At 37.4% G+C, this 130,057-nt stretch overlaps 3 protein-coding genes across 3 annotated transcripts; 1 reads left to right on the top strand and 2 right to left on the bottom strand.

Annotated features, from left to right (window-relative positions):
* Window positions 1-8,539: 8,539 nt before the first annotated feature.
* Window positions 8,540-66,033, bottom strand: LOC149827838 (Pentatricopeptide repeat (PPR) superfamily protein). The gene is made up of 2 exons (XM_090019679.1): window positions 65,686-66,033; window positions 8,540-9,787 (listed from the first exon to the last, which is right to left on the bottom strand). Exons 1-2 carry the CDS (start codon window positions 66,019-66,021, stop codon window positions 8,657-8,659), a joined length of 1,467 nt encoding a protein of 488 aa, XP_089875805.1. The 5' UTR covers window positions 66,022-66,033; the 3' UTR covers window positions 8,540-8,656.
* A 7,241-nt stretch (window positions 66,034-73,274) lies between these two features.
* On the top strand, window positions 73,275-98,492 carry LOC149827837 (uncharacterized). The gene is made up of 15 exons (XM_090018267.1): window positions 73,275-76,388; window positions 76,491-76,619; window positions 76,723-76,914; window positions 77,022-77,071; window positions 77,692-78,335; window positions 78,415-78,630; window positions 78,731-78,817; window positions 84,218-84,331; window positions 86,180-86,376; window positions 86,566-86,781; window positions 86,981-87,247; window positions 87,400-87,547; window positions 87,645-87,778; window positions 97,422-97,508; window positions 97,590-98,492. The coding sequence occupies exons 1-15, from the start codon at window positions 73,596-73,598 to the stop codon at window positions 97,674-97,676; spliced, it is 5,361 nt and encodes a 1,786-aa protein (XP_089874393.1). The 5' UTR covers window positions 73,275-73,595; the 3' UTR covers window positions 97,677-98,492.
* A 17,979-nt stretch (window positions 98,493-116,471) lies between these two features.
* Window positions 116,472-118,103, bottom strand: LOC149827836 (AAA-ATPase ASD, mitochondrial-like). Its single transcript, XM_090018581.1, has one exon. The coding sequence runs from the start codon at window positions 118,101-118,103 to the stop codon at window positions 116,676-116,678; it is 1,428 nt and encodes a 475-aa protein (XP_089874707.1). The 3' UTR covers window positions 116,472-116,675.
* Window positions 118,104-130,057: the final 11,954 nt, after the last annotated feature.

The raw sequence follows: 130,057 nt of genomic DNA, 5'->3' as shown, positions 1-130,057 counted from the left end.
AACACTTTCAGACTTTAAAAAAAAAATCCTGCGAACTTATCACAACCAATGTCAGGTTTTTGTATTTTTTTTGAACATCTTGGCAGGTCTTGAAGTTATCTCCCAGCATGTTGCAGTTATTGGACATGCTCTCTTTTTCACAGAAATCATAGACAAGTAGAGATTAGAAATGCTACCTGGAGGGTATTAATATACTGGTTATGCGGGAAAGATCATACAAATTATACAGGTGAGTTGCGGATACAAACAATATAGCTGCTCATGAACTCGCAAAATGAGAAATACACACAGATATTACGAGTTAATCTTTGCTTATGCAATAAAACAAAAGGAAAACACCACACTTGATTATAAGCACATACGTTGAGACAAATACATGTACAGGGATGCACTGATTATTTCAGATATGAGGCACGTTCCAAACGCAGCTTCAAAATGAAGCGATTGCAAGATGAAATTGCAAAAGAAAGCTTAAAAACTCGAATGTGATGCCTGTGTCTTTCTGGCAATAGGGCATGTTATGGGAACATAGTATGATTTAGGTATGCAACACAATGCAGGGGATATCGGTATAGCACATAATGATCATATTGAATGAAGATTGCACTATACCGAATGAACTGATGTCCAGGTGAAAGAGGATAACACACAGATGTTGTGTGTGATGCCTCACGTTATCAAAATCAAACAGGAAACTCAAATCAACGGACGATCAAAGCAAAACAGGAATTCTAAAATCAATAGGTGATCAACACAAACCGATTACTAAAAATCAGATGTGAATGAGAAATGGAAATACTAAGGGGAATACCGACTGAACATGTATTCAATACTATGAAACAAAAGGAAATTGCCAAGAAAATAGAGAAAAAACACAAACAAAAATGTCAGAGTGGGGCCATTCCCTTGGTATCGCACATTTGTAGACCGATTTTGCTATAAGCAAATCGATGTTACAAGGGTTCTTCGATGAAGAAGATGGGAAAAACCAGTAAAACAAAGAAGTAAAGGGCACTTACCGTAGTGGGGCTTTAATCGAGAGGGAGAGGAACTTATCAGATTCTGTAGGGGATTCTGAAATAGCCTCTTCAGAAGAGGGAAGAAACTCCGCTGCAAAACTTCCTCCAGAGAACCCAAAGAAAATGCTAAGAGAAGGAAGAGGGAGGTGAGTCAAGAAAAATCGGATGAGGGAGAGCCCGAAGGTCGATGGATGATCCTCTCTGGCTCTTTAATGTTTGATTATATAAGGAGGAACAGAAGGATCGAAAAGAGGAAGGATCGGAGGGTGGTTGGAGATGGATGGGTGATCCGTGAAGGAAGTAGCAGATGGAGGGGCGATCGATGGATGCATTGAGAGGGAAGAGGCACATAGAGGGATCCTCAACTCCCTTCCCTGCGGCCTCTCTTTTACAACGAGAGGCCGTTAGGATTTTTTCAACTCGGGTCTGGAAAATTTTGAAAAAAAATTTAGAAGAAGGGCTCCTTTCAAAAAGTTTTCTAAAAGGTGGTTTTAACAAAGCAACACTTTCAAAAGGGGGGTTCTAAACTATTATTTTTGTATTTTTTTTTCTATTTTGATTTTTTTGTTCTTTTTCTTTGCATTTTCTATTTTTTCTATGTTTTTGAAATAAATCTCTAAAAAATAAAGGATTTTAAACTAATTTTGTAAATTTTTAAAATATTTATAAAAGTAGGGTTTTCTGAGAATTCAGGTTTTAAATTTTGGAAATTTCATCAAAAACGGGTTTTGAGGCAATATTCAAGTTTTGGACCTTGAATCGAAAAATATGGAGCATCGGATCCAAATGGACACCGGATGGACTTGTCTGAGCCATTGAAAAAATATTTTTGTATTTTTGTAATTTTAATTTAAAAATTAGATAACGAGACTCAAATTTGGATTTTGATACTGGATCCAGATCCAAAATTGAGTCAGATATAGAAAATGGTTTCTGATTCCATTGAATCCAAGAGATAACTGAAATTTTAGCTCAAAATCGACTCAATTACTCAGATAATGGGGGGCAGAGGCAAAAGGGGAATTTTTGAATTTTTTTTAAAAAATTTAGGGTGTTCACAGTGCTCTACTTCTCTTCTGACCTCCCTGTAACACAAAATAGTATATTATTCGTATCAAATCAAAATTAGTCTCATTTACACTTCTACACGTCGTTGTACATAGTAATCACTATATATAATAATCATTGCACACTCGCTATCATTGTAATCGTATACACAATAATTGATATCAAAGTAATTACTATACATACTAATAGCTATACATAGGTCAAAGTAATCGCTATATATAGTAATCATTATCACAGTAATCGCTATACATAGTAATCACTATAACAGTAATCGTTATACATAATAATGCCTATCACAGTAAATCATTACATAATCGCTATACGTACTAATCTCTATTATGGTGATCGCTATACATAGGTCACAATAATCGCTATACATAGTAATCAATATCAAAATAATCTCTATACATAGTAATCACTATTACAGTAATCACTATACATAGTAATCACTATCACAGTAATCACTATACATAATAATACCTATCACAGTAAATCATGATAGACAAGATCGATTTATGTATCTTGGTCACACTTTTCCCCTCTTTATCCCTTCCCTCCCTTCTCTGTCTTTTCTATTGCTCCATCATTCGCTCTTCCTCCTCTGCCTATTTTGTTCTCCATTCATCATTCTATTCTCATTTCCTTCTCTATCTTTCTTGTTGCTCCTTCGCTCCACTGCCTCCCTCCTCTGCTTTTCTACTGCTTCCTTTCCATTTCCTTTTCTTCCTTCTGCTTTTTCCTTTCCCTTTCCTTCTTTTTCTCCTCCTGCTTCTTCTTTTCCCTTTCCTTATTTTCCTCATCCTCTTTCTCCTTCCTTTGCCTTTCCTTCTCTTTCTCGTCCTCTTTCTTCTTCCTTTGCCTTTCTTTCTCTTCCTCGTCCTCCTTCGCCTTCTCCTTCCTTTGTCTTTCTTTCTCTTCCTCATCTTGATGCCTCTTCCTTTGCCTTTTCTCTTCCATCTTCATCATTTGTCTTTCCTTCTTTTCCTCCTCCTTCTTTTTCTTCTTCAATTGTCTTTCATTCTCTTCCTCCATCTTCTTATTTTTCCTTTGCCTTTCCCTCTCCTCCTCCTCCTTCTTCAATTGCCTTTCCTTCTCTTCCTCCTCCTTATTCTTTTTTTGTCTTTCCCTCTCCTCATCCTCCTTCTTCATTTGCCTTTTCTTCCTTTTATTTTCATTCTCCTGATCTTTCTTCCTTTGCCTTTTCCTCTCCTCCTCCTCCTTCATTTGCCTTTTCTTCCTTTGCTTTTCATTATCCTCCTCCTTCTTCATTTGCTTTTCCTTCTCTTCTTCATATTTAGTTTTTTCTCATCCTTCTTTCTTTGCTCTTCATCTTCAATATCTGATGAATAATACTTTGCATTATACAATCCTAACGCTTTGTCTCTGTCTTTATCATTCTTAATCTTCATTATATTTTGGTACATTTGATAACGCTCATATATATCAGACTGGCAGATAATTTCTCCATTAGTCATCCCATCGAACGGCGAGGGATTTCTTATCTTATGAATTTTAGTCATTGTTAACCTGCACAACACATAAATTTAATTTCATCATTATATGTTACAATCGCTTCTCCAAGTATATATTATTACAAATTATCACATTTGTTACACAATCACCAACATTACAAATTATCACAATATTTGGCTTCGTAAGTAAACATCATTATAAGATTTAGCAAACTTAAGTACAAATCGAGGTAACTTCATAAATACACATTGCTACTGCATCAAACGTATAAATCATTGTTGCTTCAAACATACAAATCGCTACTGATTTAAATGTATAAATTGTTTATGCTTCAAACTTATAAATCGTTGTAGAAATCGCACCCTTCATAAGTACATATCAGTGTAACCTTTGGGCTTCATAAGTAAACATTGTTGTACGATTTAGCAAACTTAAGTACAAATCGTGATAATTTCATAAATCATAAATACACATCGCTACTGCTTCAAACCTATAAATCGTTTCTGCATCGAACGTACAAATCGCTACTGCATTAAATGTATAAATCATTGCTGCATTCTAATGCACAAATCATTGTAGAAATTTAGCCTTCATAAGTATATATTGTTGTAATGTTTGGCCTTCATAAGAACAAATTATGCTAACTATTTTTCGACGCCCAGAAGGTGGATAGGTACAAATCAATTTGTTTCAATATGAAAATATGTGTTATTTAGCATAAATAGTACAACCAATTGTAAGATTTAACATTCAGATTTACAAATCGATTTGTTTACATAACGAAACCTTACACGAAACTCACCGAAATGACATGAGTTTTGGTAATCTGACAGTGGAGGAGAACCACCCATAAGGTAGATGCAGTCGATGGTGCCAACGATGCTCCCACTGCGTAAACGATGGCAAAGGGCACTTCGACGACAAAGGGTGTGTCGTCAAAAGGAGCTCCTGTTACAGCAGATGGTGCAAACGTTTACTGCTTAGGGCAAAAACGGAACGTTTGGACTTTGAAGATTTAACATCATCCTCCCTTTTCTGGATGAAAGACATTTTTGTCCTTTTCTCGAACCATCATTTCCCTTTTCTAGATGGAGGGAATTTTTATCCTTTTCTCGAACCATCGTTTCATGGCAGGAATGACGGAAATGGGTACTTAAGTCTTTGCAACCGCATCGGACTCCGACACTAAGTGATGCCAACACACACGGGGATATGAGCCCCACATGCTTATATACGTGACACTCATTCAGACCCCCGAACACGCACCTGCGTCTTCGGGGAGGAACATATAACCTGCTTCGCCCACTTCAGGGTTCAACTCTGTGGATGTGATTCAGTTTGAATAATATCCAATTAAGGGTAAGTAGTACATTGGATCGTAATGTGGTAAACCCTATTGCAATCAAGAATGTGAAGCTATAACCAAAATTGCAAGATAAATGTAGACTAAAAAAAGTCAATTCCTATTAACTGCACTATTTGGATTGTGTTGGGGAGGTGATGTTTGGTTAGAATTGATGGAAATGCCTTAGAAGAAGAAGAAACAAAAAGAAAATAAATCATTTTGGGGAATAAGGATTATCTTTCCTTGTTTAGGAGCGCCTAGTGATTTTTCTTAGGGTTCAGTATGAAACTCTCTCTCTCTCTCTCTGCCAATTTAACAAAAAGTGGAACACCTCCTAATATGATGCACATATCTTCTCCTTAGCTCATTGCTTTTTGCTCCTTTCTTATATTAAAATGCTAGAACATGAAAAACTATAAGCGCTTGATTAAGGCACATTTGATTTCCATGAGAATCAGTCTCTCATACAAATGAGAATGATTATCATTGGCTCTATTCTCTCATGTCAAGGCAAATGTCAGAGAATGAGGCATAAAAGAATGAATCATTTGCAGCAGCAATTGAGAGTCATTTGCCATCAGAATCCCAAGTGAATCCTTGCAATTCTGATTCATGTGATTCCAAAACACATTTGATTTAGAATTGCATGACTGGTAAAAGCAACGGTACTCTTAGGGCATGTTTGGAAGAAAGAAAACTCTCATAGGAAAATAAAGTTTTGCTTATGAGAGTTTTTCATATGTCAAAAGAAAGTTTTTTGCTTGCTTGTATAGCATGAGAAAAACAGAGTGGAAAAATGTGAAAAAATGAGAAAGAGGAGGATGCGGGTGGTGGGATGGATGGTGATGGTGATGGTGGGGAGGGTAAAAATAAATTTTTTTTTTAGGAAATATTCTTTCCCCCGTGGAGGAATGTTTCCTATCAAAAAGTGTACTTTTTAGAAAAGCTCTCTCAGCCAAAAAGTCTCTCGTTTGGAAGGGTCAAAAAATCCATACAAAATTTTCATTTTGCATCACTTTTCCTACATCTTTCTCATTTTCACATGCCCTTAATGTCAATCATTTTTTACCCATTTTTAACTCATTGCCTGCGAGTTGCACCAATAGTAAACAAGGGGAAAAAGGGATCAAGGAAAACCTCGCATTTGATCTCTCTAAGTTCATAACTATTAAATTAAGTCTCTTGTTAAGTTTCAGTTAGTCTTATTTCTATCCAAGCGTACCTATAATTGAGTTAGCAAAGCCTATTATTTTATTTTTTGTTAAACCTAACCTTATTGATGTGATCTACATGTTCTTTTTAGTAGGAAATGGCCTTTAGATAGCCAAAATCTAATCTATGTACAACTTTTTATTTTTTGGATAGGCAAGCTGGGGTTAGGCACACCCTACCAGTTATACAACCATGCCATTGGGATTCGAACTTACAATGTTCCAACATAATGTGACGTTCACTCACTGCTCCTACCAGACAAGCGGAGCCCCCATTGGTAAGTACAGGTTTTTCTTTGTGATGCAAAAACCAACTGTTGTAAATGCATTAATATTTTTTTGTATTACTCAAAAACATGGTTCAAGGGTCGATTCCTGCTAAATCGAGCATGCTCAATACATCTACAAGAAAGAGTTAAAATGACTTGCATCATGAAATCTCAACTAGATTGTAAATACAATGGACTGTAGCAAATATATATCCCATATATAAATATCTAGTTATCAAGGACTTAGGCTTCCTTCACATGCCTAATGTGTAACTTTGTCATAAAATTATAATGCAGTTTAGAGATGAATCGCTTCAGCTTTAACATGTATTGATTAAGCCATCTATTGTTAATATTTGCAAGTGACAAAGTTTCCAAACTTTGCTGTATATAAATCTTCGATGACTTTAAATATAAAAACGCTACATGGAAAGCTATGTGTTATAAGTAAATAGTAGTTATGCTTTACAAGAAAGTATCCAGCAAGTGCCCTATGGTTGGTTGATAGGAGAGACTAGAGAGGAGTGAGTTTCTCGACTGGGTTACAACAAATAGGGTGCAAATAGAATGGATACGGGCTTGATCATGCCAGATCTAAACCCAGACGTAAAATACCGACAACTGACTGAATTTGAATCTGGATCCAAATCATATCCACTCAGGCAGGGTTGAATCCAGATCTTAAATACATATAGCAGTACTGGACCCAATAAAAAAGATAGAAAACAAGTTTTTTTACATGTAAAAAGAATGCAAGTGTATCAAATTTTGATATGATCCAAATTATATCCAACATAAAATACCAATTCAAATCCTAAAATGATCCAAGTTAGCATTTCCGAATTTGATCTGAATTTCAATCTTATTTTAAGGATCAAAATATGGAAATAACATTAACATGTCAGATTCGGATCAGATATCTAAATGTATTCGATCCATTTGCATCCTTAACACCATATCACAATACACAAAAGGAGAAAGCCCTTATCATATATCTTGTTTGCTTCCAGAGTAACTTCTTCAGGAACAACGGTATTTGAATGTGAAACTTGGAGAAAATTCAGTAGCGATGGTAATGATTCTAACCTTTTAAAAAGTTTTATTGAATGGATTGGTTGCCTAGTTAATCAAGGGTGTGTTTGAATGCCACAGATCTCAATGAGAGATCAACGACCACTTGGATCAAGGTGTGGGGCCGATGCCAAATCTAACCCTCCCTCAAATGGAAGATTTGAGATCCCAAAAGCAACAAAAGTCTGTGGATTTCCCTTCCAAAAGGAAGGGGGGAAGGGGTCGGACCAAAAAATCCAAGGATCTGAGGTCTAAGGATCTCAAATATGAGTGCATTCAAACACACCCAAGGGAAAACTTAGTAGTGAAGGTGAAGATTCTTAAAGAAGTTTCATTCGATAGATTGATTGTTCCATTTGGCAAAGAGGTTCATTTTGCAAATTTATCTAAGGTGGAACCTTTTGGTTTAAATCGTAGTCACAAAATATCGGCTATTTTTTTAAAATCTCGTGATTTTATCATGAAATTTTTTAAAACCAGTATAATCCCACAAAAAACACGATGATTTCAAAACATCAGCCATTTTGAAAATATAACGTTTTTATCACGATATTATCACATTATTAATGTGACATTTATGTTTTATATATTTTTTATATTTTATGTTTTTCTTACCTTTTTATATATTTTCAATATATTTGAATCCAAGAATTTTTTTTATTTATCACAAGATTTTCCTTTGTAAGAAAATCCCACTAACGAGATTTCTGACCATGGTTTAAATGGAGCCATGAGTCCATTTTGATTGTTCATTGAACTCTAGTTACCAATTTGCTGAATCAAAGGGCTCAACATCTGTACAGCATTTAGGGTGAGGATTATGCAAATCACTTGGACAATGACAATCAACCTTGAGTCATCGACAATGTGTGACGTGTTATGCTCCGCAGTTAGTCCTCCATGCCATTAGTGTGCAAAAAGCAAATGACATAATTGGACATATAAATACACTACTGTTTCTATCGGCAAAAATTGTTTTATACCTCCATCATAGTGAAAAACAAGTGTACATAGAAATACGTTATATTGATTCTATCAGCAAAAGTGCCAGGTATACTTCCAAACCTACTCCATATAATTTCATCTATCTGATTTGCTTATCAATGCATTATAACAACACTTTATCTCAACTTATTGAAAATTACAATGACAAAAGAATGATTACATGAACAATTAACATGATACAAATGAGTTACACAGCTATAATTTATCAACTGACATTTCAGCAACACTAAAATCATTCATGTGCAACTCTTTCCTTCTCCTTCGCAACTCGTTAACTTGATTGCTCATTCCTCTACCAGAGTAGGCATTTATCATGGTACTGTAAGTAACTTTATCAGGCTTGCATCCTTTCTTCTCCATGTCTGTTAGTACGTGTCGCATCTCGGCGAGGCATCCTATCCTCCCATATGCATCAATCAAGCAATTGAAGAATGTTATATCTAATGTTATATCTGAATTGTCGATGAACCGCATTACCGCCATAATTTTCTCAAGATTTTGTGCTCTCCCATATGCTCTTACAAGAGAGCTCAAAGTCACACAGTTGGGCTTGATCCTCTCTGACTTCATCAGCCTAAAAAGATACTCCATCTGCTCTAAATCTCCTGCTCTGCCAAATGCATCTATAAGAACATTGTAAGTCACTAGTGTCCAAGAAAAATAATATTTCTGCATATACTCCATCACTGCGCTCATTTTATCATACATTCGCAACTTCCCATATGAATATAGCAATATATTAAATGTCTTTATGTTTGGTTGAATTCCACTGCTTTGGAATTTCTCATAGCATTTCTCCATCATTTCGATCTGCTTAGTGTTGCCAAAGGCCCTGAGGGTGGCATTCATTGTCCAAACATCTGGTTTGCAGTCACGATCCCCAAGCATCTCCATGAGGGTCCTTTCCATTTCCTCAAACTTCCCAGCTTTTCCATAAGCATCAATTAGCGTGTTATATATAACAGTGTTCGGCTGGATCCCTCGGCTCGCCATGTCTTCTAGCAATGTTTGAACTTTGTCAAAGGCAAAGAACTGTAGACATGATTTTATGAGGATAGAGTAAGTATACACATCAGGCTGGCAGTCAGGCATCTTCTTCATCTGATCAAGGATGGAGAAGGCTTGGTCAAACAAGCCACTCCGACTGTAGGCTGAAACAAGAGCTGTGTATGCTTCATGAGTTATGTTGCATCCTTCATCAACCATTGCATCAAATAGGATGTGGGCCTTTTCGGGTTGCTTACACTTTCCAAGCATCACAATGAGCTTGATGTATATGCCAGCACTGGGCTTGTACCAGAGTTGTTCCCGAAGTAGTTCAAAGACCTGCAAGCATCACCTTTGCTTAGAATTTGAATGCAAAAGTTGTGCACCACTTGCATCAACATCATAGATAAGATGCCGACTAATAATACTTACATTGGACGCAAGCACAAAACCAGGACACAGATATACCTGTACTAAAGTAGATATAAAACAACAAACTCTACAAGAAATATATATTGGCATACATGCATAACTCCATGGATACACAACTCTTGACAAAAATTAAGCGTGAAAGAAGTTTCAATAAATTTGATCCAAATTTAAAGTTTAAAGTCGCAGGCTACATATTGGAGAATTTAAGCATCATATATTTGCTGAGAAGCATACATAGACGGATATGTTTGTACCAATGCCCTAACAAGGTTTGATGATTGACATTACACAAGTTTTTAACACATCTTGCAAAGACTACTTGACTCCAATGATATTGAAATTGCAAACAGGTTCTTCCACTTCACAAAAGGTTTCCAGGAAAAGGATGTGCTTTGTTAGAAATCCTGTTTCAAGTTTCCAAAAGTAATTATCCTGACCAAAAAGCCACATGGATGAAGCTGTGACAAATACACTTGATGGTGAAGCTGAGTTCTACCAGTAGACTACTAATCATTTCTAGTGTCATACACCTTTTACCCTTCCACACGCACCATCTCACATGTAATGAAATATGCGAAAATACAAAACAAAGGCATCTAAGGGCTTACATGATCATAAACACAAAGTGCACATGCACATACACAAGTCCAACTAAGGGACAATACAAGAGCACTAAGACACTACACAAGCACTAAGTGCACACAAGACATAAAAGAATTAAAAAGAACACAAAAATATAAAAAATATACATCTTATTGAGCATGAATGCTTAAGAGAAGCATTATATACAAGAGAGAGAATTACCCCCTTTATATAGACAAAAGGAGAGCACTTAGAGCCCTTGGGACCACCACCCCTAAGGACAATAATGCCCTTAGCTTAAAACAAAAAGACAAAAAAAGGAAATAAAGAAAGAAAGACTAAAGTGCCCTTAATGAGCACTTTTTATTACAATGTTTGTAAAATGATGAAAATACCCTTAGATGGTATTACCCAAGGTTGTAAGTAGTGTACCCGTATCGGTTGGCCCAATAGTAACACTGTATCGTAGCATATCGTATCATAAACGTATCATACATTTTTAATAAAAGAAATTTAAAAAATCTAAAAAAATAAGAAAATCAAGAAAAATCAGAAAAAATAGTAAAAATTCTAAAAAAATCATATCATATGAAATAATGATGAATTGCACTAAATACAACCATAAAATCACATATGAAGCATTTATGTCTCTATGAGACGCATAAGATATCATCAAACATAAACTAATATTAAATGTCTTGCAATTAAGAACATACCACACGACTCATACTTCCATATTACATAAACAAAAACATCTCATGAGAACAAGTTTTTTAATAAAACATGATACATCAATAATCATAATCATATTCATCATCAATATCTTCTTTTTCTTCTCCTCCTTCGACATCCACATTGTCTCAAAGATACGTGAGGTTTTCATCATCTACCTATTGTGCTCCACACATGTTAATTCACTGAATGTCCTCTTTGTTCAAAAGAGTTTTTGCTTCTTCAACTCATGCATCCAATTCATCAAAATGTTCCAAACTGATGGGATCAAATTGCTCTTTGTGTTTCCTTGTTGATGACATGAAAATTTTAAAATTAGTTGGGTTTTGAATGAAAATGACAAATAACATTTATAATTTTATATACCTCTGCCTCAATCGTAAGTAGACGAGGTCATTAAGCCTTTTGTACTCCAATCTATTTCTTATTTTGGTATGGATTTGCTAAAAAACGCCTCAGTTTCTCTAGCATCCACTTGCACTACATGTTTGGCTAAGAATGTGAATGACAAAGCTCTCAAATTTGGAACATCACTTCCAAACCTAGTGCACCACAAGTTTAAAAAAACAAGAAAATGAGAAATCAATAAGACAATAACATATACAATCATACAAAACATTATAACTAAATAACAATTTGAAATTAAAATTGAAATAGGCAAAATAAATTACATGGACGCATTGTGGCATGGTTTCGCACTGCTGCAGGTCTCCCCATATCATACAATGCATTATCATAAGTTTTCATTTCCTTGAATTTGATCTTGAATGTTATAATCAGGGTTCAACCTTTCGATGCAATCCAAAAGTCTTTTATTAACTTCTCTATTCATTTTAAACATAAAGGAGTATCTAAATGCAAGATTTAAATCATATGTTGCGGCATAAAGAGGTTGATGAAATTGCTCAATCCACCACTTATGATCAATGATGTTCCATATAGGTATCCAAAATTTTTTCTTCCCCTTCAAATTATCTTTAATAACCTTTTTTGCCTTATCCATGGCCACATAGAGATAACCCATAGCTGATATGTCTTCAGTGTTAGTCAATCGAAGTACCTTCACCAAAGGTATAGTTATTCTCAACAACTTCAGGCATGAATCGCAAAATTTACTTCTGAATACAATATCGGCAATTTGTCTGGGTTTTCTTTTTGTGCATGGGGATATACATTCCACTTATCTAATGAAAAACATTTTTTTAGTGCGGCTCTATATTCTTTACTAGACTTTGCATTGTCAAAAAAAATTGTAGCAAATCTAGTAACTGCACAACGAATTAACTCAGCACCACCATTGTACTTTCCCATTAGGCTCAAAACTCATGCATGATTGTAAATAAATTTAATAATTTCTTAGCAACATTCAACTTATTGATGTACATCATCCATGCTGCCGATGTCCTGTAATGGGTAGCACACGGGGTCTAAAAGAATGACCCAAAATTTTCTGCCAACTCTTTACCTACTTCCCTATAATTTGTTGTATTACCAATAATGAATTGTATAATGTTTTAAGGTTGAACCTCTTCCACAACCTGGTCAAAAATCCTTAGCAATACATCTGTTGTCTTGGGTGTATCAGACAAATTAATTGATTTAAAAAACATGGTTCCTTTGGGGACAATAGATAAGAAAATTTATCAAGGTCCTTGACTTTCTATCTGTCCACCCATCTACCATGATGCTACACTTAGTTTCTCTCCATGACTGTCTTATTTCATCACAATATGCCTTCACTTCTTTCACAATAACATCTAAAACTTTTTCTCTCAAAGCATGATACACAAATATATATATATATATATATATACACACGAAAATACACACACACACACACACACACACACACATATATATATATATATATATACAACTTAACACTCACAATTAGGGGTGTCAACGGGTCAATTTGGTTTAGACCCAAGTAAAATCAGACTTGGGCACACTTTTTGGGTATGGTATCGGGTTCAGACCCGGGTCTAATCGGATCCATTATAAGAGAAACCATACCCGGACCCAATAAGAACTATATGAACCAGACCCAGACCATACCCAGTAAAATAATGTTTTATCATTTTTATATTGAAACATTGCGGGTCTTAATCGAAACTCAAGTCGAGCCTGAGTCTGGAATAAAATTTCACAAACTATACCTGGATCCATGTATGAATCGAACCTTCAGGTCCGAACTTGGGTATTAATTGGGTCTTATTATTTATCACCATACCCGAACCCTATAGGGTTTGGTCTAGGTCGGGTCCGGGTAAACCAGACCCGTTGACACCCCTACTCACAATGGCAAAAGTGTACACCTTTGCCTCCAAGAACAATTGGCAAAAGTGTACACCTTTACCTCTAAGAACAATTGGCAAAAGTATGCTCCCAAAGTAAAATCAAAACTAAACGCAATTGAACTAGTGAAAATAGAGGGTTTCTCATAGAAGTCTTAATAAAAAATTATTAGAACTTATTAGCAAATCAAACTAGAATGTGTTTGTATTTCTCAGTGAACTAAGAATGTCCACACCGAAATTGATGCAAAACATGCATGGGTAGCATAAAAGAGCTCACAAACTATTGTAATGAAGTATGCGGAAGCACAAAAGCACTAGCCACTTAAGGGCTTACAAGATCACAATCATACAAGTGCACATGAATAAGCCCTCCATGGGACAATACAAAAATCAATAAGGCAAAGGAAAGATACATAAAAATATAAAAATTATAAACCTTTATTGATCAAGTGCTTAATACAAGCCTTAAGAAATAGAAGGGAACACACCCAATATATATACAAAAAAAAGAGAAGAGGGGGTCATTGGGAGCTCTCAATAGAGTCGCTGGGAGCCCCAACGACTCTATGGTCATTTTGACCATAGAGCCCCTAATGGCTCTATAATAATTCAAATTTAAGAAAGAAAAAAATAATAATTGTTTAATAAACAGTTTTATTACACGAGTGAAATGACAAAAATACCCCTATAGAGCATTTATCTATATAACTAAATATATGTATATATGTATGTATATACTATCTTAAGATTCTTAACACCCCCCCTCAAACTTACGGTGTAAACACTAAAAGTTTGTTGAGAAGGAATATAAAACGTAGAGCAGCAAGAGCTTTAGTAAAGAAGTCCGCAAGTTGGAATTCTGAAGAGACAAAAGGCAACTCATTAGTTCCTCTTAGGAATTCATCACGAACATAATGGCAGTCCATCTCGATGTACTTGGTGCGCTCATGGAAGGTGTGGTTGTTGGCAATGTAAATTGCACTCTTATTATCGCAACACATCTTCGAAGGTTTGGAGACATCAACAACCATATCTCTGAGAAGATTTCTTAACCATACAAGTTTCATAGTTATAGTCATCATAGCCCTGTATTCTGCTTCAGTGGAAGATATTGAGACTTTTGGTTGCTTCTTGCATCTCCAGGCAATAAGAGAATCTCCTAAAAAGATACAAAAACCAGTAGTTGAGATTTTATCATTGGGATTTCCTCCCCAATCAACATCAATATAAACAAGTAAATCTAAAGATAAATATGATGGTAGAAAGAGCCATTTAGTTATGGCATTCTTGATATATTTGATGATCTTTAATACAACACTCATGTGTACAGTTGTGGGAGCATGTTTAAACTAACTAGCAGAATAAATTGCATGAGTTATATATGGTATGCTGATAGACAGATAAGTGAGAAACCCAATTAGTTGTCTGTAAGGTGTAGGGTCTTCAAGAAGAGTCTCATCTTCAAGTCTTAAATTAGCATTCACCACTTTAGGAGTTTTCACTTTCTTATCATCTGAACTACCAGATTTAGCACATATATCTGCAATAAGTTTTATTTGAGAAAGTATGTACACTCTGGGAGAGTATGCAACTTCAATTCCTAAAAAATATCTTAAGAATCTTAAGTCTGACATATCAAAATTATGTTTTAAAACATTTTTAACATATTACTAACTCGCTTTTTGTCGTTCCCTATTATAATTATATCATCTACGCAAAGTAAAAGGATAACAATACTAGTACTTATATTTTTCATAAATATAACAATATTAGTATAGCATGAACGAAAACCCAAATTAATCATAACATTACTGAATCTATCATACTAGGCCTTGGAGACCTACTTAAAACCATACTAAGCTTTTAAAAGTCTAAGAGATTTTTCTTTTTCAATATCAAATCACAGCGGAGGATCCATATAAACTTCTTCATTTAGTTCTCCATTAAGAAAGACATTTTTAATATCTAATTGGTATATAGGTCATTTTTTAGTTGATGTGACGGCTATTAGAGTCTCAACACTAGTCATTCTAGCTACGGGTGCAAAAGTCTCCTTATAGTCAATTTCATATTCTTGGGAGTATCCTTTAGCTACTAACCTCGCTCTATCTCTCTAGAGTTTCATCACTCTCGGTTTTAACTTTAAATACTCATCTGCATCCAATGGGTTTCTTGTTTGAATGTAACTCAACTACTTCCCAAGTTTTTGCTTTACTAAGAGCATCTAGTTCTATGTTTATGGCGTTAATCCAATGAAGAACATTTTTAGCTTCATTATAATGTGAAAGCTCATGGTGTGAATGTAAAGCTATTAGGCAAGTCCTATAATTAGGAGATAATGTTTCATAAGAAACAAACCTATTTGGTTGAATAGGTTTTCTACTAGATCATCTAAAAAGAGTTTCTTCTATAGGTTCACCGTATTAAGAAAATTTTTCTAAGGCACTAGTAGGATTACTTTGCTCATGCCGGGTATAAACTTGAATATTTTTTGGAGAACTATTAATGATGTCAGCACTACTCGGTGATGTCCAATATCAGAATATTCATGATTGATATCATCTATAATTTCATGATGATTTAAATTTTAAAGAGTAATCATTAGCATGTATATCTTCTCTTTGAGAAAGATCATACAAAAACATAGTTTATTTCCTCTCTCTTATCATATTCTTCAAAACCATTTTCATCATCTAAGAATGTCACATCTTTGGAAACATAAAGTTTGTTATATTTAGAATCAAAGCATCTATATCCTTTTTTATTTTCACCATATCTAATGAAAACACATTCAATTGCTTTTGGTGACAACTTGTAAAAGTACAAAACATTTACAACAAAAAATTCATAAACGATTGAAATTGAGTGTTATTTTAAAAAGTTTTTTATAAGGGAAACTATTTTTTAAAGTGGATGATGGCATTCGATTTATCAAATAAGCAAAAGTTAAAATGGCTTTGGCCCAAAAACTTTTGAGAATACTTTTAGAAATAAGTAAGGTTCTAGTGGTTTCTATTATATGCCTATGTTATCTTTCCGCTAGCCCATTTTGTTGTGGTGTCCTAGGGCACGATCTTTGATGGCAAACCTCATTTAGTTTTAGATAGTTTTGAAAATAATTAGATAGATATTTTCCACCAGAATCCAATCTAAGAATAGATATATTGCTTTGAAATTGATTCTAAACTTTCATGTGAAATTTTTTAAAGAAGGAAAAAACTTCTGACTTAAGATTAAGAAAGTAAATCCATACATATCTAGTAAATCATCAATAAAAGTCACATAATACGAGTAACCACCTTTAGATATGACCGGAGAAAGACCCCATACATCCGAGTGCACCAATTCAAAAGGTCTTGTTGAGACAAAGGTTCTATTTGAAAATGGGATAGATTTCATTTTTCCAAGAATACAATCTTTGCAAGTCATATCTTTTTCATTACAAAATTTGCTCCCAAAAGAAAAAAGATATATTTTAGAATAGCTTGAATGTCCAAGTATTTTATGCCAAGTTTCAATACCCTTATCTAGAACATAAGTACAAAAAGAGTTTAAAGGAAGAGCCAAAAAGTCCATAAAGTAAAGATCTTTTTTCCTATGGCCTTGCCCAATCCGCTTTCCAGACCGAAGATCATTCACAAAGCGTCCCTTAGATGAGAAAGATATTTCACATTCATGGTTGGTAATTTAAAAAACCAAAAAGAGATTTAAATTTAATTTAGAAACAACTCTAACTTTTGAAACAAAAAAATTGAATCTAATGTTCTTATACTTTAAAATTTTAAAATAGTTCCATCAGTCGTAGAAACACAAGATATATGCATATATTGGATAAGGCATTCTCATGATGAGTCATATGGAAAGATGCTCCCAAATCTAGAATTCAAGAGTACGTACCGGGTGAAGATGCGGAGGCAATGGCGGCACCCGATGTAGAAGAAGTCGTTTTAAGAATTTATTGAAGCGCGATGGATATTTGTCTAAGTGTATTTTTAAGATCCTCTCCACTTTTGCTTTCTTCTTCGTTCTTGAAAATAGATTCTTCAACGAAAGCAACCTTATACTTGAAGGTTCTATTCAACTCAGGGCAAGCGGGTTTAAAGTGACATGGCTCGTTACAATGACAAAGTGCGGAGGCTTATAGGTTTTGACATGGTTGCTGGGTTTAGATACTAAAAACTTTATCACTACTTTTACTCATACCAAGACGAGTTTCTTCTTGGATGATTTCGGCAATAGTATCTTCTAAAGGAAAAGTAGATCTATGTAAGAGAGAAGATCTAACTTGCTCAAATTTGGGATGAAGCCCAAATAGGAATTGAAAAAATCTCACTTGTTCCATTTGTTTTTGCCTAAGTTCAACATCTTCAATAGCAACCCACTTAAGCTCTAAGAGTAATGTTCATCCCATAGGGGATTTAAAGCACTATAATAGTCTTTGATACTCATTTCACCTTGTTTGGTGGTCCAAACCTTTTCTTGCAAGAAATATGCTCTTGCAATATCCTTTTGGGTATACATACCCTTCATAAAAAACCAATATTCATTGGCTTTGCAGAATTTTGCAATGTTAGCACATATCTTAAGATCGACGTTGTTCATGAACCATGCAAGAATTTTTGCATGGTTGATCCCTCAATCTTCTACTTGTTTATGATGATCATCAATAGCTTTAGTACGAGCATCTCCCTCTAAGGCTTTCTCTTGACCTCTTAGTTTTGTGAACTTGAATTGGGGTTCAGGGATAGTGCCCATCACATAACCCCAAAGTTTTTTTCCTTTGAGATTGTTTTTCATGGCAGAAGCCCACATCATGTAATTTTTTCCATTAAGGAGAGATCAATCTTGGTTTCCATGGCGTGAGCAAGAGAGAGAGAAAATAAAAAAGAGAAGATGTCACGCACAGAATCACTTGATAGCAACCTTTCACATCCAAGAACACTATGGCTTTGATACCATGTAATGAAGTATGCGGAAGCACAAAAGCACTAACCACTTAAGGGCTTACAAGATCACAATCATACAAGTGCACATGCACAAGTCCTCTAATGGGACAATACAAAAATCAATAAAGCAAAGGAAAGATACATAAAAATGTAAAAATTATAAGCCTTTATTGATCAAGTGCTTAATACAAGCCTTAAGAAATAGAGGGGAACACACTCCATATATATATATATATATATATATATATATATATATATATATATATAAAAGGAGAAGAGGGGACCATTGGGAGCTCCCAATAGAGTCGTTGGGAGCCCCAACCACTCTATGGTCATTTTGACCATAGAGCCCCCCCCCCCCGATGGCTCTACAATAATTCAAATTTAAGAATATATATATATATATATATATATTTTTTAATAAAGAGTTTTATTACATGAGTGAAATGACAAAAAATCCCCTATAGAGCATTTATTTACATAACTAAATATATGTATATATATACTATCTTAACAACTATAACATGATTGGATTTTTAACTATAGCAATACTATTCTGTTGTGCACAATGAAAAATAAAAGCACCAATGAAAAACACAATGGTCTAAAGCGGGGTCACTGATCTTGTTTTGTTCAACTTCACAAACAAAATTTCACCATCAATTTTATATCTGCAAATTTTGCATAGTTAGGAAATCAATAAATGGGAATTTTAAGAATGAAGTGGCAATTATTATTTTATATTAATCTGGCATTTAAGTATGGATTATAAGTTAAATTGACATTTTATGAATGAATTGGCATTTATTTGGTAAGTATATTTAACTGGCACTTATTTGTTAATTTTATTTAATTGGCATTTATTTGTTAGTTATATTTAATTAACATATATTTGCTAATTAGATTTCATTTGCATTTAATCGTTGATTAACTTTAAATTGAGATTTATTTATTTATTAGATTTAATTGTCATTTATTTACCAATTAAATATTTAATTGTTAATTAGATTTAACGGATATTTAGTTGTTAACTATATCTCAATGACATTTAAATTACTAAGCCAAGCTAATTAATGATGGAATTATTTTAAAATTAAAGTTGAAATATTATTTAATATTTTTATATTAGAGTTAAATTGCCCAATTGGGCAATATGGACCCAATTGGACTTGGATCCATTGTTGGATCCAAGTTGGGGGTCGATTTTCTTAGGAGAACCCTCTCTAGAAGACTCTAGAGAGGGGATCAAATGAAGTGGGGAACATGATAGTGGCCAAGTGAGCCAAGTAGTGAGGGAATGTGCCACTACCTCCCTTCCCCCCTTGGTCGATCACCCCTCTCTTCCTCTATTGAGGGGAATCTTCTAGAATGTTCTAAAAGATTCCCTCCGCCACTCACTTAGGCTATAAATAGCTCCTCACCCCCACCCCCCATTATTATCACTCTTAGCACTCTCTCTCCCTCTCCACGAGTTTTAGAGAGAAAGGCTCTCTTCTTTTCAATTTTTCTCTCTTCCCTTCATTCTCTCCCTAGTTTGGCTTGGTGAAGGAACGCTATCACACGCTATCACTCTCATCTCTCCCTTACCCTATTTTGAAGAACTCCATTGGAGCTTGGCTCTCAAGCTCACACTCTATCTCAATCCCTCTTGCATTCAGGATTTTGGGAAGCCATTGGAGCTTGGAGGAAGACTCTCTCTCTCTCTCTCTCATCAAAATCTCTCTTCCTTAGAGGAGACCCTCATCAAAATCTCTCTTCCTTAGAGGAGACCCTCCATTGTCAGTTTGGAGGAAGCCCTCACAGCTTGGAAGAAGCCTTGAAAGAGACCCCAACCTCATTTTGATTTTTGGGAGAGGCTCACCCAACACGGTTTTGAGGATTCTCAAGGGGGTTTCTCATCCTTACGAATTCATATTCCTATTTCTACATTTGACAAGGTAAGGGACACTTTTAACTCCATAATTATTGTAAAGACCTAGAACATGCTTATTAGATGTTTATTGTAAAGTAGAATTCCTACACGTTAGAATTAGGGAATTGCCTAAAAATGTATATGGATACATGTTATGTATTTGTTTACATGTAATCTATATGCATTTTTGTTGATTTTAGAAATGGACATGTATTTATGTGGATTTTAGAAATGTGCAGGCATTCTTGTTGATTTTATAAATCTGGAAATGCATGTGTAATTTTAGAAATATGAGCATGTACATGCATTCTTGTTGATTTTATAAATCTGTAAATATATGTGAATGCATGTGTAGAAATATGATCATGTACATATATTCTTGTTGATTTTATAAATCCGGAAATGCATGTGTAATTTTAAAAATATGATCGTGTACATGCATTCTTGTTGATCTTATAAATACGAAAAGACATGTGAATGCATGTGTAATTTTTCAAATATGATCATGTACATGCATGTGTTCATTTGGAATTTCGGAAATCCATATATGTATATGCATTTTTGAGGAATTGAGAAATCTGAAAATGCATATGTTCATTTGGAATTTAGAAATACATATACGTATCTGCATTTTTAAAGAATTGAGAAATCTGAAAATGCATATATGTTCATTTAGAATTTAGAAATACATATATGTATATGCATTCATGTTGATGTTAGAAATCTGAAAATATGCATGAGTAATTGATGTTCCTACACAAATCTGGAATTTCGATAAAAGAATAAAATGTGTATTTTAAAAAACAGATTTGGTGTAAGAGCCTTGTGTCATGTACATGGACACATTAATTTCATATTTATAAATGTGTTTGTATCATGTGCATTGAGACATTCATTTTAGATTTATGAATATACTTGTGTCATGTATATGGACACTTGAAATTTGGATTTTTGAGAATGTATTGGTATCATGTACATATACACTTTAAATTCAGATAACATGATTGTGTCATGTACATGGACGCATTAATTTCAGGTTTATGAATGTGTTTGTGTCACTTTCACGAACACATTAATTTCAGACTTATGAATATAGTTGTGTCATGTACATGGACACTTAAAATTCAGTTTTTTGAGAATATATTGTTGTCATATGTACATGTACACTTTAAATTTAGATTTGATGAACATGATTGTGTCATGTACATGAACACTTTAAATTCAAATTTACGAATGTGTTTGTGCCATGTACATGAACATTTTAAATTCAGATTTATGAATATAGTTGTTTCACGTACATAAACACTTTAAATTCAGATTTTTAAGAATGTATTGGTGTTATGTACATGTACACTTTAAATTCAGATTTGATGAACATGATTATGTCATGTACATAAACACTTTAAATTCAAATTTATGAATATGTTTGTGTCAAATACATGGACACTTTAAATTCAGATTTGTGAATGTGTGTCATGTACATGGGGCACTTCAAATTCAAAATTGGTAAGTGATTATGCCATGCATATGGGCACATAAATTTCAAATTTAAGGTGAATGACTATGCTATGTGTAAGAGCACATAAAAATCAGAATTTTGGTAAGTGTTGGTGCTAAGTATTGAGCACACAAAAATCATATTTGTGGTAAATAATGGGTGTTGGGTATATGAGTACTTAGAATCATAATTTTTATGAATATAGTGCCTTAGATATATGCATTGAATTTAATACGTGAAGGCATTTTTTTATGTATGGCAGATCTAATTTAAATATCATGCTTGGAATGAATACATATGAAGCATGATCATATGCGGTTATATTATTGAATCATGACTATGAGGACAAACATGCTCTTATATGCTATCATGATATGCTAAATTACCGCATGCAGATATTACTTGTTGATTCATAGTGCTATAACACATGAAATGTACGCATGCACTATTTGATTGCTCATATTAGAGCTTGTGCAGTGCCTTAATATTTATATGAATATGTGGCATGTGATTTAATTGTACATGTTCTTGAGTGAGCTAAGATTTCTAAGAACCCAAGGAGTGTGAAGAATGCACCATGTTATGAATGATACATGCACACATAAATTATTTGATTCACCTTCATGGGTGAAATGCTCGAATGGTTAAAGGCACAAGAGCACACTGAATGAGTTAGAAACATGTCAAAATAATGAATAGATACCTGGAATGGGTAGTGCAGGTATGGCCTATTGGGATTAGGCACACTTGGTGGAATATAAACCCTATAATAAAGAAGTCTTAATAACCCATTCAGATCTACGATCTACCTTGGAGAGAAGATCTATGGTCTACCTTGGAGAGAGTAGGTGGTACAACCGTGAACGACCATGTTGTTAATATGTTAAGTGAGAGTATTGCTGAATCACGACTCACTCGGTCTCTTGACCTCGGGAGGTAGAAGACTTGGGATTACGGAATATTGTCTTAGGTAGTAGATCCCCACACTACTGCAGTTAGTAAAGGATGCATCTTTATTGTATGATGCCTCTACGAGGATTCTTCTGAGTTTTTTACCGTCCGCATTGGTTTTTGTTTCAGTTATGTAACGCCCCAAAATTTCAAACTTGCAAACCTTTCAGAAAACGGGCTAGAGACTAGAAAAAATCTCTTTCCTTTAGATTTTCTTTATGAAATCAGCGGAAGATTATTCTTTTGTTAAATTCAGAAAGGCAAGCTGACAACCTTGGGCACGTTAGCTAAAAGAACCAAAACTCACAATCCATGCTACTTGCAAAACACTTGGAAAAGTCACTTCTATTAAAAGAAGTTCTCAAATAGTACAAAATTCGGATATCCCAAGGAAAATCTGTTACAAAACCCCAAAAACGTCCAGGACACGAACTAAGAACAGGAAAAAGGAAATCTTGAACCCATATTGCATCGCGTCATCGCCCGTGGTGTACCTAATCATCACCTGTACCCATAGAATGGGTTAGTTTTGCGAAAAACCAGTAGGTGCACAAGAGAGACTACAGGAAACTGAATTAAATACATTTAATTTAGTATGTTGAGGAGTTTAAAGCAGATATGCAGTTAAACAGGTAAGTCGTTCAAAACAGGTAGGCAGTTCAAAGCAGGTAAGCAGTTCAAAGCAATTAAGCAGTGCAACTGTCAAGCGCAGCATGACGATTCATTTGATCGTAAGTTGTGAACTACTATGCAATAAGCAAGGCTCATGACCCATCAACCAGTGTGAACAGACTTTATGTTTCAATATTACTGGCCTACGGGTAAGTGCAGACAAAACGTAGAAACAACTGAGACTAGTTCGGGCGTCTGTTATTCTATATATTTTCAATAACCCGAATAGCTAGTTGAGTTCGCTCCTAAGGGGACGACTTTAGTCGAGAGAGGATTCCCTAAAAGCAGGTACTTGGCAACAGATGCCTCTAACTTCTGCAGAAGTCCATGGGATCTACCACCTAGGATAATGTCTGGTAGTCCCTTCCCCTAACTCCAATAACTGTGGAGGCCGGATCTTTGCCCGTGGGGTGGTTGTTAACAACCTGTCCATTGGAGTTTTGTATTGATTCATCATCTCCCTTAACAGAAACACAAGGGCGAATGAGTGTGTCAGGGGTAAATTAACTGACGACTTATTCTATATGCTCTGGCCTTTTGACCTAATGAGCATCTTACCTGTGAAGGCGATCTCATTTTTATATATTTACAACATTGTGCATTTAGCACTGTTCGAGGTTGCACGACCGTCTCATCCGATCATCGTAGTACTAGCGTGTAGTGCACGACTACAAGTACTCTAGGATGAAAGGGGTATAGCTCTTCAATAAGAGCCTCAACAAAAGTGTTTCACAAAGATATAATGTTTCTCATTTCTCAAACTTTATTTTTGACATTCTTTATCTTTTAAAACAACCAACTGCTTGTGCCAACATTTGGCATGTGATCTTCTAGAATCTCATCTGCTATCGGGGTATCTACATGCCTCGCATGACTCGATACCGGCCTCGATAGACGGGATACGGGTTTCTCAATAGAACCCCCGCTAAGAAGTTCGCTCGAGCCCCAATTCGGGGTTACCCGAGATATATCGGATAAACGAACAAAACCAACCAATGACATCCTTCCAAATACTTCGATTTGGGCAATCTTTGATGCTTTTGCGCAGCTCCCTAAAATCTCAAGTCTACTATGCAGGACTGCTCACTCGAAAAGCCAGGATCCCTGCTAGGGATCCCTCTCCTTAGACGAGGATGTATCGCTAGCTCCCGACTCAACTCTTGTCGCAAGAGGGAGAGTGGTAAATGCCCCTTGCATCCTCCACGAGGATGCCCTTATGGCACATGCAATGAGCGAAAACCTGAGCGTCATCTGCAATGGCAAGGTAGTAACAAAACATTTGCAAAAGCAAGAGCCTGGGCGCAAAGCGCGATGGCAAAGTAAAGACATGACAAAAAGTAAAGGACAAGGATCGCGAAACCGCGTCCTTGAGTTAAATGTGTACTCATATAATTATATATATATATATATGCATATATATTTATTTAATTGTCCTTTTTAGTTAATTGAACTCAATTCAATTGTCCAAGTCCTCCGTGCAATCTTCCCCTACCTTGGGGAGTTGCAAGCTTGCTGGCGCCTACGGGTGTAAACGATTGACGACTCGGGTCGCGGAGCGCCAGCGGAATCCGTCGTACGAGCTGCAAAAACGACAGACTTAGCAAGCTAACACCAAAAAATAGAAGATCATGGGCACTGTCGCTGACCTAACGTGAAGGAAGCAGAGGCAAGGGCATCGTGCCCTTGCGCACCTGCTATCAGCGCAAGAAGCAGGGGCAGGGGCTGCGAGCCCTTGCTGACTTGCTATCAGCAAATTACGAGGCAAGGGGTTGCACCCCTGCCCTCAGAAAGCGAGGGCAGGCAGGGCTCCGCCCCTGCCTGACAAAGTAGAAGAGAGGCAGGGGCAAAGCCCCTGCCTGATGCCGGGGGAGAGGAAGGAGGCTCTGCCCCTTCCAGCCGAAAGGCAAAGAGGCAGGGGCTAAGCCCCCACCCGTTAGCCACCAAGGGGGGAGGCAAGGGGCTTCGCCCCTGCCTGCCGAATATGCAAACAAGCATGGGGTGAAGCCCCTGCCTGACGCCAGAGAAGAGGGAGCAGGGAGGGGCTCAACCCCCTCCCCTGCCGTAACAGGGAGGGGCTTGGCCCCTCCTGCGTACTACGAAGGCAGGGAGGGTCGAGCCCTCCCCTGCAAAGATCGAAGGCAGGGAGGGCTCGGGCCCCTCCCTGCGATAAACAGAGGCAGGGAGGGTCGGACCCTCCCCTGCGCACCTAAATAGGGGAACAGGGAGGAGCTCGACCCTCCCTGTGAAAAAGGAGACAGGGAGGGGTCTTGACCCTCCCTGGTGAAGACAAAAGGGCAGACAGGGGCCCCAAAACCCCCTGCCGAAACCCTTCTCATAGGCGGCAGTGGTTTTACCCCTGCCGACCTGTCGGCATACTGGTAGGGGCTAAAGCCCCTGTCGGGCGGCCCTTCCTTGCCGTAAAAGACCAACAGGAAGGGGCTTTTGCCCCTGCCTATCGACGAAAGGGAGAAGAAAAGAAAAGAGGAAGAGGAGGCGGCAAAAGGAAAAGAAAAGGGGAAGAAGAAGCGGCGCGTACCTGTCGGCGACGACGATGTCGATCGAAACAAAAGGGAAGGGATGGCACTGGGGTCGCAGCCGCCCGCAGGGAGCCATCAGTGTTCGGGGAAGGCTGAACGCGAGGGCGTCTCGGGCTTGCTCTGGCGAATCGAGGGAGAGCAAGAGGGGAAGACGGTGAGGTTGGCGGTGAGGGCTGAAAGGGGAGAGGAAGTCGGGGTACCAAGAGAGAGACAAGAGGGCGAGAGTGCAGCGAGAACGAGAGAGCAGGACAGGCGAGAGAGACGAGGGGAAGGAGGTTTCGAGAAACCTCCCCCCTTGCCTCACTGTCCTTAAAGGGCACGAGAGGCGGTGCCTCCATTGGGTCCGGGTCGGGTCCGGATCCGACCCGAATCCAAGTTAAATTTTTTTCGTGTTTTACAAGTTATACCCTCGAGAAAGATAAAATACATAGCATAATACACACCCGATGTTTGTCTCTTTTGTCTCGAGTAGTTCCACGAGTACCCGATGAAACAAGTAATAAAAAGAAACAAAGTGTAATATCGCATATTTTCACACTTAGTTAAATTTGAGATTTTCGAAATTGGTAAAATCTCAATTTTAGGCCGATACTTTTGAGTCTAGGCTTGGCCCAGGTCTCATTGTCAAGGCCTAAACGAGCCACTTAAAACGTGAGGAAAAGTTTTATTTTCAACCTTTAAATTCAAGCAAAATTTGGGTTATTTTCAGACGAATTTCATAGGCGAAATTAGAGTTATATATCGTTGGATGCGTCTCAAATTTCTGAGCGTAACGGTATTTTACTTTTCCGGATTCGGGCTATGGTTATCCCAAAATCGCAGTTTTTAAAAAAAGAGCAGTTTGTCGGTTCGAATCCGAATTTGGATCAGACTAGATCCAATGAATTCGATCCAAATTAATATGGATCTGGACTCTATCCAAGACCCATATTAATCTGGATTTGGTCCAGCATAAAACCCATTTGGATTATTTTGGAGATGGATTTGGATCTTGGATCAGGATCTAGATCCAATTCCATGCCCAACGAATTTCCACATTTAAATTCATTAGATAGCTTTAAATTGAAGTTATTTAGTGTTAAGAAGTCTTCTATGTTATTAAAATAACCTTTGAAAATTTCTAGATACTTATTAATCAATTAACACTAATTAATTAATTAATTTCAATTTCAAAATTTGATTCAAGCCTTGGTTTAGGACTCTAAGTAAGGTCCTTAAACCCATATAGAATCACTTAAGAAGTATCCTAGTTCAATAAAATAACTTTTGGAAGCTTTTAAGTATTTATTAATTAATTAATAATTAATTAATTATATTTAATTCTAAAATTTTAAGTTGGTTTTGGTTTAGGACTCTTAAAAGAACCCTTAAACACTTATGGAAGCAACTAAGAAGGTTTTGAAAAGTCTATTAAAATGGAACTTTGAAAAGTCAACAAAATAAAAGAGTTTCAAAATTTTGGAAAGTGAGAGAGTTCCAATTAGAGATTAGCTCCGGCCCTTTGTAGAAGGGCTGGATGGATAAGAGGGGGTGTGACCCCATTTTTTCTTTATAAATAGCCTCAAAGAGAGAGAGAGAGAGAGAGAGAGAGAGAGAGGAAGAAGAAGAACAAGCTTGGAGATCCATTCATCTCCAGCCATCCAGTATTTTCTAATTTCTACCCATCCATCTTTAGCTTTTTTTCGATATAAGGTCAAGGTACGAGTTTTTCTCTTGTTTTGAACAAGAAAAAGAACATGGATTGGATTTTCATGCAAGGTTTTAGTGAAAATCAATGGGAAAAGAGTAAATCTGGGTATTTACTCTAATACGCATGGATTGGGATTAACGAGTTTCCTTTCCAGAATTTATTTTAGAAAATCCATGTATATATATATATATATATATATGTGTGTGTGTGTGTGTGTGTGTGTGTTTATATAGTGTCGTAGATCTATAGATCTGGACTGATCAGCCTATCTAATAAATATGGGCAGATCTGGTCCAGATTTAGTGCACTAAACTCTTGGTGAAAAAAAATATATGATATGCAATGTTTTATAAATTTTCTTACCTGTTTTCGGTATATGCTTGTGGTCATGTTAAAATAGGAATTTTGTTTTGCATGAGTTCATGTTAGAACAGCATGTTTAGTTGCAGGTTCCATGGTAAATTAATTTTTGTACTGGGTTCATGTGAAACTGAAGGTAAGACTCAGCATGTGCATGTAGCATTGCAAGTGAATCTGTTCACACATGCAAATCTGAATGTAAAACTCAGGACATGCATGTAGATTTGCAAGGGAATGTGTTTACATATGCATATCTGTATATACAGGTATATTTGAATGGAAATGTGCATATACATACATAGTAATAAACCTGCATACTCATGCATACTCGAAAGTATATTTTTCTACTAGCTAGGTGGCTGACTCTTACATCAAGGATCTGCATTAAGCCCTTTCCTATTTGCTATAGTGATGGATAAGCTTACGAGATCAATTCAAGAAAATGTGTCGTGGTGTATGTTGTTTGCTGATGATATTGTTTTGATTGATGAGTCTAGAGCTGGGGTTAATGCTAAGTTAGAATTATGGAGACAGACATTGGAAGCAAGAGGTTTTAAGTTGAGTAAGAGTAAGACAGAATACATGGAATGTCGATTTAGTAAGCAACGAAATAGAGATGGGAGTGTAGTGAAGCTTGGTGAGAAAGAAATACTGGTGGATGATTCTTTCAAATATTTGGGATCTATCATTCAAAAGTATGGAGAAATTGATGGAGATGTAAATCATAGGATAAAGGTTGGGTGGATGAAATGAAAGAGTGCAACTGGAGTGTTGTGCGATCGTAGAATGCCATTGCGGTTGAAGGGAAAGTTTTATAGGACGACTATTAAGCCCGCTTTACTATATGGTACGGAATGTTGGGCTGCCAAGAGACATCATATTCAAAAAATGAGTGTAGCTGAGATGCGTATGCTGAGATGGATGTGTGGAAATACAATAAAAGATAAGATTCGGAACGAGGAGATACGTAAGAAGGTAGGCGTTGCACCCATTGAAAATAAGATGAGAGAGAATCGTTTACGGTGGTTTGGACATATTCGACGAAGGCCTAATGATGCTCCAGTTAGAAGGATGGAGAAATGGGAAAATATATTAGTTAAAAGAGGTCGGGGTAGGCCTAGGAAGACATGGATGGAGGTGATAGGAAAGGATATGAATGCTTTGAACCTCACCGAGGACATGGCATTGGATAGAAATGAATGGAGGAGAAGGATTCATGTGGAAGACCCAGAATGATTTTCTTTGTTGGTTCATATCGCCGACCCCAATTGTTTTGGGATAAAGGCGTAGTTGTTGTTGTTGTTGTTTGTTGTTTTGTGTGACTTGATATAGAAGATATGCTTCTGGAAAAAGTCTCGTCATACACATATTTCTATGTCTTGATATCTCTGAATCTAAATTTGGAGGGACACGACCAATACCACCAGCCCGCCACTTATTTGCATAATATTTTGGATTAAGAGAATGTGTCATGCAATGCAAAGGAGTGTTGTTCTTATCCCATCTTCTGACTAAAATTGAATAAATATGATTAAAAAAATCTGAATCATCCAATGCAGGATTTTTTTTCTTCATGCTTGAAAATTATAGCTTGTATTTTTCCAATCATATTATCCCGCATTTCATAAACTCTGTGAAGCATGGGCTCATCCTTATCAACTTCTCTTAACATTTCCCAAATAGGTTGCGTAAATTGAAGGAAGTATACCACTCTGTTCCAAAACTCATCATCAAGAATGAATTTCTTAATTTCTTGAGCCTTCATATCATCATCAACACGATAGAATGTCCAATTTTCATCAGTCACCATGTTAATCAAAGCATTTTTCACTCTTTTAATCATCTTCATCATCACAATGATGGACGCAAAACGTGTTTCAGCGACCTTCAACAATTTCAAATCAGAATGCCTATTAAATATAGCATTAGCACGATGGTGGTTAACAACAAAATTCCTAATGCTTTTGACATTTCTTTCTAAATCTTCAATCCATGAACATAAAGCATATGCTTGTGAATTTTCTTCTTCTTTGGGGTTGCAGATGCTTTTTAGGGCTAGATTTAAGTTGTGTGCTACACAGGGAGTCCAAAAAATACGAGAGTACTCACTCTCCAAACTCAACGCTGCACTTTTACAAACTGAAGCGTTGTCTGTAATGATTTGTACCACTTTCTGATCACACACTTCTTTTATCACTTCTATAAACAATCCCTTCAAATACTCTGCATTTTTATATTCCCCAGATGCATCAACTGCTTTCAAAAATATTGGATCACTAAGCGAACAAGCAATGAAATTGATTAATGGACGCCTTTGAATATTTGTCCATCCATCAGACACAATAGAAACTCTATTTTGCTCCCATGAATATTTTTTAATCTCTAGCAACCTCTCCACATTTGCCCTCTCTTCTGCAAGAAGTGTGGTTCGTATTTTTTCTGAACTTGAGGCACATAACCACTCAAATTACAATTTGTCAAGGATGTTACTAAATCCTTCCAATAAGGATTTCTAGCCGCATTAAATGGGAGTGAACCAGAATAAAAATACCTCCCAAATTTTCTATCAAATTCTTCTCTTCCATATGTATTGAATGTTGCTTGTATCGTTCATCTACCTCCTACATTGACTTTTCTTTTTTTTTCAGCATCTTCTTGGTGGCTTGCAAATGGCACACTGAGTGCAGAAGAATCGGTCATTGCCTTTCTCTTCTCATATTCTTCTTGTATTTTCTTGTATTGTCTTCGCATTGCCTCATCAACTTTTCTGCAAGCTGAAATGTCATATCCTGGTATCTTCAATAAATGAGCCTTCACTCTTGTGTAAGACTCAACAAAATCTCTTTCGCAAAGCTTGGATCGAAATCGCTTGTTTCCACCACCTCCTTCTCCAGTTTTTGCAAGTTTATCTACATGTACCCATAGTGGCCCCACATCATCAATCCCACTGCAACTATCAGCAAAACTAGCAGCAGAACTCACATGTTGGGATGAAGACGACGCAAGTCCTTTCCCTGTATTCGTCATTTTTATCCTGAAAACACAAAAAAAAATACATTAAATTTTCAAATCAATTATACTCGATCCCCTCCCCCTGTCGAAAACACATGGAGAAAGGGGGGTTCAGCCCCTCCCCTGCCTACCCAACAAATGAGCAAGAGCGAGGGGGGGCTCGGCCCCTCCCCTGCCGAAAACAGAGGGAGCAAGGGGGGTCAGCCCCTCCCCTGCCGACCCAACAAGAGAGCGAGAGGGGGGACTCGGCCCCTCCCCTGCCAAAAACAGGGAGGGGCTCAACCCCTTCCCTACGGAAAACAAAGGGAGCAGGGGGTGCTCAGCCCCTCCCCTACCGACCCAACAAGAGAGCGAGAGGGGGGGGGGGGCTCGGCCCCTCCCCTGAAATCAAAGGAAGTAGGGTGGGGGGCTCGGCCCCTCCCCTACCAAAAACAGAGAGGGGCTTAGCCCCTTCCCTACCCAAAACACAGGGAGCAGGGGGTGCTCAGCCCCTCCCCTGTCGACCCAACAAGAGAGCGAGAGGGAGGGCTCGACCCCTCCCCTGCCGAAAACAGAAGGAGCAGGGGGAGGCTCAACCCCTCCCCTGTCGACCCAACAAGAGAGCGAGAGGGGGGAGGGGCTCGGCCCCTCCCCTGCCGACCCAAAAAGAGATCCAGAGGGGGGACTCGGTCCCTCCTATGCCGAAAACAGAGGGAGCAGGGGGGGCTCAGCCCCTCCCCTGCCGACCCAACAAGAGCGAGAGAGGGGGGGCTTGGCCCCTTCCCTGTCGACCCAACAAGAGAGCGAGAAGGGAAGGGGGTGCTCGGCCCCTCCCCTGCCGACCCAACAAGAGAGTGAGAGGGGGGAGGCTCGGCCCCTCCCCTGCCGACACAAGAAGAGAGCGAGAGAAGGTACATACCTGCGAAAGGAGAGGAGGAGCCTGGGAGGTGGAGCTGGGGCATCGATAGGAGAGAGCTCGAGCTCAGGGGAAGAGGAGAGGAGAGATTAGGGCAAAAAAAAAATGCCCTAATCCTCCATTTTATCGGGGAAAAAAATGTTTAACGCCAAAAAAAGTGGACAAAAATGACCCGGGGTGCGTTGACCGCACCCAGGGTCGTGTTGACTGCACCCGCATGCGCACCCGCGTCGCGTCGCGTCGACGCGGGTGTGGCACCTGTTTTGCTGAGTCCCTGTGACTTAGTTATTGTTTAATGAACATCTCTAAATTGGCATATATGTGATTGTGCATTGAAAGGCATGTGGAATGAATGCATAATGGTAAGTGATTCATGATTTTTGCATAAGAACGCATTGATGATCAAAATGGATCATCATGGGTTTGCTCTTTGTTTGAGATGTTATGCATTGCAAAAATCAAATGTGATATTATTGTTCTAATTGCATTGTTCTACGTTGCCTCAGGCTGTGGTGGTCCCACGAAGAGCTTTGATGTTGATTTGCGTGCTTGTGTTATTAATTTTGTATATTGAATTGCAAATTAAAGAAGATGAATTAATAACAATATAAAAGAAATCAAAAGAATTGTGTAATCTACGTTTTCTTGATGTCCCTTCTATAGTATGAGAATCTTGGACATTACGGTTTTGGAAAATCGTGAGGATACTAAAACTCTGTGTACGTTGTTGCCCCTAAACCCGATATTAAGGTTCTTCTCCTGGCCACGGTTTTAGGAAAAATCCGCCACTTTACCTGAGAGTGGCGTGTAGATACAGCTATTGTTTTGATATACCAAGAAAGTGACACTTGTAGATATGGAGGTTTTTGGTGTCCCGACATTAGATGTGAATGTTTAATGTTTTGAAGGTTGTTTTCATCGAGGGCTAAGTTTGGAATCCAGTAATAAAATACTTGTGTGCTAAGTTACCCTGTGAACCCTACTTGACCTCGAGAATTCTTACCCATTTAAAGTATTTACGGGCAACGATAATTAAAAAGAGAAACTTAAATTGTGTACATTTAATAGGGACATACATATGAAAAGAAAAATTCTGATAAAAGATAATAATTGATTCATGCATATGCACTGAAAGCATGTATATTCCTGTTATGCATTAGATCATGCATATTTACTTGTTCTCTTAATTGTGATATATTGGTGAGTACATGATGTTTGTTCTCTAATGCATGTTAAATGTTTTTATTACTTAATATGTGGTCCTTGTTGTTTATTAAATTGTCCCTCATGCTTTATAAATGTGCCCTATTGCATAAATAGTTAATTGAGTTATGAATTTGTTATAATTGCATCCCTATAAAATATTGCATGAATTTTATTTATGTTTTTTTTACTTATTTGTTTAATTAGAGGGATTCGTACACAGAATTCTTTGGATTCTGATACCCCTACTTTTGTGTTTTTCGCAGCCTTGATGCCAATGAGGCGACTTGCTTTGAGAGGAGCTACGAAGGGACTACACGAATGCTTGGCAGATTCTTTTGGACAACGTGGCTTTTCTTTCTGCTTTATTTATATTGTTTGCGTATGTCTCAAATTATATGCACTTTAATAAATAAAGTTTGGGTTTGGTTTGAAAGATGAGTATAAGATCCCTTGTGGTGGTGACTGTGTTTGAACTGTAAAGGCCTCAGGTTTCTGAGAATGTTTTCGCATTTGAAAAAAAAATTGCCACTTTTTCATAGGTACGAGTTTGGGTCGTTACACAAAGACCTTACACAAAGATCAATTTCCTTTCTGCTAAACTGAAAACATGCCCTAATAATACAAACACTTCAGATTTGTTATTTGCACACCTTGAGAGTTTTGCATGTTATTAAATATCCTTCCGAGATGATTAGTGAATCATAGTTTGACATTGGTTGGAGATATCATAGCATGTTCGTTATTATTGAACTGGAATTGTACATCTTGTCTATAATTGTGACTGATAAATGGATGCTACGTTTACATAAACATGTACAAGCCATAATAAAATGAAATGTTTTAGTTATTTGCAAGTATTGTGGGGTTATTGTTAACCTACCAGACTTAATGAGCCGAACCCCTTATATTTTACCATTTTAGGTGATGAATAGATATTGCAGGCGATAGTTGGATGGGGTGGTAGAGTCGAAGAACCACATCTCTATCATTTCATTTTCCTGGGCTTGATGAATGTTGAAACTCTTTTAATATATTGTGAATGACAACTTTATACATTTGAGAATTTAAATGCAATTATGGTTTTAGAATTAAGGGTATTTGGATATCGACTTCATAATTGGAGTTAAAGTGTGTGGACATGGACCCAAGTCCAATTGGAATTGGATTCAGTCCTTATGGTTATGTATTTACCTATAACCTGCCCAAGATTTGTTAACCCAAAACTAAAAAGAATGTTTTCACTGTTTACTCTATTAAAAAAAATTAGGTATTTTCGAGTTAAAGGATTTTGGAAAGTAACAATCAACATGAAAAAAACAGGAAATCTTGAGAAATTATCATGAAGATGTTGACGATACTAAGAAACAAAAAAAAAAACGTTTAAAAAGTATAAAGCACCACGGTCAAGAACCATATTAAAATCATGATAAAATAGTGATATATGGAAAACAGGTGATAGCTTGAATAGTCTCTCAAGATAAAGTTGTGAGAATTCAATTTCTTGCTAGTATTTGTGAATAGAATTGAAGAGGAAATATTATTAGTTCCCAATAGATGCACCTATTCCTTCTTAGATTTCATGGAGAGGGTTTTAAGTTGTTTTATATTGTTGAAGTCGGCTAGGGTTTCAAGTAAAACAGGAGAGAGAGAGAGGAGAAAGAATCGTGTATCCTCGTTAGGTCTAATCTCACTTAAATAGAGAGATTAGACAGGAATAAAGTATGTACAATAATACCCTTTGCTACAATAAGAAAATACGATAGACCAAACTACCTTTAATGCATAGATACGGTGACTCCTTCTCAACACTCCCCCTCAAGCTGGAGCATATATATCAATAATGTTCAGCTTGTCACAACATTTGAACATTTTGAACATTTTGAACTAGCTAGGGGTTTAGTGAAGACATCAGTAATTTGGTTCTCTGAAGGTATGTGCTTGCTACAAATATACCCAGTCTATACCAGGTCACGTACATAGTGACAATCCACCTCAATATACTTTGTTCTTTCATGAAACACTGGGTTATTAGCAATATAAGTAGCAGCTCTATTATCACATATCATCTTCATAGGTAATGAGACTTTCACTTAGAGATAGTCAACACAAATTTAACCCACATCATCTCTGCAGCAGTCTGAGCCATAGCCCGATAATCTGACTCAGCGCTCGACCTGGCAACAACAGTTTGTTTCTTACTTCTCTAAGTAACCAGATTTCCTCCAACAAACACACAGAATCCAGTTGTCGACTTTCTATCAACAACCGACCCTGCATAATCTGCATCTGAGTAGGCAGTAACATCTAGAGAAGGATTTTGTCTAAACCATAGTCCTTTACCAGGAGATAACTTTCAATATTTGAGAATCATCATTGCAGCCTCCCAGTGAGCCTTTGTAGGTTTGTCCACAAACTGACTTATCTTACTCACGGCTAAAGATATGTCAGGGCTAGTTACAGTCACATATAATAGCTTGCCAACTAAAGAGCGATAATGGCTATTGTCCACATACTCTGATTTTTCATCAAACAGATGAGCCTTAGGATCCATAGGAATCCTTGCAGGTTTGGCACCTAACATCCCTATTTCCTTCAACAGGTCCAAGACATATTTCCGTTGTAACAAAACCAATCCTTCTTTACTCCTTGCAACCTCTATGCCTAAGAAATATCTGAGTGGTCCCAGATCCTTACTCACAAAATGTTTTTGAAGGTAGGACTTTGTCTCAGAAATGTCTTTTTCACTGCTTCTTGTGACTATAATGTCTTTGTCTCAGAAATGTCTTTTTCACTGCTTCTTGTGACTATAATGTCATCAACTCCTTGTGTAAGTCTTTTTAATAAAAAGAGAGTGGTCAGAGGCAGATCAGGCAAACCCAAATGCTGACATGACCTTAGCCAACTTGAAGAACCATGCACGGGGACTCTGTTTGAGACCATAGATTGCCTTGTTCAACTTGCATACCTTCTGACACTCCCCCGGAACTTCAAACCCCAGAGGTTGTTGCATGTAAACTGTCTCCTCCAAGTCTCCATACAGAAAGGTATTTTTCACATCAAACTGACATAGAGACCAACCATGGTGCACTGCAATTGACAGAACAAGACGAATAGTCCCAAGACGAGCAATAGAAGAGAATGTTTCGAAGAAGTCCACTCCATAGGTTTGAGTATAGCCTTTAACAACTAGGCGGGCCTTAAACCTTTCAATTGAGCCATCCGAGATATACTTAATAGTATAGACCCATTTACAACCAAAATATCAGCCTCATGTGGAGGATCGACTAAGTCCCAAGTTTTTCGAGAAAGCAGTGCATCCATTTCATCTTGCATGGCCTTCGCCCATTTGGGGTCCAGAAGAGCTTGATAATGATTGAGAGGAACTGATGCAACACATAATGATAATACAAAATTCTTCATATTAACACCAAGTCTTGTCTCGGAAACAAACTGAGAAATAGGGTGAAGTGTACACTGCCTTTTTCCTTTTCGAAGAGCAATAGGTAAATCACTATCAACAATAGGGTCGTCAGTAGGGTCAGGAACACTCACCTCTGGAGAAGCTAATGGCAAAGGCATAGAGTTGGGTGGAGCTCGATGGGTGTACACCACAGGAGGATTTTTGTAACGAGACAAAGTCGGACTTGAAACAAGAGGCTCAAGGCAGACAAACTCTAATGGAAAAGGAAGAACAGGAAGAGGAAGGAAATCACCTTGACTAGCAATGTAATCTTGGAGAAGTACTAGAAAAATATGGAATAGACTCAAAAAAGAAAACATTTGCACTGACATACTCTCTTTGGGATATAGGATCATAACAACGATATCCTTTTTGGTGCTTGGGATATCCAACAAAAACACATTTTATAGATTGGGGCGACAATTTATCTCGGTTGAGACCATGTTTATAAACAAAGCACACACAGCCAAATACCTTTAGAGAGATAGGGAAAAGAGGAGCTTCAGGCCTAAGAATTTGAACGGGAATACGATCCCCCACAGAAGTTTAAGGCATACGGTTTATTAGGTATCCCGCAATTAGAACCGCATCTCCCTAGTAATACACGGGCATATTAGACTAGATCATGAGGCAACGGGCAACATTTAGAATTTGTCTATGCCTGCGCTCAGCTACTCCATTCTGTTGCGAGGTATGAGGACAAGAAGTCTGAGGTTGGATTCCAAGATTTTTGTAAAATTGTAACAATTCAGAGGATTTGAATTCAAGAGCATTGTCAGTGCGAACAACTTTGACACAAGAATTAAACTGATTTTTTATTTCAATAATCAAGGATTTGAGAATAATGAGGGCTTCAGCCCTATCTTTTAACAAGAATACCCAAGATAATCTGGAAAAATCATCTACAATGACTAAATAATAACGACACTTAGAACGACTAGGAATTCTACTTGGACCCCAAACATCAACATGAAGAAGATCAAATAGATTTTGACTTGAAGGACTCTGACTAGACGGAAATGAACTCCTATGATGCTTCCCAAGCTGACATGCTTTACACAGCAGAGTAGTGGACGGCGAGATATGAGGAATAACTCTATGCAATTTAAGCAATGGGAGATGACCAAGACAATGATTCAATTGCCGAATGAACAGATCCAACTGGTTGATGTAAATAGACTCCACCTTCCTCATAGCCTCCACCAATCGTCTTCCCTGTCAGCAAGTCCTGAAAAGTGCAATAGGCAGGATCAAATATTACTCTACAATTCAATTCTTTTGCAACACGACTAACAGATAACAAATTTTGAGGGAATGAAGGGGCGTGGAGAACATTTGATAACTGAAGAGTAGGGCAAATGGAGATATTTCCCTGACCAAGAATGGGAGAGGAACTCCCATCGGCAAGAACAACCTTTTTATGGTTAGCAACACTATCCAAATTTGAAAAATCACAGGCATTTCCACACAAATGTCTAGATGCCCCTGAATCAATAATCCACCTACTACCTTGGCAAGATAATTCATCACCTACAGAACATGCAACATCAGCCACGGGGGAACTAGACGGACGATGTGCCAATAAATCATCATACTCAGCACGAGTGAGTGTAATCGAATCATTAGGAGGAACAGCAGGAGACTCGGGTTTGGCAACTTGAGTTGTAGAAACAACTTTAGCTGAATGTGCGGGAGGTCGTCCATTCTTGTCAAAGCATCTATCTTCTAAATGCTCAAATCTCACACAGTAGGTACACTGGAGCTTGCCACGTCCTCTTGTGCCTCGACCACGTCCACGACCCCGTGTATTAGGAATAGAACCTCGACTTCGGCCATAGGAAACAGACAGAGCAGAGGTTTGTGATTCTGATTGAGATAAAGGAAGAGACATGGCAAGCCTGCTCAGTCGATTATATGCCTCAGCAAGAGTGGGAACATCTGAGCCCGTCAACATCTGGACTTTGGCAACTAAGAATTCAGCTGACAAGCCAGTAAGGAACCGCGCGACCATAGTGTGTTCCTGGTGTAGCTTTTGTTTATCACAGCACAATGGTTTATGTGCATTTAGTCTCTCAAAAGTTGCTTTCACAGAGGCATAGTACTGGGCTAGAGTTTGCTCTCCTTGCTGCAATTAATAGATCTCATGTTTCACTTGAAGAATACAACTTACATTAGTTTCTTGTGAGTAAGTATCTCGCAAATTATCCCACATTTGTTTTGCAGTTGTGTAATAAATTAGCCCATCAGCTACAGAAGGTTGCACACTGTTCATAATCCATGACATGACAATATCATTGTCCTCTTCTCATGTCGCATACTTTCCCGTTTTGTCTTTAGGCTCACTTTCTAACAAAATATGTTTTCTATGATGCCCTGAGACAGACATCATGAACGTACGAGACCATCTAGCATAGTTGGTCTCATCTAGTTTTACGGATGATCCATAGGAGAATGGATTTGCAAAAGCTTTATAATCAGCCACTGAGTCATTCCTCAAATCTGTTTTCTACGTTTCAGCCATGAGATTGGATTGTAGATGTAATAGCCGCAAATTTTTAGGCATTTATTTAGATATATTATAATACAAATTTCGTAATATTGTGATTTGGGCCTGGGATCCAAGTTTCGGATCCAGGACCCATAAAGGAATCTTTACGTATGTATTTATCTCGTATAAACTTATATGTATATATAAGTGCAATAATTTTAATTAATTAAATTATTCAAGTGATAAATATTTAAGATAGTGCGTAGATGGGTCTCGGATCCCCTTTCTGGATCCATATATCCATATATATTTTAATATATATATATATATAATCATAATAAAATAAATAAAGCTGTAAATAGTTTTAGACGGATCCACATTCATAACCGGACCCGGATCCACTCTTATAACCAGCCCAGATCCAAATTGGGACTTGGATCCCGAGTCGCAGGTCGCAGAGTTCGGACCCGAACCCGGCCCCATGTTAATAAAATCTCGATTTCAAGAATCGTGTCTGCCAAACTCAAGAAGAGGGGAAGGTTACGGAGGGCCGTGACCGACTCCCTCCACCTTTCGCGGAGGGAGGGAAGGCCTTCGTTCAATAAAAGGGGGTTGGAGAGGGTCTCGTCCTCTTCACTCTGTCGCTCGCCTCCCTCTCTGTCATTCTTGTGCACGCCGGCAAGAGCTCCGTCGCCAGCAAGCCTCCCGACCACCTGCTGCCGCCGCCATCGCCTGCAACCAGAAGTCGCCGACGACCTCCCACCTGAGGTAGGCATCTACTCCACTCTTGTCGAGTGAAGCTCCCTCTTACCCCTCCTCGCTCTCCCTCCCAATCACCCCTTCACGGCAGCGCTGACGAGGCTTGGCAGCGGAGAAAGCGACATCAGCCGACCCTTCTCTCGCGACGGTTGTCTCTGATCGCCGGAAAACCAACGAAAGAGGTACGGTGCTTCTCTTGAATCTGGGTGAGGAATCGGATATGGATTTGATTCCGTGTGTTGATTTGAGATGAGAATCCATGGAACACCTGTAGAGGGTTGTTTTCCTTCAAAAAACCATGGGGGCGAACCATGGATCGTTCCCTCATGGCCTGGTTTATTTTCTTTCTTGCTTGTTCGCCTATTTTTCCTTTCGTTTGTTTGAAAAGAAAGTTTTTGTGTATGATAACGATTCTAAAAGAACGGACTTCATTTTGTTGAGATCTTAGTTTGTGTTTAGACAAATTTCATAGATTCAATTTGGGCATCATGTCGGGGTCGGATTCACGTTCTTGGTCAGATCTGTACTCTTGGACTGGATTTATGTCAGGGCATAAAATCCATAGTCGTGGGGGTTCAACCTAATTGTGGTTTCACCAAGTAATGGGTGTACGTGAACCTATGTTGGATTGCCATTACACAGTTCAACGTGCGTTTTGTTTAAGACTTAAACTGTGTATAGTGGCCTGCGTATTTTGCCTTGTTTTCTTGTACTGAAATCACACTGGACTGATAGCATAGTCTGTGTCCTTTCAGAATGAAGTTTTCACTTGAGTTGAGCTTGAAATCATGTTATCCTTTCACACTCTTGCTTCTTTTTTTCTTTTTACCTGGGCTTGAATATTACTGAACTAATATCGTCATGGCATAGTTAAATCAGAAAGAAATTTGTAATCTGTTTCATGTGAAGAATGACTTGCTTTTGTTGGCCTGTAGTACAAATGAACAAAGAAAAAGGGAATCGACCTTTCTGTCCAGAATTAAGAAAAGGGAAATCTGAATAGTTTCCAACTGAAATTTTGACTGGGAAAAATACTTGTTAGGTAACCGCCTTCTGTGGGTTGTTTCAGTGCTGACCAGAAAATAAAACTCCTGTTATAAAACTGCATGTATGTGGGGGATGTTCTAACATTGAAATCGTGAGATAAACAGCTTGAATGCGTGTTGATACACGTGCATTAAGCTAACCATGTTTGTCATGGTTAGTGTTGTCCATAATACTAATTCCATTCATGTGAAATAAATAGAAATATTGCTTATGACTGATTTTTTTTTAGTACTGTTCCTACAACATATGTGTATAGTTGGGTTGGTTGACAGGCTCAGTCGGCTGGACTGAGTTGGATATTTCAGCTAAGAGGATGTTAAGTCCGAGATTGATAAGCCCGACCAACTTCTCTAGCATATGCAGAAACTTACACTTTTGACAGGTGGAGATGCAAAATGTTATCTTGGTATTGCATCATCCTGATTATGCAATCATTAATGTGATCATGTGTTGGTTGTTGAGACTAAGATGTTTTTAGTAAATAAGTTTTTCTAAACTAGAGGTTATTTGAATCTTATTCTTTAATGAGGAACCTGGGTGTAATTTTGTTCCTTGGACTATCTCTATTTAATATAAAGATTAGCCCTAATTGAAAGTAAGTAGCTCTATTATTCTCCAGTCGTCTCTCTCTCTCTCTCTCTCTCTCTCTCTCTCTCTCTCTCTCTCTCTACCTCGGTTGTTGCGCATCTCACCTTACCTTCAACATGGTATCAGAGTTGCGTCCCCTCCTGGGATACAGTTTCTGATCGTGGGTCGTGTAATGCTGCTGTGGCTGATCGTGGAAAACTGCAGCAAGTTGCATCAAGTGTCGTGAAACGTGGAAAGTGGCTGATCGTGGAAGCACTCAGATCGTGGCTGATCGTGGAAGCACTCAGATCGTGGGTCGTGTGATGTTGCTGATCTGATTTGATTCTCTGTGTTGTCGACACAGATTTTTACAAGAAAAAAAATTTGATCGTTGCAAATTGATTGGATGTTGCGGGCTTCAAAACAAATGATCTTTGACGTGTGGATGGTGAAGTTCAGATCGAGTGAAGATCTGATGCAGAGAAGTCGCGAAATCAAATCAAGTGGGGGTCGGTTCTGTTGAAGGCTGTGAAGAATCAGATACAGCAGAGATCTGATCCATTGTCCTTGGGAGCGTGATCTCGTGCCCTGCGCCAAGTTCGAGTGATTACAGAAAAGGTGTGATCGATCTTTGTTTCGAAATAAGTAATACAGATCTGAGATCTGACAAATGTCATGACTCAGATCTGTAATCAGATCTAATGGTTATGGTGAATATCTATATACATGTTGATAAGTACGAGTGCTGAGCAAAAGTCGTGAAACTGATTTTATTTTGGTTGACGTGATTTATATTGCTGGGAGCAGCTGTCGTGAATACCTTTATCCATGTTGATAAGTACAAATGTTGTGCAAAAGTCGTGAAATTGATTTTTTTTTGTCATGATGTATATGGCTGGGAGCAGATGTCGTGAGTTAAAAAAAAAATTTGTTTATGCTCATGTTATCGCTGGTTGTGCTCAGATTCTATTTAGCAAGCAGTTGGGTGCTGTGTCGTGATCCTTTTGATTCAACAGGCTTGAAAGAAGTCTCTGTGTGCTCATAGTATTGTTGGTCGTGCATCTAGTTGCTGTGTCGTGACGTTTGAAAACAGCATGTTAAAAAAAATATTTTGGAATCAGCAAGCGTGATTCCCTGCTGTGTTGAAAAATATTCTGTTTGTGGGAACCTTGTCTTTTGAAGTGGGATTCTGTGTTGGGTGTTGCTACTGGTTGTCGTAGTGGCGGATGTGTGATGGTAACACATTCTAAGTCGTGTTGGATGTGTGATCTTGATTTACAACCTATAGTCATCCTTGGTTGAGGTAGAAGGTTTTGGTCAAGTTTCTTTAAAATTATATTTGAAGTTTGGATCTGAACAGTCGAAGGTCGTGTTTCTCAGATTTCATTGGTGAAGTCAAAATTTGATATAGTCGGGCTTGTTGTTGATTGTGGGTATGCGCGTGTGGTTGCTCCTGCATTTTGTGAATCAAGCCCATTAATTTATATTATGGCTCAAGTGGTTAAATCATATGCAGATTCCTCCAATGATTGTGTAACTCTTAGCAGGGCTGAATATGACGAGCTCCTTGCTTTACGATCATCCAATTCGAAGTCTTCTGTTGCGGAGGTTGTGTGCTCGGCAGGTGATGGCGTATCTGCTCGAGGTGGTAGGTGGGTCATTGATTCTGGAGCCTCTGGTCACTTGTGCGGAAACTCGAGCAACTTTTTGAGTTTAAAACCTGTGACATGTCAAAAAGGGGTACGTCTTGTTGATGGTAGCTCTTCCCCAATTGTAGGGTAGGGAAACATGTCTATTACCCCTACTCTTCAATTGTCGCATGTTCTTCATGCTCCTTCGTTTCCACAGAATTTATTATCCGTCAGTCGAATGACAAAAGAGTTGAATTGTAGAGTGATTTTTGATCCTATGGGATTCACCTTTCAGGACTTGCTGACGAGGAGAAGGATTGGTGGTGGCTATGAGGAAGGTGGTCTGTATTACGTACACCAACCAGAAGTTTCGGCCTATTCTGTTGTTACATCATCCTCAAGTCCTCTATTGTGGCATCATCGTTTGGGTCACCTTCCAGTGACAAAACTTCGTCGTGTCATTCCTCATATACCTCCCTCAGTTTCTTTTCAGTGTGAAACATGTCAATTAGGAAAACATTGTCGAAGCTCTTTTCCCTCCAGTCAGAGTCCATCAAGTCAAGGATTGTTTGATCTTCTTCATGTAGATGTGTGGGGTCCGAGTAGGATTCCGAATAGGTCTCAATGTCGTTATTATCTAGTTATTGTTGATGACTTCTCGAGACTATCGTGGGTGTTCCTGTTAAAAGATCGGTCTCAAGGTCCTGTCATTCTTAAATCTTTAATTGCAGAGATAAAAACTCAATTTGACATATGTGTTAAAATTGTTCGCACTGATAATGCTCTTGAGTTCAAATCCAAAGACTTACTTCAATTCTATTCTGTTAATGGGATTCAACCTCAATTTACATGTCCCCATACCTCCCAGCAAAATGGGGTGGCTGAGAGGAAACATAGACAAATCCTTAATGTTGCTCGGTGTCTTATGATTCAATCCAATATGCCTGCTACATACTGGGGCGATGCGGTTTTGACAGTCGGGTTTCTTATAAATCGCATGTCGTCAAGTTCTGTAGAAGACCAGATCCCAATTCAAATTCTCCATCCAGAGGCTCCTCTCTTTCCTATCCCCCCTAAAGTTTTTGGATGTGTGTGTTTTGTGCATAAGCTAGGTCTTGATCGAGATAAACTTGTTGCGCAGTCTATTAAATGTGTTTTCCTTGGGTATCCTAAGAACCAAAAAGGATATCGTTGCTATGACCCTATATCTCATAAAGAGTATGTCAGTGCAGACGTTACATTCTTTGAGTCTATTCCTTATTTTTCGAGTACTACTCCAAGGTTACAAGATAGTCAGCGTGATGTTTTTCCTCTGCCAATTCCCCCTTTTCCTTTAGAGTCGTTCACTCCAAAGCCTGTGGCTCCATCCTCTGGGGAGTCTCGATACAGAAACCCTCCTATAGTGTATACTCACAGGTTACCACCTACCTCCATGCCCCCATTATCTCCTTCTCCTAAGGCAAGTATCTCTGAGCATACTGAAGTTTCTGCTATTGATGAGGATCTTCCTATTGCTCTGCGAAAAGGGAAAAGACAGTGCACTCTTTATCCCATTTTTCAGTTTGTTTCTGAAGTTAATCTTGGGGCGTCTATGAAGAATTTTATCTCGGCTTTGTCTGCCTCCTCTGTTCCGCTTTATCACAGTCAGGCTCTATTCGACCCCAAATGAATGCAGGCTATGAAGGATAAGATGGATGCCCTATGTTCTAGGGGCACTTGGGATTTGGTGGATCCTCCAACTGATGCAAATATTGTTGGCTGCAAATGGGTATATACCATTAAATACAACTCGGATGGGTTAATTGAACGGTACAAAGCCCAGTTGGTTGCAAAAGGGTATACTCAGACTTATGGTGTTGACTTTTTTGAAACTTTCTCCCCAGTTGCTCATCTTGGCACTATTCGTCTTGTTCTTTCTGTTGTGCACCATGGATGGCCCTTGTTTCAGTTGGATGTCAAGAATGCCTTTTTGTATGGGGATTTGCATGAAACTGTCTACATGCAACAACCCCCAGGCTTCGAGGTTAGGGGGAGTGTAAGAAGGTGTGCAAGTTGAAGAAGGCTATTTATGGCCAGAAGCAGAGTCCAAGGGCATGGTTTCACAAATTATTTGAGGTAATGTCGAGTTTTGGCTTTGCATCAAGAAAACCAGTGTTGGAATTGTTGTTATGGTGGTATATGTCGATGACATCATATTAACAGGGAGCAGTGCCCAAGATATTTCTACCACAAAAGATCATCTTCAGAAACACTTTGTTACTAAAGATCTTGGTCACCTTCGATATTTTCTGGGTATCGAAGTTGCAAGAAACAAAGAGGGCTTAGTGTTGTCTCAAAGAAAGTATGTGTTGGACTTATTAAAAGAGACTGGAATGCTAGGAGCCAAGCCAGCTAATATTCCAATGGATCCCAAAACTCACATGTTCGATGAGAAGTCTGAGTATGTGGACAGTGCCAGCTTTAGATCCTTGGTGGGTAAATTACTATATGTGACTGTTACTAGACCTGACATTTCATTATTTGTGAGTAAAATCAGTCAGTTCATGGACAAACCTACAAAAGTTCACTGGGATGCAGCTATGATGGTTATTCAGTACTTAAAGGCATCTCCTGGTAAAGGTCTGTTATTTAAACGAAATCCATCTTTGGACGTTGTTGCTTACACTGACGCGGATTATGCAGGATCTGTTGAAGATAGGAAGTCAACATCTGGATTTTGTGTGTTTGTGGGAGGAAATCTTGTTACCTAGAGGAGTAAAAAACAAACCGTTGTAGCCAGGTCGAGTGCTGAATCTGAATATCGAGCAATGGCCCAGACTGCAGCTGAGATTATGTGGATAAAATCAGTCTTGACCGAGCTTCAGGAGAAAGTATCCCTACCTATGTTGATGATGTGTGACAATAGGGCTGCTACATATATTGCCAACAATCCAGTGTTTCATGAAAGGACTAAACATATTGAAGTTGATTGTCACTATGTTCGCGACTTGGTTCAGGCTGGGTATATCTGCACCGATCATGTATCTTCAGAAGATCAAGTAGCTGATGTTTTTACCAAAGCCCTGGCGAGACCAAATTTCTCAAAGTGTTGTGACAAGCTGAGCATGATTGATATCTATGCTCCAGCTTGAGGGGGAGTGTTGAGACTAAGATGTTTTTAGTAAATAAGTTTTTCTAAACTAGAGGTTATTTGAATCTTATTCTTTAATGAGGGACCTGGGTGTAATTTTGTTCCTTGGACTATCTCTATTTAATATAGAGATTAGCCCTAATTAAAAGTAAGTAGCTCTATTATTCTCCAGTCCTCTCTCTCTCTCTCTCTCTCTCTCTCTCTCTCTCTCTCTCTCTCTCTTTGTTGTTGCGCATCTCACCTTACCTTCAACATTGGTTATTGATATTTTTGTAAGCATGTATGCTTGATGAGTATGTGTAATTTATGTGCACACTCGCACATTCAAAGGAGATACGCATTGGTGAATACACGTATCTGATGTAGGTAACACACATAATAAGGATGCATATGATTGAAAAATGGCATGTTTATGATTGGGTTTATTTTTGCATGAGTGCACTTGCATTTGACACTTTGGCCTAGTTTATGAATAAAACACTACTTTGGTTTTGGTTATGTGATGCATCGATGGCCTAAATGGACCATCATTAGCCTGGAGAGTTGTGGGTTTGATTTCTTTTCATATATAATTTGATTTGCATCAGTTAAACCACACAAGTTGGTATGGCACACTACTACACTGTTCTAGTTGTCCTCACAGCTATGTCACATGGGTGCGGGTGCGGGAGTGGGTGCGGGTGCGGGGATTCGGCACTTCCAAAAAACCCGGGTGCGGGGGTGCGGGGGTGCGGCAGGGGCAAAAATGTAAAAAAAAAAAAATTTATATATATATATATATATAATTTTGAAGTTTTAACAGTTTAACATTTAACAATAAACATTATCATAAACTCATAATATGATTCATCATGCATGCAGTATATCCACCTAAATATCAAATTATCAATCAAATAAGTAAAGCAATTACATAAATCGACCTAAATATCAATCAAATAAGTATTGCATAAAAGAACTAAATTACATACCAAAGTATATCCTGATGAAGTAATGGATGCTAATAATTTTCTTCTCCATCATCAAATGCATCATTAGAAGGAATACTGGGCTCAGCTAAATCCATGTTTGTTACGTTGAATTCATGTTCTCCCTCGAATTCACACTCTTCTGGGTTTACATCCCAAAATTTGGATGTTCCTTGTCTGTATTATAAACCCAATTTGAAAATGATAAATACAATACAAGTATATTTAAATGAAAACTAAGAAATAATCAAATAACTAAGAGAGCAAATTAGTACCTGTATTCATCATTGTTTCGCGAAAGTAATCGAAGATTTGAATGAACATATACTAAATCCTCTGCACGCTTGCTGGTGAGTTTATTTCTCTTCATGTTGTGGATTTGAGAATATGTGCTCCAATTTCTTTCACAACAAGATGAACTAGCAGGCTGCGATAGCAATCTTAATGCAAGACGTTGCAGAAGAGGTGTTTCTGATCCAAATGTTGACCACCATGTGATAGGATCTATATTATCTTCTTCTCTCGCGAATAATGCCGGTGCATATAATCTCGAAGCTGAAAATTTTCCAAACTCTTGTGTGATTTGATGTAGAAGATATGCTTCTGGAAAAAGTCTTGGCATACACATATTTCTATGTCTTGATAGCTCTGGGTCTAAATTTGGAGGGACACGACCAATACCACCAGCCCGCCACTTATTTGCATAATATTTTGGATTAAGAGAATGTGCCATGCAATGCAAAGGAGTGTTGCTCTTATCCCATCTTCTGACTAAAATTGAATGAATATGATTAAAAAAATCTGAATCATCCAATACAGGATTTTTTTTCTTCATGCTTGAAAATTATAGCTTGTATTTTTTCAATCATATTATCCCGCATTTCATAAACTCTGTGAAGCATGGGCTCATCCTTATCAACTTCTCTTAACATTTCCCAAATAGGTTGCGTAAATTGAAAGAAGTATAACACTCTGTCCCAAAACTCATCATCAAGAATGAATTTCTTAATTTCTTGAGCCTTCATATCATCATCAACACGATAGAATGTCCAATTTTCATCAGTCACCATGTTAATCAAAGCATTCTTCACTCTTTTAATCATCTTCATCATCACAATGATGGACGCAAAACGTGTTTCAGCGACCTTCAACAATTTCAAATCAGAATGCCTATTAAATATAGCATTAGCACGATGATGGTTAACAACAAAATTCCTAATGCTTTTGACATTTTTTTCAAAATCTTCAATCCATGAACATAAAACATATGCTTGTGAATTTTCTTCTTCTTTGGGGTTGCAGATGCTCTTTAGGGCTAGATTTAAGCTGTGTGCTACACAGGGAGTCCAAAAAATATGAAGGTACTCACTCTCCAAACTCAACGCTGCACTTTTACAAACCGGAGCGTTGTCTGTAATGATTTATACCACTTTCTGATCACCCACTTCTTTTATCACTTCTATAAACAATCCCTTCAAATACTCTGCATTTTTATATTCCCCAGATGCATCAACTGCTTTCAAGAATATTGGGCCATTAAGCGAACAAGCAATGAAATTGATTAATGGACGCTTTGAATATCTGTCCATCCATCAGACACAATGGAAACTTCATTTTGCTCCCATGAATATTTTTTAATTTCTAGCAACCTCTCCACGTTTGCCCTCTCTTCTGCAAGAAGTGTGGTTCATATTTTTTCTGAACTTGGAGGCACATAACCACTCAAATTACAATTTGCCAAGGATGTTACTAAATCCTTCCAATAAGGATTTCTAGCCGCATTAAATGGGAGTGAACCAGAATAAAAATACCGCCCAACTTTTCTATCCAATTCTTCTCTTCCATATGTATTGAATGCTGCTTGTATCGTTCATCTACCTCCTAGATTGACTTTTCTTTTTTTTTCAGCATCTTCTTGGTGGCTTGCAAATGGCACACTGAGTGCAGAAGAATCGGCCATTGCCTTTCTCTTCTCGTATTCTTCTTGTATTTTCTTGTATTGTCTTCGCATTGCCTCATCAACTTTTCTGCAAGCTGAAATGTCATGTCCTGGTATCTTCAACAAATGAGCCTTCACTCTTGTGTAAGACCCAACAAAATCTTTTTCGCAGAGCTTGCATCGAAATCTTTTGTTTCCACCACCTCCTTCTCTAGTTTTTGCAAGTTTATCTACATGTATCCATAGTGGCCCCACATCATCAATCCCACTGCAACTATCAGCAAAACTAGCAGCAGAACTCACATGTTGGGATGAGGATGACGCAAGTCCTTTCCCTTTATCCGTCATTTTTATCCTGAAAACACAAAAAAAAAATACATTACAATTTTCAAATCAATTCGAAAACACAGGGAGAAGGGGGGGCTCAGCCCCTCCCCTGCCAACCCAACAAGAGAGCGAGAGCGAGGGGGCTCGGCCCCTCCCCTGTCGACCCAAAAAAAATAACAGATGGGGGAGGGGCCCCCTATCGACCCAAAGAAAAAAAACAGATGGGGCTCAGCCCCTCCCCTGTCGACTCAAAAAAAAACAGATGGGGGAGGGGCTCGGCCCCTCCCCTGTCGACCCAAATAAAAAAACAAACATATGGGGGAGGGGCTCGGCCCCTCCCCTGTCGACCCAAAGAAAAAAACAGATGGGAGAGGGGCTCGGCCCCTCCCCTGTCGATCCAAAGAAAAAGACATATGGGGGAGGGGCTCGGCCCCTCCCCTGTCGACCCAAAAAAAAAAAAAAACAGATGGGGGAGGGGCTCGGCCCCTCCCCTGTCGACCCAAAGAAAAAAACATATGGGGGAGGGGCTCGGCCCCTCCCCTGTCGACCCAAAAACGAAAAACAGATGGGGGAGGGGCTCGGCCCCTCCCTTGTCGACCCAAAAAAAAAACAGATGGGGGAGGGGCTCGACCCCTCCCCTGTCGACCCAAAGAAAAAAACATATGGGGGAGGGGCTCGGCCCCTCCCCTGTCGACCCAAAAAAAAAAAACAGATGGGGGAGGGGCTCGGCCCCTCCCCTGTCGACCCAAAGAAAAAAACATATGGGGGAGGGGCTCGGCCCCTCCCCTGTCGACCAAAAAAAAAAAAAAACAGATGGGGGAGGGGCTCAGCCCCTCCCCTGTCGACCCAAAGAAAAAAAAAAGATGGGGGAGGGGCTCGGCCCCTCCCCTGTCGACCCAAAAACGAAAAACATAAAGGGGAGGGGCACGGCCCCTCCCCTGTCGACCCAAAAAAGAAAAACATAAAAGGGAGGGGCTCGGCCCCTCCCCTGTCGACCCAATCGACCCAAAAACAAGAGGTACATGGGGGAGGGGCTCGGCCCCTCCTGTGCCGAAAAACGAGGGAGCAGAGGAGGCTCAGCCCCTCCCCTGCCGACCCAACAAGAGACCGAGAGAGGGGGGGTGCTCGGCCCCTCCCCAGCCGACCCAAGAAAGTGAGAGACATACCTGCGAGCCGAGAGGAGGAGCCGAGAGGAGGAGTCTGGGAGACGGAGCTGGGGGCGGCGATGGGAGAGCTCGAGCTCAGGGGGAGAGAGAGGAGAGATTAGGGCAAAAAAAAAAAATTTGCCCTAATCCTCCTCCTTTTCATTAGGGGAAAAAAATTTTTTTTTCGCCCAAAAATGTGGACAAAAATGACCCTGGGTGCGTTGACCGCACCCAGAGTCGTGTTGACCGCACCCGCACGCGATCCCGCGTCGCGTCGCGTCGACGCGGGTGCAGCATCTGTTTTGCCGAGTCCCTGTGACATAGCCTCACAGGCTGGAGTCCCAAGAAGATCCTCGCAAGGGTGGATGCGAGCTTTTATCTTTATTTTTGCATATGATGTTGCAAAACTTAAAGAATTCACTCTTAACAAAAGATAATAATTAAGAACAGTGTAATATACGTTCTAGGATCTCCCATCTGGAGAATGGGGATCTTAGAGATCCGGTCTTGGGGAGACTGTGAGAATACAAAAACTTCGTGTGTTTTATTTTGTCTCCTGAACCCGATATTGAGGTTTATTCTCCTGACCACGGTTTTAGGGAGAGTCTGTCACTTTACCTGGGGTGGTGTGTTCGACACAGCTGTTGTTTTGGTACCAAGAAAGTGACACTTGTGGGCGTGGGGTGTACCTTGTGTCCCCGACATTAAATGTGGAGGTCTAATGTTCCGAAGGTGATTCGGTCGAGGGCTAAGTTTGGAACCCAGTAATAAAATACAAATTGTGTGCTAAGCTACCCTAGGAACCCAACTTGACATCGGGGATTGTACTCGTTTGGTGTATCCGCGGGCAACGGTAATTAAAAAGAGGAAACTTAAAGATGTATGCATTTAACAAAGCATGCATATGGAAAAGAAAAACTTAAATAAAAGATAACAAAGGATTCATGCATTGCACACAGATCATGCATTTTCTTGTGATGCATTAGAACATGCACATTTTACTTATTGTCTCAATTATTATATGATGATGAATGTATGTTAATTACTTTCTAATGCATGTCGAAAGTCTTGACCACTTAGTTCTTGCTATATGCTATTGTTTTACTGTTTCTTTATGCTTAGCATATGTAACTTGTTGCATGTATGATTACTTAAATGTTGCAAATTGTTATATTTACATTCACTCAAACTATTACATGAAATTTTATCTATATTCCTTGTCTCACCTGGTTTCACTAGAAGTAGTTATGCTCAGAAACTCGGTTCTGACACCCTACTTTATTGGTTTTTCACATGAACAGGTAATCAATGAGGTTTGGCTAGTTATTGGGAGAGCACGAGAGTCACACTTGGTTCTTGACATCTTCACTAGTGAACAGAGTGGCTCTTTCTTTTTGTCTTTCAGTTTTATTGTTCTTTTCAGTTTCTTTTGCTTCAGTTAGATGTTTTGTTTCCCATTGAGTACAACATTGTCTCTTGAGATGGATTTGATTCATAAATAAAGAGGGTTATTTTGGTTCTTGTGGATGATAAGTGTAAGATCTATTGTGGTGTGTGGTTATCCAATTGTGAGTGGAACTGTAAAGGCCCCGAGTCTCTGTGAATGTTTCTGCAACTCTTAGAAGAAAAAAAATCTACATTTTCAAGGGGTATGAGTTGGGATCGTTACAGTAGATGTGTTCCACTGCACAGACACTCCCACACACAGTTTGCCGCAAAAATATATATACTTTTCTGTGAAGGAGTGCAGCCAATAACCAGTTATAACTTAGTTAAAACACAAACTTGAACTCAGATCTGAGATATCCACCAATGACTATGTATCTGACGAACACCGATCTACAACTCCAACAGTAATAGATCTGATCAGATTTAAGAGACGTTAATCAAATCTAATTTTCCACACGATCAGCAACTTCCATTGTCATATTTAAAACTGCCACCCACGACACTTCCATCGACCCAACAGATCTGATTTAGATCACAAAGAGAAAAGTTGCGACACGCAACATGAAACCCACAACCACGGCAACAAGTAGATTTAAATCACCCAAATCTAAACGCAGACTTGGATCATAAAAAAACTGCAATATTCAACCTCAGATCGACACCTAGATCTGACCGCTGAATTGGATTAAAAAAACTGCATCATTCAACACCAGATCTACTTCAAGTAACCACTACAATCTTTATTTATTTTAGTTTTTCTTTTGTTTGTTTTTTTTACATACCAGATGACCACAACGCAGAAATCACATACTTCCATCCATCGACTAACCTCCACACTAATGTCGACAGCAGATCTCTCCTCTATGTCCACACCATGAACAAAACCTGACGTCAGATCCAAGAATTTGGCATCGGATTCAAGTTACAGGCCGGAAAGAAGAAAAAAAAAACTTTCTGCTCCCACGCATAAACCTAGTTGAGCAACTAGGTTGCTGCCGCCCAAGGAGGAGAAACTCGATCAGATCCCACGCCCAGATCTGCAACCTGCTTTGATACCATGTTGAAGTCGGGTAGGGTTTCAAGTAAAACAGGAGAGAGAGAGAGAGAGGAGAAAGAATTGTGTATCCTCATTAGGTCTAATCTCACTTAAATAGAGAGATTAGATAGGAATAAAGTATGTACAATAATGCCCTTTGCTACAATAAGAAAATACGATAGACCCGACCTATTAAATAGTTATCAAACTACCCTTAATGCATAGATACGGTGACTGCTTCTCAACATATATATTTGTTGTGAGTGCCAACGTGAGTGGGTGTTGTTAAAATGTAAAACATATAGATTTTATTTTTCTGTAATTTTCTGTAAATTTTTTTATTTTCCTGTATTTTTTCTGTATTTATTTTTGTATTTATTTTTGTATTTTTTAGTGTCTAGTTCTAATAGAACTAGACTAACCTTATCTAGTTAAGTTCCACTTGGAACTTAACTAGAAAGGTAATTGTTGGAATGGTCCAACGGTTACATTTCTAATCGTTGGACCATTCCAACGGCTACAAGGAGAGCTCCTTAAGAGCTCTCCTCTTCTTCCCTTTTTCAAACTTGTATATATAGGGGTGCAGCCCCTCTTGTAAATTATTACATTGCTTCTTAAGCATTAGGTTCTCCAGCTTCAATAAAGAATATATTTTATTCTTTTTTTGTTTCCTTTTATACCCTTTTAAGGGTTATGCTTAAGTGTCCTTTTAAGACAATCTTTCTTACGGATCTTAGTTCGTGTTTGAAAGATCCTCATTTCATTTCATGGTATCAGAGTGAGGTTCATCCTACGTCGTGAGAATTTCTTGCCTTGTTTTCCATGCCAAGCTTACAAAGGTGTTTTATCACCTTGGTTGGGTTCTTTGAAGGAAGGCTTGTTGCATCAAAATCTTGTGTTTGTTCTCTTTTACCCTCTCTTCCTCTTTATTTCTTTTTTTTTCTCCTTTTATCACCTTTGTAAAAGATGGATGATCAAGATAAAATCACCATTATACCCGTGAAGCTAAACGACACAAATTATGTAATGTGGGCTTCAATAATGAAGCACCACATATGGGGAAAAGGATTATGGGGCATAGTAGATGGTTTTGATTCGGAACCTAAACTTGTCCTCACCAAAATGGAAGGTGATAAAGAAATTCTCTTAACCGAAGAGGAAAAAAGCAAAGCCTTAGCCAACTTTGAAAAAAGTTGGAAGGAATGGTGAATAGTGCATGCTAATTAGTAGTGTTGACATAAAGAAATACTCTAGTCTCGCCAAGTTTGAGCATGACGATAAGGCATGGGAATATCCCAAGAATATGTATTCCCTAAAAGATATTGCACATGTGTGCAATCTTCAAGAAAGAGTGAGATCAATGACCCAAGGTGATAAAACTATACGTGAATATTATAATGAACTATCGGAACTTTGGGTTGAATTGGCTATTTTAGAACCAAAATGACATTGTCCCAAGGACATTGAGCTCCGGCAAAAGCAACTTGACATGGAGCACTTTTATCAATTTGTAAATGGTCTAAGACCAGAATTTGAGTCGACTAAGTCGGCCCTTCTTCATCGGGGAAAAGTTCCCTCTATTGTCGATACTATAGAGGAATTAACTATGGGGGAAAACAGAATCAAGAAGAATACTCCAAAGAGTGAAGATGATTCTGTGCTAGCTGTATCTAGATCGGGGAATCATGTACGATCTTATAGACCTCCTCATTTTAACCGACAAAGTGGTGACTATGACAAGAAAAAGGTTATTTGCCATCATTGTCATGAACCTGACATTACAGACCACAATGTCCCAAGCTTAAGGAGCTGAGAGAGAAAAGAGTTGTGATTGCTGGATCGGAGCCCAAAGATCAGGATGCACCAGTTTTCATGGCTCAACTAATGGAGATTCTCCAACCTCTCATCAAAGGAGCCTCCTCTTCATCTGAAGCTTCAATTGGCGCAGCTGAGTCATCTTTTTCGGATCCAGGTAACTTTCCTTGGCTCCTTGACTCTGGTGCTTCTTTCTATATGACCCCAAATAATCAAAGTTTATCTTAATGTGTTAAAAATAAAGCAAGTGTGTCAAAAGTTTTTACAGCTGACGAAACTTCTCTTGAAATAGAAGGAATAGGAAATTTTGAAAAAAATCATAAAACTAAAAAATTTTCTATCCCAGAAGTTAGATATATTCCCAAATTAAATTTAAATCTTTTATCCGTATCTCAAATATCTGATTATGGATGTAATATTTTCTTTTCTTCTCATGGTTGCTGGGTTCAGGATCGCCAGTCAAGAAAGCTGATTGGGAAAGGCCATAGAGAATGAGGACTCTATTACATGGATTTTTTGGAAATGCTGAAGAATGTCGTTTGTTGTAACATTCAGAAAATTGAGTTGGAACTGTGGCATAAAAGACTTGGTCATCCACATATAACCAAAATCCAACATTTTCCAAATCTAGAGAAATTTTGTAACTTTGAATCATTTGATTATAAAGATTGTATTCTTGGCAAAAATGAAAAGATTATCATTTCAGAACAAAACTTTTATCTCTTCAAGACCACTTGAATTAGTACATTCGGATGTTTGGGGTCCTGCACCAGTAATTTCTAAAGGAGGACTTGCTTATTACGTTATTTTTGTCGATGATTTTTCCCGACATACGTGGATTTACTTTATTAAACATAAGTCTGAAGTATTTTCATACTTTTAAACATTTCATAATATGATTAAAAACAAGTTTCAAAATTATGTTACTATTTTTCGCACAAATTCAGGGGAAGAATTTTTATCCACATATTTTAAAAATTATCTTAATTTACATGGCATCACACATCAAAGGTCATATCCATACACACCTCAACAAAATGGGCTGGCAGAACGTAAACATCGTCATATTATGAAAACTACTAGGCCTTTATTAATAGCAAATCAAGTCCCGAAAGATTTTTGGGCAGAAGCTGCCTCAACTGTCACCTATGTGATTAATATGATGTCATTCTCTTCTTTGCAAAATATAACTCTCATTGAAAAACTTATGAACGTTTCTTCAGATTACTCTAGACTGAGAATATTTGGATGCAAGTGTTTCATATTTACCGACAAAAATGATAAACTTTCTCCTCGTGTGATTCTCTGTGCCTTTTTAGGGTATGTTGAAAATCAAAAAGGTTATAGGTGTTTTGACCTCAAAAATAATAGATTATATGTGTCTAGAAATGTTTCATTTCTCGAAAAGGAGAGCTTCTTTGATTTTGAAAAACCAAAGGAAGTCACTGAGTACTCTTTTTTGTTAGATCTGACATCAAAATCTGATGAATATGATCTTGACTATAACTTTGATAATGATCAAGGAATTATTGATCTTGATCATAATGTTGACAATGAAGAAGTTCATAGAGACACTAGTATACAGTATTCCAAGCGACGAGAGCCTAATCTTCCATGTGCACTTGAAAGATATTCTGACATTCCAACTAGACGGTCATCCCGAGTCTCGAGGCCTCCAGGAAAGTTTGTGTCATACGAGTCCTTCTCACCTACGTATAGGGCAGTCATTGCATTAATTCACTCATATGAAGAACCATCTACATATCTTCAAGCAAAAAATGATGTCAAATGGATAGAAGCCATGAAAGTTGAATTAGATGCACTCGAAAATGCTTCTACATGGAATATTCAAGATCTTCCTCCAGGCAAGAAAACTATAGGATGTCGTTGGGTTTATAAAATTAAAACCAAGAGTGATGGCACTCTTGAAAGATATAAAGCCTGATTAGTAGCCAAAGGGTATGCCCAAGAATATGGCATTGATTATGAAGAAACATTTGCCCCTGTGGCTCGTATGACAACAGTAAGAACCTTAATTGCCTTAGCCTCCATTAAGAAATGGTTCATCTTCCAAATGGATGTCAAAAATGCATTTCTAAATGGAAAGCTAGTTGAAGAAGTATACATGGAACCCTCTCCAGGTCTCAATATTCTTAAGGGTAAAGTCATTCGCTTAGAAAAAGCTTTTTATGGACTTAAACAAGCACCAAAAGCTTGGTATGATAGGTTTAGTAGTGTTATGATTGATATTGGATTTCAATTTTGTTTAACTGACACTGCTTTGTTTATTAAGAATTCTGATGCAGGAATCATTGTGCTTCTTCTCTATGTGGATGATATGATCATCACCGGAAGCGATAAACAGGGAGTTGAAACGATCAAAACACTTCTTAAATCTCACTTTGAAATGACTGATTTAGGCTTATTGAGATATTTTTTAGGCATTGAAATTGCCTATTCCCCTAAAGGGTACTTATTGTCCCAAACTAAATTTGTTTTTCACATTGTTTCCAGGTCTGGTATTACTGATGACAAGAAAGTAGACACTCCAGAAGTTGTCAATGTTAAAATGAAGATTGATGATGGAAAACTTCTTGCAGATCCTACCCCTTACAGACAGCTTGTCGGGGCACTTTCTTATCTATCCATTATCAGACCAGACATAGCACATGTTGTTCACACAGCAAGTCAGTTTCAGCACACTCTCACCTCTGTTCATATGGTAGCAGTCATGCGTATTATCATATACATTCAATCCTCTTTTTCACGGAAACTTTTCTTGTCTTCCTCCTCCTCCCTTGATTTAATTGCATATACTGATGTTGATTGGAGAGGTGATCCCAATAACAGACACTCAACCACTGATTTTTGTGTCTTCTTAGGTGAATCATTAATCTCGTAGAGGTGCAAAAAGCAGCAAAAGGTCTCTCTATCATCCACGAAAGTTGAATACAGAGTCATGGCAACCACGACCATGGAAGTAGTTTGGCTCTGACGTCTGTTTGCTGACATGGGAGCTGAAGCAACAAAAGCTTCACAAATGTGTTGTGACAACAAAAGTGCAATCTACATTGCAAGTAACAACATTTCATGAACGCACCAAACACATCGAAATGGATTGTCACTACGTCAGAGAGGAATATCTACATGGGACAATTGATCTGCCATATGTTACTTCAGAATATCAGTTAGCAGATTTCTTAACAAAGTCTCTCGTTGCTCCTCGTTTTCACTTCCTCTTAGACAAACTTTCGCTCATTGTACCGTAAGTTTGAGGGGGAGTGTTAAAATGTAAAACATATAGATTTTATTTTTCTGTAATTTTATTTTATTTTTCTGTATTTTTCTATAAATTTTTTAATTTTCCTGTATTTTTTCTGTATTTATTTTTGTATTTTTTAGTGTCTAGTTCTAATAGAACTAGACTAACCTTATCTAGTTAAGTTCCACTTGAAACTTAACTAGAAAGGTAACTGTTGGAATGGTCCAACGGTTACATTTCTAACCGTTGGACCATTCCAACGGCTACAAGGAGAGCTCATTAAGAGCTCTCCTCTTCTTCCCTTTTTCAAACTTGTATATATAGGGGTGCAGCCCCTCTTGTAAATTATTACAATGCTTCTTAAGCATTAGGTTCTCCAGCTTCAATAAAGAATCTATTTTATTCTTTTTTTTGTTTCCTTTTATACCCTTTTAAGGGTTATGCTTAAGTGTCCTTTTAAGACAATCTTTCTTACGGATCTCAATTCGTGTTTGAAAGATCCTCATTTCATTTCAGGTGTGTATTCTTAATATCATGTTTAATATGTGCTTATTTTTGTTAGAATTCCCAGCCAAGGAAATTAGTTAATTTTTTACATCATGCCAAGTCCTCTCGCCCATTCTTAGGCATCCAAAGTCATGCTCACATTTTCCAGGTATAATCAGTCATATTGGCGGAATTGAACGAAGATATGATCGTTTTAATTTATCGATATGTCTGAAATGTTATATCATGATAAGAGTGATACACAATCACCAAAAATAAATAACTTGAAACATATAAGGTTTGCTTAACATGGACAGTACATAACACTGGCATTATCTATTCATTGCAGTTTGTAGGCAAACCCCTTCAACTTTAACATAGACGTGACCAGGCCCATCTGTTGTTAGTATTAGTAAGTCATAGAGTTCATAAAGCATGCTAAACACAAATAGTAAAGTCTGTATAAATGATTCTATACTTCAGCTCGTGTAAAGAAAGTTTTCATTACCATTTAGTTACCAAGAATAGAAAAACTTAACAACTACCAGTGATTTGTAATACAAATATGACAGGCTAAAAGTTTTTTTATCAATTTGGATCTGGTACAACAAAAGTGGTATTTTCTTCAATTAACTTTTGCAACTTGTCAATGAGGAAAACTGTAAATGGCCTTTGAGTGTTTCATGTAAGACAAGTTAAAGGTTAATGGAGAATAGCTGCTACAAATTTCTCTAGGAAGTGATTAAGAGGGCCATCAATACCAATGGTACACTTGTGAATGCAATAATAAAGCAAGAACATTCAAGTCCTAGTCTTATCACTCATTTTACAAACAAAAAGGGCAATCTATTTAACAACATTTTGCAAACACTGAAGAAACCTATCTACAATAGTCAGCACTGGAGGTCCAAGAGTAAAGCATCTCATCTATAAGTCAACCATGTTAAAACCTATATATATATATATATTAAGTTTTGTAATAGCTAATGCCCATTAGGGGCATTTTGGTTTTTTCATATATGTAATAATAACTGATTTATAAAACAGTTACTTTTTGTATTTTTTTCTGTTTTATTGTAAATACAAAAGCCATTGGGGGTTCTATGGTCAATTGACAATAGAGACGTTGGGAGCTCCCAATGGCCTCCCTCTTCTTTTTGGACATGTATAAATAGGGGTGGTTCCCCCTTATTCCTTCTATGCTTTTTGCTAAAACATTTATTGAATAAAAGATATATTTTTTATCTTCTTGTATTTCCCTTTGTTGGCTATTGTATTGTCCCATAGTGGACTTGTGTTTGTGCTAATTTTGTAAGACCTTAATGGCATTGGTTTTATTTTTTCGCTATTTCATTACATGGTATCAGAGTCTTAGTGCTCTTGGTCTTGTGGAAAGTAGCCATCAAGTGTTTGTAACATTGAGAAAGCATCATCAAGTATTCGTGGTAGTTGTGGTGACTCAAGTGGACATATTCTTCCACACTCTTTGTTCTCTCTCCCACTCCTCTATCACTCAAAATGGAGCATGAACAAAAAATTGATGTAACCTTCAAGCTAAATAGCTCCAACTATATGTTGTGGGCGTCCGCAATGAAAAATAACCTCAAAAGAAAAAAAAAATTGGGGGATATGTGATGGGCACTACCCCGGAGCCACAACTCAAGCTCACCAAAAGAGAAGGAGATCAAGAGAAAACCTTAGAAGGTGATGCATATATGAAAGTTATTCAAGACCATCAAACTAAGGTAAATGATTGAGAAAGTAACCATACCAAGATTATTGTATGGTTTATGAACAATGTTGAGATCAAGATATGTGTCAACATTGCCAAATTTCGTAAAGTCAATGAGGCTTAGTTCTTTATGAAGGGTATGTATACTCAAAAAGGCCTTACAAGACATTTTTTTCTTGCAAAAAAACAATTGAACCATCAAATAAGTTGCCGCTATGTGATGAATTGACTCTTCTTAAACCCAAGTGGGTTGCTAGTGAAGATGTAGAGTTAAGAAGAGAACAAATGAAAAAGAACATTTTTTCCAATTTTTACATGGGCTTAGGCCCGAATTTGAGTAAGTTAGATCTTCTCTTCTTCATAGATCTAAACTTCTTCCTTTGGAAGATGTGGTTGCCGAAGTATGCCAAGAGGAAACTCGTCTTGGTATGGTTAAAGGGAGAGATGAATTATTTGTTGTATCTAAACCCGGCAACCATGTAAAATCTTATAAGTCTCCACACTTTGAGAGGCAAAATAACTATAATGGTGTCTATAGAAAAGCTATTTGTCACCATTCCTGTTAATTGAGACACATAAGGCCTATTTGTCTCAAACTCAATAATACCTCCAAGAACAAAATAGCTTCTGTTGAAAAGACCACTCCAAAGAAAGAAGAATACATTAGAAAAGGAGGAGATACTTTTTTAGTTACTCAACTATCGGAGGCACTTTAATAACTACTTAAATCTCCATCAACTTTGGGGTTCACGATAGCATCATCTTCTTCTCCAAGTATATATTCTTGGATCCTTGATTTGGGAGCTTTTTTTCATATGACTCCACATGAAAATGGTCTATCTGATGTATGCACTAATTCAAAATCTTCATAGTTTCCACCGCTGATGGAACATCTTTGCAAATTAAAAGTATTGGAACCTTATACTCTTCTCAGAACTTTTGTGTTCTAAAAATAAGAGTTGTCCCAAAATTAAATTTAAATGTTTTTTCGATTTCTCAAATATCCGATTATGGATGTCAAATCTCCTTTTCATCTAAGAGTTGTTTCGTGCAAGATCTCTAGTCTGGGAAGCAGATTGGGCAAGGCTATAGGAAAGAAGATCTCTACTTCATGGATTCTTTAAATCTTTCTTCTAAATCATTTTGTAATCATATCCAAGAGAAAGATATTGAAACTTGGCATAAAAGACTTAGACATCCAAGCTATTCAAAGATGTATCTTTTCCCTTTTAGGAAAAATTTTTGTAATGAGAAAGATTTAATTTGCAAGGATTGTATTTTTAGAAAGATGAAAGTTATTCCATTTTCAAATAGAATATTTGTCCCTAAAAGACCTTTTGAATTAGCACATTCGGATGTTTGGGGGTCGTCTTCGATCGTATCAAAAGGAGAAGGATTTCATTAGATATGTGTGGATTTACTTTTTTAATTTCAAATCAGATGTGTTTTCTTACTTTAAAGAATTTCATATGATTATAAAAAATCAATTTCAAAACAATATTTTCATCATTGGATCTAACTCGAGTGGTGAATACCTATCCAATGAATTTCAAAATTATTTAAAACAAAATGAGATTTATCACAAAAAATCTTGTTCAAGAACTCCTCAATAAAATGGGTTAACCGAAAGAAAACATAGACATATTATGGAAACCGATAGGACCCTACTTATCTCTAAAGATATTCCAAAGAGTTTTTGGGTCGAAGTCATTCTAACATCAACTTGATAAATAGAATGCCCTCGTCATCCCTACAAAATGTTTCACCATATAAAAAACTATTTGAAAGAACCCCCGGTTAAAAACGTTTAAGAATTTTTGGTTGCAAGTGCTTTGTCCTCTTGCATAAAAGAGATAAATTATCTCCAAAAGCTATTAAATGCGCCTTCATGGGTTATGGTGAAAACCAAAAAGGCTATAGATGTTTTGACTTCAAGAATAACAAACTCTATGTCTCTAAGGAGGTGACCTTCTTAGAAAATGAAAATGGACTTGAGAAAACTAAGAAAAAAAGGGAAGTAAACTATAACTTCTTATTTGATCTCTTACCACAAGAAGAATTAACCTCTTGTGACGTTTCTTCGAATGATAATTCTTTGAGTGATAATGGTCATAATAATGGGCATACTAATGTTGAAAATGTTGAAACACCATCAAGTAATGATGATGTTATTGATAAACCAATACAAGTGTATACTATCCTCCAAGTGCTGTAGAAAAATATACACATGATTCCTCTATAGAAGACCCCACTTAGGAGATCCAATCGTGTCTCCATCCCACCTAGTAGGTTTGTATCATATGATACCTTGAGACTGAATTATAAAGCATGTTTAATAGCCTTACATTCCTACTATGAACCGTCACACTATAATGAAGTTAAAAAACTTTTACATTGGGTTGAAGCAATGAATGTAGAATTAAATGCTCTAAAAAAGCCTAAAACTTAGGAAGTAACTTCATTACCCTTAGGAAATAAAGCTATAAGATGTACATGGGTTTTTAATGTTAAAACCAAGAGTAATGAGACGTTAGAAAGATATAAAGCTAGGTTAGTCGCCAAAGGATATTCCCAAGAATATAAAATTGACTATGAGGAAACCATTGCACCAATAGCTACGATGACCAGTATTAGAACCCTCATAGCAGTTGCATCCATTAAAAAATTGTCCATATATCAAATTATGTTAAAAATGTTTTTCTTAATAGGGAAATTAAATGAAGAGGTCTATATGGACCCTCCGCCGAGATTTAGCATTGAAAATAGTAAAATTCTCACACTTAAGACGGCCTTGTATGGTCTTAAATAGGCTCCAAAGGCCTGGTATGATAGATTTAGTAGTGTTATGTCGCTTTTGGGTTTTCATTCCTACTATACTAATACTGTTTTTTTTGTTAAAAGTACAAGTTCTAAAGTAGTCATACTTCTACTTTATGGAAATGAAATGAAAATCACGGAGAGTAACAAGCAGGGAGTTAGTGATATTAAAAATGTTTTAAAAGAAAATTTTGACATGTACAACTTGGGTTTTTTGAGATATTTCTTAGGTATTGAAGTTGTTTACTCTCTCAGAGAGTACATTTTGTCTCAAATGAAGCTTGTTGTTGATATTTGCACTAAGTCTTGATTAATGTTAAGGAAAGACTTGAAAATAAGACTCTTCTTGAAGATCCTACACCTTATCGTCAACTGATCAGGTCACTCTCTTACTTGTCAATCACCGGACCTGATATAGCTCATGCAATTCATGTTGTCAATCAGTTTCAGCATACTCCAACAACTGTGCACATAAGTGTTGTGTTAAGAATTATCAAATATATCAAAAACACCATAACAAAAGAGGTTTTCTTATATGCATTTTCTTTACTAGACTTGTTTGCTTATACTAATGTTGATTGAGAAGGAAATTTCAATGATTGAATCTCAACCACACGTTTTTTTTTGTTTTTTTTTGTTTTTTTAGAAGATTCTCTAATATCGTGGAGGTGTAAGAAGCAGCAAAATGTATCCTTATCTTCAAATGAAGCTAAATATCGTGCAATAGCTACAACAACAATGGAGCTTGTGTGGCCAAAAAGTTTTTTCAAAGATATGGGTGTAATCATCTCAAAACTTCAAAGATGTACTGCAACAATAAGAGTGTAATCTACATTGCAAGCAACCACACCTTCCATGAGCGAACAAAACACATTAAGATGGATTGTCATTATGTACGTGATGAGTACCCGAGAAAACTATTATGTTTTCATATGTCACATCCGTCACCAAAGCTCTTTTTGCACCGCGATTTATTTTCTCCTTAACAAACTTTCAGTCACTTCACAGTAAGTTTGAGGAGGGGTGTTAATATATATATATATATATATATTCAGTTTTGTAATAGCTAATGCCCATTAGGGGCATTCTGGTCATTTCATATATGTAATAATAATTGATTTATAAAATAGTTATTTTTGTATTTAATTTATTTTTTTTATGTTTCATTGCAAATACAAAAGCCATTGGGGGCTCTACGTTGGGGCTCGACAACATCTCCATGTGGGAGCTCCCAATGGCCTCCCTCCTGTTTTTAGATATGCATAAATAGGGGTGGCTTCCCCTTATTCCTTCTATGTTTTTTGCTAAAGCATTTACTCAATAAAAGATATATTTTTTATCTTCTTGTGTTGCACTTTGTTGCCTATTGTATTGTCCCATAGTGGACTTGTGCTTGTGCACCTTGTGATTGTAATCTTGTAAGCCCTTAGTGGCATTGGTTTTATATTTTCCGCTATTTCATTACAAACCAGTCAACTGATACACAAAGCAGGTTGAAGTTACTAGCTAATTTAATTGACTACAATGGCATCTAAGTATGAAAACCTGTCAATAGGACATGGAGGTTCTCAACGAATATAGGCAACCAAACTGATATCTAGGCCGAGTCGCATAACTGCCAAGTTATTACACTTCAACACACTCTTAGGGTGTGGTGGACTGTACCCTTTCAAGAAGGTAAGCTGGGATTTCCACCACCTTATGACACCTTCTGGATTGAATTTTGCACCTAAACACTTCCAAAGAAAGAATAGGGAAAGGAAAGACAGAAGAAGGAAAAGAAAAAAATCACAGCAGGATGCCGCAATTCCATACCTGTTCTACACCAATAAATCAATCATCAGATATAATACTGCATAATGTCAATTTGATAACCAAAGTGAAGCAGACGTACAAAACTACATCACGATTAAATTGGTTCAATTGCAGCAACTTCAAAAACTTCTTTCAAAGTTCAGAACTACAATTTTAGTGAGCTTATTCAGATTTCCACTACCTGTGTATATGCTATAATGGGACAAACTCAAAGAACGTACTGATATTATAGGATTCCCAATAAATTCTTCGATTTTTTTCAGGAACAGATGTTCATCTGCTTTTAGTGTTCTATAAGTAGCCAGAACATTAAGGAAATCCAGAAGGGTGATTTGGGGTTCTATCTGATTCTATTGTTTCCATTTGAAGAGAAGGAATGCTCCAAATAATTAAACAATGAGTTAGTGGCTTCTCCCAATATGAAACATTCCTAACTTCCAAATACAAGATAAATAGATGGTTGCTTCTGAGACGTACCAAGTTGACCTCTTTGTTTCCTATTATATTACAGAAACAACATTCTTAACACAATGGTGTCATTCATCATCGAAGGCCCAATTTTGAAATCGAGCAAGACATATCATTCTAGAGCAATTGTTGGCGAATGAAAGTTTGGGTAGTGAAGAAGTGCGGCTAAGAAGAAACCTTGAGAGCAGACTCCCATCTCAAAGTGGTGATTCTTTCATGAAGCGCCTCGAGAATGGTTCTGGGCAAGAGCTTCCTGGAATTCGTGGACCCCCTTTTTTTCTCGATCACCGCCTTTGTTGCCTCCCTCCTGAGAATGATGGAGATTGCTTTCTGTGAAGCAATCTTCCTGTTTATTGCTTCCTTTCTCTCTCTAGCCTCCTCTGATGATGATGAATACATGGCACGGATTGAAACCCATCGCCCTCCTGCTTTTGGTAGGGATTCCACCACCCACAATGATGGTACTATCAAATTTTGGGTGCCTAAAAAGGGCGTGGAGTGACCACCCATCATCCTTGCTCAAGCAACACCCACACTGGATTTCTGTTACACCAAGACCTTCTATTTGGTTAAGTGAAAAAAGTGAAAACTTGCTTTAAAAAAAAGGAAAATGTGAAATTTGAAAAGTTGTAAATGAAAACAACTTATATCCGGGCTGGAAAAGCTTAATACTCTACCAATGTAGTCAATATTGGAATCAGACCCGTATCGATTGGAATTCAACCTTTTTTAAAACTATTTGCAATTAAATATTTATAAAAAATCAGAATTCAGAAATATTCAGATCACAACAAATAATAAAAGAAAAATTATATAAAGGACTTTCATTTCATAATACATTAGGCATCTAAAAGTACACATCCACATATATCAAAAATCATCCCTTTGACAATTTAGTGTAAATTGAATTTAAAAAAAAAAAGACAATTTAGTGTACATTTCTTCAAAAAAGAAAATTTAGTGTACATAACATAATGCGGAATGTAATACCAATCACAATAATGCACTGTATTTGACTCATTTTGCGGGGGGGAAGTGTGCGAAGGTGCTCTTCAACTATGTAGAGGAGGAAGTTTCTCGCTTAAGACCCCACCTAAAAACATTGAAGAGAAAAGAGGAAAAATGACCTTTTGAGAGCACACTAATCATTTCTCACTTCTTTTACCTTCAAATCAAATATTCCATGGATCTACTGATGAAACAATTTTTCCTTGCCACCAATGAACTACTCAAGGACCAAAAGAATCTTCATGCACGCACGAACACACACACAAAGGTTATGAACAACCAAAACTAGGCCACATCAAACATAAAATTAACATTGATTTCCTAAACAGAAAATTCAAACAATAAGTTCCCAACGCTACCCTCGAGGGTTCCACGCATTTGGAACCCTCGTCATATTAACCATTCATCATATGAGTTTTTTCGTGATGGCATCTCAAGCGATTAAATCACTCCATTTGTTGAGCAGCAACTTTTTATGTTAGACCGCCCGTAACCCGCGAAAGTGAAAACCTTATGTTTGAAAAAAATAACTCACCTACCTTATTCCCTCCCCCAAAACCCTCTCTCTCTCTCTCTCTCTCTCTCTCTCTCTCTCTCTCTATATATATATATATATATATATATATATATATATATATATATCACATTTTTCTCTTGTCCAAAATATTGTGAGTGCAACGAGTTGTATTTTTCTTTTAGAAAAATGTGTTTTAGGATTGGTTGCCTATTATGCAAAGGGAAACCCAGAGAAATCCAGCATGTGGTCCATTTTAAAAGAGACGCAAACTCTCATATGATACTCTTTCTCTATTTTTACATTTTTTGTCTAGTTAAATTGTTGACACCATAGGATTTTGTGCAATTTATTTTTATGGTTGCATGATAGTTTGAAAGTGGGAAGATAACTTTGCCCTTGTTAGCCTTGGATCACTTTATAGTAGTTGAAAATGGTGGTGTGGAATGAAGGTTGTAAGTATTGTATCGTTAGCTGTATCGGTTGGGCCCAAAGTAACACCATATCGTATCGTAAACATATCATACATTTTTAATAAAAGATTTTTAAAAATTTTAAAATTTTAACAAAACATCTAAAAAAAACCATATCACATGAAACAATGATGAATTGCACAAAATACAATCATAAAATAACATATGAAGCATTTATGTCTCTATGAGCTACATAAGACATCATCAAACATCAACTATCTCACAAGAACAATGCAAAGTATTAAATATCTTGCAATTAAGAACATGTCATGAGACTCATACTTTCATATTACATAAACAAAAATAATATGACAGTAGTTGCATTCAATTTTCAATCGATTTTCACCCATTATTTGAGTGTGTCATTCACATGCCGAATCATCTTATGTCATTTTTGTTGGAGGAGTGTGGAGCCTGATTTCTACCTTGATATAAATCTTTATTTTTCGTGGATCAAGTTGGTGGGGGTTGTAGTGTGGCAACACCCTTAAAGGCGAATTTTTTTTAGAGTAGCTTTGTGATTTTACTCATAATAAAAAAAAATTACCTTAACCCATTTTCTTGAGTAGAAAAATGGTGAAAATACGTTTTTTTTACCTTAGCCCACTTCTTTGTGTGAAAAAACTGTGGAAAAGCATTTCTAATGGCCTCTAGACAAATGAAGGAGTCAACCCTCAAAAAGTATTTCAAACCCAAAATGAAAAAAAAGTAAAATGGTGAAAATGCACTATACGGCTTGATATAGGAGTGTATTGTATGATACACCCAATGCAGGTATGATACATACTCGTATAGCATGTATTGTATCACGAAACCCAAAAAGTAATGATATATGTCATACTGTATCGTATGCTAAGGTATGATACTTACAACACTGGCTGGAACATTGATGAAATTGCTATATTCTTAAATGTATTTGAATGTATAAATTTTGCTTTCTTTCAATGTCATAGGTAATCAGAAAACAATTGGTGGCCAATGCATGTGTTAATATATGTAGTAGTCATACTCTGGTTTCCTATTGTTGCATCTTATTATATAATAACAATTAAAAAATTAAAAATGTATTGATTCATATATATATGAGTGTATGTGTAGATATTATATGTTTTTGTAACTGTTTTATTATTGTAATAGGTTTTCCCATGTAGGGCATTTTGGTCATTTATACACATGTAATAAGCACAGCCCATTAGGGGCAGTTTTGTCGTTTCTTTCTTTTTATGTTTCTTGTAATTTCCCTTTTTCATAAGGGCTTAATGGACTTTGTCCAATATAGTCATTGGGATCTCTCGAACTGTTATATTTATAGTTGTTGGGAGCATCCAAAAGACTAGATTTGCCTTGTATGGTCTATATAAAGGGTTAAAACCCCTTATTGTTTTTTAATGTTATTCTAAGCATTCTCTCATAATAAAGATCGTATTTTTTAGGTGTTTTGTGCTTTTTTGTATGACCGTTAGTGGCTATTGTAATCTTTTGTATTAGTCATTGTTTGGCTTGTGTATTGTCCCTTTGTGGACTTGTGTTTGAGCACTCTATTGTTGTCTACTGTATGCCCTTGGTGGCTCTTTTTGTATTCTTCTTGTTTTCATTATATGGTATCAGAGGCAAGATATTCATCTTGGTATTTGGCTTATTGTGATGGATTCAGGATTCGTTGAATAACGGAATCTTAATCCGGTAAGTATTTTAAAATCTTTATTTATTGTTGCTTTTGTTGCCTATTTCATGCATTTTGTATAAGTGTTTTTTTATAGTTCTTAAAATGAAATTTATTAAAAGATGGTTTGTTTGTTGTTCCTTTGAAACCTTTTTGAAATATTCTTTGTTTTCTTTTTGTTGATTATAAGCACATGAATAAGCGCTTTGAAATTTCCTTATATATATTTTCTTGTTTTTCAAAGGTTATTGTATTTTTTATACTTATATTGGTCTTAGTTGAACTCATATTGGTGTTTTCTTTTTTAATATTGTTAAATATTTTAAAATGATTTCAAATTTTTGTTTTAATTTTGTATAATGGTTTTGTGTGTTATTTACACACACATATGATCTTATGAGATTTTGCTTAACTTGTGTTTGATTTTTCTTTGTCATACTCTTATGTAAAACCTATAATACTTTATGTATTTGAAAAGTATTAAGATTTTATGTGGTTGGGTCTTAGTGATCATGAATATCTTGCCATTTTTTGAAAATTTGAATACATAATTTTTTCTTTATTGATATATGATCTTTGTGCATTTATGATTGTCTTTCATACACATTGATGAATGAGTTTGTTTATTCGTGCGTAAGGTTTTGAACATGATTTCTTCATGCATAACTTGTTCTTATATAGAAAATATGTGCTCATCCTTGAGGAATTTATGTTGAACTCCTCTACGAGGTTTATGAATGCATTTTAAATGTGCATTTTAAAAACTATTAAAATTATTTATGTTATTGTGTGCTCTCTTATTGGTCCTTTAGTGACCCTTGATTATGCTCATTTGTGGCTTATGTTCTTGTCTATTGGGAGGTGTTTATTGTGAGTGCACTCATTGCATTTGAATAATTTGTGCCTTACATGCTTAGTGCATCATAATCATTAATAAAAATATTCATTGAATTTTTTTTTGTAAGGGTTCTCTTTAGAGACCTTAGTGACATTTGTATATTATGCTAGTGTCATTTATTGGTCTCGTGGCTCTTTAGTAAACATTATCATCTCAGATGGGGATTTAAGCATTGTGCTTCTTGTATATTTTATTGATCAATAAAATATTTTTTTATGTGTATCTTCTTTGGTGTGTGCCCTTAGTGGCCCTTTGTGCTTGTCTACTTTGGATTCTTTGGTGGACATTTGCTTGTATCGTGTCATATGATTGTATTTATTGCATGAATTTATTGATCTTATTTAAGGATTTGACTTGATTTGAAATTTTTATTATCAAAATGGTTTTTGTTTCCTTCATCTTTGGAAAGAGATTTACAAAATCTTTTTACCTCTTTCTTTGGCTTAGTCCATCACTTTTTTATTCTATACATCCATTTTTTTGTTTGTCCTTTTTAGGTGAGTTATGTGCACCTTGGTGGTGTGGAGCTAAAGATGTTTGTTGAGATGAGTTATGTATTCCCCTTTGTTTTTTGTCAGTTTATGAGTGTATTACTGGCATTTGTTTTGGCTCTGACTGAGGATTAATTGATCTCTGGTTCTATGAGTGAGTTGTATCACTCAGTTGCTTGTTTGGCTCTTATTTATTGGATGTTGATATTGATCTTTATCAATAATGACTCAATTGTTATTTGCTTGTTACCATATTGGTCCTTATGGATTAAACCTCATATTATTGCAAAATTTATTGCTTTAATTTGAATATTATTTTTAAATCTCCTTGCTTATTGACATCAGTTTGTTTTCATTACAATATTTTTACCTGTCTTGTTTCTCCTCTATTTCCTCTTATTTGAGTGTTTTTTTCTTTAGATAAAAGATTTTGTTTATCAGTTTTACAACTACGGTTGTGGTGAGTTATGTGCACTCGTTGTAGCTGATAGTATTGATTGTAGTATTACAACACTTATAAGGAGAGGGATGTGCATCTCTTGTGGTTGTAGCTGGTATTTATTGTCAGTTTAGATAGACAATATTACTGGTGCATGGTCACTAGTTTGGTTATTGCTAACATTTGTGTTTGATCTCTTGTTTTATTCGTTGATACACTTGAATTTTGAGGATGTTGAGTTGGAGGTCAAAGAGGTGATGGATTGTCGTAAGCAAACTATTGTTGAAATTTACAACTATCATTTCTATTGTTATAATTTATTGTGTGTGGGTTTTTTTAAATCTCTTCATGTATTTCCTAATATTTTCCGCTAGTTGTTTGTCCTTGTATGAAAAATGGTTATCCCTTGAAAAATTTACATGCATTTTATGTGCATTCTCACATTAATAAGATTATGTGTGCTCTCTTGGCCCTTGGTGGTTTTTGTGCTTAAACCCATATTTGGTTTTTATGTGAAGTGACTATTGTGCCTTTTGTGCATGAACCTTATTGGCTACCTTAATTTCTCACAAAAATATCACCGGTATTGGTGACTATGGTGACTATTGTGTGTGTGTGAGAAAACCATTGCTACACTCATGGGTTTTGAATCCCCTAACTAAAACTCTTAGGGAAGGTCATGCTGATCAAGTATAACCCCATAGATATGCTCAAAATGACCGGTTGAGCTGGGATCAACCCTTGGATCATATTCTTCAAACAATTTTTTTTCAAAGAGTGAAACTTTTGGTACATTATATAGGCCACTAAATTTTTAATCCTTACAAAAACCTATATACATTGGAAAAGGAAGACTAGGGCTCCTAGTGTTTCGAATGCGGTTTAACGGAACTAATGCCAACAATGAAATAGGTGTGCAACTCTTTCTAAAGATATAATTGTTATAAGATGTGACCATATTCTAATTTCTTGAGCATACTTGAGACTAGCCAAAATTTGTCAAATTCTAAGCGTCAATAAAAGCTAAGCTCGTTTCCAATTCTTATGCATACACACCCACCCACTTAATTTTAGGACCCTTAATGATACGATACTCTCTAATAGTCTCATTAGTTTGTCAATGAATGCATTAAACATTTTGTCAATTTAAATGATAAGATATGATATCGATATCTCTTTTGGTAAAAAACACTTGTAAGCATAATTTTTTGCTCGACATTCCATTTGGATAGTCAAGCAAGGTTTGGTAATGGTTGGATCTAGCATTCCCTTAAGATATTGTGGCTTAACCGGCTTAGTTATCTTATTTTGCTTTGATAAGAATGAAATATTATGATTATTAGTAGTCATCATATTTCAGCCAATTATTATCATCAACATGTTCAATTTCATTTATTCCCTTAGTGCAAAGACATAATTCACTGTTCACCATCCTTATGCTGTTTTTTTTTTAAATATACTGAAAGAAGACCAAGTTCAGGTGGTAGGTTCACTGAGAGAGTGACTTTCCAATGTATGGCCTAACTCCAAGCTGTTAAAACCTCTCAGCGCCCCCCTGCCTACCAAGAAGCCCGTTGTTTGGACCTTAAATCTAGGAATATGCATCATTGCCATTAAACTCTCAATGCCCTTTAAAGGCCTTATGCTAACCCACCTAGGTGGGACAGGTCCATGCGAACCATCCTTAGGAATCATGATCATAAGCTTCTCTTTTATCGCATCATTATTATAATCAAAAATATATTTTTTATTACTTATCGGCACCAAAAACATTTTCTTCTTTTTTTTTTTGAGAGCTAAAAACATTTTCTTTTAATACACTACTATCCTTGATCAACTTACAGTCACAAAATCACATCTTTACTACCTATTTCTTTTACCACCTACAGGTAGTCATCAAAGTGAGTGCCACCCTAGTCACCATGTAGACTGATACAGTGGGCAGAAAGGCTCTAGTCAGCAAACGAGTTTACTATAATTGACTTGAGATGTGAAAGATTGAAGATATACTTTCCTTTCATGTCCCTCTAACTTCATTAGAAGAGAAGAAGATTTCAACTAGTTTATTGGCATCTTAGACTAAGCAAGCTATGAATTAACTCAACTATAAATTTACTTGGTTTAAAAAGAAAAAAATGACACCGTTGGTGTGACATCATGACTCATCCTCCAAACCGGTCCCAAAAACATTCAACTATGAAGACAAACAAGTGATAAAAGAACCTACAAAACAAACCTGGTTGATTCCATTGCGTCCATTCCCCCCCTTTCCAAAGAGAGAGAGAGAGAGAGAGAGAGATTATCCTTCATTCTGATAAGTGATTGAATTCCTCATTTGAGTAGTTGGCTTCGGCGTCTTCCAAGGGAAGCACCAGCCTTTCCACACCACCAACACAGCTGCTGCCGAACACCACTTCCTTGCCCTATTCTTTCTATTTAGCGTTCTGAGTACATCCGTGAATACCCATTTCAGGATTGCCCATTTCTACTCCCTACTGATCCCATCTCTCAACCTCCTCCTGAGATTTCCATTGCCCAGTTGCCAATGTCCACTGCATAACCCCCATGGCTGGTGCTGCGCCCTAAACCCTGCTTCTGCCCATGGGTGGTCACCACAAGAAGCGAAATGCTGCTGCTGCTCACCGCCACGGTGCCGGCCGTGCCACTGCCAGCGCGGTCGGAGTGGCGGAATCCGCTGTTCCTCCCCTCCCCGGCGAAGGACTAGCCCCTGTAGGGGGCTCCCCGCCCACGAAGGGCGTCTCATCGACCGACTCTGGGCAGGTTCTTGTGGATGCCTGTGGGGAAGAAGAAGTTTCCATCGGAAGATTGGGGTCGGCGCCCGGAAATGATTCTGACAAATCGCCAGCCGCCGCCAACTCTGCGTCGCCGCTGCCGGATGCTTCGGTGAAGGCGGACTCCGAGCGGGCGCTGATTGCTCTGAGAAGGGGCAACCACACCAAGGCGTTGAAGCTCATGAAGGAAGCAAGCGGGCGCCATGAGAACTCGGCGCTCCTGCACCGAGTCCACGGCACCATCTGTGTGAAGATCGCGTCCCTCATCGAGGACGCGAACGCAAAGCACAGGCACCTCAAGAACGCCATCGAATCCGCGAAGAAGGCCGTGGTTTTATCGCCTAATTCGATCGAATTTGCGCACTTCTATGCCAGCCTCCTCTACGAGTCGGCAAACGACAGCAAGGGGTACGAGGAGGTGGTTCAAGAGTGCGAGCGGGCGCTCTTGATTCAGGATCCCGTCGACCCTGCGAAGGAGAGTTTGCAGGACGAGACCCAGCAGAGGCACCCGACCCCGCAGTCGAGGATCGCCCATGTTCAGCAGGAATTGAGAGCTCTGGTTCAGAAGGCGAACATCGCTTCGATCTCGACATGGATGAAGAATTTGGGCAATGGTGCGGGCGGCGAGGAGAAGTTCCGGTTGATACCCATCAGGCCGGTGGCGACGGAGGACCCCATGGAGGTGAGATTGGTGCAGAGCAGGCGCCCGAATGAGATCAAGAAGGTCACCAAGACGCCCGAGGAACGGCGGAAGGAGATTGAAGTTCGGGTTGCCGCGGCGAGAATCTTGCAGCAGAAATCCGATGTGCAACCGCAGACTCCTCCGGCGGATGATAAGGTTTCCGCAACGGCTCTAGGCTTTCAAAGGGGAGATTCTCGCAGGAGGGCGATTAACGGTAGGAATATGTCATCCAGAGAGAGGATGGATCGTATTCGTTCGTTCTGGCAAGCCATGGATGCAGAGAAGAGGAGAGGCCTCCTTGCAGTGAATGTGCACGATCTCAAGCTGCATTGCACGTCGTTGACATCGCCATCTTCATCAAAGGATGGGTTTGTTGCAGTGGACTTGCTGCTAGAAGCGCTATCGTTTGCTGAGACCAACAAGACGTGGAGCTTCTGGGCGTGCTGCTTGTGCGGCGCCAAGTTCGTTGACAGCGAATCACACATGCATCACGTTGTTCGCGAGCACATGGGCGACCTCTCGCTGAAATTGCAGGCGGTTTTGCCTCAGGAAGTTGATGGTGAGTGGGTGGAGCTGCTGCTGAATGGTAGCTGGAAGCCCGTGGAAATCGAGGAGGCCCTGAAATTGCTCACGAGTACTTCTAGCAATCTTCCGGTCGATGATGGTGTCGAATTGCAGCCTACAGGTGAGCACCACTCTGTTACAAATGAAGCCACGAGCCATAAACACGAAGATAAATCGGGCGAAGATGTGTGCCTCAGAAAGTTTCAGAATTGTACATTGTCTGATCAAATTGAAGTGCAAGCAGAAGAGGAACCAGCAGAGGAAAACCAGGAGATTATTAGTTCTGATTCGAAGATATCAGACTGCATCAAGCAATCGAGGCAGAAGCTTTTGTCTCAAGAATGGCCACTAGTAGACGATGCTGAGCGACTTAAGCTTCTTGAGAAGATTCATGGTTTGTTCCAAATACTAATTAAGCATAAGTGTCTTGCTGCTAGTCATCTTAACAAAGTGATACAGTATGTGATAGAGGAACTTCAAGGACTCATGTTAGACTCTTTGCTGAATCATGTTGTTAGTTTGATTCCTCTCTGTATATGTTTTATGGGTGCTGCCCATCTCCGAAAAGTGCTCAAGTTCTTGCAGGAGCTGTCACATTCTTGTGGACTGAGTAGGTACCCAGAGAAGAGTAGCTCCGCTGATACTACTCATAGTTTTGAAGGAGAGGGTATACAAGAGCAGATTGTTTTGAGTGATGATTTATCGTTTCTACTTCTGGATGGGCAATCACTGAGTGCTGCTGTATCGGAGAGTAGAGTGAAACCCGGCGAAGGGGTTGATGGTGGGGGAAGAGAATGTGAAGATGGAGTATTTGATTCTGATGCCGTGTTCTTATGGATTGTCAGCAACCCATCTCCTGTTGAGCAGCTGGTGGGATGGCAGCGTCTAAGAGAAGAGAAAGCACACCAAGGACAGGAAATCCTTCAGATGCTTGAGAAAGAGTTTTACCTTTTACAGAGCCTGTGTGAGAGGAAGTGCGAGCATTTGAATTATGAGGAAGCATTGAACAATGTCGAAAGCCTGTGCATTGACGAGCTGAAGAAAAGGGAGCAGAGCACGGAGACCGTACCTCGTAGTTATGAGGCGATACTAAGGAAGTGGCAGGAAGAGATCTCTGAAGGAGAAGGCAAGTCTCTTTTCATGAGTAGTAGGCTTGAGCTTGATGTTATAACAAACATACTTAAAGAGGCACAGGCATTGAATGTGTCTCAGTTTAGGTATGATGACAATGCCACTTCCCGTCTATGTGACGTGGATGCTGAGGATGGTGAGTGGAAGATGCAAGATTTTGTGAATCAAATGGATTCTTGTATTGAGGTAGCTATTCAAAGACAGAAGGAACAGTTATCGTTGGAGGTTTGTTTTTCTTACATCTTCAGATAGAGCATTTATGGGATTTTGCACGTCTATTTTTATTGTTAAGCTGAAGTTTAATGTCCAAGGTTCCTTTTCCCGCAGCTCAATAAAATTGATGCTAGGATAATGCGAAATGTCTACAGCATGCAACAATTGGAGGTCAAGATGGGCCCTATTTCCTCTCTTGATCACCGGACAGTTGTTCTGCCGCTTATCAAGTTGTTCTTGCGGGTTCGGCTTTACCCTTGAAACTATTTCCAGTTGCCTTTTGTCATGGTTGAATTTTCTTTTTGTAAGTTTCAATTTGCTCTGTTTTGTTAAATACTCATGGCAGGCCCACCTGGACGATTTAGTGGAGAAGGATGCAACTGAAAAATCTGACGCTGCAAGAGAAGCTTTCTTAGCTGAACTTGCACGTGATGCACAAAAGCATAATGTCAAAGGTGGTGATGTTTCGAGGCAAATGCATGATAGAGCAAAGGATAGGAAAAAGAGCAAGGATTATAAAAGAATGAAAGATGCAAAGGTTTTGATTTTTCACCGGTAGCTTTATCTAGCCTTTTTGACTTTTGGTAGGAAATATATGCATTCTCATTCTCATTCTGTGAATTCGAATTTGTTTCTTCCTTTCAGGTAATGAATGCTGATGAGCCGCATCTCAATAATCAGGAAACAGAACCACTGTAAGTGTGTACTTGCACATGCATCTCAATTTGCTGACATTTCCTTTATGTTTCATTTCTTTCCTTTTACTTGGTGCAACACTCTTTTCTAGCTTCATTTATTGCATATTTTTGTGTCTTATTTTAAGGTGATCCTCATAGTGGTCACCCAACTATGGGGATCACATTTCAAGGTTTGGAAAAGAGGGAGAGTGAGAGGAGGGTGGGGTGGGCAGGGTGTATCTTGAGAAGAGAGAATGGATACTGGGAAAGGGATTTGTCAGTTTTGTTTGAAATTTAAATAATTTTTTATTTACTATTTTCAGACTTTTTAGTTGGTTGTTTATAACTTTGGACTTGTTGACTACGTGTCCAGTTCATTTGATTGCCACTGAACACGGCGTTGGCCTAGTGCAACCCATGTTATGACATACATTGTGTCAAGCATCATATCCTTTCGCATTGCCAATGACACTAGCTCAGATCAGCGTGTAACATTTCTTGTTTGCTTTCTGGAAATGTTAATATTTTTTCCCTTTTTTCTCCTTTTGAAGTCAAACTGAACCCCTTATAATTGTTACTTCATTTGCTGGCTCTCCCAATTCTTTTCAATTAACCTTGCTGTGAACTTTTTCCTTCAGTACTGTTGATTCTATTGCTGATAATCAGCTGGATTCTGGTGTTATTACTGTATCTGGGGACTGTGATTTAAAGCTACAAGAAGAAGAAAACAAGTGGATGAGTGAGCTTGAGGCTGACGAAAGGAAACTTGAGGAGACATTAGAGTTCCAGCGCCGTATTGAAGAAGAGGCCAAGCAGAAGCATTTTGCTGATCAAAACAGAAGAGCGTTCAAGAAATGTTTGGATGATGTCCCGGAGTCTGTCCAAACTGGTACTACAGAACTACGTGAAAAGAGGAGGGTGCCTGTGCAGAAAACATTACTTCATGATAAGGCTCCTATCTTTTGCAAAGCAAATGACTTTGGTTCTGAGGATAGTTTCGAGGTTTCTCCCTTGTCAGACAGTCATGCAGATTCTGCTAAGCACGAGGCACAAATTCTTTTGGGAAGTGAGAGGAGCCCATCTGATGGTCATGGGAAAGCTGAATTATTTAGTCCGGACGAGGATCAACATGTGGAGGATAATGCTAAATTGCTGAACAATTCAGTTGGAGATCCTGCTAGCCGTGCATTAAATACTTCTGCTGCATGCCATTCATCTAGCGGCTCTGGAATGACGAAGATTCCTAAAGCGCAAAGCTTGTCTAGTTCCAGACACAGACCTGGTTAGACTTCTAATGCTTATCCATTATCTCCATTTATTTTGTCAATAGCTGCATCTAAGTTTAATATTGTTTCTTGCAGGCTTGCCTGATGAAGGGGATGCTGCAGTTTCCTTACCTGTTCAAAAGGCACAAAGACAAATTCACAAGTCAAACAATGCTATGGCTTTACCTGAAAGAATTAATAAGGTACCTTTGGCTGATAAAGAAAATCATGGTGTTGGGCGTATGACACCTGAAGTTGTTTTGAAGGAACAGACACAGAAAAGAGCACATGATGTTCTTCATGATGGAAATGGTGAGGACTGTTTTTCTGTTTAGCTGTCAGTAAGAATGTAAGAATCATGCTGTCCTTAAATTCTAGTGTTTGATATCCTTACATGTTTTTGTATGATCAGGACCAACGACAATGAAAGCAGAGTTATCAAATGTCAATGTTATTAAGCAAACTGATTCTGCAATGGTTAAGGTTGCAGATAGCCCAGGTTTTGTTCCTCATCTTAATGCAATGCTTCACCTTTTCCCTGAGTGCCGCATGAAATCTATTTGTTGACCAAGCCTTTGTGGTGTAATTTTCAAAATTCAGCAATAGCATATGGTGATAGTGGGTTCTTCTTTCAAATCCTGGCTTGTGTCTGTACTACTTCCAAAGGAAATTCATCATGATGCAAATGCTATTGTGCCACATTGTGGTTATTAGGTGGATACTTTCTGTTCTGGATATTGCAGTATGTAAAAAATCATATTCAACATAAAAGGTGGTTTAGCTATAACAGTCCTTACTCTGGCTCTTGCTCTACATGCATCTTTGCCGAATATTCCAGGTTTTTTCCATTCTGATTAACAGGGTGGGTTTAATTATCTATTTCAGTAATTGAAACTGGTTCCATGCCTGCAAAGCATGTCGGTATATTCAAGTTTTGTGGACCCCCCATGGTTACTCCCACAATATCTTCTTGGTTATATATTTGAGTTAGTCACTGTTACAAATGTGTTTGCTGGACCACCATTATCAGTGTTATCAGGAGATCCAGCTTGATTTGATTTTAGGAGGCTGTGTCATCATAAGCATTTTATGTGAGGGGAGTTCAACCCTTATGCTACAAGCTCACCTGATACATTTGCTGGACCACCAGTATCAGTGTTGTTGGGAGATTCAGCTTGATGGACAAAATTTATGATTTGATTTTAGGAGGCTGTGTTATCACAAGCATTTAACGTGAGGGGAGTTCAACCTCTATGCTACCAGCCCATTTGACTCATACCATAGAATTTAGAGTTACTTTCTCTTATTCTACATGGATTTACATCTCTCCATCTTCCATGAAAATGATATTGGTTAGTTGAATAGTGAGATTAATATCATGAGGGGATGATGCATATTCAAAAAAAGAAAAATTAAGATGATGACTGCCCATAATAGCTGCATTTATCTTAAATAGATAACTCAGTTATGTCAGGACGCATGCCACATCATCACATGGATGTGAGCAAGGACATGACATTGATATAGTACATGCATATCAAAACACATCCCGAATGTGCTTTGATAGCAGTTACTGGAATCCCTTGGACTAAGTAGGAATCCTGATTCCCGATCATGGGAATCACGATTCCTAGTAATGGGAATCCTGGTTCCAAGTCATGATGCCATTTGGATGTTAAAATTTTCTGTAAACTTATAGTGATATAAGTATGATATTATTTGGATGCAAGATTTTTTTTTCCAAATTTGGAGAAAATATGTATATTTTACTAGTGCTTCTTAAGTTTGTCTTTTAGATTGAAAAAAATTGATGATTTTGCTAGATTTATAATATATGTGATAAAATATGCATAAATTGCTGCACAAACTCTTTATTATTTAAATGTATAATGTCTAAACTCTAAAGTGTGCTTATTAAGATGTTGCTTTTGAATATTTTGTTTTTTTGTCGGATGTATGTTTGTGTGTTATTATCTTAACTAAGTGATCTAGAGATTTTTTAATAGAATGATATAGTCCCTGACAGCGATCTTCCTTTCTAGTTTCTTCGAAGTTTTCTTATTTTCTCCATCAATTTACTAGTTTTTCATATGGTTTCACATATTGCTTTCTAAATGATTCCTCATGTCACTGCCTACTAGCTTCCTGCTTCCTGAATCCTCTAAAAATTTGAAATGACTGCTTCCCAATTTCCTTTCCGTTACTATTTTCCGTTTTAGATTCCCGTCCTGGCAAATATGGTTTTGCAATTATGAAGTAACAAGTCAAAACAAGGTGATAGAAGTAACCTGGATGAAGTTGACACAGCTCTTTTATGTCAAGTACATGTTTGAATGTGCCGTCACTGTGCCTGGTGCTGTTGACTGTGCAGTGGCATGTTGACGTAGATATCTAAGACTGTGTCTGTGTGATGTTGGTACCATAAACATCTTTGGTTTGAAAACATTCAGTTCTGCTACTGATCTCCCTTGGTCTGAACTTTATTTAAAGTCTTTTAGGTCAATATCTCTGAGTGGAAATTGTTCAAGTGGTATCTTTTATCAAGATGCTTGAATTGAAATTGTTCAAGTGAAATTTTGGATTATTTTAACTGTTAATTATGTCTGGACGTTCTTGTTTCCCTTCATTTGTCTTCTGACTACTTGCTTATTTCTTGGATTTTCTCATGTTCATTGATATGGCATCATCTTTTTATGTTTTCCTTTACTAATCTACTGAATAACCTTCCAGATTGTGTTTCGTTTAACTGCAAATGGTGGTCATTTTATATGCAAGCCTAAAACCCAAAATCTAGGTCGAACTACTGGATACGTGGGTCTAGTTCTGCTTTATCTCTAGTAGTGTCTTGTTGAAAGAAAGACCAATATCTACTGAAGTTTTGGTACTGCACAATGTTCCATTCAGGTCAGTCACCTTTACTGCAGGACATTTGGGTCCAGGGTTTCATCTATAATATATGGCTCATTGAAATTCCAATATCTATTTATTTAATGTGATTGAGTGGAACATTGGTTTGGGATTTTGGGTTTTGAGGGGTGGGTGGGTGGGTTGTTGTGGACAATGGGTGATTGGTGAAAGCATAATTGCAAGGAAGTGGGAGTTGGAACGGGTGCAAGATTTGGAGTGAAAGCATAGGAGTACAAAGCCAAAAGGGAGGATGTTTCCAAGACATATTTTGTGAACTTTAAATATATCTTGCTCTCATATCATTTTTAATGTGGGATTTGTAAGACTTTTTTTTGGGATCATATATAAAACATGGTATCCATTTGATGGTTATAAATCTGTAATATATGAGCATCTGTCAGAGTGTGGAGCATGCTGTCCATTCACTGGAGCACAAATAGAAAGTTTGAACATGACCAAATAGAAGCTTTCTGTGGTCATAGGTGGAAGTAGGGGGAACTGGTAACAGTGACACTGTGACAGCAACAAGGGAAAAAAATATAGAAAAGTAGAGGGTAGCAACAAGAGAGATAAAAATGGAAAGGAGGACAGAAAGGGACAAAGAGAAAAAATAGAAAAAGTAGACAGAGTGAGAATGAGAAGAGAGAGAAATTGCGAAAGTGACTGAAAGATGCGTTATATTACTTATTGGTGAAAAAAAAATAAGTTTTCTGTGCAAAAAAATAAGTCCAGATCTCAAACTTACTAAATAATCAGAGTGATTGTTCAAGGTTAGTGACTGGGATATCAGTGAAGCTCACTAGAAATGACCAGAGGGTCATCTTACTCTGTTCTATGAAATAATCTAGATTCAAGGTCTAGTGACTGGGATATCACCAAAGCTTACTAGAACTGACTGGAGGGGTGTCTTAGTCAGTCATGTACAACCTATTATGCAAATAATAACTGAATGAGTCATTCATAAGTGAGATATCTTAGTCAGTAGTGTACAACGTAGTTTGCAGATAATAACTATGCTTCATGCGTAAGTGAGATTGAAGTGACATGAAATGTGTCAAAAATATGCCCTATTGACTAGAGCATCAAAGAAATCGGTGCACTGTAGACTTACACATGTCTACAAGAAACTAAAAAAATGTGCCTTTATCAGCATTAATATAAGATAGATGGAATCTATGTGACAGGTACACACCATTTTGGTCGCTTGTCCCTGGTGACATGACCGGACCTGCTGACATGGGCACTAACACATACAGATATCATTTTAATATTTGTAATAAAATTTAAATATGTTTTAATACTATTTCAAAATGTATTTTCAAATATTAAAATATTGAACAATAGTTTTTATTGATTAAAAATAAAAAAATCTGCATCCTCGTGTCCTATTCTTCAATTTTTTTGAACTTGTGCATCAAACCTGCATCATGTAACCCACTTTGTGACATAGGATTAGGGATGGCAGTGGACCGGGGCGGGGCGGGGGACAAGGTCTCCACCCCCGCCCCGTCTCAAAATATGAATCCCCATCCCCGTCCCCACCCCCGCCTTGTCCCCGCCCCACCCCCGCCTCGCCCCCGCCCCCGCCCCCGCCACATCCCCGCCCCATCTTCAGTCTGCTCCCCCTTCACCAATATGGATGTCTTCCATTGACATCCCTGATCTTGTCTCTGCTGAATTCATTGAACATCTAAAGGACTCACCATACGCTAAAACATCTAAAGGACTTATGGCACACTAATAAATAAAATAAATCAAAATGAACACCTGAGCAAGACCACAGTTAGTACCAGACGATACCAACCCATCCAACTCAGGCTGTCTGCTTGAGTATCAGATCATTTCCTTTATGAAGTATATGTGCAGTAACACCACCATCTTGTAACTTAATAAAATCAACAGATGAAGCCAGCCTTCACAGAACAACAACAAGAGAAAAAACAAACCTCTTTATGGCCATGGGAATCTCCGACAACACCAACAGAGCCATGATGCAAAAAACCGAAAAAAAAAACAAAGATAATTTACTAAGAAAAAATATTTACAGATCACACAATGGAACATAAGAAAAACTTGCAAACAATAGGTTACAAAAATATAACATTTAGATCACACAAAAAATTAGGCATTTCCACATCTATAGAAATAAGTTCAGAAACATACCAGATCTCGACAAGGTGCAAGAGCACCGAAAAACTCCGCCATAAGATCCATTGAACTGATTGAATACAATGCATTTTTCATTCCATGGGCAGAAAGTAAGTCCTCTGATTTCTTTTGTAGTGAATAACCCTTATAAACATTACAAGCTGGATCACTGACCTGAATAAACTTATGATCTGTTTTCCTCATTCAAACAGAGCAAAAAAAAACCCATTTACCTTCTCTCCTCCTCTGGACAGCAACGACTCCGACGGATAAAACATAGGGTTAGGGTTAGGGTTAGTAAGAGAAGAGTATTTATGAAGGTGGGTATTTTGTAATTTTATTTTTTGATTTAGGGTATTTTAGTAATATCATTAACGGGCAGGGGCAGGGATGGGGCGGGCGGGGCAGGGGTGGGGGAAAGTGTCGGTCCATCCCCGAACGGGGATGGATTTTAACCTTCGTCCCTGCCTCCATCCCTGTTTCATACCCTTCATCCCCGGTCCAAACGGGGCGAGGCGGGGCGGGGCCTCACTTTCCCCCGGTCCACTGCCATCCCTACATAGGATGGAGTGCACAACCTTACACATAGGGAGCTAAATGCTTTTCTTGAAACTCTGAAACATGTTATTCTATGTAATCTAGAGCTATGTTATGGCAAGATATACACTTAAATTGTGACTTCACAAGTACTTGGCTCACTTTTGTGTTATCTCCTCCAAGATCATGTTTTAGCTTTTGATTATAAATAGTTTGAATGTGGTTTTAATAGATTGATATGTTTTCTGTCAGCGAAAAACACTCATCTGTCTTGAATCTGATTTGTTCTTTTTTTGGTCCAAATTAGCTGTTTCGTATTCAAGAGAGGCTGCGACAAGGACACTAAGACAGCTTCATGCTGAGGAGGATGATGAAGAACGGTTTCAAGCTGACCTTCAAAAAGCTGTACAGGAGAGCCTTGGTTAGTGTTGTTTTAGTAGATATTTTGGGAACATGTTCTAATTATTCATTTTTTTCATGGATGATGAGAAAAGTGCCAAATATATTGGGGAATGAACTTTCTTTGGCGATATGCGTGATTCCCAGCTATTTTTGCATTCTTCAAAACCTATGTCGATCTAGTAAAATGAGATGCATATTTATCTTATGCTGTTTTGGGGAGTTTAAATAAACATCTTGTTGATCTTGTCTCCTTCTATTATGTCCTTTATTCTGATGTTTTGTATTCATGTATTCTGAAGTATCTGTATTTTCTAGGGCTTACTGCTAGGATCAACATCAATTCTTACAAAACTATTTCGTTTGTCTTGTTTTTCACATTGATTGCACTGCATGTATTAAACTGGATATGTTCAGTGCACCCAGGTTTTTGGAAATGGAGCATGTTTCTTGTTCACCCTGTAAACTAAATTGATATATTTATAACATTTGCACTTCGTACCGGGCTTGTCTTTACCTACATGGCCAGCCATTTTGCGAGAAACACAGAACATAAGTTACAAACATTGCCAGAAATGGAGCAACTGGCAAATGCTTCAACTCATGATATCTGTTGTAGAAGTGAGGTAGGCTCATGTACAATAGAAAAATTAATAGACAGACAAAAGAATATGACATGAAAATAAATGATGAAACTATTACAATAGGAAAATTAGGGCAATTAACAAAGGAAGCAAAAGCTGAACAACAGCCATAGTCAAAGTTGACAAATACACAATAAATCTGATGCTAGAAGCCTAGAAGGGGAAAATAAGACACACAGGATGAAGTGAAACCATAGAAATTGCTTCATTAAAAATATAAACCTATCCAAAAGAAGCAGCCTGTCGAGCAATTATGAAAAAGCCATCCTCAGAATAAAACAAAGAAAATTTACTTGATATAAAGGAGGGAAGATGGATGGGAAGGAAAGTTGATGCAATGAAATTGGGAGAGTACAGATGAAAAACAACACATTGATGCTGTTGAACTTGTAGAGAAGTCAAATGGAAAATAAATATTTTTGATATGATTGACATTGAGAAAGACAAAAAATGAAAGGAGTGAATCATGAAAAGTTACATTGGAGATAGAAGGAAGGAGAAATTGGTACCGATTTGGATATTAGTAATGCATCTAAGAAAAAAAGTAGCAATTCAATGAATTGTTGTTGTAAAATATTGTTTGAATGAATAATGAGGAAAATATTCATCTTAGGAGTAAATATTTAGTGAGACAAGAAGCATGGATAAGAAACTGTTAACAGCAAGAGTGAAATAATAATAAAACAATGTATGATGATGACCTCTCTTTTTTTTTCTCTCTCACTCTCTCTGTCTATATATATATATATATGTATGTGTGTGGTTATGGTGGTACACTTGATTTGCACTTATCTAATCATTAAAAGCAAAAACTACCCATTGGATTATCTTTAGCATAATTTATTTATTATTTTCATCTGTTAAAGCTAGCTCCAATATGATGTTTTGGGCTTTTAAACCATCTTCATTTTCATGAATTGTGAGCTGTTGATTTTTCACTACCTTAAAAAATGAATCTTATGATGTATTCGAGATGCTAAACCTGCAAACATGGTAACTAAATCATGTATTCTGCTAATCTCTATTCTGTTTGTTAACCAAAATAGAGATTATCTTGGATATAATTTTCATCAATTCTTTCCTGATTCAAACGTTTTTAAAAATTCCAACTGCAAGTTATTAGATTTATGTAATGGCAGATTTAATACTATGTATAGGTACTGTTTTTTGTGTAAACCAGTAGATAGTTATGCCATATTTTCTGAGCTTCTTGCCTTTCTTTCTAGATACCTATCAGGCCCAACATGGTTTACAGTCAGTCCGAGTGACAAGATTACCTAAAAGCACTTCAACAGAAATAGTTGGTAATCAGGCTAATCATGATGGAATTACTGATAATGTCATGACCAAAGATGACATGTTGGGTGCTGGTCTGCAAAATGAAGTTGGTGAATACAATTGCTTTCTGAATGTAATAATACAGGTAAGCATTAGTTTTATTTCCACCTTGATTTCATGCTCATGCCCATGCATGCCTATGATCCTTTTGCCTTTTCATTTCCACCTGTTTTCATGGTTAGCTGATGCTTGAACTTGATTTTTTAGCATGACTTTTTTTTTTCCACTTTCCAGTTCAAGATCCTGACGCAAATTATCCTTTTTTTTATATTAGTCCTTATGGCATTTAAGGCGGTTTCGAGATGAGTTCTTCATGATGTCAAGATCAGTACATATGCATGTTGGAGAGCCTTGTGTTGTCTGTGCATTGAATGATATCTTTAATGCCATGAGCATGGCAGCCACAGACATGCGGAAAAAAACTATTGCTCCAACTTGTTTGAGGATTGCTTTAAGCAACTTATATCCAGATAGTAACTTTTTCCAGGAGGTAATCTTGATACATTGTGCCTATTACAGCTTTCTTAGTTTTACTGTACTCCGTAACAGAAATTTAGCACTTAAATTGGAGTTCACGGTTGATATGCTGTGAGCTATTTGCTGCACTTTGTAGTTTTAAGTGCACCTTATCACTATAATTGAATTGTAAACGATTCTGGTACATAACGTTTTTTTTGTTGGTAATTTAGGCACAAATGAATGATGCATCAGAAGTACTGGCAGTGGTCTTTGATTGCCTGCATAGGTCATGTACTGCTGTTTCAGATGCAGAATCAGATGAAAGCAGCTATGCAGGCTCCTGGGATTGTACAAACAATTCTTGTATTGCACATTCACTTTTTGGTATGGACATCAGTGAGCAAATGCACTGCTGCAGTTGTGGACTGGAGTCGAGGCACTTAAAATACACTTCCTTCTTCCACAATATCAATGCTAATGCACTCCGAACAATGAAGGCATGCCTTATATCTTTGAAAGTCATAAGCTTACTCTCCATAATACTCTTAACTGCATAATTACATTATGTAATTAAATTCTTGGTAATTATTTCTGATAGGAGATTATGGAGCAATTTAGTTGAATTTTCCACTGACTGCTGCTTTTTCAGATCACTTGTACAGACAATTCTTTTGATGAGCTTTTGAAGCTTGTGGAGATGAATCACCAGTTAGCCTGTGATCCTGATGCAGGTGGTTGTGGAAGACTGAACTACATTCATCATATTCTTTCAACACCTCCACATATATTTACAATTGGTAAATCATAAGTTTACAAGATCACTTCCTATCTCATTTTTTTGGTCCTAGCATTTACTTATATAAAATGACAATCCCTTGCATTTCTTCTTTCCAGTTCTTGGTTGGCAGACTACTTCTGAAAGTGTTGATGATATATCATCCACATTAGCTGCAATCACAACAGAGTTGAACATTGGTGTCATATACCGTGGACTTGATGAAGGGAGCAGGCACTGTGTAGTTTCAGTGGTAAGTCATGTGAACATTAAAGGAAATTAATTGATTCTATTTTTGTGTCCTTGAAAGGCAAGTTGTTCAGGATTAGAAGACATGAATAGCTTAAGTGAGTTTGTTAGCAATTGAGTTCAAAGTTACAATTTGAATTGTATTTTGGCTATATTATAAACTATTAATGTATAAAGGTATTGTAGCCATCATTACAGAACCCAAAAAATATATAAAATACAATAAATAAGAGATACCCCATGTCATTCAAGGTGGGGCTGTTTTACTTGTTTTACTCCAAATCCACATTGTATCATATGATGCCAAAAGGTTTTCATAGTATCATGTGGTGATGCAAAATGATACAACAATGTCTTGGAAAGCGGTGTATCATGACCATAGTTACCAAAAGCTTCCAAAAACCATGGAAGCAAGCTTCCATGAGGCTCCCTTTGGCAGTGAGAAACTATTAGCTTCTTTCATACACTTGAAGCATTATAAGAGCTTGCTTTTCTAAGTATCAAATTGAACTTTGATGTTGAAAATGCATTTTTCATGTTAGAAGAATTGTACTTTCTTTTTAAAAAAATATGTTTTTATTATGGACCTATGTATATGATGGATATTTTTTTAAAAAGGTTTAAGTCTGTTTGGGAGCCGGAGATGGGAGGAGATGGTATTTAATGAGGGTATTATTTATACCACCTACCCTCGCAGGTGTTTGGGAACACTGTTTTGGGAGATGAAAATGGTGTTGGGAGTGGAGATTAGCCATTTTCAACTACATCCTCACAAGGATGTTCATAACTCCAGCTTCATCTCCCATGTTCATATCCACTCCCATCACCCCTCATCTCCTTTCCAACACTGGCTCCCAAAAAGAGCCTAAACAATGCATTCAAGTAAAGCATCCGTTTTATCTACTTTTTGTCACGTCCTGATAGCTTGTTACTTGCCTTCCCTTTACATTTCTTAGACATTGCTTCTTACTTCATGCTTCTTACATAACTTACACCCATTTTCTTGCTTTGGTTACTATGATGATTTAAAATGTGGAAGCTTTCTTGAAGATTCATTCTTTGAGAAGATTTAATGTAAGTGTTTGGGGCCTTTGGGCAATATGTGTAGGGTTACTAGTCCTCATTTCCTATCTTAAGGAAAACCCTTTTTTGTAATGAAATGGTGGTGTTCCACAAAGCACACGAATCTCTTAAAGAATGTCTATTAAAGACACTTCAAACAAAACCCATAAAAGGGTATAAATGGAAGAACACAAATAAAATAATTAAGTTTTTATTTATCACAAAAATGCTTAAGAAGCATTGGTACATTTGTTGAAGGGGATTACCCCTATTTATAAAGAATGGAAGAGAGGAGGGAGAGCTCATTTTGAGCTCTCCCATAGAGTCGTTGGACCTAGTCCAACGACTCTAATTATAGCCGTTGGACTAGCCAACTATTATAACTTGGTAAAGTTCCAGCTAGGAACTTGACTAGTTTATTAATCTAGTTCAAAATGAACTAGATACTAAAAAAAAGAAATAAAGAAAAGGAAAATAATAAAAGAAAATATTATATATAATAATAATATATTATATTATTATTATATATATGTTACATTTTAACACTCCCCCTCAAACTTACGGTACAATGAGTGAAAGTTTGTCTAAGAGGAAGTGAAATCTGGGAGCAGCGAGAGGCTTGGTGAAGAAGTCTGCTAATTGATATTTTGATGTAACATATGACATATCAATAGTTTCATGTAAATATTCATCTTTGACATAGTGACAATCCATTTCAATATGTTTGGTGCGCTCCTGAAATGTCCGGTTGCTTGCAATATAGATCACTGTCTTGTTGTCACAACACATTCTTGAAGTTTGTGATGCTTCAACTCCCATGTCAGCGAGCAATGGCCTGAGCCAAACAACTTTCATTGTAGTGGTCGTCATGACTCTATATTCAGCTTCAATGGAGGAAAGAGACCTTTTGTTGTTTTTTGCACCTCTACAAAATTAAGGATTCACCTAAGAAAATACAAAAACCAGTGGTTGAGTGCCTATTATTGGGATCACCTCCCCCGCATTAGTATAAGCAATTAAATCTAATGACGATGAAAAAGACAAGAAGAGTCCTCATAAAAAAGAGGACTTTAAGTATCTAATAATACCCAAAACCGCTTTCATATGAACAGAGGTGAGAGCATGCTGAAATTGACTAGCTGTGTGAACAGTGTGTGCTATATCTGACCTAGTAATGGAAATATAAGAAAGTGCTTCAATAAGCTTTATGTAAGGAATAGGATCATCAAGAAGTTCTCCATCATCAATTCTCAATATAACGTTGATAACTTCTGGAGTGTTCACTTTCTTATCATCTGTAATTCCAGACCCGAAAACAATATCAAAAGCAAATTTAGATTGAGATATCAAATACCCACGAGGGGAATGAACAACTTAAATTCCTAAAAAATATCTTAATAAACCTAAGTCGGTCATTTCAAAATGAGTTTTAGGAAGAGTTTTGATATTTACAACTTTTTGTTTTTCGCCTCCGGTGATGACCATATCATCCAAATAGAGAAGGAGGATAACGATGCCTGCATCAGATTTCTTAATAAACAAAGCAGTGTCCGTCAAGCAGGATTGAAAACCAATATCAAGCATAACATGACTAAATATGTTATACCAGGATTTTGGTGTCTGATTAAAACCACAAAGAACTTTTTCAAGACGAAGAGCTTTACCCTTAGAGATATTAATACCAGGCGGGGCTTTCATGTATACTTTTTTAATTAGATTCTCATTTAAAAACACATTTTTGACATCTATTTCAAATATAGGTCATTTTCTAATGGAAGCCAAAGCTATTAAAGTTCTGCCAGTGGTTATACGAGCCACAAGTGCAAAGGTCTCTTCATAATCGATGCTATATTCTTGGGCATGTCCTTTTGCTACTAGACGAGCCTTATATCTTTTCAGAGTTTCATCACTTTTGGTTTTGACTTTGTAAACTCATCGACAAACTATAAGTTTCTTACCTGGAGGAACATCTTGGATAGTCCAAGTGTTAGCCTTTTCCAATGCATCCAGTTCTATTTTCATGACTTCTATTCATTCTACGTGTTTTTTAGCTTGAGAATAGGATGGTGGTTCAATATATGATTGTATTAATGCAATGACTGCCCTATATGTGTGTGAAAAAGATTCGTATGCTACAAACTTTCTAGGAGGTCTAGAAATTCTAGACGTCCTTTTGGGTGGAACTTCAGAATATTTTTCTAATGCACATGGGAGATTTTGCTCTCTACGTCTTGAATATTGTAGACTAACATCCCTATGAGTTTGCTCTCCATTATCAACATCATGTTTAATATCAATAGGACTTTGATCATTGTCAAAGTCACGTTCAAGATCCCGTTCATTGGATTTTGAAGTTAGATCAAATAGAAAGGAACATTTAATGACTTTCTTGGGTTTTTCGAATTCGAAGAAGCTTTCTTTTTCTAGAAAAGATACATTTCTTTATACATACAATTTTTCATTTTGAAATTCAAAACACCTATAGCCTTTTGATTATCGGCATATCCTAAAAAGGCATATGAAATTGCACGAGAAGAGAGTTTCTCATTTTTGTTGGTGAAAACAAAACATTTGCATCCAAAGACTCTTAGTCTAGAATAATCCGGAGATAAGTTGACAAGTTTTTCAATTGGAGTTATATTCTTTAATGAGGAAGATGACATTCGATTAATGAGATAGGTAACAGTTAGGACAACTTCAGCTCAAAACCTTTTTGGAACTTGGTTTGCAATTAGCAATGTCCTAGTAGCTTCCATAATGTGTCGATGTTTACGTTCGGCTAGGCCATTCTGTAGTGGAGTGTGTGAACATGATCTCTGATGTGCAATGCCATGTAAATTGAGATAGTCTTTGAATTCTTTGGATATAAGCTCTTCCCTGAATCAGTGTGAAAGATGAAAATATCATTTTGAAATTTATTTTTAACCATTTAATGAAATATTTGAAAGTGGACAAAAACTTCATATTTATGTTTAAGAAAATAAATCTAAGTATGTCTAGAAAAGTCATCAACAAAAATGACATAATATGCATACCTATGTCACAGGGATTCGGCTAGCAGGGTGCCACACCCGCGTCGACGCGACTCGACGCGGGTGCGGGTGCGGGTGCAGTCAAATGATCCTGGGTGCGTTGACCGCACCCAGGATCATTTAAGTCCATTTTTTTTTTTTTGGATTTTTTTTTTAAAAAAAAAATTGCGCTATCACCTATGCTGCGAATTTTTTTTTTAAAAAAAAAACTGTTGACAGCAGCTTACAGCAGCTGTCTGTCAGCTGTGACAGCAGCTGTCAGCTGGCTGACAACAGCTGTGACAGCAGCTGTCAGCTGCTATTCTTTTTTTTAAAAAGCAGCTCTGTCAGCTGCTGACAGCTGCTCTATTTTTTTTTAAAAAAAGCAGCAGACAACTGCTTTTTTAAAAAAAAAATCGATTCGTAAGGGAGGGGAACCCCGATCCCCTATATATATATTGACATTTTTGCCCCTGCCGCACCCCCGCACCCGGGTTTTTTGGAAGTGCCGAATCCCCGCACCCGCACCCGCACTCGCACCCGCGCCCGCACCCGCACCCATGTGACATAGATGCATACCCACCCTTAGAGATGACTGGTTCTAGACACCAAACATCTGAATGTATTAACTGAAGTGGTCTAAAAGAAACAAAAATTCTACTATGAAACGATAATCTTTTCATTTTGCCAAGAACATGTGCTTTACAAGAAAAACTTTCAGAATTAAAATTTTTTTCCAAACTTGAAAAATGTTGATTTTTAGACATGTGAGGATGGACACGTCTTTTGTGCCATAGATCTAATTCTATTTTTTGAACATTATAGCAAAATGCATTCTTGGGCAATTCCAAAAAGTTCATGTAATAGAATCCTTCTTTATGGCTTTCCCAACCACTTTCCCTGACTGACGATCCTGTACCTAACAACCATGAGAAGAGAAGGAGATATTACACCCATAGTCAGATATTTGAGAGATAGATAAAAGATTCAGATTTAGTTTAAGAATATATCTAATTTCTAGGATAATTTTTTTTTTGGATTTTTGAAAATTTTCAAAACATCCTACTCCTATCGTCAGTTGTAAAAGCCTTTGACACACTTGAGTTATTTTTAAGACATTCGGATATGCTACTGACATTCGGGGTCTTGTGAAAAGAAGCACCAGAGTCTAAAAGCCAACGAAAGTTACCTGGATCGAAAAAATACGCAACAACCGCTCCAGTTGAGGCTTCAGTTGAGGAAAATGCCCCTTTGAGAAGAGGTTGAAGGATTTTCATCAATTGAGCTATAGATACATGTGCATCTTGATCTTTTGATTCAGATTCAACGGATGCAACTCTTTTTTCTGCTCTTCTCTTTAACTTGGGACATTGAGGCCTATAGTGCCCCGGTTCATGACAATGGTGACAAATGACTCTTCTTTTGTCAAAGTCACCATTCTGTCTACTAAAATGAGGCGGCTTGTAAGTGCGTGTATGATTTTCCGGTCTAGACACAGTTAGAACAGAGTCATTATAAACTTTTGGAGTATTTTTTCTAAGTCTATTTTCCTCCATAGTGAGTTCTTCGATAGTATCAACTATAGAAAAAAAATTTCACGCTGTAAAATGGCAGATTTGGTGGATTCAAACTCCGCCCTCAAACCATTCACGAATTGATAGAAATGTTTCATATCAAGATGCTTTTGGTGAAGCTCGATATCTTTGGCACAATGCCATTTGTGATCAAGAAGAGCCAATTCTTCCCAAAGTTCGGACAACTCATTGTGATATTTTCGAATAGTTTTGTCTTTTTGAGTCATTGTCCGAACTTTGTCTTGTAAATTGCACACGTGCAATATCTTTAAGGGAATACATATTTTAAAGTATTCCCAAGCCTTATCGGCATGTTCAAACTTAGCAAGACTAGAACATTTCTTAATGTCTACGCTATTAATTAACCATAACATAATTTTTGCATGCCCTATCCTCCACTATTTCCATTTCTTCTCGTAAGTAGCCAAAGCCTTACACTTCTCTCCTTCATTTAGAGGAACTTCTTTGTCACCCTCTATTTTAGTGAGAGTTAGTTTAGCTTTCAGATCGGAACCATCCAGTATACCCCATAACCCTTTTTCCCAAATGTGGTGCTTCATAATCGAATCAAAACCCACATTACATGGTTAGTATCATTTGGTTTTATGGGTATAATGATGATCTTATCATTATCATCCATCTTTTACAAGGGTGGGCAAAGAAAAGGAATATATGAGAGAAGAGAAAAATAGAAAAGAAGAGAGAGAAGGATAAGAGAGGGGATGAATAAGAAACAATACAAATTTTTGTAGCAAAAATTTCTTCAATTGCCTCCTTTCTTCAAAAGAATCTTCTTGAGTCACGAACAAGGTGATAAAACACCTTTTGCAAGTATGGCGGAAGTTCTTCAAGATCTAGGATCTCCATGGCTCTGATACCATGTAATGAAATGGTGGTGTTCCACAAAGCACACAAATCTCTTAAAGAATGTCTATTAAAGACACTTCAAACAAAACCCATAAAAGGGTATAAATGGAAGAACACAAATAAAATAAATAAATCTTTATTTATCACAAAAATGCTTAAGAAGCATTGGTACATTTGTTGAAGGGGATTAACCCTATTTATAAAGAATGGAAGAGAGGAGGGAGATCTCATTTTGAGCTCTCCCATAGTCATAACTTGGTCAAGTTCCAACTAGGAACTTGACTAGTTTATTAATCTAGTTCAAAATGAACTAGATACTAAAAAGAAGAAATAAAGAAAAAGGAAATAATAAAATAATATTATATATAATAAAAAAATATTATATTATTATTATATATATGTTACATTTTAACACTTTTCACTTCGCTTAGCCCCAAATGAAAGAATTTGAATCATTTTGATTGTTGTTTGAAAGGTGAGAAAAAGAAAGGCAATTGTTGCTGGAAGTGTTACTCTGAAGTTTTCATCACACAGTAATTTCATAGTCCAAGAATAGCAATTGTTGCTGGAAGTGAAAACTACAGAATACCTTGAATCTCACAGAAATTTGAATGTTCAAATTCTCATTTTCTTTCAAAGAAGTTGCATCTTGCTCACAGTAATGAATAGAGATGGGTTCATAGTTAAAGAAGTTAGTACAAAATTGAATAATTAGGTATAATAGGCATAAAGAACTAAATGAGTTATGTTTTTTTATACATATGCTTATAAAGCAATTGCCTAATGACGCCTAAAGTCGTGTTCGAAATTGAAAATTTTCATTTTTCTTGATTTTTATCAGAAAAATATTGAAAAAATAAATAAAAATCTAAGATATATTTGTAAGATGAAGTAAAATATGTAAAAATAAAGAGTTTCCTTTTTCTCATTATATAGTTGATATAATGGTAAATATCAAGATAAAAGCATGTTTTTTAGAAACCATAAAACACAATATTTTGAAGATATCATGATCAATAGCTGATTTTAATGTTTTTCTAGTGTATTGCAATCCAATATTTTCAAAGCTGATATTTGTGACACTGAAGTAGCTGCAGCAGTTGTAATATTGTTACGATTGTTGTTGCTGCTGCTACTAAAGTGTTTGGAAGACATCAACTAATGTCATGAAAAAAAAAGTAAGAGACTTTGCCTTAGCAACTTGCTAGGATGGTTGACCAATGAAATGTGACTCACTTTTTGTTCTGCTGTATAACACCTACTAAAGTTGAAACTTGAAATTCATTATGACTTGAAAAATATTATATTATATCTCTGTGGTTCACTCATCATCTTTGCAGAGGTGAGAACCATGAGATTCACTTGAGAAGGGAGGGGGGAGGGAGCGGGGTATAAAAAACAAGAGATAGAGACTCTAGTTCAGAAGGGCATGCTATGAAAATATGTTTTGAATATTTCTTAATTAATACTAGCAGGATCTGTCATCCTAAAGGATCGATTTAGATTTTTTAGTTAAAGACTAGGAAGGATTTTGACTGTATGGACTCTGTGTCTATCTTGCAATTCTTTTTGTTCTAATCCTAATATATTAATCAGTAATATTTTAAAATATTAACTACCTTCTTGAATTGACTTTCTATCTAATCATGGGGTTGCGGTCCTTCCTCTCACATGTGCATTATAAACCTGAAGATGAACCTATCTTTCAACTTTAATGGGTGTGATATAGAGAGATTCATAATAATCCCATTATTTTGAGAGTCCAATCTGAGCAACTCTTTCGTCATTGTTTTATCTATTTTCTTCTCTTCTTTTCTCAAAGATTTGGAGCCATAGTTTTAGGAGGGGGCACAAATTCTTCTGCAGAGTTCATCCCCAACCACTTAGGGATGGTTCTTGGCCCAAAGTCTCTTAAGTTCCATGGAGAAGGTCCATCCTACAATGTTTACCTATATGTTGTGATGCAATGCTGATCAATTTCTTTCCTAGAGTCTTGCTTCCTATATTGGTTTGCGAGCCTGCCATCATTGGAAGAGATTCAAGGAACTTTATAAAGATTGATTCAGACACCATGCAGACACCTTCCCACAATAAATGACTTAAATATTCAACATAGAGGGCTGACAAACTCACCAGGTATTTTCTATCAATGTTTGAGACTTTTAGTCAACAATTTATGGCCAATCCACTGATTGAACAACATCGTGTCCTGATTATTATTGAGAACTTCGTTTTCTCCTCAAGGTTTTGCAATGTTTGCTAATACTTAGTGGATTAATTCCATCAATGGCTTTATCTTTTCATCTTTCCAACTGTAGTTCTTTGAATATGATAAAATATGGTATGACTAGATATCTTGGATCCTTATTATATTTGACATGGTATGGTGCATCTTAAGAGGAATTCTTGATGTTTGTTATGTTGGCTGACTATTATTTTATCTAAGCAAAACCATTGGTAGATATCTTCTTTCAATGCATGAAACCTTCATACATATTTTTGTACCCATACCCAACCATGCTTCTCACTGTCCTCCCACCCTAAGCATGCATGTTTCCTAAGAAATTAATGGTGTACTTATTAAGCTAAGAAGGTTAGGAAATGCTTTTGTACATCTCACATATTGTTAGGGATCCTTGATTATTTTAATGGTTGGGTAAACTGCATTTATGTTGTGAAAGATCTCTCTCTCTCTCTCTCTCTCTCTCTGCAGGTTTAGTAGGTGTATCCATTCTAGCTGTTAACTTATGGTCTTGGGAGCCAGAATCTGCATATGTGAGATCTCCCTGAAGTAACGATTTTTTTTCTTTTTACTTCCAAATCCACCATGTTGATAGTGTGCGATGGTAGTACCAAACTAAATATGACAACTAGTGGGGTCCTGAGCTAAGCCTTGGCCAAACCATGGGAAGTTTAATTCAGTAATGCCTTTCAAGTCTTCCTAGACATTATCCTAATGCAATAATGCTTCTCTCTCTCTCTCTCTCTCACACACACACACACACACACACACTGACATGCAAAGCTTGAACTTGCCTTTCAACAGTTGCATTGTTTTTTATTTGATTCAACATTCTTTTTCTTTAGTGTTATGTATATTTGCTGGCATCAATGATCTTGACTTCATTTACAGGTTTGCTATTATGGGCAACATTATCACTGCTTTGCATACAGTCATGAGCACAACAGATGGATTATGTATGATGATACAACTATAAAGGTAAAATGAATATCTCCAGTTTTGGGAACCTGCTAAGCCATTCTATTCTTGATTCAGTGATAAAAATGATTCTATATGCAGGTAATTGGTGGCTGGGATGATGTTCTTGCCATGTGTCGAAAAGGTCATCTGCAACCACAGGTCCTTTTTTATGAAGCTGTAAACTAAACTTGTTGAAATATACCTCAATCAGCTGGGTTTTTCTTTGCCTATCTTCTTCGGATTTGCTTGCTGGTCATGGCAATCAAATGGCGTTGCACTGTCAAAAGTAACGTGTGTTCATTGTCATTCACTCGCATGCTGAGACCTGCACTACCTACCGATGAAAGCAGATGGGGATTTCTATAACAAAAATTTATCGATGGATACCATATTACAAGTGCCATGGTTGAAGATCAGCCATTCTTTGATCAGCCATCATTTGTTCACATGTGAAAGGAGAATTTCAGTCTGCCCTACATCTCATATGGGGGTTGTAGTTAATAATATGGTTGATTGAAGCTGCTTCCTTTTCCCATTGCGCGGCACCAGAAGATGCTATCAACCAATAATTCTGTACAGCCTAGCTGCAAGCTCCAGATAGGATTGAGTTATTTCTTTCAGAGGATTAGAAGAAATTTTGGCCCCAACAGCCAATGAGGTTTTGGTGGACTCGTGATGTGCTTTTTGAGCAAGGAGAGATGGAAGGGTTTTGCTGTTGAAACTGCGCACCTGATGGCCTCTTGAGATTTGCTTCCCGATTATTGTTCTTAATGAAGATATAATTTTTAAGTCCTCTTTTCTTCTTTTAGAAGCAGCTTTTAGTGTTTTGATGCTGAAGTTGCAGAAGCAACAGATGAAAATTTTGAGAGCTTAAAATGAGATTTAGTTGTAAGGAGGCATGTGCCTAAAGATTGAGAATGCTTATGCTTTAGTCTTCGAAAGTTACAGCTGCATAAATCACAAGAGTTATTGCAGATAACGTAGTATTTTGGGTTCTAATGTTCTTTCTGAAATATTTTTGTTTGTTTCAAATTGACAGTTCTTGAACTTAAGTTTTTGTTCACGCGCTTGCTCAGTTCCCATTCTTCCGTGGTTACTTTTTCTGTGCAAGTATGGAATACGTAGACCTGCTTTAAGACATGGCCCTCGGTTGTTCACAGTCAGACCTGGATAGGGATGTCGATATATCAGATTTTATCTATTCTGATATCCGGCTGAATCCGATCTTGTTTAGACAGATTTGTTAAGCCATAGCCATATCTGATTATAATCAGATGCAGATATGGTTTTGTTTTTTTGCTACCGAATCTGACGAGTATGTGGATTTGATGGACATCAGAACCGGGTTACATGTTAAAAAGCAGATTTGGTAAGTTTGTATTGGCCACATCCAATCTGAATCCGAACTGTTTACATCCCTAGACTAGACCCGGATATCTCTGAGAGAGAGACCCTTCATTTCAGGCAGGGTGAAACACAAGCGAAAATGTGTTTTTTGCATGGAAAACATAGCCTCTACCTGAGCCCATATTTAAAAAAGGCATTCAACTTGTGAGCAAAACCTGTCATTTTGAAAAACTTAATAAGTGTCAATATTTAAATCACCACTGCCATTCATCTTCTATATATATATATATATATATATATATATATATATATATATATATATATATATATATATATATATATATATATATATATATATCCCAGGGTCGGGTTCCTGGCAAAGAGGCTAGGTTAGGTTGAGCAACCGTCAAAAATCATGATCCAAAACCAGCCCACACATTGCTGGAGTCAACGTGAATATTATTTAGCAAAACACATTGTGGCGAATAGCCAGGGCCGACCGATTGATGGGCCGAGCCAAAAGCCTGGTTCCGACCGGCCCATTGAGAAAACCTTGGCCCACGGACCGGTTGTTAATCAATTGGGCCTGTGTCGGCCCTGTTCGGGTCCATATTGAGCCTAATTTATAGGTCCAAGCCCGGCTCGTGGGCCACCCAATACATTGCCCGAGTGGCGATGTAAAATTGCCCCCCTCATGTGCATGGCAATTCTGCTAAAATTTTGAACTGTTTGAGCCTTTTTCATCAAATAAAATGGTAAACCCGTAACTTTTATAAAAAAAATGAGCATTTTGTTAGCATCAAAAGAAAAAGCAAGATACGAATCCACATTGTCCCGAAGCCAAAGTTGATGTATCAAACGGCGTTGGGAGCGTACCTCTGTCCCTTCTCATCTCATTGTCAAACATCGCATCATCACATGGTGGAGTGAGGGTCTTTGTCTCATGCACCTGAAATACAGTCTCTCTCTTTTTTTTTTTCTCTCTCTACGAACTAAATCATAGAAAGAGTCTGCCCACTGGGTTGACCCAGTCAATGGGTGATCCAGTCTGAGTCAGACGAGTTAACAAGTAGACCCAACGAGTTTTCAAACATTGTCAGTGATTGATGGTCCATCAGATGCATACACATGAATAACTAAAAAAATGGTAAAGGCACACTTACGGTGAACCAACTGAAACAAATTAAGGTCATTTACAAAGTAAAAACGCAAATCAATTATGCATGTGTGCAGTTTCAAAAATTTAGCATGAGTCATGACTAAAAATTGTCAACCAAGAATTCGTCCACGAAAGCATCTCACATATCCATCACATCTAGCTTTAATCAATCCATCTATAAAAAAAATGGCAAGAACAAGGGGGAAAAGACAGATCTTAAAAGTTTGACAACTTTAAAGTTTTAAACAATGAAAGGATTAAATCCTGCAGAAAGGGTCTTAACAGCTCTAGATGAGCTCTTCTCGAAAGAAAGAAAGAGAAAAACCAGCTTTGGATGAGAATATTTGTCCAACTTTTATTTTTTTTCCTTTTAAAATGATGCTAAAGGCATTGGATTGTAGGGTCATGAAAAGTCATGCCCGCACGCACCCACATGTGCACCTGGACAATGAATGCCCAAGGTCGGCCATGCCTGGGCACAAACTGGTGCTTGACATTTCTAGGTTACTAGGCTGGATCTTATTTATGCTTTTAATTATAAACAGGGACCATCTAAGATATACTAAATCTGAAAGCATTTCTAGAAGCAAACCTGAATCACAGAGAACCTTCGCTTCATTATGATTTTCAGGACGGAGATGACCAAAACCTGCAAAAAAAAATTTAAAACGTTGAAAAAAGGGATCAGCTGGCAATAATAACAATGAAATACAGAATGTCCAAATAAACAAGATTGAAACTGAAGGTGCATAGCTCAACTTATGGAGCTGCAGCAAGTAAACCAGTCGGATGTGGTTTTGATGTAAAATAACCAGATCCAACCTATTTGGATCAAGCATTATCAAATTCATAATTGTACTCATCCATGATGAGCTAGTCACTTCCTTCACTGTATTACTATGTAACAAAATGGTATATAAACAATTTAAGATAGTTAAAAAACCATCAATATAACAGTATTACATCAAGATACAAACATATAAATTACCAAATCCTCATTAAGCCCCTCATAAATGCACTGGAAGTCCACATTCATGATAACAGCTTGTTGCTACAAAGCAAGTGCGCTAAAACTAGAGCTAAACTCAAGCAGTAGGGTTGGAAATTTCAAGAAAAAGGAACAAAAATCACATGAAGAAACGAAAGCCAGGGAATACAAATCAGCAATATAACATTGCAGAGATTACATAAATGGTAAGATCTAGTTGCTTGCCTAACATATCGAGAACTGAGTTTGTCCCTGTAGTTTTTTTCACAGAGAGACAACAATTGAATTTCGTCTCCGAGACTTTGATAGTACATCAGAACATTCTCCTTGCAACTGAATACTGTCCGTATAATCCAAACATTCTCCTTGCAACTTTTGAGATAATTCCATCAGGAAAAAAGTAGCTATATAAGGCTAGCCGTTTGGGGGCTCTTAAATGCCCTTCATGGTGGCTGGGGCATATATAAACCCCAACCCCCCCCCCCCCCCTCTCTCTCTCTCTCTCTCTCTCTCTCTCTCTTTTGTTGTAGAATTCAGATCCGGCTGCAGGATCCATACCTAAGATTTATATCGGGTTGCAGTTTGGATCTATACCTAAGATTCAAATCCATACCTGCTTACAATCTGAATCTATACCTAAGATCCATACCTGTTTACAGTTCAAATCCTTACCCACTTGTATACAGGGTCCATACCTATATCTAAACCCAGAATCCATACCCAATTCGAGCCTACATCAAGCCTGGATCAACCTAACCTAGTCAAGTGGCTGTTCAAGGTAGTTCGTGTCAAGGTTATCAGTCTCACCCAGTGCAGGGCGTGGACTGATTTTTGCAAGTAGGAGAAGGCTCGGTTGCTATGACACATAGGTGCGAGTGTGGATGCAATGATGCGGCACTTTAAAAAAACTTGGGTGCAGGGGTGCGAGGAGGGTATATATATAAAATTTTTAACAGTTTTAAGTTAACACTAATGAAATAAAAACAATTATTATATCAATTCATCATGCATAAATTCATTCAATAAATCAAATTAATAATCTACAATTGTTATTCCTCATCAATAAGAATAACACCACTGTTGTGGAGGTGCGGATATATATATATATATATATATATATAGTGTATGTGTGTGAACTTATATATATCTATATATATATATATCTATATATCTATATATCTATATATATAATATAGATAAAACTAGACTTGGTTAGAGTTAACTGAATCTATTTTTGGACAGAAATGGACCTCAGTGTGGTTGATTTCACCTGACACAAAGGAAGCCGTGTCCAAGTGTCACACCCGCATGGGTTTGGGTGTGACACAGGTGTGGGTGCCCTCTTAAAAGAGTCCGTGTTGCATAGTTCGGTTGTATCTTAGGAGCATAATTGCACGGGTACCCATTGCACCGATGATTTAATCCTAAGTAGGGCAACTATCGCTTGAAAGATAGCACATGTACATGTGTGCCTCAAGCATATTTTTCAACATGTCAGACTCACAAATATATCATCTTCCACAAGATCTTCAACACCATGATCAAAATATGGTACATAAAAAGACCCCTGACACAAATTTCATTTTTTATATTAAAATCAGAAAAAGCAATGAGTAGCTTGGAAAACCTAAAATGGGAGATAAAATCAAACCCAAGCAACCAACTATATTTGCAGTCTGTTTTCAGCATTTCACAACAATTCTGAACAGTTCATTTATCCTACGTTCTCAAACACTGATTGGATCTCAGCTGCCTCTAATGACTATTGTAATATCTGACATCCAATTCAATGCATCATCCAACACTGAAATAATGCATTATTTGTAACAATGTATTTTTCTGTAAATAAGCCAGTCCAAGCTCAGCTTACCACAAGATTGAACCAAGCTTGAACACCTCAAGATTGGCTTGTTTAGGTTATTTTACTGCTTCTTGGCACTAATTATGTTGCTTCCAACTTTGATGCCAAGACCAAGTAGCAGCAAGTCTTGGTCATCCTGTTTCATATAAACTTGGGAAATTTGAGTTTGTTTTTTTTGTGTGTGTTTCACACTTATCCTCAAACCTAGGATAACTTGTGGCACTGCATTATGCACCATAACACAATATCCCTACTTATCCTATTTATACGAATCAGTGGGTGAATCCAAACGCCCCCTTAAAGATAAACTTTTCCAAGAATTTTGTGTTAAAAATGTGTCTACCAATAAATGTTATGGATGTCGAGAAGAATATGTAGATCAGAGCATATTGAAGTGGCTTGCAATCATATAAATAAGAGTTTGTTTGTAGCACTATTGCTATGCTTTACATTAGCTTAGATCATCCAATAGGTGATCAACAACAATATTTCAGTCTTGTGTGTTCTTAGATAAGTCCCTCTTATGCAATTATAATTGAGAAAGAAGTTTATAATGCATATTACTTTATGAAGGTGATCTAATACTTTGTCCATCTATCATATATTATTTGTTTAGAAATTTCCTGAAAAGCTGATATAGGATCTTCTCTCCATTAGAACAATAGGCATTTATGATCAGTTAGCATCAGTGACAAAAATCAGCAGACAAACTGGAAAAGCTTGAGTTAGATGCAAATTTGAATGAAAAGAATCTGCATTCGCTTTAGTAGGATTGACAAAGTTCACATATGTTGCAATTGGTAGAGGAGAATGTTTCACAAAGCGCATAGGGTTACACACAAGATAGAGTAAGAACTGATAAACAACAATTGTATTAGATGCTTATGCAAATATATATTTACTTGCTCACGCTAACGAGTACTCTGCAAACCTAAACCTATAAAAACAAAGCATGAAGAAGGAGATGCATACTTCTATCTCGTTGATGATAGCCGCATTACGCCAACCAGCCTTTGATGGTCCTCTCAAATCACTGAATAAATGATCACCAAAATATATCACCTAGAAACAAGAAACAAAAGATTATTAACCAGAGAAGGAGAATGAAAAAGAGGGAAGGGCGTTGCATCCTATCACTCTGCAACTGTTACACTGTTGGAGATTTGGGACCTTCTGTCTTGATCACGTGACCAATACTTGGAGGCGCGCAACAAAGCGCTTTTTTAAAAGCGATAGTTGCCCCACCAGGTTTGATACTGGGTGGAGTAAGGTTGTTCACAACTTAGCTTCTGGGATACAACCAAGTCTCACCTTTCTTGTAATATTAACCACCCCTAGCACTGCGTAGGCTAGTCACCACAACACAGTTACCCTGAACAACTTTAGGGTGAGGGAGAAGAAGGAGAAAACCAAAGTAAGTTTAGAACCTTGTAGCGTCCCATAAAGAGCGGCCGCTGATCAAACATGAGTACCACGTGTTGACACGTTAAGGCAAACCAAAAGTAACAATGGAAATTCACAAGTTACAAAGGAAATTCGCAAGTCAAAAAGGACATTGCCATGGTCAAGCAACAATCTTTTCAACGAGGTACAAAATTTGTCCAAAAACATAGGTCAAAGATCGAACCAGACCTGATCGAATCCGAGAACAAGGCCAAGCAAATCCAAATCAAAATATTTAATATTCATTTGACAAGCCCACTATCTAATGCCCCTAATGTCCCTTGCGGGCCTTGCCCTCTGAGGCAACTCTCCTCTTTTTAAACTCATGGAGTTATGATCATCACGAGACTAAACATTTTTATAAAGTAGGCTTTTCCCTCTAAAATCTTTTATCAAACAACAACAAAAAGGGTTATTTTTTCCAAAGACATTGGTTCTAGGTAGACATAATTTTGAGCCAAATAACAACAAACACTACACTAGATGGATCGTGATCAGCCCACCCATGACGGTCAGGCTGTGGTTGGGCGTTGCCTATGTCATACTACACTACTGAATGCTAAACTGATAATTAAAGCAAATACAGAAGAGAAAGAACAAACCAGATCCTAGAAACACAAATATCAAAAGCCTAACACACCTTTTCATATTCCATCATGAAAATAACTCCCAAAAAACTGGTGGTTGTAAACACCCCAAATTTTCCTCATCCATTCTCAGACAATCCCCCTCGTGCAGTGCCAACCCTGTTAGGTCAGTGTAGGAGTCAAAACCTAAGTTTATGTCAGAAAGTTACCATTTTACCCACTTTCATTAGGAAAATTACCATTTTACCCCTAGGTCATCCCGAACCCCAGTCATTTGGAGTCAACCAAGCTCATTGGTTGATTCAGAACAGTTAAAAATGTTAGTCATTTCTGGCTCACCTGAGCTCATGATGAACAGATCATTTTCATTTCTGAGCATTCCTGTCAAAATGAGATAATTTCTTCAGAAATAAGCTCATATCTCATTCAAATCTAAGCCAATTGTCTCAGAGTCAGTCATTCACAGTCAATCCTATTCCTCTGAGTCTAGTTTAAGTTCATTAGGAGTTCAAGTGATTCAGTTTCAGTTCAAAACCACTTCCAAGTGTCTAGTAGCCCATTTCAGCTCATTTAGCTGAAATTGAGATGAGTCCAGTCAATTGAGCTAGTGTTCAAGCTTCAGTTTTAGTTCATCTCAGTGTTACTAATCTTTGTTCCAGCTGAAACCCAGTTATGGATCGTAATTCACTTCACTTCAGTGACCATTTTGTACCATTTCTCTAAAAATGGCAGCTTTTCTCGATAATTCAGTCTATGAGTTCAGTTGAGTCAGTGTCATGTCAGTTCACTTGAGTTTTAAAACCCTAAAACCCGGCTCAATCTAGTTCATTTTAGTTCAAATCAGTTCAAACCCCAATTTTCAGTGTCACTCTAGTCCGGTAGAGCCCAAAAACCATTTATTGAATCATTTCACAAATTTTATCAATTTTAACACTTTTTGAACACGTACAAGTGTCAATTAAAGTTTGATATCCAAATTTCTTCATTCAGGGTTAACATTTCGCATGGCATTTCATACCATTTCTCATCATTTCATATCATTTCTCAACATTTCATAACATTTCATTTCATTTCATTTTCGAGATCCAGAACTCCAGTTTTATAAATTCCAGTCAAGATTGCATTTTAAAAGTTTTCAAAAATCAATTTCAAACCCTGGATTTCTAAAATTGAAATTTTACCCCCAAGATTCTAAATTTGGAAATATTTTCTCGAGAAAAATAATCTGGTTTTCTTTCAAATTCAAAATTTTAAATTCTAAACTGGATTTGCTTCACAACGGGGTATTGAACTTCAAATTCTGAGCTCATTTCAAAAACTGCAAAAAATAACTCGTTTCGTCCAGAAATTTTCTAAAAAGACCATTCTACCTCTATGATTCTCAAAATTAATTTCAAATTTGGAAAGTGACCCCACTCTGAGATGACTTATCTACTTACTCGAGATGGCATTCTATGATGTCAGTTTGGGCATGAATTGGCTATTTGGACATAACACGACTCTTTATTGTCGAGGCAAGAAGGTGTGCTTAGAGCGACACAATATTTCAGCGTTGTTTTTTCAGGCGACTAGGCTGGTTGGCAAGGTAAAGATCGTATCATCGATGGAGATCTCTAAGTACCATAAGAAGAGGTGTGCGATATTCTTGGCTAGTGTGTCTGCGGATAGCCAACATGGTTTATGAGTTTTCTGATGTTTTTTAGAGAACTTACCAGGTTTATTGCCTCTCTGTGAGATCAAGTTTTTGAACAAATTGATGTTTGGAATGACACCGGTGTCATAAGCGCTGTATCGTATGGCACCTGCTGAGCTCGTGGAGTTAAAGAAGTAATTGCAGGAACTTTTTGGCAAGGGATTTATTAGAATGAGTGTGTCACCTTGGGGTGTACCAGTCTTATTTGTGAAAAAGAATAACAGATTCATGAGGCATTGTATTGACTATTAGATACTTTGTTCGATCTGTTTAGGATATGTGCACTGCTTGATTTGTTTAAGATATACGTTAGACTGCGTTCCCTTGAACATATACATATATAAATATGTTAGACTGTGTATTTCTTGAACCTATTAAAAATATGGGTTCTAAATTTACAACTGTTTGGGGTTTAATCAGTGATTTAATATGGGTTTGCGTATGATTTTCATTGGATCGTGTACCTCGATATAGATTTCATGTGCTGTCATGTTTTTTTATAAACTGATTTGTGCATGATTCAGACCATAGCGTCAAGTCAAGAAAATAAATTTTCTTGCATTCACCATGTTGATTAGTATGAGTCAGTTTGACTTTGTACAGAATCTTGAACATGTTGTCTTTCCATGCTCAGGGTCACACATATCCAGATATTTTTTTTTCTATATTCTCAGAGTTTTACATATTCTGATTTTCTTTTTCCCAGTGCATTGGTGGTTACCTTTCATACATGAATATATATAGATTTTAGTATAGCATCATGATAGGATTTGGTTTTTTTTCTTGGTGGATATTGTAAGATTATGAAAGGTTATATTATACTCAATTTTGTGTTACATAAGACTGAGCTAACTGATTTTTTATTTATTTCAGATTCTTGGACTGTCAGATTTGAGACAGATTCTTGAACTGACATATTCAGGATAGATTCTTGAACCAACAAGTTCAAGACAGATTCTTGTATCAGTCAGAGTATATATATATATATATATATATATATATATATATATATATATATATATATATATATATATGTATGTATAATGACATATATATCCTGATCAAGATATACATATGTTGGTACAGATTCAGGGTAATGATTGTAGGTACATATATTCAACATAATACATGCCTACACTTATACAAAAAAAATCATTGTTGCTTGTGCACAATGAAATGTATGAGTATTCCATATTGATGTATATATGTACGGGCTAATATATATATATATATATGTTTTAAGTGTCGTGGTCAGTGAATTCTGAGAAATTTGGTTATGCGTGCCATATATAATTTTCTGTTTTAGTCTTGGTTGCATACACAATTCAATTATGTGATTTACTATGTTGCAAATCTGATTTCAGTGTTTTGATTGTCATGCTTTGGAAATCTGATTATAGTTTTGTGTATGGAGACCGACCTTCTTAAATTTCAGCAAAGTGTTTTGTTAAATGGATTATAAGAAATCAGATTTGAAAGGTTGTTTGAAAAATTGAATTTTTCTTTATGATATTCCAAAAATCTGATTTCTTTTGGAACTAAAAAATTTAGCCGGTTAGGGATAGTTAATTGAATATGAACCAAATGAGTGTTGAATTTGATCGGTCTCAAAATGTTTGGATTCTAGGTCAATATGATCTGATCATGCTTTATAAAGTTTGCATATGTTCACTAGCCATGAATATGCTTTGGTATCATGTCTTGTGAACTATGATCATTATATTATATTAGTCAATGTATGATTGTTGATATTGTATAATTTACGTAGTGGTTGTCTGTGAACCACTGATGGGACTTTTGAGGCCAGGAGCATGTGTTGCTCGTGTAGTGATAAATTATAAAATACATTGCAAAATTAATTATACTGTTGAATTTGTAAAGCAATGGCCCAAATCTGCTATTGCATGATGATTTGCATACCTGTTCTTGTATAAAAAGCCCTTAATTGAATAAAAGTGGTAAAAGAGACCAAACAATATAATAAGTTTCTTCCTTGGTGGCCCTCTGAAAGGGTGAGAATCTCGAATGGTGGCAATGGGGGGACCGTGAGGATACTAAACACCATGTGCATTTGTTTTTCCCAAGAATCCGATGTGTAGTTTGTGTTTCCAGCCACAGTTGTAGAAAACTTTTGCCACAGATGCTGTTGTTAGACTCAACTGCAGTTATTGGTATACTGAGAAAGCGATGTCAATAGATGTTAATTTTCTTGTCATTTCGACTTTAGGTGATGATTCATAATATTTCGATTGATAGTGATGATTCTTGATGTCGGTCAAGGAACATGTGTAGAACCTAATAAATAAAATATAAATTGTGTGTAAAGCTACCGCTAAGAACTGTCTTGAACCTAAAAAATTTAGCTCATTTTTTAGTATCCACGAGTTTTAAGAAAGTGAGAAGTAAATTATTTACATTAATTAGGGACATGCTTGCAAAAACAATACTAATAATTGAACTTAAAAAATTATTAACGCATGTTGCATTTATTCATGCATCCCTAAGTGTTTAATTTAGCATGAGATTGTTGGTTGTTTTATTTGAACTACTTATATTGCAAGTTTGTTCTAAATGTGTGATGTTTGTAGAGCTCTCTTAAACTTATGTTTGATTTGATGTATATTAATTTTCTTACTGTTGGATTTTGAGAGGGTGTCATACGAGAATTTTGTTTTTACCTTATTTTTAAAAATCTTTTTTCAGGTACTGAGGCACAGACATGGAGGGAGCGAGGGTTATGATGTGGTGGCCCAAGTTCTGACTGTTTTGGAGAGTTTTTGTTTTGAGGAAACATGTGAACCCTAAATGAGAATTATTTAATTAAATTAAATTAAATTTAAATTCATGGTTTGCTTTATTTTATATGTTTGAAATGATTGTTGGATTGTGTATATTAAATTCGTAATATGCCCCAGGTTTGTAGGATATCTTTTGCAATATTTTAAAATTATTTATTCATTAAAAAAAATTTTACAAAATTTTGAGTGTCAGTTTGGGGTCATTACAAAACACATAGTTTGGCCCATTTCAGCTCATCAACCTCTTCCACGATGCAACATAATATCCTTCAACCTTAGAACCTATATCAGACTCTAACACACGTCCTTATGCAACCCAAGAACTCCTGGACCAAGTCCTTATCAAAACTCGCATGACTCAATATTGCCTAGACCAAACCCCAACCCCAACCCCAACCCAAACCCTAACCCAAACCCCAACCCCAACCCAAGCCCAAGTTAAAAGTCTAAATCCAAATCCAAATCAAAGACAAAGGTTAAGCATCAAGGGTCAAAATTAATAGCGAACCCAAACCCAAATCTAAACCCAAGCCCAAGATCCAAGATCCAAATCTAAATGCACGTCAAAGGTCAAAGGTTAAGGGTCAAGGGTAAAGGGCTAAGGGCTAAGGGCTAAGAGTCAAGATCAAAATCAAAGTTAATGTCAAGATCCAAGATTAAGATCCAAGATCCAAGAATAAAGATATATATGCACAAGCCCAAGATCTAATACCCTTGAGGGCCGTGCCTTTTAAAGCACCACCCCTCTATATAAGGACAAGAGTTTTCTTAAAAACCTTTAATGTGAGACTAAACCTTTGTAGAGAATCATATATCTTACAAACTTAAAAAAATAAGAAAAACTATGAGAAAACTTAGGGATAATTTTGAGCCAAATTTCAACAATCATTCACATGGATCAACACTATAGAAGAGTACTACAAAGGCTGTTTATGAAGATTCAGTGCATAAGTGAAGTTACCTTTTGGGTTTAAATACCGACGTTAGTGTTACTTAGTCAGTCTGGACCTCAATAGTATTAACTTTAAATTGAGAATCCTAATAAACCTTCCAAACACCATAACACATACTTTCAATACAGGTGGTCATAATGTGTCTACCAATATATAGAAGCCACACACTAAAAGTCCTAAGTTGTGTCCCAATTTTATGAGCACTCTAGAGACAAAGTCTCAGTCTCATATAAGGTGACCTCCACCTTCACACTCATAAAGGTAAGTCCATCAAGGTTGTAAATCTGTTTGAAACACTTCAACCATAAGGTTTATAGATCTTATTAAGAGTTCAATTCGAACTCAACTTCCATACACATGTTTCGAGCACTTGACATTAGGAATAAAAAAATTATTAAGTGCTCAATCCAATCACTCAGAGATTTGTCCTTCCCATTGAACTACTCGACATGGCTTGATCCTTGTCATGCGATTGGGTTTTTGTCAATGGTGATTGTTTTTATAGACTTTAATCTCATTCTCCTTGACATCTTAAAGATGATATCTCGAGAAAGTTCCTTTATCAACAGATCCACTAAGTTTTGACAAGATTTTACATATTCAATTGAGATTACTTCTTGCTTGAGTAAACTATTCACATAATTGTGCTTTAGACTGATATGTCTAGATTTTCTACCATAAATATTACTTTTCGCTTTGTATGTAGTTGCTTGACTATCGTAACGTATAACTATCAGAGGTACTGACTTGTCTCCTAATGGTATTTTCGTTAAGAGATTCTTTAGCCACTCAGCTTTCATACTAGCTGATACTAGTGTTATTAACTCTGCTTCCATTATAGAATGAGTTATCACAGTTTGCTTCTTAAATCTTTAAGCAATTACTCCAGATTCAAGGGTAAATGTTCAACTACTTATGGATAATGACTCATTGAAATCAGAATTTCAGTTTGCATCACTTTACCCTTCAAGTATAATAAGTCCTCTCGCATAGAATATTCTATATACTAGAGTTCCTCTCAGGTACTTCAGGACTCGATATATTGCATCATAATGTCCTTATCCTAGATTACTAGTATATTGGCTTAATTTGTTTATTCTGAAAGCTATGTATGGTCTAGTTTCATTCATAGCATACATGAGACTGCGAATAACACTTGCATACTCCAATTGAGATAAACTTCTTTTAGTGTTCATCAATAGCTTAACACTAGGATCATTCGAAGTAGCAATGGGCTTACAATCATAATAATTATATTTTCTTAATATTTTCTCAATATAGTGGGATTAAGTTAATGCATAACCATTTTTATGTCTAATTAGTTTAATACAAAATATAACATAAGCTAATCGCATGTCTTTCATGTCAAATTTAGAAGAAAGAAGACTTTTGGTATTATTTATATATTCTATATTATTACTCATGATTAACATATCATCCACATAGAGACAAATAACTATAACACAACTATTTTCTACTTTGCTATATATGCATTTATCAAAGTCATGAATTCTAAAATCATATAAAATAATTACTTAATCAAAATTCTCATATCATCGTTGAAGTGATTGTTTTAAGCCATGCAATGACTTTAAGTGTTTGCAAACTTTCTTTTCATAACCAGTATTTTGTCTATGTATTCAATAATTTTTATAAAATTCAATACTCATTTGAAAGATATTCACCACCTCTATCAGATTTAAAAGACTTTATTTTGCAATTATGAAAGATTTCAGCCTCAACTTTAAAAATCTAAAAATTTTCAAATAATTCATCTTTTGTTTTCATAAGCATATTTTGTAAAATAATCAATAAAAGTTATAAAATAATTGTTACCCCGACGAGTTGGAGTATTTTTTAAATCACATACATGACCGTATATTAAATCTAATAATTTAGACATCAATTTTTTAAATGTTCATATTTGCATTTTAGAATAAGTCATAAGTTACCCATGCTTCTCAAAAGACTTATAATTAACATATCATAATCTAACATGCTATAAATCATATAAGTCAAGCATATAAATAGAAGAAGAATCAACTTTCTTACTCAAAGTGAGTTTGAACAACTCATTGGTGACATAACTTTTGCCTACAAACTTGTGGTTCTTCGATAATATAATACTGTCAAATTTCAATATAACTTTGAAACCATGAGTTGTAAGCAAATAGGCAGATACAATATTTTTCATGACGGTAGGTACATGATATACATTTTGAAGGTTAAGCATTTTCTAAAGATGAAATGAAGTTTCACACTCTCTTTCTATGAACCATAGCTTCATGTTTATCATCCATATAAATCATATATTCTTCTCCCATGATTTCGTATGTTTTGAACATATTTCTATATTTGCATGAATTGATCGTTGATCCAGAATCAACATACCGCCATTTATCTCAATTAATCATAAATATCTCACTAACTATAACCAACAGATCATCATTGGGTTTACTAGCTTTATTGCCTTGAAATTTTCTCCTGTATCAACATTCTCTCATATAGTGACTTAGTTTTCCACAAGTATAGCAAAAAATATTATTGTTTTTTTTAACAATGAAATTTGATTTCTTGTTCTTGTTCCTAAGTTTGGGATTGAATTTTGGTTTTCGTTCAACCATATTTATCTTAGCACGTACTTCTTTTCATATTTCTTATCTCAATATTTAGCTTCTTCCTCAATTCTAAGATGTTGAAGAAGTTGTTCTAAGGTAAACTTTTTATTCTTATATTTCAATTCATTTCTATAATCTTTCCAAGATGGGGGTAATCTACCGATGATTGTAGACACTTAGAATGATTCATCAAGGTTCATACTTTCATACTTTTAAAAAATTGCCCAACCCAAACTGTGAATCCCTGTGTCTAAAATTTGGAGCCAAGCTTCCTTAGGATATCTAGTTTTTACCCTCGAAAAATCAAAATTGTATCATATTTCAGTTACGAGATGTCTGTCCCTAAATCGAGTCTGACCCTGTTCTGTCCTGTCTGTCCATCACATTCCAGAAATTGTATCGACCTGTTCCTGTTTCATATGACCCTAAAAATTAGTTTGTACCTTCTCTAAGGTGTTTGCAATATTCTCTCTAAGTTTGATTTTTTTTCTCCATACCATTTGGGCGTATCAATTTTTCTACCAAAACCTTTCAGAACGAACCTACCTTGCTTATCCGATTTTGACTTTGACTAAACTTAGACCTAATAGAGCCTACCAAAACCCCAAACCTAACCTAGGCCCACCTAGAATGCAACAAATTATGGTTTATGTCAATGATCATGTAAACTGGTAGGGGTCTGCCTACCCTAACTTGCTAATCTAAATTAAGAAAATAAATAATGTTTCTTATTATTTAAAAAAGAAACATGTTTATATTCATGTAGGATTTATGTCTGCATTTGATTTTTTCTCCATTTGTATCAATCAATTTAGGTTGTCTTGGTTATATATGCATATTGTTGGAACACGATTGCCAAAAACATGATTTTGAAAATTTGAGATCCCAACTCTAGAGGCACATTCTTAAGATTGTTATATTTAGAACTTCAATCACCCTACTACGGGATTTCTAAAGATGCAAATAGGGAATTGTATGACTGAGTCCTCAAGATACAACTAGGTTTGGACCTCAAGAGAGTCACTTCTTTGTGAGACTTGGTGACCTTTCCCACACACCAACATGCAAGCCCAAAAAGAGCAAAAGAAGAATTAGAAAAATCTAATGATCAACAAGACAAGAATGAAGAGTTTTTATAGACTTAGAAAGATTAAATGGTTTTTGGGTGATAAATGAATTTAAATGGCTATAAATTCAATATTCTAAAATTTAGATGAAAATGACTTTGAATGGTCACTCACCTTTGAGCCGTCAAGGGCCTCCAAAATCATCCAACAGCCACCAAGGCTCATAAACAACTTTAAATGTTCTCAAACATACCAACTGGCGCATATAAACCGCAAGTCAAACTTGGCTCGGTAAAAAAAGTCCAGGTAGGCTTGGTTTGATAAAAACAGATCTAGGTGCCTTTGAATGCTCATCGTGCAGCATCGAACATGCAAAGTGCACCATATTTTGCCTCAAGTGCCCTTGCAAGCGTGCAACAATGACAAACAACAAGTCACCCTAAAACACATGAATTTTTAATTTTAAATGGAAAAAAGATTATTTAAACCCCTAAAAATTTCTCCCCACTAAACATTTTTCAAAGACATTTTTGAGGGAAACAATAAATGAACCAAAACTTTACAGAGTAAGTGATTTGTACTTTTCCATCATGTGAAAAGGAGTTAATTTTGAAAGTTTTTCCAACATGTATATCAGATCGAGAAACACGAGGGCAAAGTTGCATTTGAATTTGTGTTGAAATCAATCTAGGCATATACTAAGCCCAAGTGGTTTGGTGCAGTAGAAGGGGCGTTGGTCACTAGACGGGTCATCCAGGTTCCATTCCCATGAGCATCAGCCCCTTGCATTAATGAGGGATACGGATAAGCCCATGCTCTGCTGAAGTTTGGCGACTAAGGGTAAGAGGTGTGACACGGGTTTACATTGTTGGGACAATGACTGTAAGTACGGCAGGCCTAGCCAGCACAACCAGGTCTCTGGCTCCAAAGGTGGTTTCCCGTCCATGGAAAAAAAATCTAGGTACATGTTATGAAGAACCAACTTGATCAGGTATAAATTGGTACCGGACTTTTCATATCCTGGAGCTGAATACATAGGTTTAAATTTTGGACTTGCAACCATGAGTCTTATTGAGATTTGATTATGTCGTTTCCATTCATAGTCACAAATATCCTGAAATTTTCAAAATATCACAAAATTTTCGCAATATTTGTAAAGGATGATAGCATATTAAAAACGTGATATGTAGAAAATGTAGCCTATTTGGGAATGTCATCTTGTTAACAAGATCTTAATGTTATAAAGTCAATTTTTGCCTAGTTTTTATATTTATTTGCGTTTTTTGTTCTTAGTATATATATATATATATATATATATATATATATATATATATAGAGAGAGAGAGAGAGAGAGAGAGAGAGAGAGATGCCTGTATCATCAAACATAAAAAAAGTCTGATGCAAATCAGACGCTTTTGTGCTTGAAAAGTAAACGCTTTTGTGCTTTTGTGATGAAAACCTTTTTTTGGGTTTTTTTTGGATGCACGGTGGGAGTTTGTGCATCCGAGCCTTATTCCACGGAAACCTGTTAAATGATACAAGTTTTTTTTTGTGTGTATATATATACTCACACACGAGTAATGAGTTCCTTAGGCCCCTTTTTCTTTAGGTCTTGTTAGGTTCCCTCAAAAATCATAGTTTCAAGTATTTTTTCTCACGTCTAACGTTGTAGATGTGATGTATAGGTTTGTTTAGTTTGAGCCAGCTTTTGGATCGCCCGAATCTGACTTGTATATAGGATTTTTCGGTGATCTAAAATCAATGGCTATAAAGGTACCGTTTTTTCTCAGCTAAGAAAAATATAATTTTCATAAAAAAAACATGATCCAAGAGTCGATTGCCACTAAATCGAGCATGCTAAATATATCTAACGGTTCAGATCTATCATAAAACACTTAAAACCTATGGGGCAGAATAGGGCAGAATAGGGCAGAACGAGAAATGGGGCCTAATATGTCCAGTTCTCTCTCGCTCTCACTAGGGATGGCAGTGGATCGGGGGAAAACAGGCCCCCGCCCTGCCTCGCCCCGTTTGGATCGGGGATGAAGGGCATGAAATGGGGATGGAGGCGGGGATGAAGGTTAAAATTCATCCCCGGGCGGGGATGAAGGCGGGGATGGACTTACACTTTCCCCCGACCCACCCCAGCCCCGCCCCGTGCGGGGATGAAGGCGGGGATGAAGATATTTGTTGTTTTTACAAGAGAAAAACTCTCTTCTTTCAAAATATTGCGATTTTTTTCCTTGCCCATATTTGTGACCATGTTTCTAGATTGATTCTTTGATTCAGATCAGGTTTACCCGACTCACTTGTGCCTCTGCATCCGGGCACGACCTAGCATGATGCCATATGCCATGCCATCTTAGCATGCTCAATAATGCTCCCCCGTAACTTGCTGTATCGCCCATGACATCATCAATTGAAAAAAATACAACCGAACCAAGTACTTTTTGGGATAGCCAAAGGAAACCACCTCACTCAACATTTTATTACAATAATATAAACCCATAACAAAAAGTTTAAGCAGATAAAGAACTAGTTCTAAACTAATCATGAAATTGGTGGCATAAGAACAAAACGAAAGAAAAAAGCTGATCTAAATCTCTTTGTCATCACCATCTTCTTTGGAATCACCTTCACTAACACAAGCACCATCATCCACCTCACTTGTTTAATCACCTTCACCACTCTTATCCTTCTTCAGCTTGTCCTCCTTAGCTTTGTTCATAAACTCGATCAAATTCAAAAGGCAAGGAGTCTTTGCATCTTTCTCATCTATGGTTGTTGGCATCAGCTTTTCAGCAACATCAGCAGGAGTCACTTGAACTTGACCCACCTCAAAGAGCTCTCTCACATCCTCAAAAAGTGGGTGTGAGTCCAGACCCAAGTAGTTCCTAGCCAGGACCTTGAACCCTTCAAAGCTACAATATGACATCTCTATGTGCTTATCCATTCTCCCAGTCCTTATGAGTGCAAGATCCAATTTTTCTATATGATTGGTTGTGAACACTACCAGTCTTTCATCACCGCATGCAGACCACAGTCCATCTATGAAGTTGAGAAGCCCAGAAAGTGTTACCTTGCTCTCATCTTTGCCTCCTGGAGGTTCCCCAGGGACATCATTCTTCTGTTCTGTTTCCTTCTCTCCCTTTTCTTTCTTCTTCTTTCGCATGCCGGTTAGATCCAAAGAGCAATCTATATCTTCTATGACTATGATTGATTTGCTGCTAGTTTCTATCAAGAGTTTCCTGAGCTCAGTGTTATCTTTGACAGCAGTAAGCTCCAAATCATAAACATCATAATCCATATAATTAGCCATAGCTGCAATCATGGTGGATTTACCTGTTCCAGGGGGACCATAGAGCAGGTAACCTCGTTTCCATGCTTTTCCTATCTGAGTGTAATAATCCTTGTTGTTCTTGAAGAAATCGAGATCTTTGATGATCTTGTTTTTCTTCTCGGGCTCCATCGCTAGCGTCTTAAAGGTTGCAGGGTGCTCAAAAGAGACATGACTCCACAACCTCTTCCTGTACTCATACCTGTCCACGCTAGGCTTGTTGGTGTACAGTTTCCGGTGCCGGTTTCGGATGTTGATCGCCTTCGCCTCTTCGATGACATGTTGCATGTATGAATCTACGATGAGTTCGCGGTGGCGCTTGTGGAAAGTTAAGACGTAGAATCTCTTCTCATCCGGCGAAGGATAAAAAGAAAAGGTTTGAGAGTGTTTGGCGGACTTGCAGGAAGTCCACCAGACAGTCGAACCGCGAAACTCATCGGTTATAACCTCGTGCTCGTCCATGCTCAGGATCAGATTGTGGGAGTCTTTGTCCATCCTTGCCTTGAGCTTTCGAGCTCGTTTCGACGTCGTGTTGGTGAGGTACGTCTCGATCGACCCATAGGCCTCGCTGTACCTGAAAAACTCACCGCTCAGCTCGTCGATTCGGATCTCGATGTAGGGATAGAAGAGTTCCACTGCCCTCTGCCCTGACTTAATCAAGTAGCTGCGGATGGTGTAGGGGAAATAGTCCTTGGCAATGGCTACCATGAATGCCAGTGTGGCTAACAGGGAGCCCCAGCTAGTCCACGAGGGAGTCTCCATCATAATCATACGTTATCTGCAATATTACCTTGTGAGTTTATATGCATTATTTTTGTTTTCTTGTAGGAATGTGGTGGGAAAGAGGGTCATGTGGAAAATAACAGCTTTTGAAAGATTTGGTAAGATTTTCTTTCAAAAAAACAAAATAAAAAACGTGGTGAGATCACTGAGATGTTGGATTTCAAATAAAAAAAAAGAAAAATGTGGCAATAGCTTCCTTGGCAAGGAATCTGAGTGCCTATGAAAAAAACGTGAATTTTTAATCTTGAAAATCTATGAAAACTTTAGACCGTCCATTTTCAACTCTTACAATAGCCTGCTTACCTGTCAGAATACCGGATAATCCAAGAGTACCTTCTTATAAAATCAAGCATGTAAAACACATGTACGGTCAAATTTGAGGAAAAACCCTTGAGAAGTCTGTCATATATAGCAGTAAGCACGGAAGGGAGTAGGCAGCTGCCCCCTACTCTTGTCTGGAGTATTTTTCAGTGAGAATGACAGTTTGTATTCAAACATATCAATGTATCCGTATCAAGGCCAGCTTGAAGCGTTATGAATATTTTTTTTCAAGGAAATTTGAGATCATAATGACAAAATGGAAAATAACTTTTTTATTTTTATTTTTCTTTGTGCAATATACAGCTTCCTTAAGCTACCGCTTTGTGAGTATCTGCCTTTGAATTCTTGTGTTCCCACACAGCACCAAGAGACAAAAAATAAAAAATAAAAATATTATATTTTAAGGGACGTGGGGGTGAGGCGAGGCATTTAACTCATGTCTCTTCCTGTTAAGATGTTTCCTTCGAACTTCCGATTGCTTTCCATTTCACTTTTGCTTCCTTGTCAGAATTTTAAAATTAAAAAGTTAATCTGCTTTCGATTTCACTTTTGCTTTTGCCACATTTCTTAGTCCAACTAGCTTGGCCTGCTTGAAGGCAAGGGGTGTGCCATGGGTTTACACGGTTGGAATAGACGGTAAGTATGGCACAAAAAAAAAATCTGATATTGCTCTAGCCATCATCTTAAATAACGGGATGCACAAGTGGTTGATGTCCACACCAATGTTGTCAGTATCAGTGTCGGCCCTGTATCGTTTGGCCAACGATTCAGGTGAATCAGCTCATACCGATACTCAAGTGAATCGTTCTGAATCGGCCAAAAAATAATTAAAAAATATTACATGTTGATAACGTGACACTTGTTGAAGCTATTAAAATGATATTAAAAATTAATTTTAAGTATTTTTTATATTTATAAAAGATAGCCTATTCAGGATTTTATTTTATTTTTTATGACCAAGGAAAACCCCCCACAAAGTACCGGGCCACCTCCCTGCGATGTAAAACTCGGACTGCTTCGTCTTTGGCAAGATTTTATGGTCTAGAGCACAGTTAGCAAAACGCCGTTCAGAACACGCCTTTCTCTTTAATTAATAAAAATTTCAAGACAAAAAAACAAAAGACATTCTGTCTTTCCTCAACTCATAGGCAAAGATCTTGTTCTTTTGTTAGAAGGGCCTGTTTGGTTAACACCATACATCTGGATATACGAGATACTGGAAAAATACAATTTTGGATATATATTTGTTTACTTTTTGGATAGCAAAATGAGATTTTTCAAAATCACATTTTTTTAGAAAAAACTAGAAGTATGTTAATCCAGTGGATACCTAGATGAACAGAAACTGAAAAAAAAAGTTTCTTTTTACCCCCACCCTCTCTCTCTCTCTCCTTTGTGCCGATGCCATTCCACCCCCTCACCAAACTCCCTCTCGGTCTCTCTCTCCGTCTCTCTATGAGGAGTTTATCTTTGGGCAGCTTCTATGGCACATAATCATCACCACCGGCCAAATTTTGGAGCTTTTTGGGGCCTCAGCTCTTGCCAGCCTCGTCGCACCAACCGTGATGCCCTGCGTGTTTTGGAGAAGTCCCTTAATGATTGGGGGCTGCCTATTGTCCGCGACAGCATGGTGCTTTCGTTTGCCTTCAATTCCTCGTAACATCATCCTTCTTTCATCACCTCAAAGTGGTTTTTGCAGCATGCCTGAAAACCAGATCGTTAATGCTCCATGACATTAGGCAATTTTTGCAAGTAGTGCGGAAGGAAGCGACAGGAGCTTGCTCTGTCGGTTCCATCCTACATCCGCCATTTTTTTCAGGCTTTCTGCGAAGGAACTGCTCAATGGAAGGCAGCTTGTTCCGTCGATGTGGCAACCGTCCTTCAGTTCTATTATTGGCAGGGCAGAGGTTTCATGAGCACGAAGGGCTGATTGGTGGTGCTCGAAATGCTTATCGTTGAATTTTTGCAGTCGTAGCTGTTGTTTTCATTGTGGGTGCGAGCGTCAAGGACGCAAACGCCCTGTTTGTTGCGCCAGACAAAGCTTTCGTCATTCTGCTGATTCGCAATCAGCTCCGGTAAATGCGCTGTGTGAATTACGAAAGAAGGTTACCTTCAGCAATATGCAGAAGTTATGCTTGTTTGAATCTTTCGAGTCTCCGTTCCAAGACTTTTGAGTGGGATCCATCTGGGTTCCCGTCCGTCGAACAAATCGAATTCCCACTGGAAAGTCTCCATTGTTGCCCAAACTAGTGTCTTCAACGGATGCCATTGAGAACCCGCGATGGAGCGAGCGTCACAGTTCACCGTTATACCAGAGGCCTCTTTTTGATTCTTGGAGAAAAAATCTCCTCGTGAAGATGTCAACATAATTACTCGTTCTGCGCTAGAGGATCAGCTTTATGGCGACTTAAGATGTGATCCCTGACGCTTCATATTTTGCCCACCCGATTATAAAAACTTGCGAGAAAGTAGCCTCTGAAGGATGTATCGTTCTTGGCTAGGGCATAAATATTTCTTTTTTATGCCATGTCATTTTCTCGTCGGTTGGCAACATAAAGTATATCATCATGGGACCACTTTAGATCATCTTGGAAACTCTTACGACCCGCATCTTTTCTCTCACTTCTTGTTTTAGAACAAAAGCTTTTTCGTATCGGGCGAATATGGCTCCCACATTAGTTTGTGCTGTGGAGGCGGGTCAGGACCGCGACTTCTTCGAGGCTCCTCAAGCGGTGCAAATAGACATTGTGCATGAAGTTAATGAAGGAGAATCTTTAGGAGAAAAGGGGGATGATGACCAATTGCTTTCTGGGCTTTGATGTCACGACAACAACACAACTATTGGGTATCGAGTTATCTGAATCACAACTACATGAAATCTCGAAGGATCTTACGACCCATGCTACAATTGTGGTTTCATTAGTTAACCAGCCTTCTCAGGATGATGCGTCTTCAACGTCCTCTTGTTTGGGGTATACACAAAATGAAAGGGATGTCAGCACCACTATATTTCGCGTGCAAAGGAGAGATGTTATCTTGCCACGTCGTTCACCTCGGACACACAAACCTCAATTTTTTTCATATTGTGTCTAATGAAGATGGTTTGCTGGAATATTTGGGGCTTAAACTGCCCGACAAAACGCTTATTCTTTTCTAATTGGATTAGATAGAAAAATTTGGATGTGATTGCTATTTGTGAAGCAAAGATGCGAGAGGTTTCTATTGCTTCAGTTTCAGAGTTGTGGAGGGATGCAATCTTCTGTTTTAAAGCGGCTGTTAATCATGCTGGGGGTATTTTAATTTTGTGGAAGTCTTCATTGGGGGTGGCTCAGGTCGACCTCGATCAGTTTTCGATTTCCATCGCTTTCACTGTCCAAGCTCTGAACCGTATGGTCGTGCTTACTGCGGTGTATGGCCCAAATTCCGCTTCTAGAAGATTATTGCTACGGGAGGATCTGAATCGAGTGCTCACTCTGGCTGGTGATTGCCATATTTTATTGGGAGATTTTAACTGTTTATTGTCTATTCAAGATTCGAACAATTTAGTGATGCCCAATCCGTAGATTAGAGGATTCCAAGATTTAGTTGCCACAAATCAACTATACCCCATGCCATTGTCTGAAGAAAGGTTTACTTGGTCTAACTGACGGACACGACCATGTTGTAGGGTGCTAGATAGAGTCTTAATTTCAACTGAATTCCTCGAAATCATCCCAGATATAAAGGGGTGGATTATTCCCCCAACCGTGTCGGACCATGGTCAGGTGATCGTGCAATGGGGAGGAGGCTTTAGATCAGCTCATCGATTTTCTTTCGAGCAATGGTGGTTAACTGAACCAGAGTTTCATTCAGTGGTTGAGGGTTCGTGGACTTCGTGGGTTCATGAAGACAGGGCTGCTATCAGATATCAAAAGAAGCTTTTGCGCCAAGCTAAGGATAATAAAATTTGGTTGCAAAGGCGGTATGTGAGTAAGGTTCATGAGATGGCTGAATGGGAGGCATAGATCTCATCATTGTTCACCCTATTATCTTCCACCGAAGGATTGCCAGACGAGCAGTTGAAGGGGTTGCAAAGCAGACTTGCTGATCGAACGACGTTATTGAAACGTTGAAGGATAAAAGAGGAGTTGAAATGGAAGCAGCGTGCTCGGGTGAAATGGTTGGAGGCAGGGGATGGAAATACTCATTTTTTCCATTCATTTGCTTCTGATCTGTTTAGAGGAAGTATCCTTCAATCAATCACAATTGATAGGGTGTTGGGAAGGGCAAAATCTTGTGCTGACAATCTCTAACTATTTCGAGAAGCTTTATTCTGTTCCGCCAAATACGAGAGATAATATTGGGCATGAGGTATTTCCTTCTCTTCAACCAGACCAGGTCTTAACCTTGCAACGTAGGTTTTCAGAAACAGAAATCATGAACGCAATTAAAAATTTGTCGGGTTGGAAGGCACCAGGAGTAGATGGTTTACGTGTAGATTTTTTTCAAAGTTTTTTGGCGAGTAGTGAAGTGTGATTTGTGTACAGTGTTTGATGAGTTTCATCGTAACTCTAGACTACCTAGGCAGTGTCATGTCAGATTATTTTCTCTTATTCCAAAAGAAAGCATCACCACAGATATTATGTGCTTTCATCCCATTTCCATAATGAGAGCCTTGCATCGTATAGTCGCAAAGGTCTTAGCATCAAGACTAAAATTGGTGGCATCTAATCTTTTTTCCGATTTTAAGTTTGCTTTTATTCCAAATAGGAGAGTTCAACAAGCATATATATATATCGGCTTCAGAGGTCATTCATTCCATGCATGCGAGTCGTACTCCTTACTTCGTGTTAAAGCTTGATTTTAATAAAGCATATGATTCTGTGTACTGACCTTTTGTTTTGCAAGTGGTGAATCACATGGGATTCAACAACCATTTTGCCAGATGGGTGTCAGAGCTCCTTACCAATGCACAAGCCATTGTGTCCATTAACGGGATAAAGGGTGAGCAGTTTTCATTACGGTGCGGCCTACGACAGGGATGTCTGTTATCTCTGCTTTTGTTTAATACAGTGACAGAAGGACTTGTGGTGGTTCTTAGACGCGCGCATACAAGGGGCTTCGTACAGTCGGTGGATATTCAAGGTTTTTCTGGGCATATTATACAATTTGCAGACGATATGCTAGTCTTTGGAAGGGCTTCAGTGCAACAGATGCTCCGCGTAAGGCTTATTCTCATGTTTTTCGCAGCTTTGTCTGGGCTGAGGCTCAATGAAAATAAGTGTTCGGTCATGCTTCTAAATGGCAATCCGACCAGTCAAAATGTGGCGAAATAAATTTTCAACTGCGCATTAGGGCCGTTGCCGATTAAGTACTTGGGGCTACCCTTACAAGGCACCGGTTGTTGACAAGGTCGGTCTTAAGCTCTAATCTTGGTGTGCCAGATATTTGTCTCTTGCAGACAGAATTACTTTGATCAGGCATGTTTTGTCAGCGATTCCGGAATTCTTCATGTCGGTTTGTGTCATGCCAGTCAACGTTGAGCAACAACTTAAGCGCGTTCTGTCAAATTTTTTGTGGCGAGGTGTAAATGGACCTTATAAGAGGCACTTGGTGGGATGAGACTCCATCGTTATGCCAAAGACTATGTCTGGCTTAGGAATTTTTGCTTTGCGTAAAAGGAGTGTGGCATTGGCTGTGAAGCAGTGTTAGTTGGCTCATAATTCACAAGATGCATGTGCATACTTCCTCCGGCTGAAATATGGTCTAATCGATTCACTTGCTGTTCGTCGGGGGGCTTATGGACCATACACATCACATTTGAGGAAAATGTGGTTTAGGGCATTGCATTTGTTTCTTGACAGAGATTTGGACGTGGGGGTAGAAGAATCTTGGCTTCAATGAGCAGTCTCAATTGCAGGAGTTTTCCAAGTCCACAAGGTCTACCGTTCTCTTTTATCTACATGTTCGGGCTGGATCCCCAAACATGCTTTATGGGCGAAGGGATCACCTCCGAGGACCAAGGTATTGGCTTGGTTGATTTTTCATGACCGGATACAAACCCATAACAATATAAAGAGGATGGGGTTTCAGTTTCTCAGTTGGTGTGTGCTTTGTTGACAGGCTAAGGAAACCACACAACATCTTTTTTGGTCGTGTGAAGTGTTTCGGGAATTGTTTTCTAAAACTTGGAGGGCTCCATTAGTTGTTGTGCGGAAGGACTGCTTTGCGTTAGATCTTATCCTCAACCCTGATATAATTAAACACGAAAAGAAGTGGACTAATTGGAGAGTCTGGTTATTTACAGTGTGGTGGTTCATATGGATGGCCAGAAATGATGCTACTTTTCGGGATGTCCCGTTCAATCCTAACTGTTTGACTCATAGGGTCTTGGCTGATGTGTATGCTATCTTACGCATATATCTCAAAGACCTGCCTCTGCCTACAACCGATCCTCATCTAGATGTATGTGGTCCTTAATGAGTTTTCTGTTTTGTGGTCGGGTTTTTCTATTTTTGTGTAAATGATGTTTTCATGTAGTGCTGTTGTATTTGTGCTTGTGGGACTCATCGCTTTGTTGAGTTTCACTTTTAAGTAATGTTGATCGCTTTTCGGCTCTCTCTCCTTTGTGGTTTGTCAGATTGGTTTCCCTTTGTTTAGTATTCTTGTATTGTCATGTTACATGTACTGGTAGGGGTCTGCCTAACCCAAGCTTATCCAAAAAAAAAAAATGGTTATACAAAGCGATGTATACCTATTGGCATCTTCGATTTGGAGGACCGCAAATTTATGTTGTAAACAGATGACTCCTCGTCACCGCTTGTTGTAACTTTCTTATTTTTATGGCGTGTTTGATGGCACCCATTATCTCTCCCATTTTTAACCAGAAGATGTCACATGTCAAGAAAATATTCAAATAATATTTTAAACCCTATTTAAAAATGTATAATTAAGTTGAATCGACTTGTTTTCATCGATTTTGGGCCGATATGATACTAATCTGCCGATTTAGGCCTATTCGCAATGATACTACAATAATGATCATGAGAGCCAAAACTTTAAAAAATAAAAAATAGTCAAAATTTGCGTACACACTATCTTTTATATATACTAGATAATCGGCTCGACCATATGGATGGGCCTTATAAAATTAAATAGTAAAAAAGGTCTATATCAAGATTGAAAGTAATATATATATATATATAAATATATATATAAATATATATATATATATATATATATATATATATATATATATATATATATATATATAGAGAGAGAGAGAGAGAGAGAGAGAGAGAGAGAGAGAGAGAGAGAGAGAGAGAGAGAGAGAGAGAGAGAGATCAAAGGAAGGTCCAAAATCTAAACATCAAAAATTCATAATCAAAGTCTCACAATGCATTTCAAACTTTATAATACAAAAAGTATTGTGGGCCGTTAATTTTTAGCACTTTAAAAAAACACATTTAAACATCAAAAATTCATAATCCAAAACATTTAACTCACTAAGTGAATATATAATAATAATCCAATATGTAAAGTTCATTCAACGAAAAACTCGATTGCTAGAGAAGGAATGCAATAGATTATCATCCGTTTTAGATTTTGGACCATCTTTCAGTTAGACGACCCTATATTATATATATATATATATATATATATATATATATATATATATATATATATATATATATATATATATATATATATATATATATATATATATATATATATATAAGGCATAAACAAGGGCATCTGGTGCAAAACATTGGATGCTTTATAACTTTGTTTTAATTGATATTCTGGACACATAAATTGAAAATGTAATTGAAAATTTGTAAGGGCAATTTCCTAAAGTTTAAAAAAAGTCTTACTTACATGAAACATTCTAATTTTTTAAAAATTAATTACTATTTATAAATTATAAAGAACAAATATATGAGGTCGGATTGATGAGATGCTCAAGCATTGGGAAAGGAAAGCCATCGATCATTGTTGATTTGAGATTTCGGACCCTCCCCCCCCTCTCTCTCTCTATATATATATGTTTATGATTCCAAATATTTTTACTTTTAATCTTGATAAATGTATTTGATATAGACGTCCATATGGCCGAGCCCATTATCTAGTATATATAAAAGGTAGATATGCATGTATTTATTTGTGAAGATGGTGTGTAAGCCAAACTCTCGAGATCATTGTTGTTAGTATCATCGTGAATATGCCTGAATTGTCAGATTCTTATCATACTGGTCCAAAATCATACGAAACAAACCAATTCAACTTATTTTTTTATACATTTAAAAAGGGTTTAAAATATTATTTGAATATTTTTTTGACATGTGACATCTTCCGGTTAAAAAATCGGATAATTCAGCTCAATTCATTTCAAAATTAGAATCAGTCGATTCCATGAGTCCTTTCTAAACTCAATTCAAGGTCCGATATGATTATGACAACATTGGTCAACAGGTGTGCTGCGCTTTAAATCAACTATTTAATTATCAAATTCTGACAAAGCGGCAATTTTTTTTTTATTAAGGTTGGCAATCAAAATTTTGAAGGAAACATCTTAACAGACATCAATGAAAACCTTCAATATAGTTGAAATGCCTTAAATACAAATTTTTTATTTTTTATTATTTTTTTGTGGGTAGAAAACACAATAATTCAACAAATATGATGTCGGTGGTTGCTTTCAAAAAATTTACTATAACTTAGTTGGTTAGACAACTGAGATTGAACTAGTGAGCTTGGAGGCATGCACAAACGCGATGTAGCATTAGTTGCCCCACTTAGGATCCATTCCTTGGTATAATGGGTACACGTGCAACTATGCTCTTAGGATACAACCGAGTTTTCATCTTCTCGAGAATGATTGGACCACGCCATGCACTGGGTGAGTCCAATAACCTCGACACAAATCACCTTGAACCACCTCTTGATTATAATAGAAAGATCTATGTTCAAATTGGGTATGGATCCTGGGTATGGGTATGAATTCTGAATATAAGTGGGTATGGATTCAAATTCTAATTGGATATAGATCCAAACTTCAACTGGATATGGAACAAAATTGTAGCTGGATCTGAACCCAAATAGCAACTATAAGTAGATCTGAATCTGAATAATAACTAGATCATGATCCGAACTATAACTGAATGAAGATCCTAATAGCAACTAGATAAGGATCCAAAGTGTAACTAGATCTGGATTCAAATAGCAACTGGATCAATATTTGAAATATAACTATATCTAGATTTGAATAACAACTAGATCATGATCTGAACTGTAATTGGATCTAGATCCAAATAGCAATTGGATCTAGATCCAAATAGCAATTGGATCTAGATCCAAATAGCAATTGGATCTGGATTTGGTTCTAAATAGCAACTGAATCCGAATCCGAATTATATATGGATCTGGATCCAAATAACAACTAGATCAGGATCTAAACTATGATTGGATCTAGATCCAAATAGCAATTGAATCTGGATCCAAATTGTAACTGGATTTGAATTCAAAGAGTAACTGGATCTAGATCATGAATAGAGATCTAAATTGTAACTAAATCTGCATCCTAGATAGGGATCCGAACAACAACATGATCTGGATTTTGGATAAGGATTTGAACAACAACATGATCCAAATCCTGAGTATGGATACAGGTATGAAGATCTCAACTTGGATATGGATTATAATTGGATCTGGGTCAATTGGATCAGAACCAAACGAGTTTAGGCTAATTGAATCTGGGTTAACCGGATCAAAACTCTAAACTTTGAAAACCAAAAAAGAAGAGAGCATTCGTGAGAAAGGAGAGGAGAAGAGACAATGAGATGAGGGCTGAGATTTTTACAGGCCCCAGTCCAAGGCCACCTATAAAGGCCATAAAGAAGCATTTAATGGGTTCAAACGGCCAGCAATAAGTGGGCATGACTGGCCAAAACAATAAGCCATCAATGCCCAAATGACTGGCCAAGGAGGGTACCCAAAAAGGGTCCAAAATAGCTCTAAAAGGGTGAAGTTCAATCAAGACTGAGTCAACAGTCAAAAGTCAAATGATGCAAAAGATTAGGGTGGCTGTTGGACCATTTTAAACCTTTAATGCCTATGCAAGATCATTGAGCAAAGTTCAAATGGATCAGAATAATAACTAGAGAGATCCAAAAAAGATTAATTGCAGAGTAAAAATCAATTAATGGGTTGGTCAAATGTCTGTTTTAGTCTTGAAGAATAAACTCCTCTCAGGTACTAAAAAGAAAAGGCAAACCTAAAGACCAAAGCTTAAGGTCCAATATCCAAATCCAAGTTAACGGTCAAGGGTCAAGATAGATCAATATCAAAATCAATATCAAGATCAATTCGTGACTATTTCACTTTTTGTGTGGTGACTTTCATCATTTTGAAGGAAACTCACGGAGTTATGGATTTTTGACATGTTGAAGCATTGGTTATGACTTGGAAAAAGCCGCTTTGGGCATGGTGACAGTGTTTTATAGGGAGCAAAATCTTGCTCGAGATTTGGTTCTATAAACACATTCCCACAAAGTGTATGCGGCTGAGATACAGTGAATCCAAAGGGGATCTGAATTGGCAGTCTTTGAAGGCCTACCAACTACTATTACAGAATATGGAAGAGGGATCCGTCACCTAGGACATCATGCCTGTTCACACATATTGGAAGCCCATGTTTACCAAGCTGTATCCCCGATGGGTGATCTGACTAGCTAGTCCCTTCTACAAGGTTTTATACCATCTAGACAGGTGTTTGTGCCAATTCTCACGGATTCAAGGCACCATGAACAACAAGGTCGCTGAAGACAGGTTACAGGAGGTCGCCATTGATTCTTCGCAGTGAGATTCCTATCTAAGGCTAGTGTCTTCTTCCTAGGGTCATGCTGCCACTTTCCTTGCTTGTGACGGCCTAGACATTAGCGTAGATTACCTCCACTGGTGGGAGAATGTTCATCCGTTTTACCATTTTTCTTCCCTCTAGATCTCTTCAGTGGATGTAAATGCATTTTTTTTCATAAATGAATGAATTTGTGGTCTTTTCTATGCAATTTTTTGAATGAATGTATGAAAATATTGAAAGACAGTACAAATGCATGAACAATAAACTTCTAGGGGTTTTTGAGGGGTATTACAGGCTTCAGATGCAATAAAATGCAGACGATAATTCATAAATTGCTAATGACATTTTATAAACAGATAATGATAATCTAGGATTTATTTCAGAAAATGAACTTCAAAATGAATCTGGATCCAAGATTTTTGGTAAATATTCGAGTTTGGACCTCGAATAGGGATGAATTCAAATAAAATATCTGAGAAAATACCACGAATTGATTTTTTTGATTTTTTGAAGAATAAGAGATCCAGGATCAGAATTGGATCAGAACATCTGATTTAGATCTAGAATTGGGTCAGATATGAAAATTGAGTCTGGATTCCAGTGAATCCGAGAAATGAATGGAATTTTGGTTAAAAATTGATCCGATTTATTCAAAAGATGGGGCCAGGGGCAAAAAGAGAATTTTTGGATTTTTGGAAAATTTGAGGTGTTCACAGTGTGTCCATAATGCTTGTGTGCTTATAAAGAGGCATTAGACGTATGAGTCTTGTGTGTC

This window comes from Nuphar pumila, chromosome 10 (assembly GCF_984573655.1).
Source record: "Nuphar pumila chromosome 10, dmNupPumi1.hap1.1, whole genome shotgun sequence".
Taxonomy (NCBI): Eukaryota; Viridiplantae; Streptophyta; class Magnoliopsida; order Nymphaeales; family Nymphaeaceae; genus Nuphar; species Nuphar pumila.
The sequence above is the reverse complement of the archived record's forward strand: the minus strand, read 5'-3'. Positions and strand labels throughout refer to the sequence as shown.

What these genes read in the sequence shown, in the direction of transcription:
- LOC149827838 (XM_090019679.1), bottom strand. Translation starts at nt 66,021, where the DNA reads ATGATGGGTGGTCACTCCACGCCCTTTTTAGGCACCCAAAATTTGATA. An exon ending in GATGGGAGTCTGCTCTCAAG is followed by an intron (nt 9,788 to 65,685) that starts GTTTCTTCTTAG and finishes TGATGCTTGCAG; the next exon opens with GTCTTTGAACTACTTCGGGA.
- LOC149827837 (XM_090018267.1), top strand. Translation starts at nt 73,596, where the DNA reads ATGGGTGGTCACCACAAGAAGCGAAATGCTGCTGCTGCTCACCGCCAC. An exon ending in TTATCAAGTTGTTCTTGCGG is followed by an intron (nt 76,620 to 76,722) that starts GTTCGGCTTTAC and finishes TACTCATGGCAG; the next exon opens with GCCCACCTGGACGATTTAGT. An exon ending in ATGCACTCCGAACAATGAAG is followed by an intron (nt 87,248 to 87,399) that starts GCATGCCTTATA and finishes CTGCTTTTTCAG; the next exon opens with ATCACTTGTACAGACAATTC.
- LOC149827836 (XM_090018581.1), bottom strand. Translation starts at nt 118,103, where the DNA reads ATGGAGACTCCCTCGTGGACTAGCTGGGGCTCCCTGTTAGCCACACTG.